Source organism: Eubalaena glacialis, chromosome 6 (assembly GCF_028564815.1).
Source record: "Eubalaena glacialis isolate mEubGla1 chromosome 6, mEubGla1.1.hap2.+ XY, whole genome shotgun sequence".
Lineage (NCBI taxonomy): Eukaryota > Metazoa > Chordata > Mammalia > Artiodactyla > Balaenidae > Eubalaena > Eubalaena glacialis.
The window spans coordinates 69,886,004-70,011,796 of NC_083721.1; the positions used below are offsets into that span (position 1 = coordinate 69,886,004).

Here is a 125,793-nt window from a genome sequence, read left to right on the forward strand (position 1 = left end):
AGCTATCAGAGCCAGGGCCCCATCCCCAAAACAACTGAACCTGAGTCTCTGGGGATGGGGTCCCCAGAGATCTCCAGATGGTTCTGAAGTGCAGCTGGAGTTCAGAAACGGTGGGCTGAGTACGGCAGGCTTCACCAGAGTGCGGTGCTTACTTGTATATATGGAACCAAGGCTGGGAAAATGGAAAAATGAAGGGAAAGACGTTTTTCCAACAACATTATCCTCCGAAAGGTTGGTAATTTTTCATTATGATTAAGTAATTAAGTTGCTTTTCATCTATTGCTGCCTTTAACTCTCCTGAAAATTGTTTCTAAAAAACATTCGCTAGGGAGCTATATATGTAAATCCATCCACATTATCATTGCAATACAGGATCTATGCAGCTGAAATAATCTTGACTCTAATACTCAAAAGGCAGCAAAGTAAGTGACAGTAATAATACCACCCCTCTATTTTTCCAGACCATAGAATAAGCAGCACGTGTGGAACATGGCGTTTCAAACGCTGCCACATCACTGAGTGTTCTGCGTGGCATCGAGGGTGGGAGTGTGCCGAGCAAATGTCTCCTCTGACAGGATGTTAGAACCTCAGCAGACACAGACTTTAATTCCTTTATCATCTGACTGCTTTCAAACCTTCCACTTTCTGCAGCGTGGAAACAAATTGGTCTGGGTTTCAAAATTCTTCTGTCAAGAAATAAACGAACCCGTGAAGGCATAGAGGGGCTTATCTGAGTGCAAGCAGACCCTGGGTTTTCAGAAGACTTTGACATGTTGAAAAAAACAGAGGTGTCTGAAGAAGGTAAACTGCTGATAGTGGTAGCTCAGAGAATGAATTGGAGTAAACCAAGCTCCATCAGCCAGGGTGATGCATGAGGTGGCGGTGGAATCTGGGCACATAACTTTTTGCTATATGTGTATTCAACCCATCCTCTTGTTTCCAGCATCACTTTCAGAGGTACTTGGGGCCCCAAGTCTCTTTTGTCCGCGCCCCCGCAGCTAGTGGGATCTTTGTTCCCTGACCAGGGATCGAACCCGGGCCATGGCAGTGAAAGTGCCGTGTCCTAACCACTGGACCTCCAGGGAATTCCCGACCCAAATCTTAAACCTGCCCAGAATTATGTAATGTGAATTTGCTTCTGGGCTTTTCCACTGCCAGATTGGGCTTCTGATCTGCTGAGCCAGTGACCACCCATCAGTATGGTGGAGTCTAAGGACTGACGCCCAACATTATTCTCCCTTTAAGAGTTATGTCTGCCAGCCCCCATTGCAGACAGCACTGCCAGCCACAGATCCGCGATTTGTGAGCACTGTTACCTATTCCATTTAGGGGCCCTCTTTAAGAAAAAGAATACAAAATTTGGGATAAAGGCAGATATTTATTTAGAATGAAAAGGAGAGGGACTTCCCTGGCGGTCCAGTGGTTGAGACTTCGCCTTCCAATGCAGGGGGTGCATGTTCGATCCTTGGTCGGGGAGCTAAGATCCCACATGCCTCGTGGGCAAAAAACCAAAACACAAAACAGAAGCAATATTATAACACATTCAATAAAGACTTTAAAAATGGTCCACATCAAAAAATCTTTAAAAAAAAAAGAGAAATTTCAAGTTAAACACTTAAAAAGCGGAAATCCACTACAAATAACACAAAATCCAGAAAAAAGTATTGTATTTAAAAAAATTTTTTTTATTTGTTTCTTTAGATGTCTGCTCAGATATCATCTCCTTGGGTGCCCCTCCTTCTCTCACCACCCCATACAAAGGAGCCAGCACTCTTTACATTGTTCTCCATCCCCTCACTCTTTCTTTTTCCATAGCACCTGTCCCTCAGGATGTCATATCTCTTCTTATTTGTTTGCTTATTGTCTTTCTTCCTCACTAGAAAGTAAGCTGTATGAAAGTGAAGGCATTTTCTGTCTCCTCTATATTTCCCAACACCCAGACATACTAAGTGCTCAATGAATGTTTGTTGAGGAAATGTTGAAAATTTTTACGCAAAATTCAATATTTTATAAAATATATGTAGAGTATGATCCAGCTTTTGTAACAATATTCATAGGAATAAAGACCAGAAATAAATAGGTCAAAATGTTAAAAGTGATTATCTCGGGGTGATTTTCATTTTCTTCATCTTGCTTTTACAGATATTCCAATTTCTTTTCAATGAGGTAGTACACATTTTAGATAAATTAGAGGTGAAATGCTTGTGATGAAATATGAAGTGAGAAAAGTTAGATACAAAATGTATCTAATAAGATCCTGATTTAAGTTTTTGGTTTTTTTTTTTAATGAAAAGAAAACAAAAGACATACAAGGATGAGTTAATAGTAGTTACCTCTTGGAATAACTGGTGGTTTTCAATTATTCCTACATTTTGTGTTTTTGCAGTCTTTATAATGGGCATGAATTACTGTGATACTCTATGAAAATTAGGACAACAAATATTAATATAAAAAAGAATAGGAGTTATGAAAAATGAGATAACTAGAGACACAGCTAGATATTTGGTGGTGTTCAAAGAAAGGGCAGGGCAAGACAAAAGGAGGGGCACCCAGAAGGAGGGAATAATGTGGGAATACGGACCTGGATTAGATAAAGATAAAAGAGTAATAGGGAAAGAAAGAAGGAACCAACCACAGGGAGGGATGAAAATAATAATGGAGGAGGGGGAGTGGAACAGGAAAAATGCCCTCGTTTTGATTCAAGTAAGTGCGCACCCTCAGAGCTTCCTAAATTTCTAAAAAATCCAAAGTTAAGTGGTAAGTAAATGGATATCATTTTGTAAAAATTTTTTTTTAATTTATTTTTGGTTGCATTGGGTTTTTTTTGCTGCCCACAGGCTTTCTCTAGCTGCTGTGAGCGGGGGCTTCTCATTGCGGTGGCTTCTCTTGTTACGGAGCACAGGCTCTAGGCGCACAGGCTTCAGTAGTTGTGGCACAAGGGCTCAGTAGTTGTGGCTCGCAGGCTCTAGCGCACAGGCTCAGTAGTTGTGGCACACGGGCTTAGTTGCTCCGCGGCATGTGGGATCTTCCTGGACCAGGGCTCGAACCCGTGTCCCCTGAATTGGCAGGCAGATTCTTAACCACTGCACCACCAGGGAAGCCCCATTTTGTAAACTTTTGATGGGCTCTTTTAAAAAGCAGTGAAGAAAAAATGTATTCTGAAATTGCCCAAAATGCCTTCTTAACTTCGGTTTTTCAAGATAGACATCTGAATCGGGATATTCATGACTTGACTTAATTGTGTATTAATTTCAGGTGGCAATGATTGACCGTAACTGCAAGTTACTGGACAAATTCTTGTGGTCTCCAAGGGCTACCCGAGTAATTGAATCATAATGATAATTAGGATGTGGTGAATCCACCTTCTCACTAAGAAATAGAATGCCAAATAGAAGTAGTTAGTATTCATTGAAAGCAGCGTGTGAATAATCAGATAAAAGAAAAGTACTTAGTGAAGGCACAAAAACACTTAATGAAAATCCTTTAACATTTATTCTGTAGCACAATAAAATAAAAATGTGGGTTAGTTTTAAAATTCATAGCTTATCTAAAGGAACTCCTTGGGACTTATTGGCTATATTTAAAATTACTTTAAAGAGAGAAATAGAGGCCGTATTACAAAATGGAAAGAATTCAAAGCTCCTTTTTACTAGAATACACATTGATATGTAAAAGTGCTTTAAATTGGAGATAATTAAAATAATAAACTATATTTAAAATAATACATACTAAAAGATGTCTACAAAATGATGGGAACTTGGCTATAAAATTTTAACATGAGCAATATCAAGATATAATAATACCTTATCTAAATGAATATTTTTTTTTACTAATTTATCTTTTCACCCCACTTGCCCTTCTGCTTAGGGGAAAAAAAACTCTCACTAATATACAGACCCTGATTCAGCAAGTACAGAAGAAATTTACTAGAATTATATCTCTATGGCAAAGTTATAAACATAAATTTACCATTGAAATAAAACTTGAAAGTAGTGGATCCCCTGAAATATATATTCGTATTCATATATCTATAAATATAGATAACTACATATTTAATATATGACAGGCTTAACTGTGTTCCTCACATTAATAATTAACTTAAAAGGAAATGAAACCAGAACATCCCATCTATGTGGGCTGTTTAAGGAGTAATAAAATGAAATGCAAATTAAAACAAGAAGCTTTTTTAAAAACTTAAATTAACAAAGTATTTTTAAAATGATAGTACCCAAAGCATCATCATCAATCATCATCAATAGCATTTCAGAGTGATTCAACTCTTTTGGAAAGTAATCAAGCAATATAATATTGAGAGACAAGAAAAAAAATATAACTTTCAATTTAGCAATTCCAGTTCTAGGAATGTATCTTAAGGAAATAATCCCAAGCATGGAAACAGTTATAAGCAAGAAAACATTAATCTATGCATTACTCATAATAGGAAAAAAAAAAAAAGGAAGAGGGAGAGGTTCCAGAAAAAAAGCCAAATATCTAATAAAAGAATAGTTATGTAAATTATAGTACATTCATTTGATATATTCTACAGCTGGTAAAAATGATAGTTATGAAAACTAGGGAGAAACATGGAAGAAATCTTATGGTGTGTTAAATTTTAACAGCAGAATGCAAATTTGTATATACTGTATGATTGCAATTCTTCAAAGATATGCTTAAAAAAAAAGTACCAGAAGAAAATACATTAAAATGATAATGATGGGGCTGTTACGGTGATGAGATTATGGGTATTTTTGTTTTCTTTTCTTTCTACATTTTTGTAATATAATTATATTACTTTAAAAATGAATGTTATTAAATGTTTGGATTGGAGATTTGATTTGCTAGTTTGGGATTTTTTTTTGCAATGTTTTCCAGCATCTTCTCCAATCCCACTATATCTCTGAAGCCTTGATAAAACTAAATAGCATAACCTTAAAGTAAAATTTTGGGGAAATTTTTAAGGTAAATTACAGGTGAAAATGCACATGATGAAATATGATGTGAAAAAAATCTAGATACAAAGTGTTTCATCTAATATGATTCTGCTTTGTTTAAAAATATTTTTATTAAAAATAAGGCATGACCTTCTTATATATGACATCAAAAGCACAAGCAACCAAAGAAAAAAAATAAATTGGACTTCATGGAAATTAAAAACTTCTGTCCTTCAAAGGATACCATTAAGAAAGTGAAAAAACAACCACAGAATGGGAGAAAATATTTACAAATCAGATATCTGATAAGAGATTTGTATCCAGAATATTCGAGGAACTCTTATAACTCAACAATAAAAGAAATAACCCAATTTTAAAAATAGACAAGGGATTTAAATAGACTTCTCCTTCTCCAAAGAAGATATGAAAAGATGCTCAACCTTACTAATTATTAGGGAAATGCAAATCAAAACCACAGTGAGCTACAACTTCACTCTCAGTAGCTTGGCTATAATCAAAAGACAGACAACAACTAGCATTGGAGAGGTTGTGGAGCAATTAGAACTCTCATTCATTGTGGTGGGAGTGTAAAATGGTGCACCTGCTTTGAAAGATAGTTTGGAAGTTCCTCAAAAGATTAAACATAGAGTTACCTTATAAGCCAAAAATTCCAGTCCTAGGAGAAATGAAAATGTATGCCCACACAAAACACCTATACATGGATGTTCAAAGCAGCATTGTATATAATAGCCAAAAAGTACAAACAATCCAAATGTCCACAACAGATGACTAGAGAAACAAAATGTGGTATATGCATACCATGGAATATTATCCAATGAAATGAGGTTCTGATACATGCTATCCAATGAAATGAGGTTCTGATACATGTTTAGAAACATCATGCTAAGTGAAAGAAGCCAGTCACAAAGGACCACATATTGTGTGATTCCATTTATATGAAATGTCCAGAATAGGCAAATCAATAGGGACAGAAAGTGGATTAGTGGTTGCCAGAGCTGGGAGGTAGGAGGGTGGGGGAATGGATGCGGAGCATTTTTTGGAGACAAAAATAGTCTAAAATTAGATGGTGGCAATGATTGTACAACTCTGTGCAGGTACTAAAACCACTGAATCCATAGGCTTTAAATGGGTGAATTATGTGGTATGTGAATTATATTTCAACAAAGCAGTTAAACAGAAAAAAGAATGACACCTTTATTTTGACCCAAAGCTGTTTTAAAAATGGTTGAAGGAAATAGAGCAATAAATCAGTAGCCATTACCTCTTGATAGTAAGATGACAGGTTGATTTTCATTTGCTTCCTATTTTTTGGTGTTAACCAGTATTCATAATGAGCATTGTCGTATAAAGTATATCAGTAATAACTGTTATGTAATATCAGAGGTCCAGCGAGGCAGTGCTGTTAAGAGCTTAAGCAAGCTCTGGAGCAGACAGACCTGGGTCACAGTCCTTGCTCCAGGCTGGTGATAACTAGTTATGCAATCTTGGGCAAGTCACCTAGACCTCTCTGTGCCTTAGTTTCTTCTTCTGCACAAAGGACATCATGATGATTTCTCCATACTGGGTTGTTTTGAGCATTAACATAGAAAAGTTCGTGTAAGTGCAGAAAAGAGTGCATGTCATATGGCAATCTCAATAAATGTAAGCTAGGGATAGGAGTCGTAATAGTAGTGGTATTAGTACTAATGGTGATAGTACTAAGGGATCCACAGTGCCAAAAAGGGTTAAGAACCACCACCCTCAGTGGCAAGGCCCTCTGTCTGCCAGTTGGTCATTCGTTGTAAGTGAGGAGGGCAAGGAGGGTACCTCCCTGACTCACAGGGCTTTTGCAGATTATGTTGAGAAAAGCATTCTTCTGGTGTCCTGGACATTTTGAATTCCTAATACTGGTTATTTTTTTCTGTGAGCTTTGTGGAATCCAAAGGGAGGCCAGGCAATGGTATTTTTTTCAGTTTTGCTGCTATGTACAATTAATTTGCTCCTTTGCTTTCTTCTTTTTAAAATTCACATCCAAATAAATGGTTGAATTTTGAATTTTTTCAACTAAATAAAATTACTTTGTTGGGTTCAAGACTACACTTCAAGAGATACAGAGTAATGAACCTTAACGAAATATAGGTTTATTTACTACTATCAGATCGGTCTCAACAGGAGCACCATAAATTCTACCATTTTACTGAGCTTCTGCACAACTAGGGGAAAATTGGGCTGGATTTTTGCTCTTTTTATTCTGAAACTTGCTGTCCAGATCAACCTGAAAAATTGGGATTAGTTGTTTTAATGACTAGCATTTTGTGTCTATAAATAAGTGGTCACATATTGTGTATTGTCACAAGCATCAGAAGGTAGCAATTTCTGATTTCTTCAATAATTTTCCTGATACCAATTGTCTGGCAGAGGCAACACAGGGCGTTCCTCATCCTGTTTGTTCTTCTTGGATGCTGGAGAGCGGGGGGTTCTGCATTTCCCAGCTTTCCTTATAGTTATGCTGTGGGGTCTATGACTGGCTTCTCTGCAGTGAAATGCAGGGGGAGCAATGGAAACAACCTTCAGTCTGACTCTTAAAACATCCTGTAATGACCCTCCAGCTCTCTCTTCCCTTGGATGCCACGTGTTCTAGATGAAGGAACCAAGATCCCTGGGTCCCCCTTTGGAGAAGAGCTGCTAAGGGAGCAGCCCGAGACACTGGACCATGACATGAGTGATGCATAAAACTTTATTGTATTGAGCCTACCTTGTCTTATCTAAAACAAACCTGCATTTTAACACAGAAACTTCCGAATTCTCCCATTAGACAGTTGGTGTCATATCACAGTAACTGTGAATAATTTTGGTTTATATATTCTGCTTTAGTAATGTAACTAGGATCAGATGTTCACGCAGTCTGCATCCTTACATGTTATGTGTAGCATCACCTGGATATTTGCCTTTACATTCTTTTCACTCCAAAACAAAAGAGGGACTCCTGTTTACCCATGCCAGGGCTGTAACATCTTTCACCAGGCTCACTGTTCTCCCTATGGCTTCTCTCTAACCTGTGTGCCTTAGTTCTTCACTTGTAGCCAAATGTGACAGTTCAAAAGAGATGAATGTATGAAGAATGGTATAAACTATGAGATATCTTCCACTGAAGGCATTATGATAGTCTTTCCCCCTTTTTGGAAAAAAATTGTTTTGGTAACCAAATTACTAATGCATTAGGGTAACTCATTAAGTGAAAGATTACTGTACTATTTCTTTGGCTAAGAATCCAGAAGTTCTTAGCACCTTATAAGCTATCACATTTATATTACAAAATCTTTTTTCCTCTAATTTATAAGCACCTTAAGGTCAAGGGAAGGTCCAGGTTGTTTTGTTTTTGTTTTTTTGTATTTTGAAATTTTTTGTAATCTCAAGTGCTGAGAGCTGGATTAATCTTATTCTTCAATTCATAGCAAATTATTGTCAGTCCATATAAGGTCCCTTTCTAGTTTTATATAATTTTATTTTTACCTATTCATCTCTACTCTCCCCCAGATAGTCATCCACCAATGCATCTGATATATGTTTTTAAATATGCATGTATCCTTATGAAGTATGTGTTGTGTTGTGTTGTGTGTGTGTGTGTGTGTGTGTGTAAAATCTTTGTTTCTTCTCCATGGGTATTAAATGACATTGTACAAAGTCTGATGCAAAAGTCTAGGCTAGTTTCTAGAATGTCAAATAGGCCACTTTCTCCACAGACTCTCAGATAATGTGCTGATAATTAGACTGTGCAACTTTATTACATTTATATGGTTTTCAGTGCCCTTTGAAATGTGATTAGTTCTTTTAAGGATCAGGGACCCATATGACACTTAGCTTATAAATAATTAAATCCAATTAATATTCCAGACTAAACCAAACCTAATTTATTTCAAGTTCTGGTTCTTAGCAGAGGAGGCCTTGGTTCACTACTTTTGAAATAATTTCATCTTCCCGTCAATTCATATGAGTAGAAAAATACAGGTGACAAGAAAGAGGAAGTTATGCATGTAGAGTTTATATTAAAATATGGTATTTTCTAATATGTCTTAAAATAATGGTACATTTCCTTGGATTAAAAAAAGTGTGGTATTTTGGCCAAAATAAATAAATAAATAAAGCAACCCACAGTAGAAGACCGAATCATCTCTTGTGTGAGGTTCTATATTAAAGATCAGATGACTAAGATGAAAAGTTCCAAGAAGAAGTTTATTATACTTTAATCCTGAATTTAATTTCCCAAATTAAATTCATTTTATGTTGCAGTTCTGAGGTATCAAAAGCTTTTCTTTTCTTGATATTATATGTTATCATAATAACTCAGTATACCATAGGAATTGGAATAAAACGCCAGCTTTCATTTCTTAGGAATATACTGATAGTCACTGGAATTCATTTCTTTGTCTCTAAGCTTATTTTATTTTGAAGAGTATATATTTTATCATTAAAAAGAATATTGGGGCTTCCCTGGTGGCGCAGTGGTTGAGAGTCTGCCTGCCAATGCAGAGGACACGGGTTCGAGCCCTGGTCTGGGAAGATCCCACATGCTGCGGAGCAACTAGGCCCGTGAGCCACAACTACTGAGCCTGCGCGTCTGGAGCCTGTGCTCCGCAACAAGAGAGGCCGCGATAGTGAGAGGCCCGTGCACCGCGATGAAGAATGGCCCCCACTTGCCGCAACTGGAGAAAGCCCTCGCACAGAAACGAAGACCCAACACAGCCATAAATAAATAAATAATTAAAAAAAAAAAAAAAAAAGAATATTGACAACTGACTTTTTTTGGAAAAAAAAATGGTATTTTATTAATTTAAAGAAACTTCAAATTCCAGAAAAGTAGAGAGAATAATAAACTTCAGGCCTCTAAATTTCTTCTTTGAAAAATAATTTATTTCATGTATATATATAAAGGCATTGAAAGAATACGAAGAGCATCACTGTGTCCATTCCTTGGTTAGATCTCACAAACACAGTTGAAGGCAACTTCCTGACCCCATTCCCCTCCATTCTTCCGCTGCTAAAACACCAGCATCCTGAATTTCATGTTTATCATTCCCAGGTAAGTCTTTATGCTTTTACTAATCATATATGCATCTAAAACAGAAGTATTATTTTACAGATTTTAAACTTTATATAATTGATATCATACTCTTAGTATCCTTTTGTAACTTTTTAATTTTTTGGAGATTTTTTTCTTGTTAATGTGTGCAGTTCTAATTCATTCAAATACCACTGCCATCTGTTTTATTACACACACGACTGAAGTTTATTTTTGCTATGACGAACAACGCTGATACGGATATTCTTGAGCATGTCCTCTTGTGTACATGTGAGGGAATTTCTTGAGAATTGATGCTTGGGAGTGAGGGGATTATAGCTTCCGGTGCCCCCTCCCTGGCAGGCCTGCCTGGACTTCCTTGCTCATCCTGTTTCCAGTGCAGCTCCCTCTTCTGTCTCTTGCAGCCACCCGGGCAAGTACCCTGATGAAGGCAGCATTGTGTTGGTGGCTGAGAATATGGAAGGTGACACTGCCTCTGGTTCCCCTTGGCTGCCACAGTTCCTCTGACTGAGCCATCTCTAACCCTGACACCCAGACTCTCACTGTAGCCTCTAGAAGACCAGTTGGTAGCCCTTCTGTGTGAGGCCCCTGGATCACTGCCTATCAGCAGCCTCTCGGCATTGCACCCCGTCTTGGCTCTGACGTTTTTATACTCATTGTCTCACTCCCTCTGGGCGCACCCTAACACCACCTCCATTCACTCCTTTCCCCTGTCACTGTCTTCTCTCTGCCACCACTCTGCCTTTGCTCCCCTGTCCTCACTTACCTTTTTTCCACTCCTACCAATGCTCTTATTTCCTCTGTCTCAAAACCCTCCTTGCCACTGGGTTTATCATTTTCTTATCCCATCACCAGCTTTCTCATCTTTACCACCAGAGTCCTTTCTACCCTCCCCCCCCCAACTTTTTCTTTCTCTCCCACTCAATATAGGCCTTCTCTCTGTCACCAGGAACCTTTTTGCCACCAGTTCCAATCAACTTTTTTTCTCTCCTTTCTTTCACCCTTCACCACTGGCACCTCTCTGCCACCAAATTACTTAATTCCTTTGGATCCCACATTCTTTTTTTCTTTTTTATATTGGAGTATAGTTGATTAACAATGTTGTGTTAGTTTCAGGTGTACAGCAAAGTGATTCAGTTATACATATACATGTATCTATTCTTTTTTCAAATTCTTTTCTCATTTAAGTTATTACAGAATATTAAGCAGAGTTCCCTGTGCTATAAAGTAGGTCCTTGTTGGTTATCTATTTTAAATATAGCATTGTGTACATGTCATTCCCAAACTCCCAATCTATCCCTCCCCCCAACCCTTCCCCTCTGGTAACCATAAGTTTGTTCTCTAAGTCTGTGAGTCTGTTTCTGTTTTGTAAATAAGTTCATTTGTATCATTTTTTTAGATTCCGCATATAAGTGATATCATATGATATTTGTCTTTCTCTGTCTGACTTACTTCACTTAGTACGATAATCTCCAGGTCCATCCATGTTGCTGCAAATGGCATTATTTCATTCTTTTTAATGGCTGAGTAATATTCCATTGTATATATGAACCACATCTTTATCCATTCCTCTGTCAATGGACATTTAGGTTGCGTCCATGTCTTGGCTATTGTAAACAGTGCTGCAGTGAACACTTGGGTGCATGCAACCTTTCGAACCACGTTTTTCTCCGGATATATACCCAGGAGTGGGTGGATCCCACATTCTTAACAGGTAGTCTTCCACCCCCATCATTTGCCTTTTCTTCTTTCTCCTTGGGGCATGCTCAGACCTGAAATCTTCGTCACCAACTAGACCTCACTTTCTGTCACTGGGCCCTTCCCTGTCATCTGGCCCCCAATACACATCACTTTAACTCTGATTCAATCTGACTCAATATATTGACACATCACTTTAACTCTAATCCAATCCCACTGAATATTGTCCCACAGAGCTCATCTCCATGGAATCCCTGTTTGTTGGTTGGCCTGTTCTGTCCCCAGAATCTCAGACATTGACCCCTCAAGGTCAATTGCCTAAGAAGGTGGGCTCCTCTATGCTGATTTCCACATTAGGAAAACAATGTGATAAATTAATTTAGGAATTCCTTCAAGGGTCAAAGAATCCAAGAAAATGATCAAGGATGAGCTCCTCAGCTACAATCAGGAGATGTCCCTGGATCCAGTGAACTGGAAAACTCCCCAAAGGAAAATGGGTATCAGGGTATTTATACCCAGGAATGCCCTCCACCATAAGGAATGCTGTTGTCATGCCTTACAGAGCAGCTTGCTGGTGATTTGAAGCTCAAATTTGAGATGAAGTCACAGAACCAGTCCCAGGTCTGCCTCTTGGTCAGTTTGGCTTCTCAGATCTCACTGGCCAGAGTGTGCCCAGTGGGGACATGGCAGCTTCTCAGGAACTGGGTGTCCTATGGAGGCCAGAGGGAGCCGCCTGGGACAGTGGGAACACTGTTTCTGAGCTTCTGGCCCCAGTGAAAAGCCAGAACAATTGTTTATCCCCAATGGAAGAGTGAGAGGACTCTAAGAGATCTAATACAGGGGAGCAAGGAGGAGGGCAGGCAGAATTGAGGATCTCCCCAGCCAGAGGGAAGAGCCAACATGCCCAGGTCAGAACAGAGATTCTTGTAAGCAAGACCCCACAACTCCTGGCACAGAATGAACAGATTCCTGCAGAAAGAAAATTGGGGGAAATGTTGAAGCACTTTTTACAGTGGCTTTATTCCAGGGAAAAAGGCAGGAGGCAAGAAGATGCCTTTCAAAAAGCCAAGTCAGTGTCAGCTTCTGCACCAAGCCAGGTCCAGTAGAAACTAGAGCTGTCTTTATGGGCGGCAGGGATGCTGAAGCTCAGGCGTGCATGACTGTCATGGGCCTGATCCTGAGAAGAAACCGAGGCTTGGGTGTGCACATCGCACATGGAAGGAGGGTTAGGACAAGGAAGAACTCTGGTTCTGGCAGAGCCTGGAGATAGGCATTCCCGCAACCACAAGGCTTCCTTCTTCCCAGAGCAAAGGAAAGTGATGAATGCCATGTCCTGCAGCCAACAAGAAGGCCTCAAGGGCCAGAATTGTCCCAGCAGCAGTAATAAGTCACCACTAATAAGACGTATTGACATCACGTACCCCTCAGTGTATGGTAGACTGAGAAAGACACAACATGACTTCTGGGATATTCTTGCCCAAAATGCATAAGCTCAACCTGATCAAGAAAACAGAGAGACATTTTACAAAATAACTTGCTGTTATTTTTCAAAAGTATCAAGGTCATGAAAAACAAGAAAAGATTAAGGAAATGTCACAGATGGAGGAGCCTAAGGAGATATGGTTACTAAATGTAATGTGGGATGCTAGATTGAATCCCAAGACAGAAAGACATTTGTGGGAAAACTTGTAAAATTCTCCGTAAGTCTATAGTTTTTTAGTTATTGCACCAATGTTAAATTCTGTGTTTTGATAATTATACTGTAGTGATGTAATTTGTTAGCAGTAGAGGAAACTGAGTGAAAATTATGCAGGAACTCTCTGTACTATTTTTACAACTTTTCTGTAATCCATGATTATTTCAAAATAAAAAGTTAAAAAAATCTAGGCCCCATGCCTTGGGGGGGGTCAATTTTTGATTATTGACACAATTTTTGAAATTAGTTATTGGTCTATCTAGGATTTATATTCCTTCTCTAGACAATCTTGGTATTTTTTTCTGAAAAATTTTCCATTTCAAGGGTGTTTTCAGGATTATTGACAGGATATTAATTTGTATTATTCCCCAATGTGTTTTGAAATCTATATTGGGTTTATATTTATGTCACCCTTTCCATTAATTCATTTATGACAATATTCATTTGTGATTTTTCTTATCCTGTTTTCCTCTTTGAACAGGATGGCAAGAGTTCTGTCTTTTATTCGCCTTTCAAAGAATCTGTTTTGGTTTTGTTGATCATTCTATTGTATGTTTACTATTTTCAGTAATTTCTGGTTTTATCTTAATTTTTTTCTTCCTTCCATTTTTTTGGTGTTCATTCTATTACCCTTTTTCTAACTTCTTGAATTGAAGAGTTAATTGCTTAAGTTAATTGCTTAAGTTAATTGCTCATTAACTTACTTAAGTTAATTGCTTAAGTTAATTGCTTAAGTTAATTGCTCATTAACTTACCACCCCTCTTTTTTCCCAACGTAGACCATCAGACAGTATAGTATTTCTTCTAGTTCTATTTGACTGCCTCACTCAAGTTTTCATAAGGAGCGTTTTCATTGTTGTACAATTTTAATGGTCATAATTTATGTTATAATTTTTCCTTTAACCTATGGATTATTTATAAGTTGCCTTTTAGTTTGAAATATATGAAATAATAATTATTACTAATACTAATTTTATCTTATTAAAACATAGGCATTCTTGTAGTCTAAATAATATCACTGTCATTTGCCACAAGGCTCACAATATAATTTTAATAAATACTGTCCATCTGCTGTTCTGTCTTCCCTGCAAAACATTTATTGGTTGATTGAAATTAGGAAATAATGTTTCAAAATAACAAAACCAATAATGTTTCAAAATAGAGTATATATAACTGACTGACGTAAAAGTTCAGATCGGCTCACGCTCCCCACACCTTTCCAACAATTCTGTATACTCATGGAGAGCGGAAACACACCTTTAGCTTGATTTGTGATTCAGTTCATCATCCTCAAACAAATTATAGCCAATAAAAGTTTTCAAATTAGCATCTCCTCTCTGGCACTTGCAGGTATCAATGACATTTGTGTGTGGTTAGAGGTTATGGAGATTTGTGATGGTGCTGAAGAATATAGGTCCAGAATCAGTACTTCTTATTGCTGGTGTTAAAGTATGACAAGCAATATCCTGGTGAAGTTATATATTCCCACTGTTAGAAACACTGAGCTAAGCTGGAATCTGAAGGCAAGGTCAGGTAAGTTACTCTCTAATATGGAAACTAATGAGGTTTAATATACAAGGGAAGGGATTTTTTGTAACATATCCTATTTTGTGGTTTCGAGCGCTCTTTTCTATGAGCCCAAGATGTTAGAAGTAATGCCCCTAACTCATACAGACTAAAAAGGGAATCTAGCAGTAGTTATCCATCACTGCCTGTGTTACTTAGGGTTGTCCAGAGATACAGAACCAATAGGAGATGGATGGGTGGGTGGATGGATGGATGGATAGATAGATAGATAGATAGATATATCTGTAGGGTGGGCTGGCAGGCTGGAGACCCAAGAAAGAGCCAATTCTGTAGTTCAAGTCTGAAGGCTGTCTGCTGGCAGAATTCCTTTTTGCTCAGAGGAGGTCAGTCTTTGTTCTATTTAAACCTTCCAGTAACTGGATGAGGCCCACCCACATCATGGAGGACAACCTGCTTTTCTCAAAGCCCACAGATTTAAATGTAAATCTCATGCAAAAAACACCATCACACAATAATGTTTGACCAACCACCAAACACTGTGGCCTAGCTAAGTTGACACATAACATTAGCCATCACACTGCCCCAAGAGGACAGGGCTGTCATGGCTGGCTGCTAGTATTTTGGTCCCTGGGAGATAGGGTGCCCAAAAGGAAAAGTGCCTTGACAGAGACTTAATTGCAAGAAATAACCTATCCTCATTGGGAACCATAAGATGAGTTACCTACCCCATCTCTCTCTCAGGAGATATAGTCTTGTTCACTTCTCTTGGGCTTCCTTTGCTATGTTCTAAATGTCTGCTCCCCTGTGGCACTTCATAGACTCTCTGGCCCACCCTCTAAAAAACCTTGCAGCTGGCTCCATGCACGTGGCGTCTGACCAACCCATTCTTTGTGTTTCTTAGGTCAAATTCAGAGAGTCTGATTGATTGCTAGCTAGCTCCTTTGGTCACATGGTCCAATCAGCTGTGGCTAAGTGGGAATGAATCATGTAATTGACAGACTAATCCTTCCAGGAATATGAGTCCAAAACTTAACCTGAAAGGGAAAGTTGAGAGTAACCTACAACTTAGTCTCTAGTATGGTTTCCTAGCTGGGTCAATCAATGCACCTCAAAGAGCTGTGCCTGCCTTCTACTCCTGTATCCTCAGCTCAGTTTGCCTTTAACTCACAGCAGGCCTCCAGACTTGCACAGGCTGCCTTCTCCCCAAGTGAGAGAAGCCAAGGCTCCCATAGGCCTTTCTGCCCCTGGCTGCCATTTGTCTGGCCACTGGAAAAACTTATCGACTACATTATGTGGCTCCTGATAGACTGCTATGATCCCTGGCATGGACTGGACATCTCTTGTCCTGCTTTTGTATCCCTGTCTCCAGTCTCAGTGGCTTCCCTGGTCATTGCCTTCTCTTCCCTCCACAGACCTGCAGATTTTGAGTGTATTCACACTTCCCTTGCGTGATCTTAGATTTCTTCCCTCGGGATGCTCGTGGCCCAGTGGTTTACTCCACTCCAGGATGAACCAACACATAGATAACATTGGCTTTCTGAACTTGCAGAGCTGAGAGGCAAACCCTGACATGGCTGGATCCCTAAGACATGTGAAGTGTCCTAAGATGACAGACCTAGCACAGCTGGTCTGTCTTCCCTGTTACAGAACTACCAGCTGCAAGTGGCAGCAAAGCATCACAGTGAAAAGAACCAGCATGTGAGTCAGCAAGCCTGGATTTGAATCCTGGCTCTTACATTCACTAACTGTGGGACCTTGACCAAGTTTTCTGAGACTTACTCCTGTAAAATAATAATAATTATAATATTCAAGGCACAGGGTTGCTAGAAAAACTAAATGAGATGGGTGCAAAGTAATTAGCACAAAATAAAGAAATGGTAATTGTTATTTTAAATCATATTATCAGTGTTAATAGAACATTTCCTAGTCCCCAGGAAACGGTTAAAGAGGAGGGATTACTATAGCACACAGGCAACTCCTCATTTCTGAAATAGGCTTTTCTCTCCACTCCATCTATCCTACAAGGTCACTGCCGTACGGGGGTGGTGAAGAAATGACAGATGTATTTATAGCAGTTAGGGAAACTGTATTTTGGATTTTGAGAACTTCCCCCACCTAAAACCTTCTCCTGTAAAATAAAAGTTTAAAGTTCTTTCCTTGCAGCTTATTTTTTTCCTTAAACCTCAGCAGCAATGTCACATTGAGGTCTCTCTCTCTGAGCAAGCACCACTGTACTAAAACATATTTCTTACTGAATTTTGGTTGGAGTGAAAATTATTTCTAAGTCATTTTTTCCTTTAGCCAAGAAGTATACAGTAATTAAAACACTATACGTAAACAGGAACAAGAAATAATTTATAGCTTATGTGCGATCGTGTCATTCTTTCATGAACTTACATATTTATATATTTGAATAAAACCTGTGAATACTAACGGCCTCTTTAGTCCTGCAAACGAGACTGATGGGGAGTGAACTGAAGAAGGAAAATGTGGGGCATGTAATTGAAAAATAAGATGGAATGATGGACTTGAGATGCATGTCTGCCACTGAATCATATTGTGACTCTAAATACTACGCTTCGTGCTCTGAGTCTCCACCTGGAAGATTATGGTAATATACCTATCTGGAAAGTATGGCGTAAGAGTCTATTTTTTATAAACATAGAACATCAAAAAGATTTTTGGACTTTTGGATCCAAACAGGCAAACATTCAAAACAAGAGTCTGGGAAATTAGAATCCTTGTTTAACCCGAAACATTTTATCCTTGGTTAACAGAGTTGGTAATATTTGAAGATGCTACTTTAAATCTAGGGTTTCAACAGATTAATAGTATTCACACTTTATTCAGCCAAAGAAACAGATGAATGGGCAACTTACAAAAGACGAAACACATTTGGCCAAGAAACACATAAAACAATTACCATCTCCACTAATAATATAAAAACTGCAAGCTAAACAACGATGTAACTTTTTTTTCACTTTTCAAATTGGAAAAAAATTAAAGAGTCCGATGATACAAGTCCAGCTTTGGTGAGTACTGGGGAAATGCACACAGTACTGGTGCGAGTATAAATTAGTATAGGATTTTTGACAGCAATCTGGTAGTAATTTTAAATCCACATGCCCTTTGACCAGGAAATTCCACTTCAAGGAATCTGTCCTACCTAAATACTCACATATGACAGTCTTTACGATATCAATGTTTGTAATGGCCTGAAAAGGGAACCTAAACATCCATTAGTAGAAAGTGATTCAATCACTTACAGTAATCCATATTACCATCTGCCACTGTGAAAAAGAATGAAGTAAGTCCACAGATACTGACTGGGGTAGAAAGAGGGACTGGGCATGAAATATTGTTATAAAAACAAGTTGTAGAACAATATGTAGAATATCTCATTTTTTGAAAAAGGTTTGTATGGAAGATACTAAAACAGTACGAAGAAGATTGTAAAAGAAGTTAAAAGTTAAAGGATGACTTCTTTTTTTACTTTATATACATTATAATTTTTTAAACAAGTATAAATTACTTTTTTTGTTAAAATAGTTTAAAATAGCATGTAATTTTACATGGATAGGCTCTTACAGCTATTTCTTCCTCCATCTCCCACATTGCACTGGGCCAAACTTTTTACTGGATTTTCTCTTCTTGTTTTGGGAGGCATTTTTTAAAAAAAATAAATTAATTTATTTATTTATTTTTCACTGCATTGGGTCTTCGCTGCTGCACATGGGCTTTCTCTAGTTGCGGCGAGCGGGCTTCTCATTGCAGTGGCTTCTCTTCTTGCGGAGCATGGGCTCTAGGCGCACGGGCTTCAGTAGTTGTGGCACGCGGGCTTCAGTAGTTGTGGCACACGGGCTTCAGTAGTTGCAGCTCGCGGGCTCTAGAGCGCAGGCTCAGTAGTTGTGGCGCATGGGCTTTGTTACTCCGCGGCATGTGGGATCTTCCTGGGCCAGGGCTCGAACCCATGTCCCCTGCATTGGCAGGTCGATTCTTAACTACTATGCCACCAGGGAAGCCCTGGGAGGCATTTTTAATATACACAAGTTTTCCCTCTAATTATAATAAAAGAATGTCTATTTATTGGAGAAAATTTGCAAAATTCAGAAGAGTCTGTCAAATAAAATAAAACAACACTAATCTCACTCTCTAGAAATAAGCTGTACCTATTTTTCTGTATTGTCTTTTTAAAATAAATCCTTAAAAATTAGAGTTATAGATACGGTATCATACACTGATTTCTTTTTATGTACTGATTTTTAACTTGATGTTTTATTATGAGCACTTCCCCATGTTATTAACTACTTTTGACATAACTTTAATAGTTACATAATATACCATGTTGTAGATATACCATCAGTTATTTCATAGTGAACATTTGATAGTTTCTAATTTTTTACTATGTTAAAGAATATGTATATATGTATATAAAGTATATATTCCATTATATCTCTTGATTGTTTCTTCAAGATAAATTTCTTATAAAAGGAGGAGGAGTGCAATATTGGCATGAGTATTTTAAAGACTCAATACATATTGCCAAATTCACTCCTAGAAAGGCTGAATTAATTTGCATTTTTACCAGAAGGGGATCAAAGTGAATGAAACTTCAACCATCCTACTCTGACCAGTGGCTTAATTTCTAATTTAAATAAAATATAAAAAGAAACCAAAATAATAAGAAGAAATCTATTTAACAGGTAAAAATGTTTTTCCTTTTTAAAATTTGTATTTACTTGTTAGTGTAGCTGAAAAAATTCAAGTATATTTTTTACTTCAGTTTGTAGTTTAAAAAAGAACATTTCCCTCCATAGTAAAAAATGATCATAATAATTTCTTAATATTATACGAATATTTATTTGATAGTTAAATTACACCAGTTGTCTCAAAAATGTCTTTGCTGGTTTGTTTAAAACAAAATCCAACCCAAGACCATGCATTGAGCTTGATTATTATGTCTCTTAAGATTCTTTTAATCTACAGTTCCTTTATTTCTCTTTCTTTTTCCCTCTCATTTCTTTCCTTCCTCCCTTCCTTCCTTCCCTTCTTCTTTCTTTTCTTCTCTCTCTCTCTTTTCATGTACTGACTTTTGAAGAGATTGGGTCAGTTGTCTGTAGAATGTTTTATTTTTCCAGATTTGTCTTGTTTCCCTGCAGTGCTGTTCACTTTGATCCTCTATTCCCTGTATTTTCTGTAAATGAGGAGCTAGCTCTAAAGGCATGAGATTCAAGCTAAACATTTTTGGAAAGAATACATCACAGGTGTTGTGTATTTCTTATTGCATCATATCAGGGGTCTAACCTGTAACATCTTGTGGTCAGTCATTAGGAATGTTCAGGTTGACCCCTGATGACAGTGGTGACAACCTTCTCCCTCCATTGCACAGGTGGGTTTTCCCCTTTGCAACTGCTCAGTAATCTGTGTGGTGCACTTTTGCACCAGAGGAATGTCCTTTGTGCATCCACCATTCACCTACAGACTTTACCACCAATAGTTAATTTCTGCTTAAATCAGTGTTTTCATTTGGGTGGGAAATGATGATTTTATAATTCTATCATTCCTTCTGTTACATTTATTTCCTATTATTCTATTAAATAGAGCTTTCTCTCATCAACTGGGACCACTTGTTTACTCTGAAATACAACTCCTACTAGAAAGGCAAGATATTTATTTTTTTCCCTTTAATTACCACTTAAATATTTGTTGGCCACTTATAGCTCTTTTGTGAATTATCTTTTTAGTCCCTTGCCTATTTGCAGTGAAAATGTTCCTAATTCTCTTGGCATTTACTTCCCTCAATTTGTTGTCTGGTTCTTAATTTTATTTGTTTTCATGTACACCTTTTATATTTTTATTTAATCTCGTTTCCTAATCTTTTTCTTTGTGGTTTCTTCATTGCTTTCATGCTTAGAAATCCTTCTTTATCCAAGCCAGATCCACCTTTATCTTCCTATAGCTGTTTTAATGGTTGAATTTTTTTTAAACTACAGAACATGCTTATTTTTTAAAGCACCATTTTTTTTTTTTTTTACAATTATAGAATACACTTATTTACCATTCCTCTGCTTAAAATCCTTTGAAGTCTGCAGGATAAAAGTCAAACTTGGCAGCTTGGCATATCAACTCTTTGGAGTCTGGCCTTTCTTTTGGCTTCATTTCCCATCTACACTCTAGCAACCAGAGGCCACTTGCAGTTCCCTGAATTGTTAATGCTGTTCCATGTGTCTATGTCTTTACAAATATGGAGTCCCTTCTCCATTAGTCACCACAGCTTGCCTGATTAACTTTTCTTCTTCCTCTTTATCACCACTTTTTGTAAAAAGTTTTCTGTTTCTCTGCAGCTTAGTTAGTGACCCCTTTGTGATCCCCCCAGAGCCTTCTGGTCATATTTTTATTGACATTTATCTTATTGGATTATCATTGTCTTTATACATGTTTCTCTCCCCATCTCTCCATTTAATGCCTTAAAGGGGAGGACCATATCATGTTTACCATTGCCACTGCCAGCACACATAGGGCACACAATTTGTTGAATGTGTGAAAGGTTAATGAAAATATAGTTTTGGACAATAAACCAAGATAACAGTTTGCAAAAGCCTTTGCAGAGTGGTGGAAATGTCATTTCAGAATTTCCAAGATACAAATAAGGAGCTTTTCCCCCTCCCTTTCTAAGAGATATGGCTGTCAAAAACAGCGCTAACCTGAAAGTGCTGTTAAATATGACACCTATGCGTTAAGGATGGCTTTTGACGTGCAGTGTTAGTGACAAAGAAATGATGCTACAGTGGCAAAGCTACTGATGCAACTGCAGTGCTGGGAAATCCTCACCCTCTGGCTTCTCTAGCCCCTCTGACCTGCAGCTCTTCACTCCTGGTTCTGCAGTGCTGCCATGCAAGACTCAGACACATTCTTACCCTAGATGCAAATCTGCACCTCCTTCCCCACCAGGCCCACCTGGTGTAAGGGGGTCCCTTAGACAGCTGGCTGCACAGAGGGTCAACCCCGTTTTTCTGTCCCTCTTTACAGTTAAAAACCCAGGCCTTGCATAGAACTGGCTCACAAACCAATAGTGCAATCTCAGACTAGGGCATGTAAAATTTTTAAAAATATGGGATGGTGAGAGTGCTAGAGATAATCTTGATTTCTGTATTATGAAAAAGTAATGGTGTCAACAGTTCTCTCCAATAGAAATAGAATGCAAGCCACATATAATTTTAAATATTTAGTAGCTACCTTAAAAAAGGAAAAGAAATGTAAATTTAATTATAATATATTTTAACCTACATATTAATGTATTATGACTTCAATGCACATAAATTTTAAAAGTTCCACATTGCTTCAGTTTTAAAATCTAAATTTAAATTTAACTAAAGTTAAATAAAATTAAAATGATCAAAATTGGGACATTTAGTATTGATACAGTACTACTATCTAATCCACTCTCCATATCTAAATGTCACTGGTTGTCCAAATAATGTTCTTTATGGCTGTTTCTTCCCACAGTCCAGAATCTAATTCAGGATCAGACATTACACTTAGTTGTCATGTCTCTTTAGTCTCTTTGAATCTGGAAAATAGTCTCAGCCTTTCCAGACATTGAGATTTTTGAAGAATATGGGCCAGTTGTTATGAAGAATGTTCTTTAATTTGAACATATGATTATCTTCCACATGATTATTTTCAAGTTTTGCATTTTTGGCAAGCACCCCACAGAAAATCTGTGTGTCTGCAGTAGACACAGGGACTCCCTGCTGGGATCCTCCTTCAAGGGAGGACATGTTGAATGTTATGGACTAAATGTTTGTCTCCCCCTTTTTCTTTTGTTGAAAACCTACCCCACATGTGATGGTATTAGGAGATGAGGTAGTTAGGTTTCGATGAGGTCATGAGGGTGGTGCTCCCGTGATGGGATTACTACCCTTATAAGAAAAGAAAGAGACACCAGAGCTCATTCTCTTACTATACGAGGATAGAGTGAGAAGGCAGCTAGCCTTCTGCAAGCCAGGAAGCAGGTCCTCACCAAAAACTAAATCTGCCAGCACCTTGATCTTGGACTTCCTAGTCTCTAGAACTGTGAGAAATAAATGTTCATTATTTAAGCCACCCACTATATGGTATTTTGTTATAGCAGCTCAAATAGACTAAGACAAGAGGACTTGTCACGTACCTGCAGGGAGAGTGGTCAGCAGATAGCCGCTAGCCAATAGATTGTTTATTGTCAGCCTCAGTTTCAGAGAGCAACCTTGTGTGATGTCATGTCCACTTCGGGAAGTCCACATCTGGTGACTTGTGAGGCAAGGATATCAAAGCCTGGCCATGTGACCTGACGCTAATAGGCGGTATTAGCTCCAGAACACCTGCTGGGCTGCCTGAGGCACTCCTTTGTGAGGTCTGCATCACAGTTCAACTTCTTCCTCTGCCAATACTGTTTCTTCCTCTTCCCTTCACAGGTTTTGGTCCCTAATAAACATTTCATACCCCAAACTCCACTTAGTGCCTGCTTCCAAAGAACCCAACCTGTGATGATACCAGAAACGGAATGATGCAAAAAAAAAAAAAAAAAAAAAAAAAGGCAATAATAAGAGTGTTTGAAACTGAATCATTTACCACCTGGATGGGGATAGATGAAGCATTGACAGCACCACTTCTTAAAATCTTTAGCAGTGGTAAGTTGGGAGGTATATGGGTGGAAGGGAATATATGAGCAGGTACAATGTATCAGGCATTCAAGGTACTGTATATGGAGAAAAGAATAGCTATGAGGGTATATAACCATTGGATGGTTATTGCTGACTGCCATTGAGGTTCTACATAGAAATATAATAAACAGCTAAAGGTGAGTAACAGGCAATTGAAAACCAGGTATGAAAGCTAGAGGACCACTTTGATTACATATATAAAAAGAGAAAATCTCATCTTTAGCAAGACGGCAGAGAAAGCCAAGAACTTAAAAGGTTAAAAGCCAATCAAGGTAGGACCGTTATGCCAAGGTCAGATTTCTGGTCAGGAAACACTGGTTGGGAAACAGGACACATGGGAAGGAGTCATATGTGTACAGGACCCTGAAGTTTTGGCACCCCCATCTCACTCCTGTCTCCTCTGAACCTTCTGAGCCTGCAGAAGTGGCGGTGGCCCAGCCCTCCATATTATGAGCTGGTACCTGACCCTTACAAGGCAGTATGTGCTCCTGTCCTCACCTATCCTTTTGGCTACCAGGTCTATAATGAGGGCTAAGTGACAGCATAACCCAGCTGAAGACATGGTGAGCCTAGTAAGGAAGGAAAGGAGCTATACACCAAGGGAGCTGCAAGATCTAGACAACAGTTACCAGAAGGAGCAGGACAGTGCATGGGCGACTGGATTCTAAGGCTGCTTAATCTAAGGGGTCAGAGCATAAAATTGGATAGGGAAGAGTTAGACTCGGGAGCATTTTCCTGAGATTCAGGATTTAGCACCCAGCAAGAACCCAAGACCCCAGGAGATGATGAGAATTCAGTCCTTGGAAGGATCCTTCAAGCATGGAAAAGTGTGGTCCACACAGTGAAGTTGAAATGCCAGAACTGCCATGGCAGGGAGGAGAGGACGGGATTAAAAGTGGAAGTGAGCATGCTGGAATGGTTACACTGTGTGTGGCTGGAAGAGTTGCCAGATGATATGTTCTCGGGAAGGCCCAGAGGAATGAGCTGTGGTGCATTGCTATGAGGCTCAGCGGGGCTCTCTCGTAAGCCAGGGCTGATGGCAGCAGAAGCCATTATAAAATTTGGCTCCCTGTTATTACAAGACCCTGAACAAATAGAGGCCAAGTGTCGATGCTTAACAGCCAAAAGCCAGGGTGAGACAGTTATTATTGTAATAACTGGCAAAGTCAGAGTGACAGCCCACTGGCCTGACTGCAAAGAATTATAAAAATGGTTAATAGAACATGGCCTCCATCAGTGCAAAATAGACGGGCAGCTGACAAGTTAAATATTACTCAGCTTTCACTAACAGAAAACTGAGAGGCTGAGGGTACTCGTCCACAAAAAACTCATGATTCTTGATCACGAGTATCATGATTCCTTGTATCCCTAGTAGGAAAAATACATGAGTCTCGGTACCAAGGGGTAGAAGCAGATTGGCATCTCTTATTATGACTCTTAGAGACTAATAGAGGGTCTTCATATTTCTTGTCTCCACAACCCTGGGCTCTGAGGGGTTTGAGTTCCTGGTCTCCAAAAGTGCCACACGTTTGGCAGGTGATACAAGAATCCCATTGGATTATGAGCTATGGCTGCTGCCTGAGCACTTTGGGCTCCTGTGTCCAGGGACCAGGCAAGAAGAGGGTCGCTGTCTTGCCAGGGGTTATGGAGCATCAGGAGGAGGTTGGGCTGCTTTTACACAATTGGGGCAGGGAGGAACATGTGTGGAATGCAGATGACCCACTTGGGAGCCTCAATCCCCTGCCCAGTTGTGACTGTAAAAAATCAGGAACAGTAACCACAGCTGGAGCAGGGCATGTTGACCAGGGGATGAGAGTCTGGGTCATGCCACTGATAAGGCACTGAGGCCAGCAGAGTTGGAAATTGAAGATGAGGGCAATTAGAATGGATAGTGAAGGAGGGGGATGATGATCACATCAATGGTAGCCTTGAGACCAACGGCATCAGCTGTAGCTCATCTCCCTACCTTCCTTCCTCGAAGTTTTCCCTCCGGAAGAGGCCCACCATATTCCTGGAGAAGTGGGTCTAAGCAACACAGGCATTGGCTGTGGTAGACATGGAGCTAAGCTGCCTAGACCTCCCCTCCCCTCCCCCACCCTGCCAGTGAAGAAATTGTTGCCCAGCTTCAATGCGTGAAGACCCTTCAGGGTCCGTATCAGCTGCAGAGTACTGCCTCATCTGGGGTCACACCCTTCCCAGGGCAGCCTGCATCTGGTCACTGAATGAGGTGGGACTATAAAAGACTGGTCATTTTGTCCCATATAGGACACTCTGAGAGGCAATACTCACTCCAGAGCGCCCACTGGATCAGGGAAAGCTTTGTCAGGTCGGAATTGCAGTTTGAACTCTTCTCAATCCTGTTTCCACTCCATTTCCCTTCATAGGTGTTAATCGCTGATACACATCTTGCACTCCAAACTCTGCCTCCAGAGAACTCAATCTGTGACAGTGTCCTTTTCAGTGCATCACATTAGGAAACACATAAAGTCAGTTTGTTCTATTTATTTATTTGTTTATTTTTTGCTGCGTTGGGTCTTCCATTGCTTCGCGTGGACTTTCTCTAGTTGCGGCGAGCGGGGGCTACTGTTTGTTGCAGTGAGCAGGCTTCTCCTTGCGGTTGTTTTTCTTGTGGAGCTCGGGCTTCAGTAGTTGTGGCTCGTGGGTTCTAGAGCGCGGGCTCAGTAGTTGTGGCGCACGGGCTTAGCTGTTCCGCGGCATGTGGGATCTTCCCGGACCAGGGCTCAAACCCATGTCCCCTGCATTGGCAGGCGGATTCTTAACCACTGCACCACCAGGGAAGTCCTAGTCGGTTTGTTCTAAAATAGCGACATTACTGAGCCTGCGCGTCTGGAGCCTGTGCTCCGCAACAAGAGAGGCCGCGATAGTGAGAGGCCGCGATAGTGAGAGGCCCGCGCGGCGCGATGAAGAGTGGCCCCCGCTTGCCGCAACTAGAGAAAGCCCTCGCACAGAAACGAAGACACAACACAGCCATAAATAAATTAATTAATTAATTAAATAAAATAGCGACATTAACCTTGGTGACTTGGTGGTGCCTGCCAGGCTTCTCCACTGTAAAATTCCTGATTTTCCCTTTGTTTAGTAGGCAATTTGGGGAGATGTTTTGAGAATATATAAATACCCTGTCCCTCATTATACTTTTGTCTAGTTATGTTGGCATTGGCATCCATTAATAATTTTCTAAGTCCATCATTATTCCTGTATTTATTACTTGGCATTCTACCTTAAGGAAAAGCTTTTCCTCCTCATCTATCTATTTATATTTATCTATCTATCCATTATCTATCTATCTTTTAAATTTATATCAGTATGGACTCATGAATTATTTGTTTCACTCATTTTTATTCCATTCAAGGGGGGTTATAAAAAATTACATTTATTGTTTAGTTTGATACTGTGATATTGTCACAGATTGGATCAGTGGGAATTCCTTCAAGCTAGCTCTTATGTCCTTTGGATACATCTCTGTCATTCTTTGGCACGTCTTTGCTTTCTGGCATAAGATGGCCCAGGCTCCTATTGTTCTTTCTGTGCCCCAGGCCTGAGGTCAACCTTTTTTCCAAAGATTTCTGGTCCCTTTTATTGGAAGTGGCATTTTGCTCTCTTATTTTCAGATAACTCCTTATTTTTAACTCTCTTCCCTGACTTGAGAAACCTGTCTTCCATCATTCTCAGTGTATTGACTTCTTTGCTCAAACCTAGAAAACACAGAAATAGTTTCAGAATTGCTAATTAGACTTTAATATTTGTATGACACTTTTTTCTTTTGAGGTAAAATTTACGTACAATGAAATGTAAAAATCTTAAGTGTACCATTTAAAGAGTTCTGAAAAATTGACACACCTGTGAAACCCAAACCCCTATCAAGATGACACAACATTATCACCACCCTAAAAATGTCCCTCATGCCCCTTTCTAGTCAATCCAACCACTAGAGGCAACCATTTTTATGATTTTCTTTTTCACTACAGATTAGTTTTACTTGTTTAGACTTTCATTTAAATGGAAAAATACAGAATGTACTTTTTAGTGTATGGTTTCTTTTACTCCACATAATATTTTAAAAATTATTTTCATGGCCCAGAATATGGTGTAGCTTAGTGAATATTGCATGTGCACTTGAAAGGAAGGTATATCTTGCTGTTGTTTGCCTTTATTTCACCTTCATACTTTGAAAGAATTTTTGCTGGATATAAAGTTCTAGATTGACAGAGCTTTTTCTTTCAGATTTTACTTCATTAAATTCTGGCTTACTTTCTTTCTGATGTGGAGTCAGTAGTACTTCTTGTCTTTGTTCTCTGTATACAATGTGGCTTTTTCTCTGGTTGTTTCTAATATTTTCTTTTAATTATTGGTTTTCAGCAGTTTTTGTGTAATGTGCCTTGGTGAGGATTCTTTGTGTTTATCCTGTTTAGGGTTGGTTTGATTTCTTGAATCTGTAGATTTATATTTTTCATTAAATTTAGAAAAGTTTTGGCTATTATTTCTTCAAATATTTTAAAATCATCACTCCTGTCTTTCTGGGTCTCTGATTATACAGGTGATATGTAACTTAGTATTGTCCTTCAGGTCACTAAGGCTCTGTTCATTTTCTTTCTTTTTTTTTTTTTTTTTTTGCCACACTGCATGCTTGTGGGATCTTAGTTCCCCGACCAGGGATCAAATCCATGCTCCCTGCAGTGGAAGCACAGAATCCTAACCACTGGACTGCCAGGGAATTCCTCTGTTCATTTTCTTTTCAACTTTTCTTCTCCTTGTGCTTTGGTGTAGATAATTCTTTTGTACTGTTTCCTCATTCACAGATCTTTTCTTCTGTAGTGTCTAAGCTGCTTTTAAGCCCATCCAATGAAGTTTTCATTTCGGATATTGTATTTTTCTGCCCTAGAAGTTCTGCTTGGTTATTTTTATAGTTTTCATTTCTTTCATTATATTTATGTTTTCCTTTAAATTCTTGACCACATTTTTAACAGCTGCTTTAAGTCCTCTGATAATTTCATCATCACTGTCATTTCTGGGTCCATTGACTAATTTTTCTCCTGTTCATGGTTCACATTTTCCTGCTTCTTCACATATATAATAATTTTTATTGGATACTGGACATTGTGGGTGTTACATTGTTTAGTGCCTGGATTTTCTCTTTAAAGACTGTTAAGTTTCATTCAAGGAAGCGGTTAATTTACTTGCAGATAAGCTTTTTTGGCTTTGTTTGAGTGAATCTAGAATAGCCTTTACTCTTGGACTAGTTTAGCCTTATCTCTAAAGTGTGGCCTTTCTGAGGTCTTTTTACCAAATTCCCCATCTGTTTAATAGGGTTTTTCCATTCCAGTTGGTCAGAACTTGAATGTTTCCAAACTTTATTTAAGATCTAGTAGTTGTTCAGCTTACAGTTCCCACAGTAGTTGTTATTTAACCAGCCTCCTGGAGTTTCATTAAACCTACACCAAAGATTCAAGGAGACTCATGCATATTTCTGGAGCTCTTAATCTGGTTCTCTGCCCCGCAAATTTCAGTTGCCTCCATCTCTCATATTTCCAATTTCTCTCTCCTCAGTTAGCAAGAGTACTGTATTCTGCTTAGCTTTCCTCTACCCTGTGCTTTGGCAAATACCGCCAGAAAGAAATCTGGGGATAACTTTGGGCTCATCCTAATTGTTTTTCTTCTTTCCTGGATCACAGTTCTACTGTGCCTATTGTCCAATGTCTGAAGACACTTGTTTCATAGATTTGGTTCAGTTTTCTATCGTTTGTGGTAGGAAGGTTAGTCTGGTACCAGTTATTTATTCATGGCTGGATCACCATAACATTTTTAAAATGTAAACTTTCTACTGAATAATAAAATGCATACTGAAAAATTGCATGTATCTTAAGTGTACAATTTGATAAATTTTCTTTTCTTTTTTTTCCTTTTCTTTTTTTTTTGTCTGACCTGTGAGGCATGTGGGATCTTCGTTCCCTTACCAGGGATTGAACCTGTGCCCTCTGCAGTAGAAGCATGGAGTCTTAACCACTGGATAGCCAGGGAATTCCCAACTTGATTAATTTTCATTAATTGAACACACGTGTAATCAACACCCAGATCAAACATTATTAGAACTCCATAAGCCCCCTAGGGGCCCTTTCCAAACATTAATACTACCTAAGGGTAACCAATAGTCTGATTTCTATTACCATATATTACTTTTGTATGCTTTTGAACATCATATAAGTGGAATCAAGTAGTACACAATTTTTGTGTCTGGCTTATACCAGTCGATTTTATGATTGTGAGATTCATCCATGTTTTGCATGTAGTTGTTGATTCTTCATTCTCTTTCCTGAAAACTAGTCCACTATGTGGATAGTCTAAAATTTACTTATCCTATGAACATTCTTATATATGTCTTGTAGCAAACATATGAATATATACCTAGGAGTGGAATTGCTGGGTTAACCCACTCCAAAACCCACCAAATTTATATAATTAGTCCAGACTTACATATCCAAATCTGTTTGACACCTCCATTTAAAGCATCTCAAACTTAACATATACAAAACCATTTTCTCCTCCTTCTAGGTTGGCTTAATTCATCTAGTTACTAATGGAGTCATCCTTAATGCCCCGATTTTCTTTATCCTTCTTGGCAAACCAATCCATTATTAAGTCCCTTGGATTCAACCTCTGATTTATATATGTCTCAAAATTATCCAAATCTTTCTGTTTCTACTATCATTACCTTAGTTGAAGCCACCATCATCTCTGGCCTTGACTAATGTAACTGCCTCCAGACTGGACTTCCAGCAAGCCCTCCTGTCCTCTTCTAAACTATTCCCCACAAACAGCTTAAGTGAGCCTTTAAATATGTAAATCTGATCCTACTTGACACTCTATTAGCTACCCATTGACCTTAAGATACATTCCAAAATACAGTCCAAAATCTATAATGTGGCCAGTAAGAGCCTGCATAGTCTGGCCTCTCTGCCTCATCTCAGCTCAAGTTGCTCCCTACACCTCAACCACACTGACTTCCTTTCAGTTCTTAGAACACATCAATTTCTTTCATGCCCCAACAACCTCAAACATAATGTTCCCTTGGCCTGCAACATTCTTTAAGGCTCTTTCATATGCCTGGAGCTTAAAAGGCACTTCTTCAAAGAGCTCTTCCCTGATAGTCCTGATTAATCTATCATCGCACCCACTAATTTTCCTTCGTAGAACTGATTACGATTTATAATTATGTAATGATTTATGTTTTAACATCTCTTGCTCCTATCACACTTTAGATCCATCGAGTGTTATGTTCACTCCTGTAATCCATTGCCTAACACTGTGCTTGGCACATACTATGCAGTGAGTAAGTCCTTGTTTAATAATGCGTGACCGATGCAAAAGCTGGAAGTGGCTGCAGGAACAGCATCTGGCATTTCTTTGCCAAGGATAGGTGCCTCCCAGTGTGTGGTGGTAGGTGGGGCAGGTCTTCTTGTTCATTCAGAGGGGGCTTTTCCCCCTGCTTGTTCGATAAGTGTTTGCTGTAGGGCCGCCTAAGAAACAAACTGCCTCCAGATACAGGCGGCAGGCGGGAGAGATCAGCCTTATGTGTGAGGGACAGCATAATCTGTCACCCGAGGATTTTGCACTCTCTTGACGTACAAGACGGAAAAACTGCCAACTCCCCTGGAGGGGGCGAGTCGGTGTGTCTTTCCCCCAGAACCGGATTGGCCTGGACTGGCCGAGGGAACGGGGGCGGGGCTTGATCTCGCCGGGCGCCAGCCACGTCTCACGTGGGGCTGCCCGGCGGAACGGCCACTCCCCGGCCCCACAATGCACTGCGGGTCGCGTCACTCGTAGCGGCGGGTTCTGGCTAGACAGGTACGGACCGGCCCCTCCCAGTCCTCGTTTGTCCCTTCTCCGCGTCGTTCGAACCCCTGGCTGGCCGCTTCCCTCGCTCTTCTCGTCCCTCGCCACGGCCCCTGACTCTCGCCCTCGGGACTACAGACCTACCTACCCCGGGCGGGAACTAAGCTCGTGGCGTGGGGGGCGGGAGCGGGGAGTCGTCGGAGTCGCGGAGCTTTGGAGGGGTGGGATTGCGGGGACTTCGTCTCCTACGACTTGAGGGGTCTGTGGGCCGCGCGAACGGCGGTTGCCCTTCGGCTGACCTGCCCGGATATGGGGCAACTCATAGGGTGGTTATAGGGGGCCCGAGGAGGACAGTCGCTCTGGGCTGCCAGCGGTGGGGCAGCATTCCCTGGCGCCCAGGTGTCAGAAACACGGTGATCCTCCTAGGCTGTTTAGGTGGCCCAGAGAGCTTGACGTGGCACTTCCTATTTTTTAGGTAGGGTTACTTTGCCTCTTGTGGGGTTGAATGAGCATTGAACCCAGAATTTTGCCCGCGTTGGCTCACGGAAACCTCTTAAGGCCTTGTTAATGGCACTTTGGGAACGATGTGGCATAAAGGAGACCTGAGCAATTGGCTCGACAAGTGGAAGAAGGTTTCGAAATAGGAGGCTGAGCCCCAGCTGGCTTAAATCTCTCTGAAAGTGAAAACAGCTTTGGCTTTTTCTCCTATTTAGTTTCCTGGATCTTCCACCTGAGGCAGTGGGAGAGCTTGAGATCCAGTTCCTCCTATGCCTCTTCAGCCAAGGCAAAGCCCAGGGTTACAGTGTCAGCCACCAGGCGGGAGATGTTGGGATCCCAGCTAACAGGTGGAACAGCCACTTTTTGAAACGCTCTGAATCACATTTCGGGTTACTGGCATTTGCTCACGTTCTAAGATAATAAGGAATTAAGCAATACCTTAAACAGTACCTACAGTTTCTGGTGTATGAAGGTTGTAGTTCAGTATTTGAATCTGACATCTGTGACCATGCCCTAACTTAAGGGACATCTGGGCATTTCCTGTGTTGAGAACCATGATCAGTTTAGTGCTTTGTGTGTGTGTGTGTGTGTATGACTGATTCTTAAAAATCTAAGTATATTTTATACTGGTGTGTGAACAGAGCCTAGGTCTTTTCAAAGGGGTGCCTGTGACCTCCCTGTCCATGTAGTTGAGTAAGAAGCTTGAATATGTTGAGAGGCAAGACTCATAGGGTGGTTAGAATTAGGCTTGACTTTAAATCTGTCACTTGGTAGTTTAGGGATTGAATAAATTACTTTTCTGGGCTTGAATTTCCTCAAAGGTAAAATGGAACTGATAATACCTACCTCACAGGTTATTGGAAGGCTTAAATGAGGTAATGTGTGTAAAGTGTCTGGTAAATAGAGAGCAGTCAATAAATAATAATAGCAAACACTTAATATTGCACTCTCAGTCTGCAAGGCGATGTTTCGGGTTCCTTACGTGTTCCTATGAGGTAGATACCATTAGCATTTTAAAAATAACCCTATGAGATAGATACTGTTGGTAGCCACAATTGACAGATGAGGATACTGAGCATAAAAAGACAAAGCTTGCTCAAGTTTACACAGTTACTACATGGTGGAGCCAGTTTTTGAACCAAGGCAGTCTGGTTCCAGAGTTCATCCTGCTATCTATAATACTATACTGCCTCTTAAAGAAAACATAAGCTGTTGTTTAAAATTGTTATTATTATTTCAAAATGAGTAGCTAGATAGTTTCTGTATCACTGGGTTCTTGCCCCTTGTTGGTTATAGGAGGAGCACAGTGATGGAGAGATACAAGAGACTTAGGTTTAAGCACTGTCATATATTAGCAGTGGGACATTGAGAAAGGGTGCCTCAGTTTTCTCCTCTGTAAAATGGAGGTTTTACCTACCTCACTCTTTGTGAACTATGAGGTGTTACACAAATGATTGATGTATTTGTGTATGTGTTGGAGGCCCTCTTCGTAGATGTGGGTATAATCTACTCTGGAACTCGAGGTCTTATACATACTGTGCAGTACAAGCACCTGTAATAGGAATACCAAAGGCTGCTGGTAAGGTGGGGAGCACAGGCCAAGCTGCAAAATAAACTCTGGTTGTTCTTGGTACCCTTTCCCCCTCTTTTCAAGCTCTGTCTCCCAAGTGCCTTCCTGCTAACCTGTGGCTCTATGAAATCCTTCCCTTTTCACTCAATCTTGTCCCCAACCCTGTGCATCACAATTAGTGTAGCTTTCTCCACAAGTAACTCCCCAAGTCCCAGATCTCAGCTAGCACTTTTATAAAATAGTATGTACCAAGGTAGTGTTTCCCAAACTTTGGTAACATCAGATAGGTAATATAATTTGAATGATAAGCAGATGAACTTAAAAAAAAAATTCTCCAAAAATTTACACACACATTTGAATGAAACAAAAGTTCTTTATATGTTTAAATTAGGAGAAGAACCTAACGCCTCAAAACTGATTTCACAGATACTATTACTAAGCATAGGGCAAAAAAATATATCAATTGAAAGACCTGTATTAGGTAAAAAATAGTACAGGTGAGATGCAGATATGGTAAGACTTCTGAAAATGGTACTTGGGTGACTGAAGTTTGGGAAATAATGGACTAAAATAAAATATGAGTGATTAACCTATTATGAAATTTTTTTTATCTTAAAAGAGGCATTTATGAAAGCATCTTGCTGGAAAGTAGATATAAAATGTACTTACATGTTGGGTTTTGTTTATTACTTTTTGAGAGATTGCCTTCCTGGAACCTTGGGCCTACAGTCATCACCCCACAAAGTTCTGAAGAAGACAGGTCAGCATCTTGTTATCTTGGGTCTAAAAGGCTGCTAACCACTGCTATAGGTGTTTGGTGTTGTGGAAGTTTATTTTCCTCAGCCTTTACGTAAATGTTTACCCAGACCTACCTAGATTCTGCTTTGGGCTTTTTCCTCTAGCAGTTGCTATTGGGCAAAGAATATATAAGCCAGCACTCAGATTTCCCTATGAGTTTTCTGCTGCTGTCTAAAGGCATATGTTATATTTTTTTCTGTTAAAGGTGAGGGAAAATGGACCAGTGGCCTAAAAATGTATCTGTGGCCCCAATAAAACTACTACTGCTCTGGAATCTTCCCATGCAAGTGTTTTAACCTCTTCCTTTCCTCAATTCCTACTGGCTCTTCCTTGGTTTTTCCAGCCACCACCTTGCCTAGCCTCTAAGGGTATCCTAACCCTAGCTTGGCCTTGATGTTGACAGATTCCTTTTTCTACTACCACAGTCCAGATAAGATTGGAGTGTGTGTTTGTTTTTTTAAGGAACTGTATTAAGAATTCAAGGTAAACAGAAAAAAAGGGGGGATATATTTATTGAGTTGATAAAAGAGAGATTGCTTATCCTAAGGTGATTGAAGTCTATCTACAAAGTAGTGAAGCCTCACATTGTTCATTGGGCAGTCATCCCAGTTTCTTTTGTTAGTTCAGTGGTTTGGATGCTAGGTTAAATGACTCTGGAAGGAATGGATTTAATTTTTTCTCCTCAGAAAAATCCTATCTACTGATAAATACAAGCAATTCTCTGAAAACCTTTCAAGAATTTAGAAAGGGAATATCACTGCTGTGTTGTGCTTTCCATGACCGGCCTAAAAGTGTGTATTAGGAATATCTGAAAGGCAAGTTTGTCTAGCTATAGTTTTCCAGTTAGTAAAGCGGTGGGCAACATAGCTTGTGTTGTATTTGCTCTTTCCATCTGAATTTCTTTAATTCTGGACCGATGCTTCTCGGTGGTAGGAACCATCTATTCCTAATATCTGAAATAACCCCTGGCATACAGTATGTACTCAGTAAATATTTGTTAAATGAATGGAACTTAACCAGGTTGTTATTCTTTTTTCAGTATATGTTTTAGGAAGTATGAATCATATCTTTCTGTCTTTCAAGTCATAAAAAAGAGTAACTTTGAAGATTACATGAAAGTTGGCACCCTGTAATAAAGATTATTCCTAATATTTCTGTTGGGATCCTAGAAAGATCAGGCATAAAGAATGCAGTCTGCTTTTAAATACTACTAAGAATATGGATGTTTGGAAACTATAAGACACAACCCTGCTCTCATGTTAATTCCCACAGTGGTCATTGTGTTGCAGTATACTTCTGGAAAGACAAAGTTTTATATTTAAATCATAAATTTGTAAGGGTATGAAGTAAGACATTTTCCTAATTTCTTACACTTAGGCTAAATGTTCAGTTGTGGTTTAATAAATTAAAAAATGTGGTAACAATTTTTAAAAGAGATTTATAGTATAGACATAATCCCTTGAGGGATCTCTGCTTTCTTTTGCTACCGCTTTTAGAAGAAAAAAGAAACTGGTTGAATAGGAAAAAAAAATGATTTGGATATGTCATGTTGGAACTTTCGTTCGAAGGTTCCATTATGGTAAAGGCTAATTTAATTCCTGCTGGGTTTTTTTCCTTTTAAATAAATGGAGGAGAAAAATATTAAAGGGTAATGACATATTAATACCTAGCTTTTCCTCAGAGGAAAAGAGGAAAAGGGGGAAGTAAATTTAAAGCATTAGCTTTATTATTTGGATTGATTTTAATGTCAGTCAGTTACCGTCATGAATGGGCACTCAGATTTTAACTTGACATAGCAACAAAATCTAGGGACCACTGGTTTCCAAAATTGGTAGCAGTTGATTTTCTTTGTCATTTTTTTGATATATTACTAACTTAGTTTTTCATTTTTGGAGTGAGATCATATTGACCTAGCTGAGCTGGGCAGGTAAGGATTAATTTAGTCTCTGAGATACAATATCTTGAAAAAAGCCTATGAAATTGTTACCGGATTTTTCAGTTTTTACCAGTTGTGCCTCCTGGGAGAAGTATTTAGTGGCATTGTGCTCTTTCCTGCCTGGCAAGAAAGAGTTATCACTTAATTTCAGACAGTGAACATGTTTTAATTCAGTGTTTCTCAAAGTATGATCCTTAGATAATAAGCATAGTAATTACTTAGGGAATTTGCTGAAAATGGAAAATTCTCAAGCCCCACCCCATAGTCAATGGATCAGAATTTTTTGGGGGAGGGTGGACCCAGAAATCTGCATTTCTAATCAAAATTCCAATGGTTTTTACACAGGGGACCACTGTGTGTGTGTGTGTGTGTGTGTGTGTGTGTATTTTATTGAAGTTTGACTATTTACCTGATTTCTTTCAGACCTGCGTAGGCCTATGCAGTCCTTTTTATCGATTTTTGTAAAGCATGATTAGAATATAATAAAAAAGGTCATTATGATTTGCTTTCTGATAAAAAGATTGAGAACAACATTTAAAGTAGTATTCCTTTAGGACTTCCCTAGCGGTCCAGTGGTTAAGACTCCATGCTCCCAATGCAGGGGGCACGGTTTCAATCCCTGGTGGGGGAAGATCCTGTGTGCCTCATGGCATGACCAAAAAAAAAGTAGTATTCCTTTAGCTTTAAAATTTATTTTAAATAAAAACATTTGTTCTGATTATAAAAGTAATATGTGCTCATTGTGGAACATTACAGAAATTTAGGAAATTATAAAATGATAACAATCACCCATAATACTATTTCCTGGAGATAAGCATTCTAATTTTGTCATGTTTCCTTCCAATATCTATTTCTCTATTTATCCCTGCCTTCTTCCTTCTCTGTGTCTTTATGGAAAACAACATATGCAGTTTTGATCCTGCTTTTTTTCTACCTAACATATAAGCATTTTACCACATTACTAAATTATTTTTAGCAAACAACTTTTAGTTGCATTATATTCCATCATAGGGGTGTACCATAATTTGTTTAACCATCCCCCTATTGTTGAACGTTTAGGTTGTTTTCAGTTATTTCTAGGAGAAAAATGTCTTTCTGTTTAAAATCTTGTCTAATTCTGATTATTTTCTTTAAGATAGGGTTATGTATATAAATTTATTGTGGTCAAAGGGCATAAATATTTTTAAACTCTTGTTGAATATCAACAGATTGTTTTGAGAATGGTTTTTATTCCAATATGTACTTCCACATATACTTATGGAAATGCCAGAAAGAAGTAAGTATTTTTTTTAACAGCTAATTTGTGAAGGAAAGTATGGTATATCATTGCTTTAATTAGTATGTCTTTGATTATTAGTGAGTTACACATTTTTGCACTGTGTTTATCAGCTTTGGCTTTAATTTCTTGCCTAACCCAAATTGTTCATTTTGTTTTAGGTCTTCTCTGTCAGTTGAAATGTCTATGATTTTATCTGCCTCAGTCATTCGTGTCAGAGATGGACTGCCACTTTCTGCTTCTACTGACTATGAACAAGGCACAGGCATGCAGGAGTGCAGAAAGTATTTTAAAATGCTCTCGAGAAAACTGGCTCAGCTTCCTGATAGATGTACACTGAAAACTGGACATTATAACATTAAGTAAGACATCGGTTTGCTCCATTAGAATCATTTGCTTAGTGGTTGTCATTTTAATGAAATTTAAGTGGTCTAAATAGAAATTAGTGTTTGATTAGTTTAGGAGGACTTTTCAAGTCAAGAATCATGTGGTTCTGAACTTATACTAAATAGTATTCATCATGTCATCACCCTTTTTATAGTTTCTCTGTGTTTATGTCTGGCTTTAGAAAATTTTATAGTTTTGCAGATTACAGATATTCTATCTTATAATTGATATTAGATATTTATTGGTGTTCTTACATGCCCAGGAAAACTGTCATGGGAAATATAAAAAATCATACCTGATATCTGCCCTCAATGAATTTAAGAAGTTTACATCCTAGTGAGGGGATGGTGCTCATCACTATTTATTGTAAATAAAGAAAGTAAAACTGGGCAATGGAATAGTGCCTTTATGGTGGTCAAGGGCCTCTCTGAGAGGGTTACATTTGAACAGAGACCTAAAAGATGTGAAAGACGGCAGTCTTAAGAATGCAGTGGATGAAGGTCAAGGCAGAGATGATAGCCAGTGCAGAAAGCCTTCACTACAGATCAAGGGATGGAAAGAAAACCAAGACAATGAAGCAATACGGACAATTAATAGAGTGGTGGAAGGTGAGGTTAGAAAGATAGGAATGGGACAGGTTATGTAGGGCCTTCTAGGCTATGATAAGGGGTTTGGATTGAGTTTAGTGTAATAGGAAGCCATTGGAGAGTTTTAAGCTGGAGAGTTATATAAAACCTAATTTTGGGTTTGAGTAGATGATCCTGGCTGCTATATGAAGAATGAGCTCTAAGAGTGGAAGCAGAGAGATCATTTAGGAGACTCTTAGAGAAGTTCAGGTAGAGGCGATGCATATAACTTGAATAAGAGTGGTAAGGATAAGGGGTTGGATTTGGGCTGTATTTTGGGAGCAGTACCAACAAATCTTCCTAATGGATTGAAGTGGAATGTGAGGGAAAGAGAATAATCTGAGTTACCTCTAGATTTTTGGCCTAAAGAATGTCCGTAATTACTTGGATAATGGGACTGAAATGAGCAAGACTGGAGGATATGTGTTTCAGTGGTAAAAATCAAGAGTTCTGTTGGACTGTTAAGTCTGAGATGTCCATTAAACATCCAAAGGGGACTTCAGGTAGGCAGTTGGATGTATAAGTCTTAAGTTTAGTGAAGAGAAGGACAAGTGTGGAGATGTAGATTTGGAAGTCAGCTTACAGTTTATAATTAAAACCATGGGAGTAGATGAGACCAAGTTGGAGAGCATACACATGAAACAGTTAGAGAACAATTAACTCGAGCAATTTGATACTGATTGTGCATACAGTGGGAAATCAGATAAGAACAGAGTCCATATGTGATATTAAGGAGAGGGCTTCGTTACTGAGATGAGACATGAGCCATGTCCTGGAGAATTAGTAAGATTTGGCTAAGGCAGAGAGGAGGGCAATTCCAGGTGTAGAGAGGAGGCGGAAAAAGTAAAGACTGTGACTTAGCATGGTAGGTGCATTAACCTGCTTGGCCTGGTGTAGTGAATGGTGATTTAGGGATAATTATGGGAAATGTGAGATACTTAGCGTGGGGCCAGATCCTGGATTTCCCTGCAAGTTCAGGTTGAGGGATGTCACTTTGATGATGTAATAGGTTATAGGAAACTCCTGCTGCAGGATTGAGGGAAATGACTTGATAAAAAGCAGTGCTGAGACAGTGAAATAGAGGGTGAAATGGAAAGTCTGAGGAGAGGAGAGGCGTCAACTTATAATTAGGGCCTGAACTAGTAACATACAAGTGCAAATGAAAAAGAAAATGCCAACCAGAAAGACACTTCAGAAGAAGAAACGGTTGAGCCTGATAAGATAGAATACCAGAGATGAAGAGAAGGAAGGGACAAATATGACTTGGAATTAGAATTGGACAGAATGAGATCTTTGGAAAGGGTTGCTTATGGGGTGAGGGAGAAGAGGAAGACAGTGAAGCTCTATTTTGAGCATTTTAATTGAGGTTATGACAAGGCGTCCAGTTGAGGTGGGATAGAGATTTTGGAATCATTCACATAGAAATTGAAACTGTGAGGGTAGAAATGCCCACTGAGTTTCAGAGAGGCCCAGAATAGAACCTTAGAGAAGGTCCATATTTACTTGGATTACCTGGGATAATAGGTATTATCTTTAATTGGGTTTTCTGAGAGTTTTAACTAGAAAATGTGGTGGTGGTCATGGTAGTTAAAATATATCTAAAACGATGTCTCAGTGTACTTCTATTTTTTGAAGAAAAAGCCTGAGGCATTCTGATATTTAATAGGCTCTTTTAGTGCTCTGGGTGTAGTGTTCTGAGTTTCAGTTATTGTATAGTGTTGTAGACAGATACCAGCATTAGAGAAGATTGGCTTGAATGTGTATTAATTCTGGCAGATATCCTGGACTTTAAAAAAAAAAAAAAAAAACTTCTTTGCAAATGTTTTTTGTTCCTCTACCTATTGTCTTAAAAGTAGAGTAGAATGTAGTAAAGTGTTAACACCCCTCCAGTGCCCAATGCTGTTTAATTGTTGTGAATTCTAGATTTTGTATTATTTATTTGCACCCCATGTTATTCCACAAAGGATGTGAGGCAATTAAAAAAAAAAATTCAAGAGTACAGGTAAGGGAATCATATGAACGAAAAAATAAACATAGAATAATAAACTGAAGTAACATTTTTTTCTGGAGATGCAAACTATGTAGTTTGTTCATTTTTTAGAAAAGAGCTACAAACATTGTTCTGAACTTCCTTGGGACCAAAACAAAGGGGGATAATGGATCATTTATAGGATTCACAGTATCCATTGGATAAAAACGTTGTTTTTCATGTTACTGAAAACTGATATGCATAAAGAGAGACAGAATTCGGATAACATTCTTCCAGGAACCATAACAATGAGCTTTTTATGATTTTTCTTATAATATTCCTTAGTGTAAACAAATAGCATGATGCAAAAAGCAATTTATTAGTGAGTTTAGGAGTGGGGTGAATCACAGAGGTCTAATCAGCCTGATCGAAGAATACAATTTAGAAATGTCTAAAGGATTAAATAGATTACATGGCCCCCAGAACCACACATAGAAAAGCCTCTTTGTGTATTTTTGTAGACAAGTTTTAAAAAAGGACAGAGAATTTTCAGTTCTAGTTCCTGACAAGAACCTGGATTTCATATATTTTCTATTATTGATTGGAAGTCTTGTTAGTTGGTTTCTAGTTTATTGAGGTTTTTATGCTATATGACAATAAATTTAGCCTGAAATATATAAAATTGGGAATTTATGTGTTACCTGACTTATTTAAAATTCTCATAGGACACCTCTTTTTTTTAACCACCATGAGTTTGCCAGATAAAACTCACAGATCTGCAGTAGTTGTTGTAGCACAGCATGAAGCTGGCACCAGTCTGCTTTCTCAGCCATGTTTTTAAATGCTTCTCTTTCTTTCAAAGCCCAGCTTATAGCTTGTGTCTTTTGAATCACCTTCTGCCTCATTACTACTATTTATTGGGTTGGCCAAAAAGTGCCTTCAGTTTTTTAAGTAAAAATAAAAGACTCATTTTCACCAAGAACTTTATTGAACAACGTATTCACCCTTTTGTTCCACTACCTTCTGTCATTTTTTCAGGCAACTTCGTAAGTCCATCTTCACAAAACTTTTTGTCTTTTTGAGCAAAGAACTGTTCCAGGTGCCTTTTATGGTCTTCCAGGGAATTGAAATTTTTTCCATTAAGAGAATTTTGTAAACACCTAAATAAATGGAAATCCGAAGATGCAACATCTGGTGACTACAGCGGATGAATCAGAACTTCCCAGCCAAGCCATAACAGTTTTTGCCTGGTCATCAAAGAAACACGCGGTCTTGCGTTATCCTGATGGAAGGTTATGCGTTTTCTGTTGACTAATTCCGGATGCTTTTCGTGGAGTGCTGCTTACCGTTGGTCTAACTGGGAGCAGTACTTGTTGGAATTAATAGTTTAGTTTTCCAGAAGGAGCTCATAATAGAGGACTCCCTTCCAATTCCACCATATATATACAACATCACCTTCTTTGGATGAAGACCGGCCTTTGGTGTGGTTGGTGGCGGTTCATTTCGCTTGCCCCACGATCTCCTCCATTCCACGTTATTGTACAGTATCCGCTTTTCATCACCCATCACAATTTGTTTTCAAAACAGAACGTTTTCATTATGTTTAAGTAGAGAATTGTATGCAGAAATACAGTCAAGAAAGTTTTTTTCACTTAACTTTTGTGGAACCCAAACATCAAAGTGATGAACATAACCAAGCTGGTGCAAATGCTTTTCAACACTTGATTTGGATATTTTGAGTCTGTTGGCTACCTCCTGCATGGTATAACGTTGATTGTTCTCAATTAATGTGTCAATTTGATTGCTATCAACTTCAACTGGTCTACCTGACCGTGGAGCATCGTCCAGTGAGAAATCTCCAGCACAAAACTTCGCAGACTACTTTTGATGCGTTTGATCAGTCACAGCACCTTTTCCATACGGTGCACAAATCTTCTTTTGCATTTCGGTTGCGTTTTTACCCTTCTTGAAATAATAAAGCAAAATATGCTGAAAATGTTGCTTGTTTTTTCTTCCATCTTCAATATTAAAATGGCTACACAAAAATTCACCAACTTTGATAAGTCTTTCTTTAAATGTACGCTGATATGACAGCTGTCACATACAACCTAACAAAATTGTTTCGAATGAAGTTAAAGACAACTAAGTGCTACTAGAGCCATCTTACAGAAAAAACCAAATGGAACTTTTGGCCAACCCAATAATTTCTTTAGTGATCTTACTCCCTTCACGGATTGCCTGTAGAACTTGTTGACTGACTTTTTCATCATTTTTTTCTTAATAATATTTTTTAAAATTTCTATATCCACTCTCTACAACTAGGTTGTAATTCATTGAGATAGTTGATGTGCCCTGGCTTATATTATTTTTGATTCCTCATCTCTTAGCATTGTGGTTTTCAAATTTGTACAGAAATTGAGGGGCTCTTTGCAGAATACCTCTGAGAAGCAAAGCTAAGTGTCTGATTATGTGCTAAATCAGATGGTACCTCACATTAGATTCTAGTTGAATAGGTAAAGGAAGTCCAAAGTTTTAAGAAAAAAAAATAGGTAACATTTAAAATTGCAAAAATTCATTTAATTTTCTCCCCCTATGTATTGGGAAAAAGATGAATTTCATCAGATTGTAGTAGCTGAATAATTCAGTTCAGCTAATGGAGCACATTTTGTGGAGCCTGGCTTGTGCTGGCACAATGCCTTGCATATATCATAGTAGCTGTTACATGAGGGATGGTTGTTTGTGGGGTATGGCAGGATTCTGAGTGCAATGGAGTTAAGTCTTCATTTTCCCCAATATTCTTCAACTTGACTTATTGATTGGGGGTGGGGGTGGGTGGATAATCCAGTTTTGTGATTTCTTTTCACATTACATAGTGATATTATAATTCTCTGTATAAAATTTTAAGGAATTCATCTGTTTTATTAGTTGAAGGATACTTAAATTGTAATAAATGTTTAATAGATAAACTTATGTTACTACTTAGGAAACAACAGTGACTAAAGCAATAATTATGAACCATATGAAAATTAAGTTGTGTCTTATGAGATCTTAAAACTTTGAGATTGGTTTTAGGTGTTTAAAAATCATAGTTGTACATTTTGATAAACGTTGAGACACTGATCTTATGAAAAGACAAACACTTTGGGAGGTCAGTCATACTCTGTTGTGAGTTTTAGTGCAAGAAGTGAAATTCCTTAGTTCTTTCACGGTAAATTCATTTGAAGTCTGATAATGGCTGTGAGCTTCATAGGTTCTCTCCTTACCTGAGGAGTCACTTTCTTCATATTTGTCCCCAGACTGCTACCTGCAGCCAGGAATGCTGTTTTAGACTTACCTGACTTTTGGTTTTTGTTTCTGGCTTTTATTTCACTCTTTGGTGGTATTTTCTGATTACGGGAGTAACAACTTCAACAAGGACCCAGTTATTAAGTACCTGCAATGGCCAGGCAGTTTAGTTACTTTTCATTAAATTTTGCAACAGCTCTGTGAATGGCTTTTAAATAGAACTTTTCCCCATTGCCAAGGGCAAAAACACAACTCACACTAGCTTAAGCAAAAAAAGGGTATTGTGAAGGATAGGCCAGTTACCTAGTTGGCTGGAGCCAGGGAATCAGATGTTATCAGGAATCTTTCTCTCATTTCTCCAGTCTTTCCTTTTGCAGATAGATATTCTGCACATATTGGAAGACGCTGCACAGGTAGCTCCAGGCTTACTTCATTCCAGCTGGGCAACCCCACTGCCTCCATGTTTCAAGAAAAGGACTTCAATTGGCCTTGCTGTGTCATGGCCCATTTCTGGACTAACATTGTGGTTGGAGGGCTAAGGTACTCTTAGTTGGCCTGGCCTGGATTACATGCCCACCCGTTTGATGGGCAGCTTTATCAAAGCCATATAGAATAGGTGGTGGGGCTGGAAATAGTTCTCCAAAGGGAAGGGGAGAAGGGACGCTGGGCAGATAGCCATTATAGTACTACCACCCCTATTTTCAGATGAGGGAACTGAGACTTAGGGATGTAAAGAAACTTGTTCAAAGTCACAAAGCTAATAAATGGTATATGTGACATACAGTCTTTTTTTTTTAAATAAATATATTTATTTATTTATTTATGGCTGCGTTGGGTCTTCGTTGCTGTGTGCAGGCTTTCTCTAGTTGGCGCCGAGCAGGGGCTACTCTCCGTTGCGGTGCGCGGGCTCCTCATTGCAGTGGCTTTTCTTGTTGCAGAGCACAGGCTCTAGGCACGTGGGCTTCAGTAGTTGTGGCACGCAGCCTCAGTAGTTGTGGCTCATGGGCTCTAGAGTGCAGGCTCAGTAGTTGTGGCTCACGGGCTTAGTTGCTCTGCAGCCTGTGGGATCTTCCCAGACCAGGGCTCCAACCCACATCCCCTGTATTGGCAGGCAGATTCTTAACCACTGCGCCAGCAGGGAAGCCCCATACAGCCATACAGTCTTTTTGCTTCAGCATTCACATTATTCTCTGATAAAAGATGGAGTTACCTCCTTTTACCCTTAACCTCTTTCTTGACAGGGTGCATTCCTAATTCTCCTAATTCTTTTCATTTTATGGACAGCGAAATTAACCAGGGAAGAGAATTAAGTGAAACTACCCTCCCCCCTTTTTTGGTTGAGAAATGATGAGGAACAGAGTATATGTGAAGTCTAAAATTGATGAGATAGCATTGTCTCATTGAAGACAAGGTGTTTGGTGGGGAGTGGGTGTGACAGGGGAATGCAACCCACCAGTAGCTACCAGACCACTTGAGGGAAGAATGTAACCTGTGTTTTGTCTCATTATTAGCATCATATAGCTTTTCTACCGTTTATTATGGTAAAATCCACAGCTTTTCAGCACCACATATGTTAAATAGGCTCTTATGAACTGGTCTAGGAATCTAATTACTCTTACAATATAGTTCTGTAGGTGCAGTAAACTTCTGGAATACAACTAACAGGCAAATGAGGGACTATCTACGATTGGTTATCTGAAAAAAGTCAGGATCTTTATTCTCTGGTGTGTGAAGGTGTGAAAGTATTAGGGTTAGTGGGAAAGGGTGAATCAGGAGATTAACTCTGCAGAAAAAGAAAATGAAGGATGTCAAAGGCAAATTTTGTATCCAAGGTTTTGATGGTGTAATCACCTTTGGCTGCTTAAAATCATCTGATTCTCCTTTAGCTTACTCTTACAAGTTGCTATCACCTGGCATATTACATATTAATACATATTTTCTTATTTAATGAGGTTTAAATTAGTGACTAAAATGGGTCTTTTATTTATGGGATAATGTATTTAGCTCTTCACCATTGGAGGGTAATTGAAGGTTGGCTACCTAAGAGAGGAATAAGTGAGAAAATACGAAGTTCCTGGTAGAATGCTGCTCATGGCAGACACTCAATGTTACTGAGTTCTCTTTCTGGTTCTTATCACCTTACTGTCCTACTGATGGCGAAGTCTTGTTTTCACCTTGTTTCTCATCAGATGTATTTGGTGATAATAAATTCATAAGGTATACTGACTTTCATAACATCAAACCCTTTTTTTTTTTTTTGAGATATGGATCTGTGTTTTATTTTTTGAAAAATCCCCCCATATTTTTAAGCAAGAAATAATACATCTTTATACAAATAATTTCCGCATGCCAGGATAGATTGAAAGAGTTAATGTACTTGCAGAACACTATTAAGAGGCCATCAAACCCTTTTTTATATTTAAAAGTGTAAACGCTTTATTTTAGGGAATGGAGTTCAGTATGGAAGGTTCTCTTTCGAAAATAAAATTTTTCTTATGCTTAGCAATTTTAAGAGTAGACTAGAGATTTCATGTCCTACTGGAGAACTTTTCTTCACCCAGGAAAGCTATTTACTGGGTAAATATGACTACAAAGGATAAGCAGATTTCCTGTGTGCAATGATACAGTAGCAGAATGAAAACTATATGTAATACAAATATTATTGCTGTTTCAATTTATAAATAGTTTGCTGTATACTTTGTCATTTGGCATGCTAAAAAATTCAGTTTTGTTTCTTTAATCTTGTTTTATATATCGTTTTAAGTGTATTCCCAGTACCTAATTGCAGGCGCCTGGCGGGCAGGGACTTGGTCTTTGACATCAGAACCTATAGAGTAGAATGCTGGACATATGTTAGGTGCTCTATTATTTGCTGTGGGGAAGATCATCGTTTTCACTTATTATTTAGTTTGGTACAGCAAGCCAGCAAGTCCTAATAATGTCGGTGTTTAATTGGTGATGTCTAAAATTTTTTTGACATTTCATAAATAAAATTAGATACCAGGAAAAGTTTAACGTCTAAAACCACTTATTCGTTTTGTTGGACTTTAGGAATCGCTTGAGGTATGGCCTGCTTGGATACATGATAAAATTAGCTTTTAAACAAAGTGATTGAAAGAGGTAAATCCTTCTTACCTGGAGTTTGAACTTCCACCAGCCTTACCTGTTCAAGACACACTTAATCTTGGAAGGCCCTAAAGAAGTTCCTAGTGTGTGTGCTGTGGAGAGGAACCAAAGATGTAATGAGGTTGGATAAATTCCTTGGCCAGAAGAAAGGCAGTAGCTATAGAGATCAAATCCCATTGGTCCCAAAGCACAGAAGTGGAAGGAAATAAAAAAGAAAAAGGAAATTAGAGCAAAGTAGGAAGAAAACAATGGCAATTTAAGAATTGTGCTCAAGGTGGAGAAAAGAAGACTTTTGTTGTTGTGGGATTAGTAATGACAGTGATAAAAGGAAAGCAGACATACTTGTTAGACCTTTATAACCATCTGGAGGTACTCACTGCAGAGGTGAGTAATTCTACATGGTCCCTGAGAACAGCCCTGTGTTTTAAGTAGGGGGATGTTGAAGACTCAGTGATCTGAACTCAAGCCTTCTGGTAACACTGACCTGGAAGAGCAGGTGAAGTTCTACTCTCTTCTGTCATTTGTCAAGTATTTATTGACCTTCTTCTTTGTGTAGATACCACTGAGCTGTGCAATTATCTGTGCACAATATACTAAACAAATTAGGTATAAATGAGTAAATGAATGATGCCATCTATGCACTCATTTATTTACTAATTTACTGAGCACTTATTGTGTACTAGACATAATATTCTGGATGCTAAGAATACAGTGGTGAACCATAAAGAAATCATCCCTGCTCTCATGGAGCATAGATATTAGTGAGAGAGACATTACAACAAACATACAAATATATAAGTACGAGCTGGGTTAGTTACATGAAGAAAAATAACAGGTGCTTTGTTTACAATAAAATAAGAATGAAATTAGATAAAATATGTAATATATTTAGCAAAGGGCCTAGTTCATACTAAGTGGTTCAGTAAACCGTACCTGCTACTGTTACTATTACTACTACTTCTTTTCTTCCTCCTCATCAAGGCAGAAGGATAACAGCCAGATTGTCTATAACAAGTGAACTAAATGAACCTGATGGACAGGCTAAAGGCTGCACAAACTGGCATGCCTCTAGTGACGTTAGACTATTTCATGTGAGTAGTCCTCAGTGCGATGGTAGGAGTCTTTCAGTTTGTCCCAGTGATATGAAAAAGCAAAACTTTTGATAACAAAGGTAAATCGACAGAGCTGTATGTACTTTTGGAAAACTGGCTTTGCATTTCAAATAAAGACAGTATTGTAAAGGTAAATTCACTATGAAAAGTCATAATACTATAGAATATAGCGTTTTCAGAGAGTATCATGCATTTATAGAAAAATAAAGACTTTGGAATAAAGACTCTCTGAAAACGTTAACATACAATCTTAAAAACATAGGATTTTTTTTTTTTAATTTCACAAAAAATTCTCCAGTTAGATTGAGCGCAAGCAAGAAAAACCATTTGGGATAAACTCACGTAGGTGTCTGTGGTTCACTCTTATTAATATGGAAGTACAGTAAAACCCTGTTATAGCACAAAAGATGGAGCCTAAAAGCTTCAGTCATCTTATTGAAGGATAGTGAAATAACTCCTAGCTAGCCACTTGGAAGTTCCAAGCGTGTAGAAGCCAATCACCAATTGTGTTTTATCCCAAGTCAAGTTATTGTAAGATATATTTGAATGCTAATGACATGTCAAAGAATTTTGATAATGACAGTGAAGATTATTTTGGAAAGGGAAAAGTACTTGGGAAAATTATACTTTGATTTTCGCATTAGTTGTCAGTTTTGTAGGAAAATACAGTATGTTATGGCTAAACTTTTTTGACTGTGACCAATAAGAAGAGATGCATTTTACTTTGTGACCATTACTTAACATACAAATAGGATAAACAAAAGTTTTATGAAGCAATAAACATTCCGGTATTTTCTGTTATATTCTATTTCCATTTTTAAGAAAATGCTGTGTGTAATTCACTAAACTAATTTTATGATCTACTAGTGGGTCACAACTTGCAGTTGGAAAAACATTGCATGAAATGACTATGTGTTAACCTGGAATTCCTTTCTGAAGTTCCACTTATTCCAGAAGCATAAGATCAGCACAATTTCACTAGTAGTATATCCCACACCGTTAATAATAGACGATTAATAGGTGCCAACTCCTCATCATTTGACTGCCTTGGATGGTCTTTTAAGAAAGAAAGATATATATACATTTGCTTGCATATGCATAAACTCTCACTGGAAGGATACATACGAAATTAATAATAACATGAGTTGCCAGAGGGACAGAGAACTGGCTATGTGTGAGCAGAGGTGGGAATAAGACTTCCAAGTATAGTATTTCCTTTCATTTTTCATTCTTTTAAAATTTGGGTCATGTGAATATATTTATTTTAAAAGTTAAATTAAAAATAATAAATAAATTCTACTACAGTATTAGAGAAAAGAGGGGAGAGGGGGACTCCAACATGGATCAGGGTTTGGCAGTAAAAATTGCTGTGATAGATTAGCAGTGTCTGGCATGGGAGTGGGAGTTACAGCCTGTATGCTCTGTTTGCTCCCCTTGATCTAGACCAGAGCTATGTTGATAGTACCATGAAAGAATGTTTAAGTGACTCGTTAAAAAGGGTTAATTTTTGTCCCATACTCTGCTTGTTACAGGGGAGTGTATACTTTATTTTAGAAAGTTTTTTTTTTCAATAGAAGATGGTTAATTTAAACATTTTTGTTTTTAATTTTTAACTTGTTATTTAGAAATACTTTCAAACTTTCAGAAAAGTTGTACAAATAAGAAAATTACAAATAATACTTGTTCCCAGACTCACCTTTTGTTAACATTTTACCCCATTTGCTTTATTGTTTTATCTGTCTACCTATCTATCTGTCTGATTTATTTTTGTCTGAACCATTTGAGAGAAACTTACAAATACCATGCCCCTTTATTCCTAACTACTTCAAAGTGTATTTTCTAAGATTAGGGATATTCTCTTACTTAACTATAGTACAGTTATCAGGTCTATTAAATTTAATATTGATACCATACTTTCACCTAAACTACTGTACTGCCTGTTTTCCATTTTTGTCAGTTGACCCAGGAATATCCTTTACAGCATTTTTCCCCCTCTCTGGCACAGGATCCAGACTAGGGTTAGGTATTACATTTAGTTGTGTCTCTTTAGCCTCCTGTGATCAGAAACATTTCCAAAGCCTTTATTTCTTTGTTTACAACATTGAGGTTTTTAAAGAATACAGCACCCCCATCCCTCTTTAAAGAAAATAGAATGTTGATTATTCTGATGTTCCTTCATGATGTTCCTAGATTCAGACTGTGCATTCTTAGCCAGAATACTACATAGTTGACATGTTTTACTGAGGCACAGGAAGCCCATCTTCCCCTCATTAGTGATGTTAGAGTACTTGGTCAAGGTGTTGTCTAGTTTCTACTGTATAATAAATACAGTAGAATTCCCTTACAGCCAATAAACAATCCATGGGAAGACATTGTAAAGCCATGCAAAATTTCCTGTTCCTCACCAAAATATCCACCTAGATTTAGCATCCATTGATTATACTTGCTTGATCCAATTTTTACTCTGTGGGTGGCAAACTGCTGATTTTTCCAGTCCTAGCACTGTCTCCACATTTAGCAGGTGTCACTCAGCATTCTGCTGTGAACAAGAGTCTTCCTCTCTTCCCTTTTGTTTGTTGTTATGAACTCTTAAATTCTCTTCTTTTCCCCTAATGATTCATAATTCATTATTATGTGAGTAGAGGATTTGATTCTGGGGTCAGTGGATGACTTTAGGAGGTCAGTAATCACCTGTGTGCCAGGTTCTGGGTTGTTTCTGGGGAGAGTGTCCATAACTTTCATCAGAACCTCTAAAAAGTTCTTGGTTCAAACAGTGTTAAGTTCCACTAGGTTGAAGAGTTGAAATGTTAAGCTATCTGTTACCCTTATCTGTTTGAATAGTCTTTCCTGATTTCTACCGCAAGTGATAAGTAACTGAAGTTTTAGAATCATAGTATGTGTTCCTCTCTAGATACATTCCACTTTTTTTAAAATTAATTTTTATTGGAATATAGTTGATTTACAATGTTGTGTTAGTTTCTGCTATACGGCAAAGTGAATACATTCCACTTTTTTGTCTACTGTTTTTAAATTACAACTGAAACTAGTATCATATTTTGGTTCCTTTAATTTTTTTTGCTGAAATATGTAATAAATGTTAATATCGTCATTGCCTCTGTAGCAGCAGTTTATGGTGTATAGAGCCAGTCTTCTGAAGTAACGAATTACCTTGATTTAATTTGAAATTTTAAATCCAATGTTTTTTACACTGTAGTTTTATTAGCTCTATGGGAGTGAGCTACATGATGTTGTGCACTGAAAATTACCCAAATGTTCTGGCCTTCTCTTTCCTGGATGAGCTTCAGAAGGAGTTCATTACTACTTATAACATGATGAAGACAAATACTGCTGTCAGACCGTACTGTTTCATTGAATTTGGTAAGGGCCTGATTTTTTTTTTCCTTTTCATTATCCTGTCTCCATTCAGTCGTAAATGATTTTTCATCTAATACTGAGGGGCAGAGGGAAAACTCAGAAAATTCTGCTAGCTTGCTTTTGACAGAATAATTTGACAAATGGTCTATAAATTATGGCAACTTCTTCATTTAGGTGCCTATTTAAAAAATTCTGTTTGAGCTGTGTAGAGGATCATGATGATTGGTTCAAAGAATTAATTCCAGAGGATAATTTTTCAGTGAGAAATTTATAAGCTAGAGGTTCTGAGTTTTGTGTTTATGTGATAGTATTTTTAGGCTGCTTAATGTAGAACAGAGGTAGGCAAACATTTGTTGGAAAGGACTAGATAGTACAATTTTAGGCTTTAAGGATCATTTGGTCACTGTCACAGCTACTCAGCCCTTGCTATTATAGCTTGAAAACAGCCATAAGCAATACATAAATGAATGAGTATAGTTATATTCTAATAACATTTTATTCACACACAAAAAAATCAGCAGGCTAGATTTGGCCTATGGACATTAGTTTGCTTGACTCCTGATGTAGAAGAGGGAAAAAAAGTAAATTCAAGGTGTAAATAGTGAAAATAAAATTGGAAGAAATTTAGGAAATGTCTTTTATTGTTTTCATTAAATTTATTCTTTAAAACATCTGTTCCAGTGGTGTAAGCAATAAATAAGAAAACATTTATATGAACATGCAATTTAAAGTGTATGTTTTAATGTAATTAATTTATATAATGTAATGTAATGTAATTACAACTGGTAAACACTGACAGACTTAATATTTTATGAGATCTGAATCCCTATAAAAATGAAGACTTTGGTTTAAATTTAAAGGAAGCTGTTTTTAGTTTTTTTGTAGAAGCTCTAAGTAATTCCTTGAAGCGGATATAATAGTAGAAATATTCTCACAGTCATGTAATATTAAATCCTTAGTATATTTATAATTATTAATTTCTAAAGTATAATTTCTAGTGAGAAAAACTGATGATGCCATGATATATTAACCATAAACGCAAATAATATTAGGACATTCCATGACAGATTGAACAGTTTGGGATAGCAAATTAAACCGTTTATCGCAAAATTTACTGTCCATAAACATAAACATCACACTTTCAAATGATTTAATTAACAAATGACTGCAAGGAAATTTATTTTTTATTTTACATAGATAACTTCATTCAGAGGACCAAGCAGCGATATAATAATCCCAGGTCTCTTTCAACAAAGATAAATCTGTCTGACATGCAGATGGAAATCAAGCTGAGGCCCCCTTATCAAATTTCCATGGGTGAACTGGGGTCAGCCAATGGAGTCACATCTGCATTTTCTGTTGACTATAAAGGTGCTGGTAAGATTTCTTCTGGTGAGTTCTGGATCTCAATTACTTCATTAAAAAAATATTTTCTAAGAACCGAGGAGCTCTTAAAAATGAATTAATTTATTCTAAAACTTTAAAGTAAGTACATGAGAGAATGTAGAAGTTCAAAGTAATCATTTCTCCCAGTGTTTTATATAGTTGTCTCTCAGATATGTGACTAATCAGCAATCTCAATTGCTTTTAAACAGCAATCTCAAAGGAACTCTTTGCTAGGGAAACATTCAAGAAGATTTCTTGGTACACATTCTTCTAGAAAAGAATAACAGTTTGTTTGTAATATATACCTATAGGCATGTAAAGTGCTTTGCATTATGTAAAAATGACTACATTCAAGGTTAGGGTTCTTGACTGTCACAGCACATGTGATCATCTACTCAGACATCCCCTCCCAAACAAGGAATACAGTTCTCAACAGTTGGGACATGTTGAAGATTTCTGCTTAAAAGTGGAACCCTTGCTATTTTATAAGGTAGCATATGCCGTTGTTGAATTGCTTATTTTAAAAATTCTTTCTTGTATTTTGAGCTAAAATCTGTTCCCTATAATGCCTACATTTGTCTAAGTTCTCTGACCTCTCCCTCCCTGACTTCAGCTGTACTAGAACTTTGATGTTAGCAACTCTGTGTCCTTTCTATCCTATTAGTCTGATTGACTTCATATAAACTAGCCCCAGTTTTCTCAGCCTTTGGTAATTTGAAACCCTCCTCATCCTGGAAGCTTCCTCTTTATATGCTTTTGTTTGTTGGTATTCTTTAAAAATGGCATTCAAGGCTGAACAGAACACTTCATATTTGGTTTGATTAATACAAATTATGGGAGAAAAGGGAACGCAGATTTCACTAAAATGATCCAGCTAGTCAGGAAACAAGTAAACAAGCAAATAACAGTAATAAACCCTGGGGGAGAGGAGGTGGATCAGTACTTAGAGTTGTTAAAATATGTTATCTAAAATGTCCAGCTTCCAATAAAAAAAAATTACAAGACATGCAGAAGAAAAAGAAAGTATAATTCATACACTGGGGATGGGGTATGGTGGGGAAGGCAGGCAATAGAAACTGCCTGTGAGAGTGATCTGATGTCAGATTTAACAGACAAAGACTTCAAAGTAGCCATTATAATTTTCTTCAAAGAACTAAAGAAAACCATGATTAAAGAAGTAAGGAAGGTATGATAGTGATGTCACATCAAACAGACAGTATTAATAAAAGATAGAAATTATAAAGAAAAAGAAACAAATGGAAATTCTGGAATTGAAAAATACAACTGAAATAAAAAATTCACTATTGGGCTCGACAGTAGATTTGAACCGGCAGAAGAAAGAGTTAGCAAACTTGAAGGTAGATCGAGAGAGATTATGCAAGTCAAAGAGCAGAGAGAAAGATGAAGAAAAATGAACAGAACTTCAGAAAAATATGGGGCACTATTAAACACACTAACATATGCATGATGGGAGAACCAGAAGGAAAGAAGAAGAGAGGGGAGCCAAAAAAGTATTTGAAGAAATAATGTCTGAAAAGTTTCCACTTACTCAAAAAATGTTAATCTTCTACTCCAGGAAGCTCAAAGAATTCCAAATAGGATACATGCAAGGGATACACAAATAGATGAATCATACTAAAAATCCTGAAAGACAAAGACAAGGAGAAAATCTTTAAAGCAGCAAGAGAAAAACAGCTTGTCATTTACAAGGTTTAGCACAACAAAATTAACAACTGGCTTCTCAACAGAAACAATGGAGACAAGAAGGCGGTGGGATAACATGTTCAAAATACTCAAAGGAAGAAAAAAAACCTCAACCAAGAATCCTGTATTCAGCAAAGCTCTCTTTCAAAAACAAAGGTAAAATAAAGATATTTGCAGATAAGCAGAAGATGAGAAAATTTGTTGCTGGCAGACTCACCTTAAAAAAATACTGACAGTAGTTCTTCATATTTGAAAGCAAGACCTAGACAATAATTTGAATCCATACCAAAAAGAAAAAAGAAAAATCAAAGAGCAATGGTAAAGGTAATTATAAAAGACAGTAAAAATTCATTTTCTTCTTTTCTGCTAAGTGATTTAAAAAGCGATCATATAGAACAGTGTATATATATCATCTCAATAGATGCAGAAAAAGCTTTTGACAAAGTTCAACACTCACTTATGATAAAAACTCTCCAGAAAGTGGGCTTAGAGGGAACCTACCTCAACATAATAAAGGCCACATTCAACAGATCTACAGCTAACATCATACTCAGTGGTGAAAAGCTGAAAGCATTTCCTCTAAGATCAGGAACAAGACAAGGATGTCCACTCACCACTTTTTTTCAGCATAGTTTTGGAAGTCCTGGCCATGGCTATCAGAGAAAAAGAAGACAAAAGGAATCAAAATCAGAAAAGAAGAAGTAAAACTGTCACTGTTTGCAGATGACATGATACTATACATAGAAAATCCTAAAAATGCTAATAGAAAACTGCTAGAGCTCATCAATGAATTTGGTAAAGCTGCAGGATACAAAATTAATAAACAGAAATCTCTTACATTCCTATAGACTAACAATGAAAGATCAAAAGAGATTAAGGAAACAATCCCATTTACCATCACATCGAAAAGAATAAAATACCTAGGAATAAACCTACCTAAGGAGGCAAAAGACTTGTACTCAGAAAGCTATAAGATACTGATGAAAGAAATCAAAGATGACACAAACAGATGGAGAGATATACCATGTTCTTGGATTGGAAGAATCGATATTGTGAACATGACTATACTACCCAAAGCAATCTACAGATTCAATGCAATTTCTATCAAATTACCAATTGCATTTTTTCACAGAATTAGAACAAAAAGTTTTACAATTTGTATGGAAGCACAAAAGACCCTGAATAGCTAAAGCAATCTTGAGAAAGAAGAACAGAGCTGGAGGAATCAGGATCCCTGACTTCAGACTATACTACAAAGCTACAGTAATCAAAACAGTATGGTACTGGCACAAAAACAGAAATATAGATCAATGGAACAGGATAGAAAGTGCAGCGGTAAACCTATGCATCTGTGGCCACCAAATCTATGACATAGGAGGCAAGAATATACAATGAAGAAAAGACAGCCTCTTCAGTAAGTGGTGCTGGGAAAACTGGAAAACTACATGTAAAAGAATGAAATTAGAACACTCCCTAACACCATACACAAAAATAAACTCAAAATGGATTAAAGACCTAAATGTAAGGCCGGATACTATAAAAAACTCTTAGAGGAAAATATAGGCAGAACACTCTCTGACATAAATCACAGCAAGATCTTTTTCGATCTACTGCCTAAAGTAATGAAAATAAAAACAAAAATAAACAAATGAGACCTAATTAAAGCTTTTGCACAGCAAAGGAAACCATAAACAAGACGAAAAGACAACCCTCAGAATGGGAGAAGATATTTGCAAACAAAGCAAGTGACGAGGGATTAATCTCCAAAATATACAAACAGCTCATGTACCTCAGTATGAAAAAAACCAACCCAACCAATCAAAAAATGGGCAGAATATCTAAATAGACATTTCTCCAAAGAAGACATACAGATGGTCAACAAACAAATGAAAAGATGCTCACCATCACTAATTATTAGAGAAATGCAAATCAAAACTACAATGAGGTATCATCTCACACCAGTCAGAATGGGCATCATCAAAAATTCTACGAACAATAAATGCTGGAAAGGGTGTGGAGAAAAGGGAACCCTCCTACACTGTTGGTGGGATTGTAAATTGGTGCAGCCACTATGGAGAACAGTATGGAGGTTCCTTAAAAAACTAAAAATAGGGCTATCATATGACCCAGCAGTCCCACTCCTGGGCATATATCCAGAGAAAACCATAATTCGAAAGGATGCATGCACCCCGATGTTCATTGCAGCACTGTTTACAATAGCCAGGACATGGAAGCAACCTAAATGTCCATCGACAGAGGAATGGATAAAAAAGATGTGGTACATATATACAGTGGAATATTACTCAGCCATAAAAAGGAACGAAATAGTGCCATTTGCAGAGACATGGATGGACCTAGAGATTGTCATAGCAGCTAAAAAGTAGAAATAACCCAAATGTACATCAACTGATGAATGGATAAACAAAATATGGCATATTCAAGCAATGGAATATTCCTAAGCAATAAAAAAGGAATGAAGTATTGATACATGGTACAACATGGGTGAAATTAAAAACATGAAAGAAGTGAAAGAAGCCAGATACAAAAGGTCACATGTTTATAATTCATTTATACAAAATGTCCAGAATAGGCAAATCCATAGAGACAGAAAGTATATTAGCAGTTGATGGGAGCTGGAGGGAAATAAACAGTGATAACTATTAATGGTTATGAGGTTTCTTTTTAAGGTGATAAAAATGTTATGGAATTAGATGATGATTGTACAAGTCTGTGAATATACTAAAAACTTCTGAATTGTACACTTTAAAAGGGTGAATTTTATTGTATTTGGATTATATTTCAGTTTTTAAAATCAGTAATAAATGAAGGGGTTATTACTTTGAAGACTTCCAGTAATGATGGAATAGGTAATTCAGACCAATAGTCCCGCTAAATACATGTAGAAAAGCTAAATGGAATGTATATATTATATAGAATATATAGGTCTAATATAATACAGAATTTAATCTAAAATATAATCTTCCTGAAGTCTTTGGAGATCCAACAAGATTACTAAGAATTACTAGGATACGGGGGAGAATGGAGGCTCAGGGTGATGAGCCCAATGTTTGGAGCTACTTTTCCTTTTGGGGCTTTTACCAGTTCTGAAGGGAACTGCTGACGGCCTCTCAAGACTTGGGAGACAGGGATTAGAGCAGAGCCCACCAAAGTGGTGAACCTCATGAGCAACCCTTCAGCTTTGGCTTACGATTTTGCATGTTTGCACTCTAGGAGTATGGGTAGACAGGAATACGAAGTAGACAAGCTTTTATCAGGACTACAGCTTAGTTTTGAATCATATTGGTCTCTAAAATTAGATTGAGCTGATTACACAGTGCTTTGTTCCAGAGATCCTGGCAGAAGCAAACAAATTTCCTGGAAGAAATAGTCTCACAAGCTTCAAATTATGTCTACAACAAGATTTTGAAAATAGAATGGCAAACAATCATAAATAACCAGGCTCCTGAAGAGACTAGACTGTGTGAATGCAAACTATTAGGAACACATATGCATGCGCGTGCACACACACATGGTCTCAGGAACCATGGAAGCCAGAAGACAATGACATCTTCTAAAGGATAAAAGAAAATAACTGCAAATGTAGAATTCTGTGCCTAACAAAAACATCCTGAAAGAATGAAGTAGCAAGAATGGATATTCTTGCATTGTTCCTGATTTTGATGTTACCAGGGAAAGCTCAGTCTTAAAGAGTTAAGTATAATATAATGTTAACTTAGGGTTTCTATTGATGACTTTTTACCAGGTTGAGAAAATTCCCTTATATTCCCAGTTTGATGAATTTGGTTTTTATCAGGAACCGAAGTTGAATTCTGTCAAATGCTTTGTCAGCATGTTTTTTGTCTACATTTATTGAGATGATTGTATGATTTTTCTTTTTAAAGTCTTTATGTGGTAAATTACATTGTTAGCTTTTCAAATGTTAAATAAACCTTGCAGTTCTGTGATAAACCCCACTGGGTCATGATGTATTATCCTGTTTATATATCGTCAGATCCAATTTGCTGAAATTTTGTTAAGATATTTTATCTGTATTCATCAGGGAATTGGTTTGTAGTTTTCCTCTTTTGTGATGTTTTTTGTCTGGTTTTGCTATCAGGAAAGAACTGGCCTCGTAGAATAAATTGGGAGGTATTCCCTCTACTTCAAAATTTGAGAAACGTTTCTGTAGAATTTTTATTTCTTCTTCTTTAAGTGTTTCGTAAGTGAAGCCTTTCGAGCTTCTGGTTTTCTTTGTGGTAAGGTTTTTAACCACAAATCAGTTTCTTTGGTGAATGTAGGGTTATTCAAGTTATCTGTTTCTTCTTGATTGAGTTTTAGTAGTTTCTTTAAAGGATTCTGTCTGTTTCACCTAAGTTATTGAATTTTTTGGCATAAAATTTGGCATCAGTCTTACTAGAGTTCATAATTTTTATTGATTTTCTTAAAGAACCAGCTTTTGCTTTCTTTGACATTTTATTGTTTTTGTTTTCTGTTTCATGATTTATGTTCTGATGTTTATTACTTCCTGTCTTTTGCTTCCTTAGGGTTTAGTTTGCTTTTGTTTTTCTAGGTTATGAAGGTAGAAGTTGAGGTCATTTATTTCAGAACTTTCTTTTCTTTTTTTTTTTTTTTTTTAAGAAAGATATTCGCCATGTATTTCTTCTTTAGGTCTTTTTTTTTTAATTTATTTTTATATTTATTTTTGGCTGTGTTGGGTCTTTGTTTCTGTGCGAGGGCTTTCTCTAGTTGCGGCAAGCGGGGGCCACTCTTCATCGTGGTGCGCAGGCCTCTCACTATCGCGGCCTCTCGTTGCGGAGCACAGGCTCCAGACACGCAGGCTCAGTAGTTGTGGCTCACGGGCCCAGTTGCTCCGTGGCATGTGGGATCTTCCCAGACCAGGGCTCGAACCCTTGTCCCCTGCATTGGCAGGCAGATTCTCAACCACTGCGCCACCAGGGAAGCCCCAGAACTTTCTTTTCTAATACAGGCATTTAGTACTATGTATTTCCCTCTAAATATTGCTTTAGCTAGATTTCATACATTTAAATGCATTGCATTTTCACTTTTAGAATGCTTTTTAATTTCCCTTTTGATTTCTTTTGATATCCATGGATTTGTTAGGAATGTGTTACACAGCTTTAAATATTTAGAGATTTTCCAGATGTCTTTCTGTTAACTGATTTCAAATTTAGTTTCATTGTGGCCAGATACCAAATTTTGTATGATTTTAATCCTTTTACATTTATTGAGACTTGTTTTATTCCCTCAGAGTATAGTCTATCTTAGTCATTTTTCTGTGTTCATTTGAAAAGAAAGTGTATTCTGTTATCGGGTAGCTGATCACCCAGTATAATATCAGTGATTAATATCATTTAGACCAGGTTGGTTGATGATGTTCAAGTCTTTTATATCTTTCTGATTTTTCTGTCTACTTCATTAATTATTGAGAAAGGGGTGTTGAAATTTCTGACTATATTTATGAATTTATATTTTTCTCCTTTTAGGTCTATTGTTTTTATTTTGTATATTTTAAATCTTGTTAAATATTTAGTATTGTTTCGTTCTCTTGGTGCATGCACACCTTTGTCACTTTGAAATTACTTTCTTCGTACCTAGTAGTATTCTTAGCTCTGCAGTCTACTTTATTAATATAGCCATGGTATCTGCTTTTTTTAAATTAGTGTTGGAATGATATGTCTTTACCATCTTCTTTCTTTTAACATTTTTGTGCTTTATATATATATTTTAAATTTATTCTATTGAAGTATAGTTGATTTACAATGTTGTGTTAATTTCTACTGTACAGCAAAGTGATTGAGTTATATATATATATATATATACACACACATTCTTTTTCATATTTTTTTCCATTTTTTTCACAGGATGTTGAATATACTTCCCTGTGCTATACAGTAGGACCTTGTTGTTCGTCCATTCTATGTATAATAGTTTGCATCTACTAATCCCAAACTCCCAGTCCATCCCTCCCCCACCCTCCTTCCACCTTGGCTACCACAAGTCTGTTCTCTATGTCTGTGGGTCTGTTTCTGTTTCGTAGATATGTTCATTTGTGTCATATTTTAGAATCCACATATAAGTGATATCATATGGTATTTGTCTTTCTCTTTCTGACTTACTTCACTTAGTGTGCTAATTGCTGTAAATGGCATTATTTCATTCATTTTATAACTGAGTATTCCATTGTATATATGTACCACATCTTCTTTATCCATTCATCTGTCAGTGGACATTTAAGTTGCTTCCATGTCTTGGCTATTGTAAATAGCACTGCAGTGAATGTTGGGGTGCATGTATCTTTTCGAATTATAGTTTTGTCCAGATATATGCCCAGGAGTGGGATTGCTGGATTGTATGGCAACTCTATTTTTAGTTTTCTGAGGAACCTCCAAAATGTTCTCCAATTTACATTGGTGCATACTGCACCAATTTACATTCCCACCAACAGTGTAGGAGGGTTCCCTTTTTTCCATACCCTTTCCAGCATTTGTTACTTGTAGACTTTTTAATGATGGCCATCCTGACCCGTGTGAGGTGGTACCTCATTGTAGTTTTGATTTGCATTTCTCTAATAATTAGCAATGTTGAGCATCTTTTTACGTGCCTGTTGACCATCTGTATGTCTCTTTGGAGAAATGTCTGTTGAGGTCTTCTGTCCATCTTTTGATTGGGTTGTTTGTTTTTTTGTTATTCAGTTGTATGAGCTGTTTGTGTATTTTGGAAATTAAGCCTCTGTTGGTCGCATCATTTACAAATATTTTCTCCCAGTCCATAGGTTGTCTATTCATTTCGTTTATGGTTTCTTTTGCTGTACAAAAGCTTGTAAGTTTGGTTAGGTCCCATTTGTTTATTTTTGCTTTTATTTCTGTTGCCTTGGGAGACTGTTGTGTCTTTATATTTAAAGAGCTTTCTTTCAGGTAGTTGGGTCTTTTGAAAAAAAAAATCCAATTTGACAATATCTGCCTTTTTATTTAGGTATTTATATCATTTATATTTAATGTGATAATTGATATGGTTGGGTTGAAACCCACCATCTTGGCTATTTGTTTTCTTTTTGTCCTTTCTGGTTTTGATCACTTTTCTCTTTTCCTGCCTCTTTTTGTATTGGTTACTTTTGATCTGTTTTCTATTCTTTGTTGGCTTACTTTACCTCCTTATTTCATTTGTTTGCTTTTGTGGTTGCTTTGGGTTTTATAGTATATATCTGATATTTTGTGGTAGGGTCACTAGGTTCTGCCATGGCTAACAAGCAAGCCAAGAATTAGTTCTCAAAATGAAAACAGGTTTTGCCTAAGGGCCGTGTCATTGCTTCAGAATACCTGGAGCCTCTTTTATGATTCTTCTTTCCAGGTTTGCAACAGGCTCAAAACATCATCCCTGTTTTCCACAGGTATTTCGAGCACCATTGGATCCATGGGTCATAAGCGTTGAGTGGCAGAATGTCCTGTATTGAAGTCTGGATCCTTCTGTTGCTCTGGGCCCTCTTCAACCATTGTCATTTAGTAAACAAGTTGGAGCATCGTACTGAAATCTAGAAAGGCATATGTTTCTAGAAGTATGTGTTTTCTTAGTGGTATGGGTTGAAAAGTGCAACTTGATCTTTACTTTCAGTGTATTCTAGACCTTTACCTGAAACTTGACTGAGGTTGTAGACTTTTCTAATTTTGTGATTATTTTTCACTCTCTGGCATATACATGTCATCCCAAGGTATCTAATCTAAGGCATATACTGTCTGTTCTTCAGGTACTATCAGCATGAGGTCATCAATAAAGTAGATTAATATAATGTCCTATGAGGTGTTAAGGTGTTAAGTCCTTTGTAAGCCAAGAGTTAGCAAACTTTTTCTGTAAAAGGCCAGGTAGTAAAGTTTTTACAGGCCATATGGTCTGTCTTTCAACTACTCAACTCTGCTGGTGTAGTATGAAAACAACCATATACAGTATGGAAAAGAATAGGTGAAGCTGTGTTGCAGTAAAACTTTATTTACAAAAATTTGTGCTAGGCTGGATTTGACCTATGGGTCATGTCTGGCAAACCCTGCTATAGACTAATCAGTGGCACATAGTTGATATAACCTGGTGGCAATATCATAAATGTACTGATATCTCTACTAAGTAAAATCAAAATGCTTCTGATATTCTCTGTTTGTTAGGATAGAGAAAAAAGTGTTCAAAAATTAATACCTATGTGCCAGGGAATTAATTGGTTTGTTCCACATGGAGACCACATCTGGAAAAGCATGTGCAATTGGAACCTATAGTAATCTGTTGTCATCCTCTAAGATGTACCCATTTTGGAGACAAACTAGAGAGTTAAAAAGGAGTATAATAGGAATCACCATACATGCGTCTTTTTAAACAAGCCTTGGATGGTGGCACTGATCTCTGCAGTTACTCTAGGGATTAATATTTTTATGATATTTGGGTTGGGGGAGCTCTAAGACTTCCATTGGCCTTTCCTTCTCAAATATTTTTAATTCCATAGGCTTGGCAGTTGCTAAGAATATATGTCCATTAACATACACACTCAGGATCCAGGAGAATTACCATAATTTGGGGTAGGGGTCCAACTTGACCTACTAGGAGGCAGACTCTACTAGAAACTCCTTGTATTACTTGACTTCCGTAAGTCTCCACTCTGACCTGTAGACTGCAGTGGTATCTTGGATCACCAAATAGGAGATACTTGAAAAATAGGGAGAATCTGGGATTTGTTGTGGTTTTAAGAAAGAGAGAAAAGTCTAAAGGAAGAGAAGTTTTTAAAGTAATTCACAATTAGAAATTATTTTAATATTAACTTTAAATTTGTTTTTAATTCAGACCAGGCCTGCATAATATTTTCTGTAGTCTTCCAGTTTAAATATACTTTCCTGTTTTACAATTTTCTTTCCTAAATAAATTTACTTTATTTTGGAATCTGGTTAATAGGTATTTGATAAACCTTATTTTGCAGACCTTTTTGTCTATTACGATATCTTACTTTTGATTTCTTTTTTCTTGTATTTCTTGACATTTTTTTTTTTTTTTCTCTTCCTAACCTCGTGACGTGTCTCTCCACAGTCTGGCGTAAATTTTTTTTTTTTTTTTTTGCCATATTATTATTTTCTGAAGTCTACAGATGTTCTGCTGGGGTCAATATGTTAAATACTATGTCCTCTTTTACTTGTTTTCTTTTTTAAACATTTTATTATACAAAAATTTAAACATATATCAAGTAAATAGAATATTATAACTAACACATCACCCAACTATAATAACTATATCAACATTTTGACATTCTTGTTTCATCTATACCTCCATTCACTCCCCAGTTATCCACTTGATAATTTCTACAGTTCTTTCTCTTTTTCTTTTTTAATTAATTTTTTACACAATTTATAAAGGTTACTTTCCATTTGCAGTTATTACAAAATATTGGCTATATTCCCCATGTTGTGTAATACATCATTGAGCCTGTCTTACACCCAATAGTTTGTACCTCCCACAGTTCTTTCTTTTTTAAGGGAAATTTGCACATATTGAAATGTATAAATATTTGCTATATGGTTTCAACAAATGGATACAGTTGTAAAAACCACACTCTGTTTCAAAATGTAGATTTTACTGTTATTCAAGTATGGCAAGGCCAACAGATAAGGAGGCAACAGCTGTTGAAAAGATAGTTTGTTATACTCATGGATCCCGAGAGAAGGGAGCACACCACCAGCAGCCACGTGGGGAAGTGCCAGCGAGGGTCAGGAGGCAAAGGAGCAGGAGGGAAATGTGGGCAAGAGCCTTTAGTGTGATTTCCCCAAGAAGGAACTGGAGAGACAGAGTAAGCAGGTTTAGGATTGGCTAGTTTGAATGCTTTTAGTGAGCTGTGGGACATAGGCTCTTTGTCTGATACCTATCCCTGCCATGATTTGGGCAGGGGAATAGTGGCCCTGAGTGTGAGAACCCCATAGAGCAGATAGTTAGGAGTGTCACCTCCAGATTAGGGGTTTGCTTATGAAAGGCACTCTTGCAGGAGAGTTGTTTGCTGTCTCTAGGAATTAGATATTCCTGGGACGGGCAGTCCTCTGATGTCAGCAAGGCCCCAAGATGTCAAAGTACCAAAAATACAGAGTAAAAAACCATGATTCGTACATTCCCCTATCACAATGTAGACCATTTCCATCTCCCCAAAAGTTCCTTTGTGTCCCTTCCCAGTCAGTCTCTGCCCCACTCCAGACAACCACTGTTCAGATTTTTTACTTTAAATTAGTTTTATTTGTTCTAGAACCTGATATAAACAAGATTATATCATGTAATTCTTGTGTTCCACTTCTTTTGCTCAACACAATGTCATATGTATATGTTGCTTGTCTCTATAGTTTGTTGTTCTTTATTGCTGAGTAGTAGTCACTGTGTGAACATACCACAATTTGTTTATCCAGAGAGGATAAACATGGGACATCAGCTTGTTTCCAGTTTTTGGTTATTGTAAATAAACCTATTATAAACATTCATCTTTTGTTGACATATGTTTTCATTTCTCTTGAGTAAGTTTTAGGAGTGGAATTGCTAGGTCAAGGGTTAGGTGTATGTTTAACTCTTTATGAAACTGCCAGTTTTTTGAAATAGTTGTGCCATTTTACATTCCCACAAGCAATGTATGAGAGTTTTGATTGCCCTGTATCCTCACCAACATTTAATGTTGTTATTCTTTTAAATTTTATATCCTTTAAAATTAAAAAAAAACACTTCCTGAAACCCTGAACTTAAATACACTTTTCTCAGGTTCTTTGACACCTCTATTTTTAAGATAAATACTTGGTTAATCAGCCTTTTTTCAATCCATATAATTTTCTAGACAATTTGTCAGTTGCCTGCAAATGCTGCTGTATTTGGCTGGTACCCCACAAGGCAAGTAGATTTCCCAATCTCTTTCTCTTACACACACACACACACACCCCTCACAATCTAACAAGTATTTATTGCTTTATTTTCTCCAAAGTATTATGCTAAATATTGTAGGGCATTTTATAAAGATAATAAGCACATTATCTGCTTTCAAGATGGGAAAAGCAAAAGTCAATAAGTAAAATACAAGGTAGAATGCAATACATGCTCTAAAAGAGGTAAAAAGGAAGTGACACTTTTAGGCCTTGGAGCCTTGAAGGACATGCAGGTTTTGACAGGTGGTGATGATAAGAAAGGGCCTCATAGTGAAAAGAGTAGTGTGTTTTTGTACCATACAATTAGTCTCATTTAGTCATAATTTAGTAATAAATTATGCTCATTTAGATAGAACTGACTTGAAATCTCTAATGTTCTAAAACCTTTTTCTCCAGATATTTTGGGTATCATTGAATAACTGCACCTTCTGAACTTTATCTTTGACTCAGAGCGTAGACACTGGTATTAGGATGAGGTTTGAGGGTTAGAATGGTACCATCTTTTTGAATCCTCATTATGACTGTTCTGGTACTCTGTTTCACCAATTATTTTTCCTTTCTCTTGATTCTTCTATTTCATCTTCACTGAGTTTTGTTGTTACACCTATAAGTGTATTAAAATCTCCCTCCTCCACCCCATTACAGGGGAAAAATAACTATTTTTCAGTCCTATTGTATCTGTCAAGCTGTCATCCTGTTTTCCTCTCCTGTAACTGCAGAAGTGTTCACTTACTGCTTCTATCTCTTACCTTCACCAGTTATTTAACCTTTTGCTGTCTGAATTTTGCCTTCAGCCACTCTTCTGAAACTATTTCATGAAGGGTTGAAACCATCTCTTAGTCAATAAATCTAATCTTTTTTTTTTTTTTTTCTTTTTCAGTTCAGATTGTCTTTGGCCTGTCTACAGGCTTTGTAAGCCATGTCTTTCTTCTTGATGGTCTCCCCTTCCTAGGCTTCTGTGGCTCTTTCCTCTTCTGGTTGGTCTACATCTGTCTTCCCTGCCTCCTCTTCCTCCCTGTAAAGGTAGTGTTTACCAAGGATTTGCCCTTGGCCACTTCTTTCATTGGTAATCTCATCCAAACCCATCCCATCATATGCAGACCTCATCTGTTTCTCCAGCTCACTGCTTTTACATTCTTCAGTTGCTTATTAAACATGCCTCACCATCACTTCAAGTTTGATATGTTTAAAATGTCTCCATACTCGATCAAACCTGAATTTCTTCCACTGGGTCTGTTAATAGCACCCTTTCTTTCCAATCACCCACACTTCAAACCTTGGCATTTTCCCTGATTTTTTCTCTTTTGTTTCCCACATCTAGTTAGTTGCCAAGCCTAATAGTTTTAGCCTCTGTAATCTCTCTCCCCTCTTTCTTCTCCACTTCTACTGTCACTATCCTAATTTAGGTCCTCATTTCAGTAAGTCTTTTGCAATGACTCCCTCACGAACTTCCTAATACAGAATTGTAGAAAGAGCATGGGCTTTTAAGACCTAAGCGCTAATTGTGAAGATGGCACTTACTAGCTGTCTGGCTTAGAGCAAATTATTTAACCTCAATTTATAGATGAGGAGATTCAGACACAGAGAAGTTAGTCATTCTAAACCTCATGAAGTACTATGTTTTGAAGGATAAATGGGACAGTGTATACCTAGTGAGAAGGCACTAAAAAAATATTATTTTTCTCTCCCTACTTTTAATCTCTTTACAACCCATTAACAGATTAATATTCTTTAAGCACAGCTTTAATCATCAATCTCTTGCTCTTCCGTGTTTCCCCATTGTCTAATTTGCCCATAATTTTTAGCCTCGTGTTTCAGACTGTTAATTTGCTTCAGCCTCCCTTTCTGACCTTATTTCTTCCTACTCTTATAAACATCTTTTTGAGCAAAACAAAACCAGTAGCAATGCCCAATAGCAAAGTGGTTAAGAGCGTGAGTTCTAGAGTCAGGCTACCTAGATTTAAATCCCAGTTCCTTTACCCAATTTGGGCAAATTTCTCAATCTCCCTAAACCTTAGTTTCCTGTCTGAAAAAACTGGGATAACTATACTGCCTACTGCATTGGGTTCTTGGAAGGATAAAATGAGATTATGTATATAAAGCACTTGGTGCCTGGCACATTGAAAGCAGCCACTATTAGAAGGATTAGTAGAAAGAGTAGCAGTAATAGTTTTTGTTGATGCTGTTATTATTTGCTTCTTCCATTTCCATCTCCAGGCTCCTCATATTCTTTTCTCTGCATGGAATGCAGTTCTTCCCATTTGTACCTGTCTAAATTTTAACCATCTTTAAAGATCTCCCTTGGTTCTCTTACCACTCTTGTGTCACCACCTTTCCCCTAGTTATCTTTCCTTTTCAGAATTCTTTAACTCTTTTAGTTTAGAATACTTATTACTTTCATGTGCTTATCAGTCCATTTCCCTTTAAATGACTAGAAGTGCCTTGAGGGCAGATTGTGTAATTCATTTCTTTTATCCTCTAAAACACAGCATCTTACACAGAATCATGACAAAAAGTATTTGCTTAATAAATATATTAATTCACTATAACCAATAGCCCTTTTGTTCCAAAGGATTTACTCTTATTTCTTTAGGAATTTTTGTAAACTCTCCATTAATCGTTGGTACATAAAAATTTTAATTTTGTCATGAAAATGCAATTATTGGGCTCAAGGAGACTAATTAAAGAAAAAGCATTGTAGCAGAAGATAATAATAGCAAAACAAAACAAAAACTGACCAGGTGACACTTTTGAATTCAACAAAATTATTTTTTTATACATCTCCTCTTATTTCTTCATTTCTTACTGTTCCACATCTGCTCTGTACCTAATAGTACCTATCATGGTGCCAGATTGAGGTGTGAAGTAAGCATTTGTGGATAACAATTGATATAAAATCTGTTTTATGAAATAAAGAATATCATATAACATAATACATTAAAATGTGATTAAATATCTCATTCAATTTGTTAAAATGAGAAAGTGTCACCCTCACATTCTGTGCAGATGGAGTTTTTTCTTAGCATTCCCACAGGTCTTAGGAAGGGGGTAGGGTGGGAGTGGGGGAATCTCCACTTGAGAATTTCCTTTCTCACAGTGATTTGGCACTTCTCCAGCCTATCCTTCAGCATAATGTGTGCCTTGTCCTAGTTAAAGTAGGCTTGTCATTTGCTTTCATGTCTTTAAAAATATTTCTGGTCATTTGAAATAATTTATAAATGGTATACTATCATTATAAAAAGAGTGCTCCAAGGGCAAGAGGCAAGTGTTAGCAACTGAGTAAATATTTAATTTGTATAGACATATTATTTATTTCTTAAACAGGTATTGATCAACACATTAAAATGGTAATATTTTTCCGTTCAAGAATGGCCATTCCTTACTTGACCACAAAAGGCTATTGTTCTTAATTACAATACAGAATATTGTTTGGTTTTTTGTAAGGTAAACTTGTTTTGTATACTTTAGAAATATTATTTCTATAATCTATTTAGTTATCAAGTGGCTTTATGCTTGAGGCCCTTGTATAAGGATCTCTTCTTTACTTAGAGCCCAGTTCCCCCTTACTACTCAGAGGGAGTGAGGAAGCATGGAGGGAGGGATGTAAAACATGACTAATTGGTAGACCAGTTGGATAGATTTTTAAATTGTGAGATTTTCTTCTGTAGTGATAGAAAATACTTTACAAAGGCATTTAGTTTTTTGTTTTCATATTAAAATCTCAAGGAAATTGATTGGGAGACCAAGCAGTCAGCTCGGGCACAGAAGAAATTTAAGAAGATTTATCCTGTATTAAGTGGATTTTCTGCTGAACCTGAGGAATAAATACTTTTTGCGACATATGGGTTTTCGTGTTTTTATGAATTGTTTAGGGAAGCTTTTCTGCTGTAATGGCTGAATATAAGTTGCAGAGATTTAAGCCCTTCCTTATATTAATGTTCCACCTCATTAACTTCATTGTTAGGGCTTTTACACTTCAGTGATTTAAATAAAATGATCTAAATGTAGTTCTGTTGTCCTCTCTTTCTCTCTCTCTCCCTTTTGAGGTCTAGATGATTATGTATTTAGTTTTGTGTTTTCATTTAGACTCTATAGTTAATTCTGTTAACCGCAAGATGATGAAGGGAAGCTATTGTATCTCTAAATATCTTATGCTGCAACTTCTTCAACTGTTGTTTTCGCTTTTTTACTTTCAAGTGGTCTTCAGAGACCAGGAACCTCATAACTATAAGAATCCATTCTACTGTAGAGTTAAGATCGGTGATTATATAGATGAGCTTTCACATATATCCTGTGGTATTTATAGACCTGGAACCCAAATAAGGAAGAGCTTTGCTTAAAAGCAAGCTATGTTTGTCCTTAAAAATGTTTTCTAAGCATTTTCAGAAAAAGCAGGAATTATGCAGTGAATTTCTGAGCAGAGTCACCTTTGCAAATATTTGCAGCTACTTGTAAATGGTAGACATATTTAGGCATAGGGTTTTTCCTATATGATTTACTGCCAGATATGAGGACACCTTAGCCTTAGCACTATATACCCCAAATGCAAATTAGGTGTCTTTGTTAAAAGTGTAGAGAAAAAGAAGTTAATTTGAGTTCAGGGGAATGAAGCTGTCATGTCACACATTTTGCATTTTAAAAAATATTTAATTTCTAAGGTGCATTATTAAATAATTTTATGAAGATTCATCAGTATTTGACCCCTTTAAATTGAGCAGTGAATTTCATTTTACGTACATGTAGGTATTGACGTGAGATATTGATGTTTATTCCTAATCATTTCTTTTATTTTCCAGCTCACCAGCGACTGGAACCAGCAACTCTGTCAGGGATTGTGGCATTTATCCTTAGTCTTTTATGCGCAGCTCTGAATTTAATTCGAGGCTTTCATGCCATAGAAAGTCTCCTGCAGGTACTGTGCTATTTTTGCAATTTCAGGTGACTATGCCTTTTGATTCTACTTGTTACACAATTGATTTAAATTGATTTGGGTATTAGTACAACTTAAAATGCATGCTCAGGTTTTGTATTCTTTATACCTACTCTAGTGTCCCCTTCCTCTAAAAACACAGATTTCTAGTTGACTTCTTTGACCTAATTAACACATATTTATTTATTATCTACTCTCCCAGGAGGTACTGTTTAGAGGTATTCTGGGGACACCAAAATATGTGTGACAAGGGCGCTGCAGTCTCAGACCCAGATTGAATTGGGGAGGCAAAGAAGTCCACAAACAAATGTCAAGTACAGAAAGTTTGGAAGAGGAGTGGTCAGTGTGAGTCAGGATAGGCGAAGGAAGCTCTGTGGTGAGGGAAACTCTGGGAGGGGTGAGCAGGACCTAGAAGGATCTGAGTGGACAGAGAGGAGTAGAAGAAAGAAGAGGGCAGTCATGGGCAGATTTTTGTCCTACCGCTGGGTATTCCTACCTAGTTATCTGCTCCTTTTCCTTTTTTACTGGTGGCTGCCTGTGAAATCACTAATTTCTTCAGATATTGCCGACTATTTTGTTTTCCAGAGGAGTTTCTTCCAGAGACTAAAGCTATCAGAGTATACTTTTTCTCTTATTCTTTTTGTAAACTTTTGAAACTCCCTTTCTTAAAGTTAAGCACATCTCAGCCTTCCTTTCCCTGTTTCTACTCACTTTCTCTGAAGATTTTTTTGACACTTCCACGTTGTGAATTAGTTCTCTTTTTTTGGCCAGTATTAAGCCAAGAATATCATTTGTAAAAACCCAATCAAGACACCTTCTATTCTGTTTTTAAATAGCTGTTAGTTTGGGGGAATACTCAAGAGAGTGCCATTTTGAGTACCCCTGAACGTCCTCAGCCATATGAAGCCAATAGCAGAGGACATCACAGGTTCCAGGCAGCTGAGCTTTGCCTCCAGGGGATTGGGGGTCTTCTCATGACTTCCGAATTCCTCTCCCGAACATCCTGGGCCTGCAGGTAAAGCCCCTCTTCCCTTTCAGGCACAGGACAGCTGGCTACTGTCTCTTGTCATTCCTGCCCCTGTTCCTTAGCCAGTTAGCTTTATTCCAGCAGGATTTCAATTTCGAGCTAGTTAAACAACCTGCCAAAAAGAAACAGGCAATTTGGAGACTGCTGACTGAAAATACTAATAAATAAGATCCTCTCTTGCCTTTTTTTTTTTAACTTGATGTAGTGGAAAGAACAGTAGCATAGGAGTGTGAAGAGTTGATTTTTGTTTGTGGAAGAGAGCGAGAGAGAGGGTTGGCTCCAGCTGAGCTACTGATTAGCTCGGTGACCTTGAGTAGCTCACCTTACTTTCTGGTCCTCAGTTTCATTGCTTATAAAATGAAGGAGAAAGGTGCATTTGGTGAGTATTTCTCTAAGTATAGGACACATTTACACCTGGTTACACAGTAGATGACTTTAGGTGGTAGAGAGATAAACATTTTTAATTTTAAGAGTTATGTATTTAATGTATATTAATGTATAGTGTCTGTGTTTGTTAAGGGATACTAGTTTCTATTAATGGTAGAGATATAAAAATTTCCTTTTAAAAGAAAGTAATTTTAATAAAGTCACCTTTATGACATATCTTAATTAAGAATGGTATAATTAGTATTTAGAGTTGTCAAAAATTATGAAGGTGGTTCTGTGAGGTTAGAATTTTATTGTTAAAATAATTCTCTGGTTGCTTGAAATTGGCAAACTAATAAGGGGAGGGAGCAGGCCTGGGTAGAGGAAAGGAGAGCCTTACCATCCCTGACTTAGAAGACAGTACATAAGTACATAAGAACCTGGGGTTTAGGCCGCATGATTTTTAAGTTAAAATTCAGGCAAGACTGTCATATCTCACAATTTTTTTCAGGCACTCATATCCTATCCCTTCTCTTCCTGGACTATTTCTTTCCTCTGATTCACAACTTCAAAACTAAGCAAGTAGTATAGAATGGATGAAGAACAAGGTCCTACTGTATAGCACAGGGAACTATATTCAATATCCTGTGATAAACCATAATGGAAAAGGATATTTTTTAAATGTATGTATATGTATATCTGAATCACTTAGCTGTACAGCAGAAATTAATGCAACATTGTAAATCAACTATACTTAAGTAAAATAAATTAAAAAAAAAACTAAGCAAGTAGTATAAACTACAGCTTTTCATGGCTTTTGAGCTGCTATCCCCAACTAATGCCTGCCTTGATTCCTAAGTGTTTCCTGTTCTCCCTCTGATCAGTAATGTCTTTGCCTCATCACCGTTGAGATTTTCAGAAGAATAGTAATCTGATTAAACTACCGCCTATGTGTAACTGACTGATACCGCTGAGATTTCTCAGCCTACTTATATTTTAAAAAGACGACGTTACAAACCAGTATCTCTCATGAACATAGATGCAAAAACCCTCAACAAAATATTAGCACATTGAATCCAACAATGTATAAAAAGTATTATACACTACAACCAAGTGGGTTTTATTCCAGTTTTGCAAGGCTGATTCAACATCTGAAAATCAGTTAATACAATCTATCACATAAACAGGCTAAAGAAGAAAAATCATATGGTCATATCATGCTTTTTTGTCAGAAAAAGCATTTGACAAAATCATGATAAAACTCACAGCAAACTAGGAATAAAGGGGAACTTCCTCAACTTGATAAGGAATATCTACAGAAACCCTACAGCTAACATCATAATTGATGAGAAACTAGATGTTTTCTTCCTAAGATTGGGAACAAGACAAGGATGTCCCCTATCACCACTCCTATTCAACATTGGAAGACCTAGTTAATGCAATAAGACAAAGAAAAGAAAAAGTATACAGTTTGGGAAGGAGGAAATACAGCTGCCTTTATTCATAGATGGTATGATTATTTATATAGAAAATCCCAAAGAATCAACAAACTCCTAGAACTAATAAGTGATTGTAGCAAGGCCACAGGATCCAAAGTTAATGCATAAATGTCAATTGCTTTCTTATATATCAGCAGGGAACAATTGAAATTTGAAATTAAAATTACAACTCCATTTATATTGGCACCCCCCCCCCAAAATGAGACACTTAAGAATAAATCTAGCAAAATACATAGAAGATCTATATGGGGAAACCATAAAACTCTGATAAAAGAAATAAAAGAAGGTCTACCATGTTCATGGATAGGAAGACTCAAAATTGTTAGGATGTTGGTTCTTCTCAACTTGATCTGTAGATTCAACACAATCCTAATCAAAATCCCAGCAAGTTATTTTGTGGATACTGACAAAGTGATTTTAAAGTTTATATGGAAAGGCAAAAGACCCAGAATAACCAGCACAATACTGAAGAAAACAAAGTCAGAGGACTGATGCTATCCAATCTCAAGACTTACTGTTAAGCTATAATTAAGACAGTGTGCTACTGACAAAAGAATAGACAAATAATTTAGCCAATGGAACAGAATAGAGAGCCTAGAAATAGACCCACACAAATATAATCAACTGATCTTTGACAAAGCAACAAAAGCAATTCAGTGGAGAAAATTTTATTTTCAACGAATGGTGCTGGACAGCTGCACATCCACGTGCAAAAAAAAAAAAAAAAGAAGCTAGACACAGATCTTACACCTTTTACAAAAAAGTTAACTCAAAATGGATCACAGACCTAAATGTAAAACACAAAACTATAAAACTTATAAAAGGTAACAGGAGAAAACCTAGGTGACCATGGGTGTGGTGTTGAATTTTTAGATCAATACCAAAAGCATGATCCATGAGAGAAAAAATTGGTAAGTTGGACTCAATTTTAAAACTGCAAAGGACATTTTTAAGGGAATGAAAAAGATAAGCCATAAGCTAGAAGAAAATATTAAAATATTTGCAAAACACATCTGACAAGGGCTTGTATCTAAAATATACAAAAACTCTAAAACTGAAGAAAGCAAACAACCCAATTAAAAAATGGGCTAAAGAACTGAACAGACACCTTAACAAAGTAGATATACAAGAGGCAAATAAGCATATACAAAGATGCTCAACATCATATGTCATTAAGATAATGAAAATTGAAACAGCAGTAACATACCACTGAACATCTATTAGAATGGCAAAATCCAAAAAACTGATAATACCAAATGCCGATGAGGAAATGGAACAATAGGAACTCTCATTCATTGCTGATGGGAAATCAAAATCGTACAGTCACTTTGGAAGACAGTTTGGCTGTTTCACACAAAGCTGAACATGGACTTATCATATGATCTAGCAGTCATGCTTCTGGGTATTATATACCCAAATGAGTAGAAAACTTACATCCACACAAAAACTTGCGCATGAATGTTTATATCAGCTTTATTTGTAATTTCAAAAGCTGGACGCAATTAAGATGCCCTTCAAAAGGTGAGTGGATAGGGACTTCCCTGATGGTCCAGTGGTTAAGACTCCGTGCTTCCAATGTAGGGGGCGTGGGTTCAATCCCTGGTCGGGGAACTAAGGTCCCACACGCCATGTGGCGTGGCCAAAAAAAAAAAAGAGGCAGAATACACCCAAATAAATCCATCATTTAAAAAAAAAGTGAATGGATAAACAAACTTCAGCAATCCGTACAATGGAATATTACTCAGTAATATATAAAAAGTGAGCTATCAAGCCAGAAAAAGACATGGCTAAACCTTAAGTTCATATTGCTTAATGAAAGAAGCCAGTTTGAAAAAACCATATACTATATGATTCCAACTGTATGACATTTTGAAAAAGGCAAAACTCTAAAGACAGTAAATGAAAAGATTTGCAGGGAGAGAGGAAGGGATAAATAGTAGGAGCATGAGATTTTAGGGCACTGAATCTGTTCTGTATGTTACTGTAATAGTGGTTATGTCATTATACATTTGTCAAAAGCGATAGAACGTACAACACAGAGTGGGCCCTAATGTAAACCATGGACTTTAATTAATAATAGTATGTCACTATTGGCTCATCAGTTGTACTACATTAATGCAAGATGTTAATGATAGAGGAAACTGGGTAGGGGAAAGAATGGTTATATGGGAACTCTGTACCATCTGCTTAATTTTCTGTAAACCTAAAACTGCTCTAAAGATAGCAGTCTATTCACACACACATACATACACACACACACACACACACACACACATATATGCTTCTTGCCTCTGTCTTAGAGTCTACAATTTCTCTAGAAGCTTCAAGGGTTTTTTTTTTTTGTTTGTTTGTTTGTTTTAAATAGTTCCTTAAAACTGGTGGTAGGGTGTGAAAGCAGCATGGGGTACATTATGAATGGGGAAAAGGTTAGAGTGGTCTTTTTCATTAGTAGATCATTTATAATTTGGGCACTCTCTGGATGCTTGTATCTTTGAAGATGTGCCTTTCTGATGGTTGATACAGAATTCTTTCTTTTTCACTGTCGTCCTAGACTAAATGCACCCCAACAGCACTGCTTTCTCACTTGACCCAGGGAACTGTAAATTGGTCAATATGGGATTTTTAGCTATCTGGGAACTAGGGGCACCTGGTTATGTTGTTCTCTTAGCATTGTTTTAAATCTTTGTTCTGCCGTAACCCACATACACTTATCAACTCATCAACAGTTGAGGTTCCTAAAACAGTGATGCTTTAAGAGAGCACTGAGGAAACAAGAGTGCAAAGTTGGGGGAATGTAGTCCACAGGTACTTTGTCACTCATAGGTAGTTTTAAGGTATTTTCCAGCAAATTCTGATCCTCTCACCTAAATGAGAAGTACTGCTTTTGGAAATTCACTGGACCAAAAGTAGAGATCCCATTGTTCCAGTTATTGGGGATTTTATATCTGCATAGAGAGAATGTTCTGGTAAGTGACTGGTGCTTGGAGATATGTTTCCTTGTCTTGTTATGAGAATAATGAGGAAGTACTATGTAGTGTTGGCTTCCGTGTCCTAAAAGATGGAATGGACCATAGGCAAACAAATGGAGATGAACGTCAGAATGCAGAGGGCACTGTGATAAACTTAGACCTCTTAGCAGGATAGGATTAGGGGTGCAAACTAGATTAATTTCAGCAAGTACATCCTTTATAGCTTGAATTAACCTGAAAGAAGATATACACAAAATTAGGGACCTGAGTTCTCTCCCTTTTAATTTTCCCGCATTAGCACCTATTTTATCATTGTTCATGACTTGTACTGGTTAAAAGGTCCTTTTTATTCTCACTAAAGCCATTGATCTTAAGACATACTCTTAGCCTTCTCTCTGGTTCATCATTGTACTTTGTGTTAGGAATAATCTCTAGAGTCGCTATAGATAATTTTTGGTCAGTGAAGTAGATCTTTTTGAGGTAGTCTGCTGTGTAGACTTGAATGCAAAATCCAGGACGTGGGGCTTAAACTTTTATCTGTTCTGAAGTTACCTGTATTGGTGTTAACTCAGATAGATCATGGTGGTGATAGAGGAGGTGGAAAGACAGTACCTAAATTAAGTGGCCTCAACATTTCTTTAATACTTGATTTAAGAGCAAAGGATTTATTTGGGGATCATATTTTTAGATCTAGCTGAAAATGTGTAGTGTATTTCCTGAGTGTGAGCATTATATCGATATTAATTTAAAGTTTGCTTTCTTAAGGCTGTGAATTCTAAATACTCTTCTCAAATGCTAAAAACGATTGCCACGTTTATCTTCTAGCATGTAGCTTGGTGCCTGAGGCACATTTAAATTTCAGAACCCACATGAACCAACATTCCTGTATAATGTTGTTTGAAGATTCAGCACAAGTTTGTTTCTTCTAGATTAATAACTGCCTCTTAGGGTGATAAGGAGGGATTTATTAAAATGTGTAGTGCTGAAGTTTTTCTTTGGTATCTGAGTTCAGACTGAGGAGGTTTAGGATGAATACAGTTTTTTTTTATTAAGTTGGTAAATTTGATTTGGTGTTCACAGTAATGTGTAAATTAGATTATTTTCACTCATTTCCATACTTTGTTCTGAGTTTAGAGATGTTAATAAGTTTATTGTGAATTGACACCTCACAAATGTATAAGCTTTTATCACATTGGGTTTATTTTTCCTGTGTTCCTTTAAGGATCAGGCTTGAAGCAATGATCTTAATTAAGCTGATGCCAACCTAGAAGTAATTCGCATGTGGTACATTAGGAAAAAATTTGAATATTCTGATACAGCAGTAGACATGCTGACCTGGAAGTCAGAATACCTGGGTCCCATCTGCCAGTTAACTAAGTTTGTGACCTTAGATTGGTTATTTTACCTTCTTGGATCTCATTTTTCTATTCTGCAAGAGGAAAGTTTTAGACTACATAGGCTCAAGGACCACTTCAGTACTAAGGTTCTAAGACTCTCTGATTCTAAAAGTGTTTGTAATGGATACTACAACTAAAAGTAATCAACTTGCTTTTATTCCTTGAGTTCTTTATTTCCAGTAGATTTGTTACTACCTTTTAAAGAAATTACATACCTATTAAAGCTCACTGGAAGTTTGGATTTATTTAGTAGCGTAATATCTATGCTAAGATGCATTGCTTGCTTTCTTCTAAAAAAATAAATGTATTTTTCCTGAGTTCTATGCTCATTGTTAAAGAATTGGGGGAAAATGTATAAAGAAGAAAAGAAAAATCCCAAATTTTCTTATTTTATTAATATATACCGTATATATACATATCATATCCATTATGTAACTTTGTGTCCTTCTTTTCACCTAAGATTAAAAAGTGAATTTTTCCCAATTATTACAAACATTTAAATAGTATCATTCTAATACATTGTATGGCTATTATATGAAACTTCTGCTTACCTCTTTATCCTCACCTTAAAAAAAATTCTTTCCCTTTATTTGTTATTTTTCAAGCAATATTGGTAATCTAGCATCCTCTGAAGGTGAATGTGATTTTTAAAAATTTGAACTCCTTACCTCAGCCCTTCCTTCCCCACCCCACCTTTATCCCTTCTCGTGTCCACCCTGCACCCACCCAACTCCCACTTCTGTCCATTCTCTAAACCTCTGCCCCATGTTTCCCCAACCTCTAGCTATTCATCTGTTTTTCATCTGCTTCCTCTCCACTGGCTCTGTTCTCTCAGCTCATAAATATGTTATAGCCTGCTGATCTTTAAAAAACGAACAAAAAACCCTAAAAAAACCTCTTGATGTATGTTCCCTTCTAATATTTTGAAAGCATAGGCTATGCCTGTTGCCCCCGTTCCCTTACCTCTGTTCTCTTAGTTTACTGTGATCTCTTTCCACCCTCATAATTCTTTCAAACATCGACCATTAAGTTCACCAGTGTCCTTCTGGTTGCTAAATATTGCAGCCACTCTTGAGGCCTTGTTTGGTGTGTCCTCTCTGTCTCATCTCACACACTGTTCAGTTCTTCCTTTTGAAAATAACTCATTGTTTAAATTCAAAAATAATGTTTATTTTAGAAAACTTAGAAGCAAATGAAACAGATCACTATTAATAGTTTGATGTGTTACATTTTTCTTCTTGACATTATCTCATTCCTTCAGTTCTGTGAAACAATTTTCTCCTGTTGTATTTTTTTCCTATCTCTTCTTGTTCCTCAGTTTATTTGGTAAATTTTCTTCCTCCACCTGTCCTTTAATTTATTTAGTTAGTTATTTATTTTTGGCTGTTTTTGGGTCTTTGTTTCTGTGCGAGGGCTTTCTCTAGTTGCAGTGAGCAGGGGCCACTCTTCATCGCGGTGCGCGGGCCTCTCACTATCGCGGCCTCTCTTGTTGCGGAGCACAGGCTCCAGACGTGCAGGCTCAGTAGTTGTGGCTCACGGGCCCAGTTGCTCCGCGGCACGTGGGATCTTCCCAGACCAGGGCTCAAACCTGTGTCCCCTGCATTGGCAGGCAGATTCTCAACCACTGTGCCACCAGGGAAGCCCCCACCTGTCCTTTAAATAGCGTTTGTGTCATGTCCTGGGCTTTATATTCTTCTAACTCTATACCTTCTCCTTGGATATTTTCATAACTTAGAGTTAATACATGTATATCCACAAATATCCACAGTCATGCATACACACAGTAAAATGTGTACGTGGTAAATTTCAAAGCCTTTAATTTTCACAGTAAGTAATTCTCTTCCCATTTCTCCTCCCCAGAGTCAACCACTGGTGTATCCTTCTAGAGCGATTATGTGCATATGCTAATACATATGTATTTATATATTTACTTATATAATTATTCTTTTAAAATTATTCCTTTATAAATGGCGGTATACAGTTCATAGTGATTTGCATCTTTTTCCACCTGACAATGTGTAGATCATTTCATAGCAGTATGTAGAGATTCTTTTTAATGACTGCATAGCATTTTTATTTTCATTTGTATCCCTGTTTTCCCCCACCACACAACAGTTTATTTTGAAAGAATTCAAACTTACAGAAAGGTTTAAAAAAAAATACAATTAACATCTACCTGTATACATACCTACCTTTCTTCCTTTATCTCTTTCTTTTCTTTTTTTCCTGAACCATTGGAAAGTAAAGTTGTAGGTATTATGACATTTTATTCCAAAATTATTCAGTATGTCTGTCTTAAGGACTAGGACATTCACCTGCATAATCACAATACCATTCTTACACCAAAGACATTGAAGATCAGTGCAGTATTAGCTAATATAAAATCTATATTCAAATTTCACAATTCAAAATTGACCCCGAATATCCTTTATATATACTTTTTTCTCTCTCCAGTCTATCAGCCAATCGAGAATTAAGCTTTGCATTTGGTTGTCATAGTCCTTTATTTCATTTAACTACTATTTAAATATATGACAACTAAACTAGAGCTCTAGGTTAAACTGTTCCCTGAAGCTGACTTAAATGTCTACTAAACATAATTATTTGGATATGTCACTAGCAACTGCAAAATACCTTGTCCAAAATGAACTCAGTTTTTTCTGCTCTCAGACCTACTTTTCCTCCTATATCCCCAACTTGGTGAATGGTATCATTTAAATGTTGCCTGAATAGGAGACCTTGGAGTCAGCCTAGCCTCTTCCTTCTTGAAACTGCACAAGCTACTCCCTTTGCCTGGAATTCTCTTCCTACCTTGTCTACTAGTCTGTCCTTCAAGATGCAAATTAAGCTTTATTTTCTGTGCCAAACCTTCCCTGATCCTTTTTTTCTCCAGGTAGAATTAAATGTGTCTCCAGTAGGCTCCCTTAGTACCCTGTACACACTCCTATCCCATCAGTTACCACTTCAGGTGGGAATTGTTGTTCTTTGTATCTGCCTTCCTGGTTAGAGTTGAGCTTCTTGAGTTGGTGTTGACTTGTTTTCTGTCCTTGGTCTAGTAACACAGTACTTGGCCCATAAGTGTTTAATGAATGACTATTTATTGAATGGAAGAATATGTTTATAGATATTCTCTTTAGCAAGGGGAAATAAAGATTTTTCAAAGCTGAACTCAATTTGTCATGCATTTGTTGGATTCCTACTATGTGCACAGTTTCATGCAAGTAGTTAAGATTTAGTTTCTGCCCTAAAGGAAGGTTAGGATCTCATTGAGAAGACAAGGCCAGTACATTAGAGATTTAAACAATATTGAAAGGTAATCCTAATTATCTGATGAATGATGCAGACAGTAACCTCTGGGAAAGAGAAGTTAGAGAATGTTTTTGAATACTTACTGTGTGTCAGTTACTGTTATATTTTTGCCAGTGTTATTTCATTGAATCTCTACAACTTTTATTTTCAAAAAAGGGAATTGAAGTTAAATAAATAGTCCATGATCATACAGCTAACAAGTAGAGATTTGAACCGAGATCTGGTTGAGTCCAGAAACATGCTTTTAAGTGTTCCAAAGGCAATTAAGAGAGTTATAAAGTGATAGTGTAAATTTAGGGAAAATACAGTATTCAACTGTAAGATAGTAATTAAATTATTATATAGTCCCACAGTTAAAGGTTATATAATTATTACAAATTAAGTAGTTGAGAAATATTTAGTATTTTGAGAACATGTTTATGATATAGTGTGAAGTACTAGAAAGCAGTATGTAAAACTATGATTCCATTTTTTTAATGTACATATATTTTTGTACAGAAAGGATTGGAAGGAAGTACCTAAATGGTTAACAGTAATTCTCCCAAAGTTGTAGTATTATGGACTATACGAGTTTCTTATTTGTAACATTCTGTTTCAGATTCTCTCCAATGAACGTGAACTTTTATAATCAAACAAGATCATTTAATGGACTGAAGAAAAAACAATCAAGCAGAACTTATTTAAAAGTCTTAGAATCATTAAAGTAGAAGGGTTTTGTGTTGACCTTCCCTGCCTCTGGGATTGAACTGGCCTAACCATCCCAGACAGATTAATGGTTTCTATTTTAAGATCCTCACTAGGATAAGCCCCTCTCCCTCTGCCTTACAGGCACTTCTGTTGTCCAGTAGCAAATGGAAAAGCAATTTTCTCTTTATATTATTTCCTGAAGACATGGTCGTGAGAGACACTCCCATGTCTTCTGGAAATTTTTATTGTATAAAGAGATTTTTTTCTAAAATAAGGGCCAAATTTAATGTTTCTACCTAGAAGAAAGAAATTTGATGCTCCTGCCTGGGCTTTATGTTCTACTTCATAAAAACATTGAAAGAAATGATAAATATAGATATTTAAGAGGAATCAAAAAGGAATAGAAAAAAAGGGTTTGTTACATGTCTCTATTAGTTTTCTTTTAAAAGAAATACTCTATGAATAATCTATCTCTGTTTTTCCTCTGGGTGGTTTTTTTTCTAGCATAGCATGTATGACTGAATTTCCTCATTGAGATTTAGCACACTCTAGTGGACAGTAGCTTTTCAGTTTTGGTTGTCTTTTTTTTTTTTTTTTAAATCATGCCAAAGACTTTATTAGACAGTTCTGTAATGTGCTTACTGGATGGTAAAGTTTGTCAATATTTATTTGAGTCAAATAGTAATCCTAGCAAGCAGGCTTAACTTTATAGGCCACTGGAGTGTTGTACTTTTTTTTTTTAATTAATTAATTAATTTATTTTTGGCTGCGTTGGGTCTCCATTTGCTGCATGCAGGCTTTCTCTAGCTGTGGCGAGCAGGGGCTACTCTTCATTGCGGTGCATGGGCTTCTCATTGCAGTGGCTTCTCTTGTTGCGGAGCACGGGCTGTAGGCACACGGGCTTCAGTAATTGTGGCACATGGGCTCAATAGTTGTGGCTCACAGGCTCTAGAGCGCAGGCTCAGTAGTTGTGGCACATGGGCTTAGTTGCTCCGCAGCATGTGGGATCTTCCCGGACCAGGGATCAAACCCATGTCCCCTGCACTGGCAGGCGGATTCTTAAACCACTGCACCGCCAAGGAAGTCCCTGGGGTGTTGTACATTTTTATTTGGTTTCTTTAGTAGTGAGAAGCGGCCCTTTTTACATTACATGGAAATTTGTTTCCATTGGCTTTCATCTTCTCTTGGATAAGATATAACTGATGGGGAGGCCCAGACATGGAGGAAGACTGGTAGCCTTCCTCTACCTCACACTCCCTGGTTCTTATAATGTATTTTATGTTTCTATTTTAGGACTCTTGAGAATTTTTATATGCCACTTTTGAATATTTTGACCATTTGTGCGTAAATGTTGTCATATCCTATCCCAATGGATTGTTTTTGGAAATGGGCTTGCACCAGAAAAAAAAGTAATTTTTATTTTGTTTTTGCAGAGTGATGGTGAGGATTTTAATTACATTGTTGCATTTTTCCTTGGAACAGCAGCCTGCCTTTACCAGGTAGGTTCTCTCCGATTTTAAGAAACACTTTCCCATTATTGCTTGTTTCAGGTATCAATTCTAATAATTTCTTGTGCACTTTAAATAAATAAAAATAATTTCTGAGTTCTTTGCTCCTTTTTAAAATTTGAGCCTCTGTTAGCTTTGTGACCCTTTTGAATGGACATAGATCCCAGTGAACTCAGTGTTAGCCCTCTCCTGTGCTGGGGCTTCATTGGCGGCAGGTCCTCAGCCTATGGCAATAAAGACTATACTTCTAGATATTCTGGTGACTTATTGTTTAGCTTCCAGGCTCTGCTTTTACTCCAGGTTGAGGATTTTGTACTTTGGGGAAAGTCTTTGAAGAGGGAACAGCAAAAGCAGGCTTTTAGGATATTTAATTTAGCACTGATGAGTAGGATGGATTGTCAGAGCCGAGAGACTATAAGCAAGAAAATGAGTTGAGAGGCAGAAGGTAATGAAAGCCCAAACTAATGGTAATGGCAGTAGGGATAGGAAAAGAAAGGACGCTGAGAAGGAAGACTCACTAGGACTCAAAGACAGAATAGATCTGAGACTTTAGGAGGGAGGAGGTTTTGTACTTGAGTGATAGGGAGATACGTACTCCCATTTCCGAGAACAGAGGAAGCACAGGTGTGTTAGGGAAGGGAGAGGTAACCATGCCAATTACCCAGATTCAAGAATGTCTTTGCTAAAACACGTTAGAGCAAACAAGGCATTTTGACCTAACTTTTATAAGTGACACATTTCTCTGTCTTGCATAGAAAAACATTAGAAAGATTCAGGACTGCAAATAAAAGGCTACCTAAAACTCGGTAGAAGTCTTTAGGGAAATAAATATACATATATACATATACATATATATATATATATATATATATATATATATATATATATATGAAATACATATACACTTTTTTTTGACCGCGCTGTGCGGCATGCGGGATCTTACTTTCCCGACCAGGGATCGAACCCGTGGCCCCTGCATTGGGAGCACAGAGTCTTAACCACTGGACCACCAGGGAAGTCCCAGGAAATATTTTAAATATATGCATTTGACTTTTATGTAAAGACATATTAGAAATTTTAGTTTCAGTGACCACATTTTAAAATATATGTATTTATTTATTTATTTGGCTGCTCCAGGTCTTAGTTGCGGCACACAGGATCTTTAAAGTTGCAGCATGTGGTCTCTTAGTTGCGGCATGCGGGATCTAGTTCCCTGACCAAGGATCGAACCTGGGCCCCCTGCATTGGGAGCGCAGAGTCTTAACCACTGGGCCGCCGGAGCAGTCCCAGCACCATTTTTTTTTCAGTCCCCTAATTTTTCTTAATCATTTATATTAGCTTCAGAAATTTTTCCTGTAAAATTAGGCAGATTGAATTTAATTAATGACATTTCATGCAGGAAATGTGAAAGCTTGTATTCGTTGATGTCACAAGTACTTTAATTTTATGAAATATTCTTATGTAGATTTTCTACTTTAATCTCTACAGTCCTATCACACAGGGTATATATCCTCATTTTTGAAAAGGAGAAATCTGAGACAGTTTCAGTACTATCCTGAGGTCACATAGCCATTAAGTGGTAGAGTCAGAACTCTGAGTCTTCTGATTTTCAGTGTCATATTCATTCCACTATATCATGCTGTCTCTAAGCAAAATTCCTATATTTACATGATTTTTATAATGCTATAAAGTTATAATTTAATAACTTTTATATGCATTATTTCATATGATTCTAAAACAGTGTGAGGTAAATATTAACTTTAAAATAATTTCCTGAATGATTCTTATAAAATATACTTTTATCTGTTTTGCCTTAATGAAATAATTTTAAATTCTAATAATAATGCGAAAATGTGTTGAGCTCTTGCGTTGTGCTAAGCCCTTTGCTTTCCTTGTACCATTAAATCCTCAAAGTAAGCCCCACACTAATCCTATTATTATCACCATTTTTCACTGAAGCCTAGACAGTTCTTACAGCCAGTCAGTGACTTGAACCCAGGCGACTCCAGAACCAGTGCTCTTGCCTATAGATAGGCACACCTCTGTTACCTTTCTCAGATTTTTAGAGTTGCCTCATGGTGGAGCAGTGTCACCCAGGTGACCTTTTAACTTGAGAAAAATAAACAAATTCATGCTTTAAAAAAGAAAATCAAAAAACCAATTTCCTTCATATTGACAGGCATGAAACTGCATGCTTTCCAAATATGCTGAGCAGAGTGATAATAATGTTCTTTTTCCCACAGTAAAAACTAAGTGATTACATTTTACCATATAACATAGTCTATCTCCAATTGTCAGGATATTTTTTCATCTCCGTCAGTTCAGACCTCAAAGGCCACTACTACATGGTTTGTTGCCTTTTCCTCCAGGCCATGGGTACTTATGGAATCACAGCGTTCAGCCAGATAGAGATGATCTTGATATGGAGCATTTAAAATAGGAAATCAGGGAATTCCCTGGTGGTCCAGTGGTTAGGACTCCACGCTTCCACTGCAGGGGGCATGGATTCGATCCCTGGTCGGGAAACTAACATCCTGCAAGCCATGTGGCATGACCTAAAAAAAAAGATAAAATAGGAAATCAGAGGAAGTCTGAAGAAACTAGAGACTATTACTTTTCCTTCAGTGTTTTATTTTGAAAACCTTCAGACTTACAGAAAAGTTGAGAAACTGGTACACCTAGAATCACGAATTGTTAACATTTTGCAGCACTTTATCTCATTCTCTCTTTGTATGTTTGTGCATATAGTGTGTATATTTGTTGTTTATAATGTAAGTTGCAGATAAAATGAATGTATAAAGTTGTTTTTCTTATTAAACTTTTTATTTTGAGATAATTAGACTCATGTGGAGTCATAAGAGAGCGCCTGTATAATGTTTACCTGCTTCCCCTCAATGTTCCATCTTGCAAAGCTATAATACAGTATCACAACAGGATATGGATATTGATGCAGTTAAGATATATAACAGTCCTATCACCATAAAGACTCCTCATGTTGCCTTTTATAGTTCCCTCCTGCCCTAACCCCTCCTTAATCTCTGGCAGCAACTAGTGTGTTCTCCATTAATATAATTTTCTCATTTTGAGTATGTTATATGAATGGAATCATATAGTATGTAACCTTTTGTGATTGGCATTTTTTACTCAGCATAATTCTCTGGAGATTTATCCAAGTTGTTGGATGTGTCAATGGTTTGTTCCTTTTTATTGCTGAATTATATTCCATGGTATGGCTGTACCACAGTTTGATCAGTCACTCATTTGAAGGACATCTGAGTTGTTTCTAGTTTTTGGCTATTATAAATAAAGCTGCTATAAACCTTCATGTACAGGCTTTTGTGTGAACAAAAAGTCTTCATTTCTCTGAGATAAATGCCCAGAAGTGCAGTTGCTGGGTTATGTGGTAGTGCATAGTAGTTGCATGCTTATTAAGAGACAAACTGTTTTCCAGAATAGTGTACCATTTTACATTCCCAACAGCATTGTGTGAGTGATCCAGTTTTTCTGCATCCTTATCGGCATTTGGTGTTGTCTCTATTTTTTATTAATATTTTAGCCATTCTGATAGGTATGTAATGATATCTCATTGTGGTTTTAATTTGCATTTTCCTAGTGGCTAATGATGTTGAAAATAATTTTATGTGCTTATTTGTCATCTGTGTATCATCTTGGGTGAAATGTCTGTTCACGTCTTTTGCCTATTTTCTAATGAGATTGTCTTAAACTGTTGAGTTTGAGAGTTCTTTATATATTCCAGATATTAGTCATTTGTCAGATACGTAGTTTGCAAATATCTTCTCCCAGTCTTAGCTTGTCTTTTCATCCTCTTAAAAGAGTCTTCTGCAGATCAAGCATTTAAAATTTTTATGAAGTTTAATTTTTCAATTTTTCCTTTTTTTTTTCCTGTACTGAATTGCTTTTGCATTAAAAAAAAATCAGTTGGGCATGTTTATGTGGGTCTTTTTCTGGGCTCTGTATCTGTTCCATCGATCTGTGTCTGTCCCTCTGCCAGTACCGTATAGTTTTGATTACTTCAGCTATTTAATAAGTCTTAAATTCAATTTTCTTAATAGTTATAGAGCTATTCAAATAATGTTTTATAATGGGTGAATTATGGTGGTTTGTGTTTTATGAAGAAGTGGTCCATTTCACTTAGGTTATCAAATTTGTGTGTCGAATGGTTATAGTATTCCCTTACTATCCTTTTGATGTCTGTAGGCTATGTAGTGATATTTCCTGTTTCAGTCCTCATATTGATCATTTGTATCTTCTCTTTTTATCTGTCTTACTTGTTAATTTCATTGATCTTTTCACAGAGCCTGCTCTTGTTTTATTGGTTTTTTCCTATTTTCTATTTGATTGATTTCTGCACTTTATTATTTCTTTCCTCATGCTTGCTTTGGGTCTATTTGGCTCTTTTTCTAGGTTCTTGAGGTGGGAGCTTAGATGATTTGATTTGAGAATTTTCTCTTTTGTAATGTATACATTTAGTGTTACAGATTTCCCTCTTAGCACTTCATTAGCTGTGTTCCATAAATTTTGAGCTGTTGTATTTTCATTTTCATTTAATTCAGTGTATTTAAAAATTTTTTCCCTGGTATTTCCTCTTTGGCCTATGGATTATTTAGAATTGTGTTGCTTAGTTTCCAAGTGTTTGGATATTTTCTGGTTTTCTTTCCAGTATTGATTTCTAGTTTGATTCCATTGTAGTTTGAGAACATATTCCGTGTGATTTCAGTTATTTTACATTTGTTGAGGTTTGTTCTGTGGCCCAGAATATGGTCTGTCTTGGTATATGTTCCTTGGGCACTTGAACAGAATGTGTATTCTGCTGTTGTTGAGTGGGTGTTCTATAAATTTTGATTAGGTTCTGTTGGTTGATGGCATTGTTCAGTTTTTATGTCTCCTTGCTGATTTTCTGGCTAGTTCTATCAATTGCTGAGAGAGGAGTATTGAATTTTTCAACTATAATTGTGTATTTCTCATTTGAGTTCTATCAGTTTTTGCAGTTCTGTTGTTTGGTTGATACACATTTAGGATTGCTGTATCTTCTTGGTTGATTGATCCATTTATCATTTTTTTAACATCTTTATTGCAGTATAATTGCTTTACAATGGTGTGTTAGTTTCTGTTTTATAGCAAAGTGAATCAGCTATACATATACACATATCCCCATATCTCCTCCCTCTTGCGTCTCCCTCCCTTCCTCCCTATCCCACCCCTGTAGGTGGTCACAAAGCACCGAGCTGATCTCCCTGTGCCATGCTGCTGCTTCCCACTAGCTATCTATTTTACATTTGGTAGTGTATATATGTCCATGCCACTCTCTCACTTCGTCCCAGCTTACCCTTCCCCCGCCCCATGTCCTCAAGTCCATTCTCTACGTCTGCGTCTTTATTCCTGTCCTGCCCCTAGGTTCTTCAGAAGCTTGTTTTTTTTTTTAGATTCCATATATATGTGTTAGCATACGGTATTTGTTTTTCTCTTTCTGACTTACTTCACTCTGTATGACAGACTCTAGGTCCATCCACCTCACTACAAATAACTCAATTTCGTTTCTTTTTATGGCTGAGTAATATTCCATTGTATATATGTGCTACATCTTCTTTATCCATTCATCTCTTGATGGACATTTAGGTTGCTTCCATGTCCTGGCTATTGTAAATAGTGCTGCAATGAACATTGTGGTACATATATATCTTTTTGAATTATGGCTTTCTCAGGGTATATGCCCAGGAGTGGGATTGCTGGGTCATACAATAGTTCTGTTTTTTGTTTTTTAAGGAACCTCCATACTGTTCTCCATAGTGGCTGTATCAATTTACATTCCCACCAACAGTGCAAGAGGGTTCCCTTTTCTCCACACCCTCTCTAGCATTTATTGTTTCTAGATTTTTTGATGATGCCCATTCTGACTGGTGTGAGGTGATACCTCATTGTAGTTTTGATTTGCATTTCTCTAATGATTAACGATGTTGAGCATCTTTTCATGTATTTGTTGGCCATCTGTATGTCTTCTTTGGAGAAATGCTTATTTAGGTCTTCTGCCCATTTTTGTATTGGGTTGTTTGTTTTTTTTGATATTGAGCTGCATGAGCTGCTTGTAAATTTTGCAGATTAATCCTTTGTCAGTTGCTTCATTTCCAAATATTATCTCCCATTCTGAGGGCTGTCTTTTCATCTTGTTTATGGTTTCCTTTGCTGTGCAAAAGCTTTTAAGTTTCATTAGGTCCCATTTGTTTATTTGTGTTTTTATTTCCATTTCTCTAGGAGGTGGGTCAAAAAGGATCTTTCTGTGATTTATGTCATAGAGTGTTCTGCCTATGTTTTCCTCAGAGTTTTATAGCGTCTGGCCTTCCATTTAGGTCTTTAATCCATTTTGACTTTATTTTTGTGTATGGTGTTAGGGAGTGTTCTAATTTCATTCTTTTACATGTAGCTGTCCAGTTTTCCCAGCACCACTTATTGAAGAGGCTGTCTTTTCTCCATTGTATATTCTTTTCTCCTTTATCAAAAATAAGGTGTCCATATGTGCGTGGGTTTATCTCTGTGCTTTCTGTCCTGTTCTATTGATCTCTATTTCTGTTTTTGTGCCAGTACCATACTGTCTTGATTACTGTAGCTTTGTAGTATAGTCTGAAGTCCGGGAGCCTGATTCCTCCAGCTCTGTTTTTCTTTCTCAAGATTGCTTTGGCTATTCGGGGTCTTTTGTGTTTCCATACAAATTGTGAAATTTTTTGTTCTAGTTCTGTGAAAAATGCCATTGGTAGTTTGATAGGAATTGCATTGAATCTGTAGATTGCTTTGGGTGGTATAGTCATTTTCACAATGTTGATTCTTCCAATCCAGGAACATGGTATATCTCTCCATCTGTTTGTATCATCTTTAATTCCTTTCATCAGTGTCTTATAGTTTTCTGCATACAAGTGTTTTGTCTCCTTAGGTAGGTTTATTCCTAGGTATTTTATTCTTTTTGTTGCAGTGGTAAATGGGAGTGTTTCCTTAATTTCTCTTTCAGATTTTTCATCATTAGTGTATAGGAATGCAAGAGATTTCTGTGCATTAATTTTGTATCCTACTTTACCAGATTCATTGATTAGCTCTAGTAGTTTTCTGGTGGCATCTTTAGGATTCTCTATGTATAGTATCATGTCATCTGCAAACAGTGACAGCTTTCCTTCTTCTTTTCCGATTTGGATTCCTTTTATTTCTTCTCTGCTGTGGCTAAAACTTCTAAAACTATGTTGAATAATAGTGGTGAGAGTGGACAACCTTGTCTTGTTCCTGATCTTAGAGGAAATGGTTTCATTTTTTCACCATTGGGAACGATGTTGGCTGTGGGTTTGTCATATATGGCCTTTATTATGTTGAGATAAGTTTCCTCTATGCTTACTTTCTGGAGGGTTTTTATCATAAGCGGGTGTTGAATTTTGTCGAAAGCTTTTTCTGCATCTATTGAGATGATCGTATGGTTTTTATCCTTCAATTTGTTAATATGGTGTATCACGTTGATTGATTTGCGTATATTGAAGAATCCTTGCATTCCTGGAATAAACCCCACTTGATCATGGTGTATGATTCTTTTAATGTGCTGTTGGATTCTGTTTGCTAGTATTTTGTTGAGGATTTTTGCATCTGTGTTCATCAGTGATATTGCCCTGTAGTTTTCTTTCTTTGTGACATCTTTGTCTGGTTTTGGTATCAGGGTTATGGTGGCCTTGTAGCATGAGTTTGGGAGTGTTCCTCCCTCTGCTATATTTTGGAAGAGTTTGAGAAGGACAGGTGTTAACTCTTCTCTAAATGTTTGATAGATTTCGCCTGTGAAGCCATCTGGTCCTGGGCTTTTGTGTGTTTGAAGATTTTTAATCACAGTCTCAATTTCAGTGCTTGTGATTGGTCTGTATATATTTTTTATTTCTTCCTGGTTCAGTCTCGGAAGGTTGTGCTTTTCTAAGAATGTGTCCATCTCTTCCAGGTTGTCCATTTTATTGGCATATAGTTGCTTGTATAATCTCTCATGATCCTTTGTATTTCTGCAGTGTCAGTTGTTACTTCTCCTTTTTCATTTCTAATTCTATGGATTTGAGTCTTCTCCCTTTTTTTCTTGATGAGTCTGGCTAATGGTTTATCAATTAATGTTTATCTTCTCAAAGAACCAGCTTTTAGTTTTATTGATCTTTGCTATTGTTTACTTCATTTCTTTTTCATTTATTTCTGATCTAATTAATCGTTATGATTTCTTTCCTTCTGCTTACTTTGGGAGTTTTTTTGTTCTTCTTTCTCTGATTGCTTTAGGTGTAAGGTTAGGTTGTTTATTTGAGATGTTTCTTGTTTTTTGAGGTAGGATTGTATTGCTATAAACTTCCCTCTTAGAACTGCTTTTGCTGCATCCCATAGGTTTTGGGTCATTGTGTTTTCATTATCATTTGTTTCTAAGTATTTTTGATTTCCTCTTTGATTTCTTCAGTGATCTCTTGGTTATTTAGTAGTGTATTGTTTAGCCTCCACGCGTTTCTATTTTTTGCAGATTTTTTCCCGTAATTGGTATCTAGTCTCATAGCGTTGTGGTCGGAAAAGATACATGATACGATTTCAGTTTTCTTAAATTTACCAAGGCTTGATTTGTGACCCAAGATATGATCTATCCTGGAGAATGTTCCATGAGCACTTGAGAAGAAAGTGTATTCTGTTGTTTTTGGATGAAATGTCCTATAAATATCAATTAAATCTGCCTGGTCTACTGTGTCATTTAAAGCTTGTGTTTCCTTATTAATTTTCTGTCTGGATGATCTGTCCATTGGTGAAAGTGGGATGTTAAAGTCCCCTACTATGGTTGTGTTACTGTCGATTTCCCCTTTTATGGCTGTTAGCATTTGCCTTATGTATTGAGGTGCCCCTATGTTGAATGCATAAATATTTACAATTGTTATATCTTCTTCTTGGATTGATCCCTTGACCATTATGTAGTATCCTTCTTTGTCTCTTGTAATAGTCTTTATTTTAAAGTCCATTTTGTCTGATATGAGAATTGCTACTCCAGTTTTCTTTTGATTTCCATTTGCATGTAATACCTTTTTCCATCCCCTCACTTTCTGTCTGTATGGGTCCCTAGGTCTCAAGTGGGTCTCTTGTAGACAGCATATGTACGGGTTTTGTTTTTGTATCCATTCAACCAGTCTATGTCTTTTAGTGGGAGCATTTAATCCATTTACATTTAAAGTAGTTATCGATATGTATGTTCCTATTACCATTTTCTTAATTGTTTTGGGTTTGTATTGTAGGTCTTTTCCTTCTCTTGTGTTTCCTGCCTAGAGAAGTTCCTTTAACATTTGTTGTAAAGCTGGTTTGGTGGTGCTGAATTCTCTTAGCTTTTGCTTCTCTGTAAAGTTTTTAATTTCTCCGTTGAATCTGAATGAGATCCTTGCTGGATAGAGTAATCTTGGTTGTAGGTTTTTCCCTTTCATCACTGTAAATATGTCCTGCCACTCCCTTCTGGCTTGCAGAGTTTCTGCTGAAAGGTCAGCTCTTAACCTTATGGGGATTCCCTTATATGTTATTTGTTGTTTTTCCCTTGCTGCTTTTAATATTTTTTCTTTGTATTTAATTTTTGATAGTTTGATTAATATGTGTCTTGGCGTGTTTCTCCTTGGATTTATCCTGTATGGGACTCTCTGTGCTTCCTGGACTTGATTGACCATTTCCTTTCCCATATTAGGGAAGTTTTCAACTATAATCTCTTCAAATATTTTCTCAGTCCTTTGGTTTTCCTCTTCTTCTTCTGGGACCCCTATAATTCAAATATTGGTGTGTTTAATGTTGTCCCAGAGGTCTCTGAAACTGTCCTCAGTTCTTTTCATTCTTTTTTCTTTATTCTGCTCTGTGGTAGTTATTTCCACTATTTTATCTTCCAGGTCACTTATCCATTTTTCTGCTTCAGTTATTCTGCTATTGATTCCTTCTAGAGAATTTTTAATTTCATTTATTGTGTTGTTCATCATTGTTTGCTCTTTAGTTCTTCTAGGTCCTTGTTAAATGTTTCTTGTATTTTCTCCATTCTACTTCCAAGATTTTGGATCATCTTTACTATCATTACTCTGAATTCTTTTTCAGATAGACTGCCTATTTCCTCTTCATTTGTTTGGTCTGGTGGGTTTTTGCCTTGCTCCTTCATCTGCTGTGTGTTTCTCTGTCTTCTCATTTTGCTTAACTTACTGCGTTTGGGGTCTCCTTTTCACAGACTGCAGGTACGTAGTTCCCGTTGTTTTTGGTGTCTGCCCCGAGTGGGTAAGGTTGGTTCAGTGGGTTGTGTAAGCTTTCTGGTGGAGGGGACTGGTTCCTGTCTTCTGGTGAAGGAGGCTTGATCTTGTCTTTCTACTGGGCAGGACCACGTCTGGTGGTGTGTTTGGGGTGTCTGTGACCTTATGATGATTTTAGGCAGCCTCTCTGCTAATGGGTGGGGTTGTGTTCCTGTCTTGCTAGTTGTTTGGCATAGGGTGTCCAGCACTGTAGCTTGCTGGTCGTTGAGTGGAGCTGGGTCTTATTGTTGAAATGGAGATCTCAGGGAGAGCTTTCGCTGTTTGATATTATGTGGAGCCAGGAGGTATCTGGTGGACCAGGGTCCTGAACTCGGCTCTCCCACCTCAGAGACACAGGCCTGACACCCAGCCAGAGCACAAAGACCCTGTCAGCCACATGGCTCAGAAGAAAAGGGAGAAAAAAGAAAGAAAGGAAAAAATTCAGTTAAATTAAGTTATTAAAATAAAAGAATTATTAAAAATTTAAAAAAATTTTAAATAATGAAAAAAAAAGAAAGAAAGAAGAGAGCAACCAAACCAAAAAACAAATCCACCAATGATAACAAGCACTAAAAACTATACTAAAATAAAAAAAAAGATGACAGACAGAACCCTAGGACAAATGGTAAAAGCAAAGCTATACAGACAGAATCACACAAAGAAGCATACACATACACACAAAAAGAGAAAAAGGAAAAAATATATATCTATATATAAATAAAAGGAAGAGAGCAACCAAATCAATAAACAAATCTACCAATGATCATAAATTCTAAATACTAAACTAAGATAAACGTAAGATCAGAAACAAATTAGATGCAGAAAGCAAACCCCAGGTCTACAGTTGCTCCCAAAGTCCACTGCCTTAATTTTGCAATGATTCGTTTTCTGTTTAGGTATTCCAGAGGTGCAGGGTGCATCAAGTTGATTGTGAAAATTTAATCCGCTGCTCCTGAGGCTGCTGGGAGAGATTTCCCTTTCCCTTCTTTGTTCGCACAGCTCCTGGGGTTCAGCTTTGGATTTGGCCCCACCTCTGCATGTAGGTCACCTGAGGGCGTCTGTTCTTTGCTCAGACAGGACGGGGTTTAAGGAGCAGCTGATTAGGGGGCTCTGGCTCACTCAGGCCGGGGAGAGGGAGGGGTACAGAATGCAGGGCGAGCCTGCGGCAGCAGAGGCCAGCATGACATTGCAACAGCCTGAGGTGCACGATGTGTTCTCCTGGGGAAGTTGTCCCTGGATCACGGGACCCTGGCAGTGGCAGGCTGCACAGGCTCCCAGGAGGGGTGGTGTGGATAGTGACCTGTGCTTGCACACAGGCTTCTTGGTGGCTGCAGCAGCAGCCTTAGTGTCTCATGCCCATCTCTGGGGTCCGCGCTGATAGCCGCGTCTCGCGTCTGTCTCTGGAGCTCGTTTAGGCAGTGCTCTGAATCCCCTCTCCTCGTGCACCCCGAAACAATGGTCTCTTGACTCTTATGCAGTTCCAGACATTTTCCCGGACTCCCTCCCGGCTAGCTGTGGCACACTAGCCCCCTTCAGGCTGTGTTCACACAGCCAACCCCAGTCCTCTCCCTGGGATCTGACCTCTGAAGCCCGAGCCTCAGCTCCCAGCCCCCACCCACCCTGGCGGGTGAGCAGACAAGCCTCTCCGGCTGGTGAGTGCTGGTCGGCACCGATCCTCTGTGTGGGAATCTCTCTGCTTTGCCCTCTGCACCCCTATTGCTGCACTCTTCTCCATGGCTCCGAAGCTTCCCCCCCGCCCCCGCCCCCCCATCTCCGGGGGGTGAAGGGGCTTGCTAGTGTGTGGAAACTTTTCCTCCTTCTTCCCTCCCAGAGGTGCAGGTCCTGTCCCTATTGTTTTGTCTCTGTTTTTTCTTTTTTCTTTTGCTCTACCCAGGTACGTGGGGAGTTTCTTGCCTTTTGGGAAGTCTGAGGTCTTCTGCCAGCGTTCAGTAGGTGTTCTGCAGGAGTTGTTCCACATGTGGATGTATTTTTGATGTATTTGTGGGGAGGGAAGGTGATCTCCCCATCTTACTCCTCTGCCATCTTGAAGGTCTCTCCGATCCATTTATCATTATATCCCTCTCTGTCCCTGGTTATTTTTACTTTCTTTGAAACATTTTTATTTATTTATTTATTTTAAGTTTTTATTTTTTGGCGGCGTTTTTATTTTTTGGAGTGAGGGACTCCTACCATCCAGTGGGAATCAAAGTTCTGGCTTCCCAATTGCCTTCTCTGAAGCCCTGGAGTGTTAGAACATCTCCTTAGAGCATTATAGGCTCCCCACATAGGCTTTGATGGGGTGGGTGTGGGTGGTCACAGTTTTTTTGTCGGTTTTTTTGGTTTGTTGTGGTTTAGTTTGTTTTGTTTTGTTTTTGGTGGTGTTTGGCTGGAGTAGAATAGTTATTATGTAAAAGTTCTCTGTCTTGGAAAGGTGCCCCTCTCATGGTCTTTTGGCTAGAGAGAACAAGATTTTACTGAGTGTTTTTTTTGTTTGTTTGTTTGTTTGTTTTGTTGGTGTTTATCCATTGGTGTTTCTAGTTGCCAGCTTCTTCAGCTCCAAGTTTGGGATATATGAGGCAAAAAAAAAAAAAAAAAAGGTAATTTACCACTGTGTCATTCCCTGGGTCTCAAGGTCCTTAGCCTATCTGCCTTCTTCTCTTCATCATCCAGAGTCATCTTATGCTTGATATATAATGTCCAGGGTTTTTAGTTGTACTTGGTGGGAAGAATAGAGGAAAGTGCATCAACTCCATCATCCCAGAAGCAGAAGTTCCTGCACAGTTGTTTTTAAAATAAGTTACAAACATCAAGATATTTCACCTCTAAAAACTTGAACATGTATCTTTTGAGAACAAAGACATCGTTCTACGTAACCATGATACCTTTATCACACCCAAGAAGTTTAACATTGATACAATATTATCTAATAGAGGATTCACATTCAGATTATGTTGTCTCCAAAATGTTCTCTATAGCTCTTTTCCTCTGATTCCAGATTATGCAAACCTATTTCTTAAACCTATTTCCCTTTTAAATAGAGAGTGTATTAAAGATACGTTGAGTGTATAGCTGAGTGTATTAAAGATATTACACTGTCTTATCTGTAGTTGAAAAATTCCCTTTTCCACTCTCATATTTTACAGCTTTATAGTAGAAGCATCTATTTCTTCTCCTGTAACCCTAATCATCTTTCATTTTTATATTTTCAACAGTGTTATTTATTTGTCTACTACACCGGCTGGCGGAATGTCAAATCTTTTTTGACTTTTGGCTTAATCTGTCTATGCAACATGTATCTCTATGAACTGCGCAACCTCTGGCAGCTTTTCTTTCACGTGACTGTGGGAGCATTTGTTACACTCCAGATCTGGCTGAGGCAAGCCCAGGGCAAGGCTCCTGATTACGATGTCTGACACCATCCTTCAGACGTGTTGCCTTGGCTTCAGGGGAAAAAGGAGGGAGCATATCTTAACTACCACTGTGATGAAGAAACTGTTCACCACAAATGAGAAGCTCTGCTGTCTTTCTCTGCAGCTGTCCTTTTCGTTTTAAGTCAGCATGGCATGCCTATGAGCATGCCATACCTGCTACGCAAACTCCTCTCAGCAGAATGTTGGCCATGAGATTATCAATCAGAAGAAGATGAGACCTCTCTGCAGGGCCATGGCAGTGGAAGAACAGTCAGATGCCATTGGAAGACTTGGCCAGCAGCCCTGAATCCTGGCTGGAGAGTTCAGTCAAAAATTACATGTGGTACTTGCTCTGAGAACTAAGCAGGAGCTCTACAACCCGGGTTTGCCTTTGTGAGGCATTAGTGTAGACCAAATAAAAAGATGCTGCAGTGAATTGGAAAGTTTATGTGTAAAACAAATTACTTGCTAAATATTAGATTTTGCACATTTATGGTACCAGTTTGTGAAGTCCAGATTGGTGTGGAATGGGTTCTTTTTCCTTTTATATTTTTGCTTGAATCTTAACTCTGGAAATCACCCGATGTAGGAGAAGGCTCTGGTGAGCTCATCCCTGGAGCATTGCAAGTATTGAAAACACAGTGACACATGTTTCTTTCCTAGGCCATGTTTATACTTTCTTTTGAAATCACTTTTTAAAAATATTTGTTAGGCTATAGCCATTGTTTGCCAAACTTCAATCACTTGAGTGTTACATATGCTATTATTTACTTAATATTTATCTTCTAAATTTTAAAATATTTTAAAAAGAAACTAACCTATTCCAAGTAGAAAACCAGCATCAGTTTGCCATAAAAAAAAGATAACTACAAAATAAATAAAAATAAAACAAAGATGTTATTAAATTCTAGCTGGATACTAATGCCTGCCAAGGCTCTGAATGCAAAAAGCCTGCTCTTTCTTTGTTGCAGTGAGAGAGACGTTACCCAGCACCAAAATGGGGCTCTCTCTGTGGAATTATCAGAAGTTTAAAAGAAAATTATAAAGGGAATGCCATTCTCACTGTGATTCAGCATTATTTAATTCTGTGTTGTGTATCACCTAAAATCATCTTGCATGCCACCAAGTGGCATGGGTCCTGCACTATGGAGACACTGAGCTGTTCTAAAAGAATCAGAAGGTGACTCTTCTCTCAGCACTTCTTATTATTCCTCTTATCATTTTATGGCTTTGAGGAGTTAAGCACCTACTATCTTAGAGAACTTACTTGCTTTTTGATAACTTTATAAAGATTGTTTAAGCAGCTTTGAATTAATAGAGGAAGCGTAGTTTGTTTCCATTAGCAAAATCTACAGCTCTTCTGGTTTCGAAGTCATCTTCATGAGTGATTTTCTTGAGAAAAGATTCCAATTAAGGAATTCATAAGGTACTGAAATTTGATATCCAGAAAAACAGTGGACCCATTACATATAATTCATGTTCTGGGTATATTAATTTTGCAGAAGAAATTGTCCAGAGAGGTAAAGTCACTGAACTGCACTGTTTCCAGAACCAGTATACATAGGTATGTCTACAATGAGAAATCTTGCTTAACTAGAACCTTTTTGCTACACTCTTCTTTCAGGAGAATGAGGCAAAAGAAGACAGTAAGCTAACGATTTCAGGGATTTATTTAATGCAAGAAACTCCAGTTCCCTCCAATTTTCTGCCTGTAACAAAACCACAGAAATTATGAATATTCTGAGAGATATCCCAAGGTACCACATGATCCTAAATCATCAAAATAAAATTGACTTATGTTTGGCGTTTTGTAGTTACTGAGCCAGGAAAGTAAAGTGGTTCAATTTAGAAAGTATTTTTTTCTAAACTAATGGTTAAAGCAAGAAGAGTTTTCTTGTAAATAGTCGATTAACCAGGAGATTGGAGTATTCTGGTTCATTGTGATTTTGCTGTATATTGATATTTTATAGCTCTTTTACCAGTTTGGTTCTCCTTATTATTGAATTATAATATTTGGTATTTGGATACATTGAGCAAGGACACTTGAAAACTCACCAGCTATCTTTAAAGGCTTAATTTGTTTTTTGTTTTTGTTTTGCTTTTTCACCAGCTATTTTGGATAAGGGGATGTTTACATTTTAATGTAAAAAATGAAAACAGGTATAAATAATGTTTTATGTATAGAAATGCTTTCTTTCATTATTTGGTGCCTGCATCTCTCAGTGTTTATACAACTTCCCTGCCTCTATCATGTTGTTGCCAAAGAAACTATGAATTTGGAAAGATAAATTTTTGCCATGAATGTAAAGAAGTTTTTAAGCTCTTGACAGAGAATCACTTAGGCTTCTAATGTGTATGATGGTAATACGTTGTGTTTATATTGCAATTTTACTTCTAAGAGCAAGTCCGCCTTTACCTACCTAATCATAATGGGTTTTGTAGTGTCGGGGAATAGTATTTGCTCTCCTATTAGGAAGGAGGACACTAAGGTAATCAGATGGTAATGACTTACCTAGGGTAAGAGCAAAACACACACAATTTCTAATCTTTTAGCCCAGGGTTTTTCCACTAGAGTGGAAAGTAATGAAGATAACTAAGATTATATTCAGGGAATATGTCCTTGATAAAATTGAGGTACTGGAGACTTCTTAAAGTAATGAGATTTAGCCTGCTACTGTCAAATCTAGGTGTGTATTTTCTTCCTTAAGGTAATTGTGAAATACTGCTTTTGATTAAGGTATGCTATGAGGGCAAAGATACTCCTTTTATATCCTAAAAGTAATTGCAATAGTTGCTTGCTTTTTTTGGTCTGTATTTGAAGTGTATTTATACCTGGGCTCTTTCCCAAAAGAATTTGAAGCAGCATACCCAGAAAAGACATACCCGATAATGTTAACAAAATGTGCACTTTAAGGGGAGAAAAGCAAGACCAATGAAACTGGTAGGAAGGGTGAACACATTGCTGTTAGTATAAAATTTGATTCTGGAACTTCTTGGAAGTCAAGGCTAGAAGAAGGAAAACAAGTTTTGCCTTGATCTATATTCCGTAAGTCAAAGCATGTTTCTCAGAGGAGACGTCTTCCTGATGGATTCAGGTAAAAATGTTTGCTCTTGGGGGTCCTGTGAAATGCTAAAATGAACAAAATCCTCAATTGTTTTACACACATTTCTGTATTACGATTGTGTCTTGGATCCTCAACTTTGTACCAGCTTTCAAAGGCTTTCATTTCAAGGTTTTTTTGCGTGGTTAATAGGGGATTTTGTTCCCATGAGAATTCTGCTCCTAAGCTAAAGACAAGTATCCGTGTTAAAGCTTGAAAATCCATTCAAGACAAATGCCTTGAGACATGGAAAACCTTTACCCAATTTTATAATTTTATAACTTATGTAAAATGAATCTGCTATCCCTGGGTTAGCACGTTTATTTGGTATTAAATATGGTCTTTTTCATAGTGGAATGCAGTCTGGAGAAACACATAGCTCCATTTCTGTTGGGCTATGTCTGGAATCTCATTAGATTCCTGATTTGTCAAGCCTCCACAGAGACCAGCTTTGTCAGGTGAGCCTTTAACCCCCATGTCACAAAAGGGCTTCCTCCTGGGGTTAGCTACCTACCAAAAAGGCAGTCGCTTGGCTTTTATTCCAAAAGGTTTACTGAGTAACCCAAGGACCCACTCCAGGCTGTTGGATTTCCAAGAGACACAGCAAAGTGTGTGTGTGTGTGTGTGTGTGTGTGTCTTCACTTTTCTTTTTGCTATTTTAACAGACTTTTTGTTCACTTTAAAAGTTAGAGCTGTAATAGAGTATGTGGTAAAAGAACAAATAAATTATTTCAAAATCAGCCACCACTCAGGCCAAATTGAACACTTAGCTTTACCACACATTATGGGTCACTCTTCAGGGCTGCATTCTTTGTCTATGGTCAATTTGTATTTTTCTGCTTTATTATCTCTAAGGAAATGGAGTCTTTCTACCTAAAAATGCTGTGGTAAAATCAAACCTGATTTTTGGTTTAAATTGGCTTTAGGAATACCCAAGCCTAAAGTTAATGGAAGAAACCCCTCCAACTCCAAGGGTTATGAATGAGTTGTGTATAGAAGCCATGTCAGCTGAGGATTTTACTCTTCTAGTCTTACTGATTAGGATGAGGTGTCTGCTCATCTTCATCAGTGTTCTGAGACTGCTGTTGAATGCTGGCATATCGCAGCCTTCTGTTTGAGCATTGAGCTTTTCAAAGACAAGTGGTATCTGTGGCTGCCACTCTTGTAATATCTCTTCCTTGGGTGGCCAACCTTTCTAGGTTTCTTTATTCAGCAGATGAAATCACAGTGTTGCAGCATTGCATGGTTGGAAGCCACATGGCTTGTATCCTCCTTGCTTGTTTACAGTGAGTGGCATTGACACGTGTGCACATGTTTTCTCCTGTATTGGTGGTGCTGGTGTGTAATGAATAGTCTAAGCACAGTGAAGGCCGTAGGAAACTCAAGGAGAGAACAGGCTTCATTCTCAGAGTTCCTGAAATCAGTACCGTAGCCTTATGAATTCTTCCTGATGTTTTCTTGGCAACAAACGGCATTTTCAGCCCAAACCCACCCACGGTTCACCTTTGCCCTTTTCTCCTACATCCCACAGTACAGCAGTGCAGCATCGCCCGCAGAAGCACGGTCAGGCTCCATCTAACAGTAGGAAAATAGGGCTCGTATGTTCTGTTTCCTATCTGGTCCCAGCAGCTCCTTCCCAGCTCTGCCTAGGTCACCTGCCTCTTCTGGGCCAATGCTTTTCTTTAAGGCTGGGTTGTCAAGGGGACCTTGCCTGAAGGTGAACAAAGAATATTTTGCCCTTGCACTTTGAATTCCTCCACACCTAGGACTAATGTAATAAGAAAGCTTGTTAGCACCTTTTGCGCCAGTGAGGACCTCCTACATAGTTAATCCTTATGGCAGCCTTACGGTGGTGGGGATGGGCACTATCTCATGTTCACTTGAGGAAACAGGCTCAGGTTCAAACCTGGGATTCAGGATTAAACGACTCGAAAATTGGTGCTCATTTTTCTATGCCAACAGAGCCTTTCAGAGAGAAAGTTCTTCGCGTGCTGGCAACACTGGGCTCTTACTGTTACAGCAGCAGAGAGAACAGATGAAGCCAACAGGGAGGGGAAAATAGCACTGTGTATGCTAAGCATCCTCACAGGAAGCTTTATGAAGGCTTTCTGTTTTATAGATGAAGCACCTGAGCCCTAAAGAAGTTAAGTGACTTGAACACAGTCACAATCTAACCTATGTGGTGGCACCAGGATTTCAATCCAGATCAGTCTTACTCAGAACTCACACTCTTTAACCACCCTGTAATATTAAGCTAGGAAATATGTTGAAATATATAAGGAATATATATATATATATATACACACACAAGTAACACACATTGCTTTTAAAATAAAAGAGATCAGGTCACTGCTAATTCCTGCAGTATAGATGTCCTAGACTGAATAAAATTGTTTCCTAAAATTCCTACATCTATAACAGTCACATAGGACAGATGGCTGCCATAGGTATGGTGAACCTTAAGTGTGCCTTAGATTTTAGGGCAAGGAGGTATAAAGTTGAGTCTTTCTCATAAAACTAACACATGAGTTAATGATTCTTGGTACAGAATGTTAAAGCTTCATTGGTGATTCATGTGTTAAAAATATTTACTTTTTCTAGCTGAAGGCCAGCATAGATTGGTTCTTTAATATGAAGTAATTTCATGAGAATTCTGCTTTAAGTAGTCCCTATATCTGAAAACATTAAACAAAAGATAGAAGGTAACTGTTTGCTTTATCGAATAGTGATTATGAGTTTAGAGCCAGACCCCTGGCTCTCCCCGCCACTGGCATTGTGACCTCGACAAGTCATGTAACCTCTCTGCCTCAGTTTCCTCATCTTTGAAGTAGAGATAATAGTGCTTTGGGCAAAGTGTTGTTGTGAGGATTGAATGAGTCAATAAATGTAAATCACCTAGAGCCTGGCACAGCAAGTGCTAGGACAGCATTTGCTACCTCGTTGTGGTCTCTCTGGTTGGTGTTACTATTACTTTCAAGATAATAGGAGTCTTTTAAATCACAAATGCCCCCAAAGATATCATTGCACGTAGCTTTTCGGAAATTGTGAATTAAGAGAGGATCCTGTTGAAATATTTAATAGGCAGGTGCCCTGCCCTGGCAAGCTCTTGTGTGAAGATTTCTGGGCAGTGCACCGGGGATGCATTCAAAGACAGAAGGGAATTGAGGGACTGACATTTGCCAAATGCCTGCTGTACATCAGGTGTTTTACATACAGGCTTTATGTGAGCTTAACAAATTCCATCTGAGGTAAGTAAACAGGATTAAGTTGTCACTTAATCCAGTGTCACTCAGCCTGGAAGAAGTAGACTGCTCTCCAGGACCCTGCAGTCTCCTAGGTACTGGAGCACTGCTGTCACGTGGGGAAGGTGCCTCTGGGAACCTCGCCTTATACAGTGTGGCACCGGCACTATGGCCCCATCATCCTTTGCTTTGAACATCCAATTTCGGTCTATTGGGTATTCCTGGATGGCTGCCGCCTAATGTCCACCACTCTGTAGGGCCCCCGTGGGTATGTATGTTCATGTGGTCTGTGCATGGATGGGAGAAAGGGATGGGGAAGGCAGCCAGCAGCCCTCAAGCGCAGTATGGAAATACATAGATGCTCAGGACGTGAGAGCTCAAGGCACTCTTAAAAAGTGCAAATGCAATGTGGCTCTCAAGAGTAATCTGAAGAGAATGCACCCCTCGCCCCTCCAAAAAAAAAAAAAAAAATCCCATGTGAGCCAGGGAAATGCCACTTTAGCTAACAAACTCAAAGCAGAGAAGCAAATTTTGCAAAATTTTTGCAAAATTTTGCAAAATTGGAAAATGCTGACAAACTAGAGATTACAGGCGGGTCTAAATTGGAAATTGGCTGGGAGGGAAAAAGTGATGAGGCTCCTAATAGATTCCAGTGAAACTTAATTTTTTTGAATTTTATTTTTTTATACAGCAGGTACTTATTATCTATTTTACACATATTAGTTATCTATTTTATACATATTAGTGTATATATGTCAATCCCAATCTCCCAACTCATCCCACCACCACCACCCCCCGCTTTCCCCCCTTGGTGTCCATACGTTTGTTCTCTACATCTGTGCCAGTGAGACTTCTTTAAATTCACAGGCCTAATAGACCAGCAATGTGAAAAGGGCCCTGGGGGTGAATATGCACTCACCAAGGGAGAGGGTAGCTCAGCTCTGCTCACTAGAAACAGACGGTGAGGTTTGGGGCAGGCAAGCCAGTGGGGACAGGATGCCTACTTACCCCTCAGCCCCAAAGAATCCTTTTCCTTCTCTTTGTCTTCTCACCATCATCCTGCCTTTCTGGACCTCTGATTGCTCTGTGAACCTAGGTTGACCTCCACTTACCTCTCCCCACTCCATGGATCAGGGCCCTTGATAGAAAAGGGCATCCATCATGCATCGCTGCTGCTGCTGCTGGGTTGGCAGGAGGAGGACAGAACAAAGATTGCTTCCAACTTTGGTCTGAAGGTAATCTTCCCACAGATCCCCCTTGGCAACATGTTTTCATCCCATTTTTCTCTCTGCTGTTGACTCTAGCATCTTAAAATCCTAATTGGATTGTGTTGTTTTCACCATCCATGTAGTCTGGCACGTGAAGATAGGCTAGAGTTGCACAAATATTTAGAGTTAGGGAATGCCAGAGGAGGAAGAAACCTTGGAGGTCAGCCATTCTAATGGCCTCACTTGGCTTTGTTCTTGTGTCTGTCTTGTGAAGCAGTGACTTTGCCGGTGGGAAGGAAAGATAGGTTAGAGGAAGAGAGCAAATATATTTTTCCTCCCAAGACAGAGAGGAAAAAACCCACCATAGGGCCTTTTTGAAAGTTTGGAAAGATAAAAGCTATATAGTACCACAGTAATGGGATCTCATTTCATCTATTGTCAACCTTGAAGAGTGGCGAGCCCTCTGTTCCTGTCAAGATCATTGGTACTTAGCCAGGTGGGCCCAATGAACAGAAGTGCCCCTGGGCTAATGCCACAGCTTTTGTCCCCAAGTGTCCAAGCCACTGCAGGAGCTGCACCAATTTCTCCCACTGCCTCCTAGGCCTAGGGGGAAGCACAGTGAGAAAATGTACGTGCAAGCTCTTTATTCACTGTGAAGTTCATCCAAATGAGGGGACATGGTATCCTCTGGTCGTCTGTCCCCTCACCCCCAGCCCCACAGATAACACCAGCGCTTCCAACTCTCCTCCTGACACCTGTGTTCCATGCTGCTTGCCACAGCCAGCATGGCCCAGCCGTGTCACTCCTCCCTTCTGGACATGATGACCTGTACAGTATTCTCTTCATTGTGGAGTTGTTTCGATCTAGACAAATTCAAAAGCTGTGGGTTTTCATAGTGTGCTTGTCCCTAGCCGTGCAGTTCTCTTGTTCAGGTGGCAGTGAGTCTGCTCAGCACTACTTTTGGGTGTGTACATCTTGTGCCTAAGAGTGCTTTCCTGCCCTATGACAACATGAACTCAACATCTCTTGTAGGCTCTGGGAAGCTCATTTTCTATCGATTAGCAACTCATGGCCAGATTGCATATGGAAACACCCATGTTTTATCTTGTAAAGACTACAGTTCTGAGCATGATTTATCTATGTGCCACTCAGGTGAAACTTGCTTTAGGAAGAGTTCTGTAAATGTATTTGTAATTTTGAAAGTCTTAACGTTAACATGGCTACCTGGCGAATATTTAGCTTCAGCTTTCTCAGTACACCAAGGTTCAATATGCTTTCCCGCTAACCTTGCTATCTCCCTACCACCATCAAGTCATCCCCCTGTTGGGTGAAGTCAGATCTTGGTTTTAGCAGTCTTTGCTTCTTTGCTGTCAGTGGGCATTAAAGTGGTGTTCAAAACTCACTCTACATAATAATGGTGCCCTTGCCAATTAACATTCTAGGTATGGATATGCTTTTGAAAAAAAAGTATAAATCTCTATGGGAGAAACGAACATGTTCTCTGGGATTAGCTCAATGGAGATGGGGATGGGAAGGTCTGAGATGTGTCCTTTGTTGTCGCGGTGTGCCCTGGGTGTGCACATGCCTGCGTGTGTGGTTTCATGGGCCTGCCTGAGGCTTGGTCTCCACTACCCACAGCAGGGTGGGAGTGTTAACTGAACCAGGTTCATTTTGCTGGATGTGCAGCAAGACAAAATGCTGTGATGCTGAGGTTTGCAGCAAAGAGGGTTTATTCGCAAAGCAGTCAAACAAGGAAACTACAGAACAAATCTCAAATCCACCTCTCCAAAAGCAAGGGACTTGGGGTATTTATGGGATAAAGAAGCAGGGCAGACTGCAGCATGGGGAGTGTGGGGAAAGACGATTGGAAAAAGGTGTGGTAATTGACGTTTTGTGCAGGCATAACTAGGCTACAGGCCTCTGCGTTTTCTGAAGATGGAGTTTTCAGCCCTCTGATGTCAAAAGGTCACTGAGAGGATGCTTGCACATGCCCAGTTGAAGGATTGGTGGTCCTACCTAGTCTTAACCAGCTCAGCTTGAACTGGACACAGCTGACTCTTGGCTAAGCTGAACTAGACACAGCCGCAAACATCTTTTTAGGCTCTGTGCCCCTTGGAAGACATGCAAGTCTTAAGACTACCTTGATTAGTGAAAGCAGGTGAAATGGATTTAACCCATGGTTTCAGTTCCCCCTAGCTTTTGATCATTCCTCAGTCATGGGGGAAGAGGGGCTGTTACTGAACAGAACTTAGGTCTGCTAGCCACAGCACAGCAAAGCCAATATACTGACACCTGGCTGTGGATAGTACAGCGTTTATTGAAGGGTGCCCAGTAAGGAGAACAGGCAGCTTGTGCTCAAATGACCCAAACTCACTGATGGCTTTCAAGGGAAGGTTTTTAAAGGCAACATTGGGGGTAAGGGTTGCAAGGGGCATGACCTTCTTCTGATTGGTTGGTGGTGAGGTAACAGGGTAGTGTTTCAGGAATTTTAATCATCAACCTTCTGGTTCCAACCAGTCTGGGTTCTACTGCTTGTGGTCAGCATGTAGTCACTATCCTCCACCTAGGTGGGGGTCTTAGTTTCTGCAGAACAACTCAGAGATATGCATCAGATTGTTATATATATATATGTCCCTTGAGGAGGAACTAGGACTGTTTTGTTTAAGCTATCATTACTTGCTTGACTGCTTTTCCTTGGTTTCTGCATTCTCTCACTTCCCTAATTAGTAACTGCTTGAGTCTGCTCTTTGGAACTCAGGGAAGGCCTAGGAGACTAAAACCTTTTTTCTACAAACAGGAAACAGGGAACACAAAGGGGCTTTTGTACCTGGAATGGCCCTGCAAGGTCCTGCTCAGTTTCAGTCCCCCCTTTTCTTTGATACTCCTCAGTCCTGAAGGGAACAGGGGAGGGATAAGAAAGGGAATACAGTTTGGGATAGAGAGGTTAATCATAATCTTGGCAAAGGAACTTGGTTTTAGGGGAGCCCTGTTTCAGGGCACTGACCATTCTGGCTACATCCTGCTGATAAGGGATGTAGACTAGACCTCATGAGGGCTTAAGGAATGAATCTGTTTAGCACTCATTTGAAAATATTCTCTTGTTCCCTGCTTCAAGTTAACATTTTGACCCTGTTAACTGAGGAAAAGCACACCACCTAAAAGTTGTGAGTTAAGTTTAATTTGGGGACCTTACTGAGAACTATAGCCTAGAAGACAGTCTCTCAGGTATCTCTGATGAGCTGCTCTGAAGAGGTAAGGGAGGAGCCAGTATATATATGATTTTTTTGCTGGAAAAAAAATGTAGTTAACCATCAAAACATTACTCCTATTCACAAAAAAAACCAGACATCTCAAGTTAATGATTTTAGTCCTTTTCTGTGTATGGGAAGATGCAGGAGTCTGGGCTCATTGAAATTATTCCTTTGATATGCATCTTAATTATATAGGGTCAGTATTCAAAATACAGAATGCTTCCTGTATTTCTCCCTAATGGATTCCCCTCAGGGTGCACCATCAGGGGGCAGCAGTGACTGTTGGCTTGATCCTTGTAGAACTGGAATGGCAGGCAACATTCCCTTTCCACAGGGCCCCCTCTTGGTCATAAATTTGACCAAGGTTTGGAAGGCATTTCATGACTTATTTATCCCATGGTGCCAGGAATTTTCATTCCTAGGACAGACGAGGATTTGGTTGATAGTCCATGCAATGTGTTATTTTTGTTTTGCTTTTTCAACTTTTTAAAATTTATTTTTAAATTTTTTATGTAAAGGTTACATTCTATTTACAGTTATTACAAAATATTGGCTATATTCCCTGGGTTGTACAATAATACATCCTTGTAGCCTACCTTACAATAGTTTGTACCTTCCACTACCCCACCCCTACAGTGCCCCTCCTCCCCCCTCCCCACTGGTAACCACTAGTTTTTTCTCTATATCTATGAGTCTACTCCTTTTTTGTGATATTCACTAGTTTGTTGTGTTGTTTAGGTTCCACATATAAGTGATATCATACAGTATTTATCTTTCTCTGTCTGACTTATTTCACTTAGCATAATGTCCTCCAGGTCCATCCACATTGCTGCAAATGGCAAAATTTTGTTCTTTTTTATGGCTGAGTAGTATTCCATTGTGTAGGTATACCACATCTTCTTTATCCATTCATCTGTTGATGGACACTTAGGTTGCTTCCATATCTTGGCTATTGTAAATAATGCTGCTGTAAACATTGTATCTTTTCAAATTAGTGTTTTTGGTTTTTTTGGATACATACCCAGGAGTGGAATTTTTGGGTCATATGGTAGTTCTGTTTTTGTTATTTGAGGAACCTCACTCCTGTTTTCCACAGGGGCTGCACCAATTTACATTCCCACCAACAGTATACCAGGGTTCCCTTTTCTCCACATCCTTGCCAACATTTGTTATTTGTGTTCTTTTTGAGGATAGCTGTTCTGACAGGTGTGAGGTGATACCTCATTGTGGTTTTGACTTGCATTTCCCTGATGATTAGCAATGTTGAGCATCTTTTCATATGCCTGTTGACCATCTGCATTTCCTCTTTGGAAAAATGTCTAATCAGTTCTTCTGCTCATTTTTTAATCAGGTTTTTCTTTTTTTGATATTGCATTGTATGAGCTGTTTATATGTGTTGGAAATTAGTCCCTTATCGGATTATCATTTGCAAATATTTTCTTCCATTCAGTAGGTTATCTTCTCATTTTCTCAAAGGTTTCCTTTGCTATGCAAAAGGTTTTTAAGTTTAATTAGGTTTTAAAGTTTAATTAGGTTTTTAAGTTTGTTTAATTAACAAAGAGGTTTAAGTTTAAAAGGTTTTTAAGATTAGTTAGGTTTTTAAGTTTAATTAACAAAGAGGTTTGTTTATTTTGCTTTTATTTCCTTTACTTTAGGAGACAGATCCAAAAAACAACATTACTGCAATTTGTAAAGAGTGTTCTGCCTATGTTCTCCTCTAGGAGTTTTATAGTGTCCGGCCTTGCATTTAGGTCTTTAATCCATTTTGAGTTTATTTTTGTATATGGTGTTAGAGAATGTTCTAATTTCATTGTTTTACATGTAGCTGTCCAGTTTTCCCAGCACCACTTATTGAAGAGACTGTCTTTTCTCCTTGTATATTCTTGCCTCCTTTCTCATTGATTAACTGACCATAACTGCGTGGATTTACTTTTGGGTTTTCTGTTCTGTTCCATTGATCCATGTGTCTGTTTTTGTGCCAGTACCAAACTTTTTGACTACTGTAGCTTTGTAGTGTAGTCTGAAGTCAGGGAGCCTGATTCCTCCAGCTTGATTCTTCTTTCTCAAGATTGTTTTGGCTATTCAGGGTCTTTTGTGTTTCCATACAAATTTTTTAAATTTTTGTTCTAGTTCTGTGGAAAATGCCATCGGTATTTTGATAGGGATTGCATTGAACCTGTAGATTGCCTCGGGTAGTCTAGTGTGGTCATTTTAACAATACTGATTCTTCCAATCCAAGAACACAGTGTATCTTTCTGTTTGTGTCATCTTCCATTTCTTTCATCAATGTCTTATAGTTTTTGGAGCCACAAGTCTTTTGCTTCCTTAGGTAGGTTTATTCCTAGGTATTTTATTCTTTTTGATGTGATGGTAAATGGGATTGTCTCCTTTATTTGTCCTTCTGATAGTTCATTGTTAGTGTATAGAAATGCAACAGATTTCTGTGTATTAATTTTGTATCCTGCAACTTTACCAGATTCATTGATGAGCTCTAGTAGTTTCTGGTGTTGTCTTTAGGATTTTATATGTTTAGTATTGTGTCATCTGCAAACAGTGACAGTTTTACTTCTTTTCCAATTTAGATTCCTTTTATTTCTTTTTCTTCTGTAATTGCCGTGGCTAGGACTTCCAAAACTATGTTGAATAAAAGTGGTGAGAGTGGACATCCTTGTCTTGTTCCTGATCATAGAGGAAATGCTTTCAGCTTTTCACTGCTGAATATGATGTTAGCTGTGGATTTGTCATATATGGTCTTTATTATGTTGAGGTATGTTCCCTCTATGCCTGCTTTCTGGAGAGTTTTTATCAGAAATGGATGTTGAATTTTAGTGAAAGGTTTTTCTGCATCTATTGAGATGATCATATGGTTTTGATTTTTCAGTTTGTTAATATTGTGTATCACATTGATGGATTTGCGGATACTGCGTCCTTGGGATAAACCCCACTTGATCATGGTGTATGATCCTTTTAATGTATTGTTAGATTCAGTTTGCTAGTATTTTGTTGAGGATTTTTGCATCTATGCTCATCAGTGATATTGGCCTGTAATTTTCTTGATTTTTGATATCTTTGTCAGGGTGATGGTGGCCACACAGAATGAGTTGGGAAGTGTTCCCAATTCTTTGGAATAGTTTGAGAAGGATAGGTTTTAACTCTTCTCTAAATGTTTTGTATCATACACCTGTGAAGCAATCTGGTCATGGACTTTTGTGTCTTGGGAGTTTTTAAATTACTGATTAAATTTCATTACTGGTAATTGGTCTCTTCATATTTTCTATTTCTTCCTAGTTCAGTCTTAGAAGATTGTACCTTTCTATGAATTTGTCTATTTCTTCTAAGTTGTCCATTTTATTGGCATGTAGTTGTTCATAGTAGTCTGTTATGATCTTTTCTATTTCTGTGGTGTTGGTTGTAACTTTTTCATTTCTGATTTTATTGATTTGAGCCCTCTCCCTTTTTTTCTGATGAGTCTGGATAAAGGTTTATCAATTTTGTTTATCTTTTCAAAGAACCAGCTTTTAGTTTAATTGATCTTTTCTATTGTATTTTTAGTCTCTATTTTATTTATTTCTGCTCTGAGCTTTATGATTTTTTTCCTTCTACTAACTTTGGGTTGTGTTTGTTCTTCTTTCTCTAGTTGCTTTTAGGTGTAAAGTTAGGTTGTTGACTGGAGATTTTTCTTGTTTCCTGAGGTAAGATTGCATCACTATAAGCTTCCCTCTTACAACTGTTTTTGCTGCCTCCCATAGGTTTTGGATCATCATGTTTTCATTTTCATTTATCTCTAGGTACTTTTTAATTTCCTCTTTGATTTCTTCAGTGATTCATTAGTTGTTTAGTAGCATATTTATTTGTTTAGGCTCCATGTGTCTTACAATTTTTTTCTTGTAGTTTATTTCTAGTCTCATAGCATTGTGTTTGAAAAAGATGCTTGATATGATTTCAGTTTTCTTAAATTTACTGAGTCTTGTTTTGTGGCCTAGCATGTGATCTATCCTGGAGAATGTTCCATGTGCCCTTGAAAAGAATGTGTATCCTGCTGCTTTCAGATGGACTGCTCTATAAATATCAATTAAGTCCATTTGGTCTAATGTGTTATTTATGGCCTGTGTTTCTTTATTGATTTTCTGTCTGGATGATCTGTCCATTGATGTAAGTGGGATGTTAGAGTCCCCCACTATTTTTTTTTAATTATTTATTTATTTATGGCTGTGTTGGGTCTTCGTTTCTGTGCGAGGGCTTTCTCTAGTTGCGGCAAGTGGGGGCCACTCTTCATTGTGGTGCGCGGGCCTCTCACTATCGCGGCCTCTCTTGTTGCGGAGCACAGGCTCCAGACGCGCAGGCTCAGTAATTGTGGCTCACGGGCCTAGTTGCTCCGCGGCATGTGGGATCTTCCCAGACCAGGGCTCAAACCCGTGTCCCCTGCATTGGCAGGCAGATTCTCAACCACTGCGCCACCAGGGAAGCCCCCCCCCCACTATTATTGTGTTACTGTCAATTTCTCCTTTTATGTCTGTTAATATTTGCCTTATATATTGAGGTGTTCCTATGTTGGGTGCATACATATTTACAATTGTTATAGCTTCTTCTTGGATTGATCCCTTGATCATCTTGTAGTGTGCTTTGATTCTTGTAACAGTCTTTATTTTAAAGTCTATTTTGTCTGATATAAGTATTCCTACTCTAGCTTTATTTTGATTTCCATTTGCATGGAATACCTTTTTCTATCCCCTCACTTTCAGTCTGTATGTGTCTCTAGGTCTGAAGTGAGTCTCTTGTAGGCAGCATATATACAGGTCTTGTTTTTGTATCCATTCAGCCACTCTTTGTCTTTTGAGTTGGAGCATTTAGTCCATTTACATCTAAGGTAATTATCAATATGTATGTTCCTATTGCCATGTTGTTAATTGTTTTGGATTTGTTTTTCTAGGTCTTTTCTCCCCCTTTTTCTTTTGTTCTTTTCTCTTATGATTTGATGACTATCTTTAGTGTTATGTTTGGATTGCTTTTTCTTTGTTGTGTGTAGATATATTATAGATTTTTGGTAGGAAGTATCTTGTGTAGCTGTCTATATACATATGTATATATGATTGTTTTAAGTTGCTGATCTCTTAATTTCAAATGCATTTTAAAAACCCTTTATTTGTACTCTCCTCCCCCCAATTACTGTTTTTGATATATTTTACATCTAATTGTTTTGTGCATCCCTTAACTTCTTATTGAGGAGATAGATGATTTTTACTACTTTTGTCTTTTAACCTCCCTACTAGCTTTGTATATTGATGATTTCCTAACTTTACTGTATGTTTGCCTTTACTGGTGAGCTTTTTCATTTCATAATTTTCTTCTTTCTAGTTGTGGCATTTTCTTTTTCACCTAGAGAAGTTCCTTTAACATTTGTTGTAAAGCTGGTTTGGTGGTGAACGCTTAGCTTTTGCTTGTCTGTAAAGATGTTGATCTGTCCATCAAATTTGAACAAGAGCTTTGCTGGGTAGACTATTCTTGGATGTAGGTTTTTCCCTTTCATCATGTTAAATAATCATGCCACTCCCTTCTGGCCTGCAGAGTTTCTGCTAAAAAAGTCAGCTGATAGCATTATGGGCATTTCCTGTATGTTATTTGTTGCTTTTCCCTTGCTGCTTTTAATATTCTCTTAATCTTTAATTTTTGTCATTTTAATTACATGTCATGGTGTGTTCCTCTTTGGGTTCATCCTGTATGGGACTCTCTGCTTCATGGGCTTGGGTGACTGTTTCCTTTCCCAGGTTAGGGATGTTTTCAGCTATTATGTCTTCAAATATTTTCTTAGGTCTTTTCTCTCTTATCCTTTTGGAACAGCTATAATGCAAATATTAGTGCACTTGATGTTGTCCCAGAGATCTCTTAAACTGTCCACATTTCTTTTCATTCTTTTTTCTGTTTGATGACAGCAATTTCCACTACTGTCTTCCAGCTCACTGATCTGTTCCTTTGTATTATTTATCTATTATTGATTATTGATTCCTTCTGTGTATTTTTCATTTCAGTTATTGTATTCTCCATCTCTGGCTGGTTGCTCTTTATATTTTCTAACAACTCTTTATTGATAACTTCTAACTTACTGCTCTGTGCATTCATTATTTTCCCAAGTTCTTTGATCATCTTTATGATCATTACTCTGAACTCCTTCTTGGGTAGATTGTCTGTCTCCCCTTCACTTAGTTGTTGTTCTGGGGTTTTAGCTTGTTCTTTTGTCTGGAACATGTTCCTCTGCCACCTCATTTTGCCTAAGTTGCTATTTGTATTTTTATGTATGTGTAGGTTAGTTATGTGCCTCAACCTCGGAGAAGTGGCATTCTGTAGGAGACGTCCTATGGGCCCCAGCAGTGCACTCCCCTCTCGTCACCCAAGGTATATGCTCTAGGGGTTCCCCCTAAGAGGGCTGTGTGGGTCCTTCTGTTTTGGCAGGTGACTAGGTGGGCATTCTGGTAAGCTTGGTTGGCCCTTTGCCTGGTTGGTTGCCAGTCCCTTCTATGGGTGGATGCTGCTGGCTGTTGCTTAGCAGGGCCTGGTCACAAGGCAGCTGGCTGCAGAACCCTAGGGGGCCCTGGGGCTAGTGCTGGCTCAGTGGTGGGCAGAGTCAGGGTCTGGAAGACTCTGGGGCTGTTGCCCACCCACTGGCAGGTGAAGCCAGATCCTGGGGTTAGTGCTGGACTGCTGGCAGGTAGAGCTGGTTCTTGGAATCTGGCTGCAGGGCCCAAGGATCCCAGTGCTCATTTCAGATTGTTGGGGTGGTGGATGTTGTTAGGGCAATTCCTGACACAGTTGAGTGTGGGGTTTGGGGTGTCCTGAAGCTTGCATTGGTCTGCTAGTGGACAGGGCCCAGATGGTCACAGGGTACGGTCTGGCCTGCTGTGGGTAGCTGGGTCTGCAGGCTGCTGGATTGTAATCTTCCTGTGTCTGGTGTCTGACCCCTGGTGGGTGAGGCTGATTTAGAGGCTAGTGAAGGCTTCCTCGAGAGTAGGGCCGGTGCCTGCCCAATGGTGGGTGGAGCTGGGTCTTGGCCCTCTGGTAGGGAGGGCTGTGTCTATGGATGTGTCTAGAGGTGGCTGTGGGCTCAGGAAGCCATTGGGCAGCCTTACTGCTGATGGGTGGGACTGTGTCCCTGCCCAATTGGTTGCTTGGCCTGAGGCATCACAACACTGGTGCTTACAAGTTGTTGGATGGGGTTCTGTTTTCTCTGCATTCTTGCCAGCATTTGTTGTTTGTATTCTTTTTGAGGAGAGCCATTCTGACAGGTGTGAGGTGATATCTCATTGTGTTTTTGATTTGCATTTTCCTGGTGGTTAGCAATGTTGAGCATCTTTCTTTTCATGTGCCTGTGGGCCATCTGTATATCTTTTTTGGAACAATGTCTATTCAGGTCTTCTGACCATTTTTCAATTGGTTTTTCCTGATCTTGAGTTGTATAAGCTATTTATATCTTTTAGATATTAACCCCTTATTGGTCATATCATTTGCAGGTATTTTTCTTGCATTCAGTAGGGTCTTCTTTTTGTTAATGGTTTCCTTTGCTGTGCAAAAGCTTTAATTAGGTCCCATTAATTTTTGTTTCTGTGTCTTTTGCCTTACAAGACAAATTGTAGCAAATTTTTTTTCGGATCTATGTTAGCGTGTTCTACCTATGTTCTCTTTTAGAAGTTCTATGGTTTCAGGTCTTACATTTAGGTATTAATCTATTTTGAGTTTTTGTAGATGGTTTCAGAAAATGCTTTAATTTCTCTTACATGTAGCTGTCCAGTTTTCCCAGTACCACTTGTTGAAGAGACTCTTTTCCAGTGTATATGCTTGCTGCTTTTGTTGTACATTGACCATAGGTATGTGGGTTTATTTCTGGGCTGTCTATTCTGTTCCATTTATCTGTGAGTCTGTTTTTGTGCTAGTACCATACTGTTTTGATTACTATAGCTTCGTTGTATAGTCTGAAGTCAGGAAGTGTGATTCGAGCTGTTCTTTAAAAATTGTTTTGGATGGATTGGTTCAAGATGGCAGAGTAGAAGGACATGCTCTCACTCCCTCTTGTGAGAGCACCAGAATCACAACGAACTGCTGAACAATCATCGACAGGAAGACACTGGAACTCACCAAAAAGATACCCCACATCCAAAGACAAAGGAGAAGCCACAATGAGATGGTAGGAGGGGCGTAATCACAATAAAATCAAATCCCATAACTGCTGGGTGGGTGACTCACAAAATGAAGAACACTTTTATACCACTGAAGTCCACCCACTGGAATGAAGGTTCTGAGCCCCACGTCAGGCTGCCCAACCTGGGGATCTGGCAACAGGAGGAGGAATTCCTAGAGAATCAGACTTTGAAGTCCAGCAGGATTTCATTGCAGGACTTCAACAGGACTGGGGGAAACAGAGACTCCACTCATGGAGGGCACACACACAATAGTGTGTGCATCAGGACCCAGGGGAAGGAGCAGTAACCCCATAACAGACTGAATCAGACCTACCTGCTAGTGTTGGAGGGTCTCCTGCAGAGGCGGGGGTTGGCTCTGTCTCACCGTGAGGACAAGAACACTGGCAGGAGAAGTTCTGGGAAGTACCCCTTGGCGTGAGCCCTCCCAGAGTCTGCCATTAGCCCCACCAAAGAGCCCAGGTAGGCTCCAGTGTTGGGTCACCTCAGACCAAACAACCAACATGGAGGGAACCCAGCCCCACCCATCAGCAGACAGACAAGCAGATTAAAGTTTTACTGAGCTCTGCCCACCAGAGCAACAGCCAGCTCTACCCACCACCAGTCCCTCCCATTAGGAAACTTGCACAAGCCTCTTAGATAGCCCATCCACCAGAGGGCAGACAGCAGAAGCAAGAAGAACTACAATCCTGCAGCCTGTGGAACAAAAACCACATTCACAGAAAGATAGACAAGATAAAAATGCAGAGGGCTATGTACCAGATGAAGGAACAAGATAAAACCCCAGAAAAACAACTAAATGAAGTGGATATAGGCAACCTTCCAGAAAAAGAATTCAGAATAATGATAGTGAAGATGATCCAGGACCTCGGAAAAAGAATGGAGGCAAAGAGCAAGAAGATGCAAGAAATGTTTAATAAAGACCAAGAAGAATTAAAGAACAAACAAACAGAGATGAACAATACAATAACTGAAATGAAAATTACACTAGAAGGAATCAATAGCAGAATAACTGAGGCAGAAGAATGGATAAGTGACCTGGAATACAGGATGGTGGAATTCACTGCTGCGGAACAGAATAAAGAAAAAAGAATGAAAAGAAATGAAGACAGCCTAACAGACCTCTGGGACAACATTAAACGCAACAACATTCGCATTATATGGGTCCCAGAAGGAGAAGAGAGAGAGAAAGGACCTGAGAAAATATTTGAAGAGATTATAGTCGAAAACTTCCCTAACATGGGAAAGGAAATAGCCACCCAAGTCCAGGAAGCACAGAGAGTCCCATACAGGATAAACCCAAGGAGAAACACGCCAAGACACATAGTAATGAAACTGGCAAAAATTAAAGAAAGACAAAGAAAAATTATTGAAAGCAGCAAGGGAAAACAACAAATAACATACAAGGGAACTCCTGTAAGATTAACTCCTGTAAGATTTCTCAGCAGAAACTCTACAAGCCAGAAGGAGTGGCATGACATATTTAAAGTGAGGAAAGGGAAGAAGCTACAGCTAAGATTACTCTACCCAGCAAGGATCTCATTCCGATTCGATGGAGAAATCAAAAGCTTTACAGACAAGCAAAAGCTAAGAGAATTCAGCACCACCAAACCAGCTCTACAACAAATGCTAAAGGAACTTCTCTAAGTGGGAAACACAAGAGAAGAAAAGGACCTACAAAAACAAACCCAAAACAATTAAGAAAATGGTAATAGTAACATACATATTGATAATTACCTTAAACGTGAATGGATTAAATGCTCCAACCAAAAGACACAGGCTCACTGAATGGATACAAAACAAGACCCATATATATGCTGTCTACAAGAGACCCATTTCAGACCTAGGGACACATACAAAATGAAAGTGACAGGATGGAAAAAGATATTCCGTGCAAATGGAACTCACAAGAAAGCTGGAGTAGCAATACTCATATCATAAAATAGACTTTACAAAAAAGAATGTTACAAGAGACAAGGAAGGACACTACATAATGAACAAGGGATCAATCCAAGAAGAAGATATAACTATTATAAATATGTATGCACCCAACATAGGAGCACCTCAATACATAAGGCAACTGCTAACAGTTATAAAAGAGGAAATCGACAGTAACACAATAGTGGGGGACTTTAACACATCACTTACACCAATGGACAGATCATCCAAACAGAAAATTAATAAGGAAACACAAGCATTAAAAGACACAGTAGACCAGATAGATTTAATTGATATTTATAGGACATTCCATCCAAAACCAGCAGATTACACTGTCTTCTCAAGTGCGCACGGAACATTCTCCAGGATCACATCTTGGGTCACAAATCAAGCCTCAATCAATTTAAGAAAATTGAAATCATATCAAGCATCTTTTCTGAGCACAACACTATGAGATTAGAAATCAATTACGGGGAAAAAACGTAAAAACCACAAACACATGGAGGCTAACAATACGTTACTAAATAACCAAGAGATCACTGAAGAAATCAAAGAGGAAATCAAAAAATACCTAGAGACAAATGACAATGAAAACACGATGATCCAAAGCCTATGGGATGCAGCAAAAGCAGTTCTAAGAGGGAAGTTTATAGCTATACAAGCCTACCTCAAGAAACAAGAACAATCTCAAATAAACAATCTAACCTTACACCTAAAGGAACTAGAGAAAGAAGAACAAACAAAACCCAAAGTTAGTAGAAGGAAAGAAATCATAAATATCAGAGCAGAAATAAATGCAATAGAAACAAAGAAAACAATAGCAAAGATCAATAAAACTAAAAGCAGGTTCTTTGAGAAGATAAACAAAATTGATAAACCACTAGCGAGACTCATCAAGAAAAAGAGGGAGAGGACTCAAATCAATAAAATTAGAAATGAAAAAGGAGAAGTTACAACAGACAATGCAGAAATACAAAGCATCCTAAGAGACTACTACAAGCAACTCTATGCCAATAAAATGGACAACCTAGAAGAAATGGACAAATTCTTAGAAAGGTATAACCTTCCAAGACTGAACCAGGAAGAAATAGAAAATATGAACAGACCAATCACAAGTAATGAAATTGCAACTGTGATTGATTAAAAATCTTCCAACAAAGTCCAGCACCAGATGGCTTCACGTGTGAATTCTATCAAACATTTAGAGAAGAGCTAACACCCATCTTTCTCAAACTCTTCCAAAAAATTGCAGAGGAAGGAACACTCCCAAACTCATTCTGAGGCCACCATCGCCCTGATACCAAAACCAGACAAAGATACTACAAAAAAAGAAAATTACAGAGCAATATCACTGATGAATATAGATGCAAAAATCCTCAACAAAATACTAGCAAACAGAATCCAACAACACATTAAAAGGATCATACACCATGATCAAGTGGGACTTATCCCAGGGATGCAAGGATTCTTCAATATACACAAATCAATCAATGTGATACACCATATTAACAAATTGAAGAATAAAAAACATATGATCATCTCAATAGATGTAGAAAAACCTTTGACAAAATTCAACACCCTTTTATGATAAAAACTCTCCAGAAAGTGGGCGTAGAGGGAACCTACCTCAACATAATAAAGCCCATACATGACAAACCCACAGCAAACATCATTCTCAATGGTGAAAAACTGAAAGCATTTCCTCTAAGATCAGGAACAAGACAAGGATGTCCACTCTCACCACTATTATTCAACATAGCTTTGGAAGTCCTAGCCATGGCAATTAGTGAAGAAAAAGAAATAATAAAAGGAATACAAATTGGAAAGGAAGAAGTAAAACTGTCACTGTTTAAAAAAAAAAAAAAAACTGTCACTGTTTGCAAATGACATGATACTATACATAGAGAATCCTAAAGTTGCCACCAGAAAACTACTAGAGCTAATCAGTGAATTTGGTAAAGTTGCAGAATACAAAATTAATGCACAGAAATCTCTTGCATTCCTATACACTAACAACAAAAGATTAGAAAGAGAAATTAAGGAAACAATCCCATTCACCATTGCAACAAAAAGAATACCTAGGAATAAATCTACCTAAGGAGGTAAAAGTCCTATACTCAGAAAACTATAAGACACTGATGAAAGAAATTAAAGATGATACAAACAGATGGAGAGATATACCATGTTCTTGGATTAGAAGAATCAATATTGTGAAAATGACTGTACTACCCAAAGCAATCTACAGATTCAATGCAATCCCTATCAAATTACCAATGGCATTTTTTTACAGAAGTAGAACAAAAAATCTTAAAATTTGTATGGAGACAGAAAACACCCTGAATAGCCAAAATGGTCTTGAGAGAAAAAAACAGAGCTGGAGGAATCAGACTCCCTGACCTCAGACTATACTACAAAGCTACGGTAATCAAGACAATATGGGACTGGCACAGAAACAGAAATATAGATCAGTGGAACAGGATAGAAAGCCCAGAGATAAACCCACGCACCTATGGTCAACTAATCTATGACAAAGGAGGCAAGGATATACAATGAAGAAAAGACAGTCTCTTCAATAAGTGGTGCTGGGAAAACTGGACAGCTACATGTAACAGAATGAAATTAGAACACTCCCTAACACCATACACAAAAATAAACTCAAAATGGATTAGAGACCTAAATGTAAGACTGGACACTATAAAACTCTTAGAGGAAAACATAGGAAGAACACTCTTTGACATAAATCACAGCAGGATCCTTTTTACCCACCTCCTGGAGAAATGGAAATAAAACCAAAAATAAACAAATGGGACCTAATGAAACTTCAAAGCTTTTGCACAGCAAAGGAAACTACAAACAAGACAAAAAGACAACCCTCAGAATGGGAGAAAATATTTGCAAACGAATCAACGGACAAAGGATTAATCTCCAAAATATATAAACAGCTCATGAAGCTCAATATTAAAAAAACAAACAACCCAATCCAAAAATGGGCAGAAGACCTAAATAGACATTTCTCCAAAGAAGACATACAGATGGCCAAGAAGCACATGAAAAGCTGCTCAACATCACTAATTATTAGAGAAAGGCAAATCAAAACTACAATGAGGTATCATCTCACACCAGTTAGAATGGGCATCATCAGAAAATCTACAAACATCAAATGCTGGAGAGGGTGTGGAGAAAAGGGAACCCTCTTGCACTGCTGGTGGGAATGTAAATTGATACAGCCACTATGGAGAACAGGATGGAGGTTCCTTAAAAAACTAAAAATAGAATTACCATATGACCCAGCAATCCCATTACTGGGCATATACCCAGAGAAAACCATAATTCAAAAAGACACATGCACCCCAATGTTCATTGCAGCACTATTTACAATAGCCAGGACATGGAAGCAACCTAAATGCCCATCGACAGACGAATGGATAAAGAAGATGTGGTGCATATATACAGTGGAATATTACTCAGCCATGAAAAGGCACGGAATTGGGTCATTTGCAGACATGTGGATGGATCTAGAGACTATCATACAGAGTAAAGTAAGTCAGAAAGTGAAAAACATATATTGTATATTCACGCATATATGTGGAACTTAGAAAAATGGTACAGATGAACCGGTTTGCAGGGCAGAAATTGAGACACAGATGTAGAGAACAAACGTATGGACACCAAGGGGGGAAAGTGGTGGGGGGTGCGGTGGTGGTGTGATGAATTGGGAGATTGGGATTGACATATATACACTGATGTGTATAAAATGGATAACTAATAAGAACCTGCTGTATAAAAAAATAAAATTCAAAAATTCAAAAAAAATAAATAAATATTGTTTTGGCTATTTGGGGTCTTTTGAGTCTGGGCTCAGTCAAATTATTCCTTAGATATGCATCTTTACTATATAGGGCCATCATCCAAAGCACAACATGCATCCTGTTTTTCCATACTGAATTCCCTTCAGTGCACACCATGGGAGCAACGGGCAGTAGCTGTCGTAACTGGTAGCTTGATTCTTGAACTGAAATGGCAGGCAACATTCCCTTTCCACAATCCCAGTAATCAAATACCACCTATGTGCCAGCTGTCAAGGCATTCATAGGCCCGAGATTGGTAATCAAAGTGTAGACAAAAGACATATCCTGAGGGGGCACACAGAATGCCAGACCTATTATTAAACTCTTAGGACATGGTCAAGCTAGGGGTCAGTGATGAATTGGGAGATTGGGATTGACATGTATACACTGATGTGTGTCAAACGGATGACTAATAAGAACCTGCTGTATAAAAAAATAAATAAAATTCAGAAGTCAAAAAAAAAATTGTATCGTAATTTAAGGATCCATTTTCAGGCCATTTTGGTCTTCGGCCCAAAGCCATGCAGTGCTACCAAAAAATAGCATCTTTTTCTTTTCCATGGATTCATAACTGAAATCTCCCCAGTTTTGGAGAATGCAGCCTAGAAGGCTGCAAGAGGGAACTGAATTAACATTTCCGATTTTGAAGGTGTTTTACTGCCAGGTGCTCACAGCAGCAAAATCTTTCTGCCAGTCCTTGCTATGGTCACCAAGAAGCTCAATCCCCAATAGCCAGTTCTTAATAAGTAAGACAACCCAACATAGACATGGACAAACAAGACCAAGACAAAACCAAACCAAAACAAAACCGGGAGTCCCAAGCCTTTAATCCAGGTACAGGGTCCCTCAGCAGCTGTAACCTTTTACCTCATCTGCCACAATCCCGCCAGGTGGGCCTCCAGCCCATGATCTGGTCAGGCTTGCACAGGTATGTTTCTTTAACAAGGTTTCTCATCCAAAAGACACCTTCCAAACCGTTTCTTCGCTGCAAAACGAAACTAAGCGCCAGAGGTCAGCGGCATCTCCCCGGGGAAATCCGGGGCGGGGTAGGGGGTGGGAGAGGTGGCCCCTGGAACAAACGGCCCAGGCAGCTACTTGGACTTGTCTACAGGCTCTCAATACTGGCAAGGGGCTGATGAACCATGGGCAAAACTCCGTTTGGACTTACCTTCTGGCTGGCTCACCAAACCTGTTAGGGAACCAGGTTCATGCTCCCCGAAGCACAGCAAGCCAAAACGCTGAGACGCCAAGGTTTGCAGCAAACAGAGGGTTTAATTGCAAGGCAGCTAAGATAGGAGACGGGAGAACACACCCCAAACCCACCTCCCCAAGGCAAGGGCCTCGGGGTATTTATATAGGCTAACCAATAAAGAAGCAGGGCGGTTTGAGGACTGGGGAGTGTAGGGAAAGTGATTGGAAAAAGGTGCAAAAATCCTTGTTCTGCGCAAGCGTAACTAAGCTACAGGCCTCTGCTCGGTCAAAAGGTCACTTGCGCATGCCTAGTTGAAGGGTTGGTGGTTAAGAGTCTTAACCAGCTCAGCTTGAACCAGAAGCAGCTGACTCTCAGTTTCTGGAAAACAACTCGGGCCAATATGTTATTGTTTAGGCTACGTGCAGATTGGAGGACACGCAAGTCTTTTGTAGCAACAATTAAAATGACCTTGATTAGTGAAGGCAGGTTACAGGTGAAATGGAATTGACTAACAATTACCCAAGGTTTCACTCCAGCCTGAAAAGATCTTTGAGTTAAACTTTAGCTCTATGCAATTACATCCTTCACCATGCACATTTGAATTCCTAATGATGTCTATTTTCTTTGGGGCAGGAGGCCTGCCTAGGACCAGGACTACCACATCTGTGGCCATTGTTGCAATGAACCCCAGTGAAGTGTCTTTCAACGATTCCTTCATTTTCACTTGTGTTCAATTTAATTTGACCAAGCCCCTCTGGTTTTATTTCCTGAACCCAAATATAACCCTGCATTTGATGGGTGCAGCAGCTGGGAATTGCTGAGAAGTGTCCCCTGGCTTCCTACCACCTTTCCCTTCCTCTCAGGGGAGGAGGAGTCCTGGACACACGTGAACTTACTTCCCTGCGTGGGCTTACCAGACAGGCCCGCTTTAATCTCATCTGTTAATTACCAGCTGTGTGGACTTAAGCAAGTATCTCAACCTGTTTTTTCATCAGTGAAATGCGGTGGCCAGGACGATTAAATGAAGTCATATTTGTAGGGTGCTTATCCCATGCTCTGGCAGAGTGCCTAATAAATGGTAGCCCTTGTTCTTAGCTATCCAGGTCAAGTCAGTTCACCTCCTGCCTACATCTCCCCCACTGCCACCTACTTGGGTCCTTTCGATGATCTGTGTTCCCTCTTGTATTTTCAATTTTCATTCCCTTAGCAAAGAAACATGTTTGGCTCACCTGTTTTAAAACATCCTCCCCTTGACCCTGGATCTTTTCTGGTTCCATCCTCCATCCCTTGTCCCCTTCACCCCTGGCCCCTCTCCTCATCTCTCCATCCCTCAGCCTCCTGCACCTTGGCATGTCAAAGGTCACCAGTCCAAGGTCACCAGCGTTCTCCCACCTGCTGCTACAATGACTGCAGTCTTCAGCTGACATTCTCGCCACAGCAGTGCACTGTGCCCACTCAGGGGCGCTCTCCACCCTCTGAGGCTCCCTCTGCAGTGCCTCTCCTGTGCTGGGTGCACTGTTCTTCCAGCTGGAGCCAGGCCCACGGCCCAAGATGCAAATCAGAACAGGACACGTTACCAGTGAAAGTGTTTAATAGTTAAATTAGTTAAATAGACTTTTCAATTTCCATGGGAAATCATAATTGTATTCATTTTTGCAAGAGCAGGGATAAAAAGTGTGCACACCCCTTGGAGGGAATGAAGAGCTAGCACTACACGTTGTCACCAGTCACTGCCGGGATGGAGAGGATGGGTCCCCACAAGGCCAGGGAGGCCATGACCAACAGGGGAAACACAGGAGAAACTCAGCACACACATTACTCAGGTTGGGAGCAAAATGAAAACCCAGCACCACTGGCGGGCCATATGGAGGGTTCAGGGACTTGAATACAACACCATGGAGAGAGCCGGCCCCTTGTGACAGATGCAAGAGGCGTGATGCAGAATCCAGAGGCTGGAGCAGCAAAAGCACAGAGAGACTAAGGCTGCCAGTTTTAGGTCCATAAGCTTTGCTTCTCAGAGCTGTGTTCAAACTGGGGTGGGAGACAGTGTGTGGAAAGGGGAGGGTGGTGCTAGTGTCCAGTGAGAGGTGGTGCAAGTGGGCATCAAAGTAACATTTCGCAGCTGGCATATAGCTGCTCCTCACCTCCTTCAAGCCCATGTTGGAGGCGAGAATAATGCTGCCCTGAGAAGCAACGAGAAGATCTGGGCACAGGACCAAAGGATTCTGTTTGAATATGTCTCTGTAATAGTATATCATTTCCCAAATGCCTCCCTCATAGGGTATAAAAAATAGAGCTTTTTCTTGGTATATTTGACTGCTCCCTCCCCCCAAAACAAAAATCAGACAAAACGAAATTTCTGCTAGCTTTGCCCCATGGACTCTGAAGCTGGCCTCTACTCTTTCCTCTGTCTGGTTTGCAGGTGGAGAGTAAGGCCACCGCCCTTTCCTTGCCTGAGGGCTGCACATTACATCCCCAAGTCTGAGGGATCATCTCCCGAGAGAGCCACCTGCACCTCGGCCAACAGCGGAGCTGGGCAGGCGAGGTTTCCTCACACCCCCAACGCCAGCTGAGCTCTCACAGTTGCAGGAGCTGCCTCTCTGCAGGCAGCAAACACTGACATCTGAGGGAGTGGAAGGCTGGAGGGTGGCCGAACTGTCCACTGCAGGTTGAGGCTGCTTCCCTTGATTCCAACTTGGCCTGAGATGGGAAAGAAGCTTTTGTTTTCTTTTCATTTTGTTTGCATTTTACTTAGGGGAAGTGATGTGTGTGTGTGTGTGTGTGTGTGTATGTTTGTGTGTGTGTGTGTGTGTGTATGTGTGTGTGAGTGTGAGAGAGAGAGAGAGAGAGGTGGGGTAATGTGTGCATGCATCTTCCTACCTATGGTACCCTGAAAGGACATGCTCACTGTTCTGGTTGGACCTGGGGAAATCTGAAGTGAGGGAGACAGGTGTCCTGAATGA

At 38.3% G+C, this 125,793-nt stretch overlaps 1 protein-coding gene across 2 annotated transcripts; it reads left to right on the top strand.

The window, feature by feature from the left end:
* The first annotated feature begins 31,452 nt into the window (after positions 1-31,452).
* Positions 31,453-97,391, top strand: SEC22A (SEC22 homolog A, vesicle trafficking protein). 2 transcript variants are annotated; one of them, XM_061193176.1, is made up of 7 exons: positions 31,453-31,497; positions 37,725-37,925; positions 51,283-51,446; positions 52,641-52,835; positions 70,264-70,379; positions 83,085-83,150; positions 96,667-97,391. In XM_061193176.1, the coding sequence occupies exons 2-7, from the start codon at positions 37,744-37,746 to the stop codon at positions 96,865-96,867; spliced, it is 924 nt and encodes a 307-aa protein (XP_061049159.1). In that variant the 5' UTR covers positions 31,453-31,497; positions 37,725-37,743; the 3' UTR covers positions 96,868-97,391. The 2 variants fall into 2 exon arrangements, with proteins under 2 accessions (XP_061049159.1, XP_061049160.1); XM_061193177.1 differs by lacking the exon at positions 31,453-31,497 and adding an exon at positions 31,662-31,960.
* The last annotated feature ends 28,402 nt before the right edge of the window (positions 97,392-125,793 follow it).

Excerpts from the sequence above, each read along its gene's own strand:
- SEC22A (XM_061193176.1), top strand. The coding sequence starts at position 37,744 with ATGTCTATGATTTTATCTGCCTCAGTCATTCGTGTCAGAGATGGACTG. Across the intron at positions 37,926-51,282 it reads ACTGGACATTATAACATTAA|TTTTATTAGCTCTATGGGAG; the intron begins GTAAGACATCGG and ends TTTACACTGTAG. Across the intron at positions 83,151-96,666 it reads CAGCAGCCTGCCTTTACCAG|TGTTATTTATTTGTCTACTA; the intron begins GTAGGTTCTCTC and ends TATTTTCAACAG.